General features: G+C 41.7%; 3 protein-coding genes across 5 annotated transcripts; all 3 read right to left on the bottom strand.

Moving 5' to 3' along the window:
- Positions 1 to 40,540: 40,540 nt before the first annotated feature.
- Positions 40,541 to 91,615, bottom strand: rab28 (RAB28, member RAS oncogene family). Of its 2 annotated transcripts, XM_029725350.1 has the most exons (8): positions 91,349 to 91,615; positions 77,766 to 77,862; positions 74,302 to 74,390; positions 72,449 to 72,578; positions 52,846 to 52,949; positions 52,614 to 52,691; positions 43,476 to 43,574; positions 41,144 to 41,230 (listed from the first exon to the last, which is right to left on the bottom strand). In XM_029725350.1, exons 1-7 carry the CDS (start codon positions 91,421 to 91,423, stop codon positions 43,482 to 43,484), a joined length of 666 nt encoding a protein of 221 aa, XP_029581210.1. In that variant the 5' UTR covers positions 91,424 to 91,615; the 3' UTR covers positions 41,144 to 41,230; positions 43,476 to 43,481. The 2 variants fall into 2 exon arrangements, with proteins under 2 accessions (XP_029581203.1, XP_029581210.1); XM_029725343.1 differs by lacking the exon at positions 43,476 to 43,574 and having other exon boundaries at positions 40,541 to 41,230; positions 91,349 to 91,612.
- A 9,799-nt stretch (positions 91,616 to 101,414) lies between these two features.
- nkx3-2 (NK3 homeobox 2) lies at positions 101,415 to 112,176 on the bottom strand. 2 transcript variants are annotated; one of them, XM_029725328.1, is made up of 3 exons: positions 112,078 to 112,176; positions 102,864 to 103,555; positions 101,415 to 102,432 (listed from the first exon to the last, which is right to left on the bottom strand). In XM_029725328.1, exons 2-3 carry the CDS (start codon positions 103,255 to 103,257, stop codon positions 101,996 to 101,998), a joined length of 831 nt encoding a protein of 276 aa, XP_029581188.1. In that variant the 5' UTR covers positions 103,258 to 103,555; positions 112,078 to 112,176; the 3' UTR covers positions 101,415 to 101,995. The 2 variants fall into 2 exon arrangements, with proteins under 2 accessions (XP_029581188.1, XP_029581180.1); XM_029725320.1 differs by lacking the exon at positions 112,078 to 112,176 and having other exon boundaries at positions 102,864 to 103,674.
- Positions 112,177 to 112,750: 574 nt separating this feature from the next.
- On the bottom strand, positions 112,751 to 134,180 carry bod1l1 (biorientation of chromosomes in cell division 1-like 1). Its single transcript, XM_029716337.1, has 31 exons — positions 133,932 to 134,180; positions 133,508 to 133,632; positions 132,478 to 132,668; positions 131,771 to 132,274; positions 131,468 to 131,617; positions 131,139 to 131,302; positions 129,464 to 129,560; positions 129,182 to 129,308; positions 129,029 to 129,092; positions 127,064 to 128,867; positions 126,874 to 126,959; positions 126,671 to 126,767; positions 126,387 to 126,464; positions 124,785 to 124,831; positions 124,580 to 124,652; positions 124,385 to 124,443; positions 124,195 to 124,270; positions 123,974 to 124,038; positions 121,080 to 121,169; positions 120,898 to 120,970; positions 120,594 to 120,664; positions 119,850 to 120,000; positions 119,575 to 119,624; positions 119,090 to 119,267; positions 118,601 to 118,990; positions 118,420 to 118,484; positions 118,182 to 118,269; positions 117,796 to 117,928; positions 114,061 to 114,123; positions 113,654 to 113,810; positions 112,751 to 113,549 (listed from the first exon to the last, which is right to left on the bottom strand). Exons 1-30 carry the CDS (start codon positions 134,046 to 134,048, stop codon positions 113,681 to 113,683), a joined length of 5,406 nt encoding a protein of 1,801 aa, XP_029572197.1. The 5' UTR covers positions 134,049 to 134,180; the 3' UTR covers positions 112,751 to 113,549; positions 113,654 to 113,680.
- Between the last annotated feature and the right edge of the window lie 9,999 nt (positions 134,181 to 144,179).

The following is a 144,179-nucleotide window of genomic DNA, read 5'->3' as shown; positions in this document are numbered from 1 at the left end:
AGGTAAAGCCCCGCCTTATCTCAGCTCACTGGTCACCATAGCAACACCCACCCATGGTAGCACGCGCTCCAGCAGGAATATTTCACTGGTCATCCCCAAAGCCAACACCACCTTTGGCCGCTTTTCCTTCCAGTTCTCTGCTGCCAGTGACTGGAACGAACTGCAAAAATCACTGAAGCTGGAGACTAACTTCAAGCATCGGCTGTCAGAGCAGCTTACCGATTGCTGCAGCTGTACACAGCCCATCTATAAATAGCTACCAACTACCTACCTCATCCCCATATTTTGTTTTCTGCTCTTTTGCACACCAGTATTTCTACTTGCACATCCTCATCTGCACACCTATCACTCCAGTGTTAATTGATAAATTAATTGATAAATAAATTACTTCGCCACTATGGCCTATTGCCTTACCTCCTTACTTCATTTGCACACACTGTATCCAGATTTTCTATTGTGTTATTGACTGTACGTTTGTTTATCCCATGTGTAACTCTGTGTTACGGTTTTTGTCGCACTGCTTTGCTTTACCTTGGTCAGGTCGCAGTTGTAAATGAGAACTTGTTTTTAACTGGCCTACCTGGTTAAATAAAGGTGAAATATATATATTTTTTTTTAACCCCAACAATCACTAACCCTAATTCTAACCCTAATTCTACCCATAACCCTAAACCTAACCCCTAAGACTGTGTTTACAGTAGGGCAGCAGCAGAGGGAGTATGGCCACTGTGTGTGTGGCTCATAGGGATGTCAGCCTCCAGTCCCTGGAATAACCTCACTGTGTGTCAATAACCTCACATGTTGTCTATCTTAGCCACACCAACAACCTTTACCCACTCTCACAGTCCTTCCCTCATTCACCTCTGTATGTTCCTGTACACTTTTCTTCTACTTACAATATTCTGCTTTTTACTTCAGCTCTGTAAGGTTCAGTGTATTAAATAACCAGACAACTTAAGTCTCAAGGTGTAAGTTAAATTCAATCCAAAAGGAGTCCCATTTGTCAGCATGATGAAGGCATTGGCGGGAGGAGGGGGAGAGGCATATTGAGCATTGAAAGAAAAGCTGGGATTGAGCTTGTCTAATGTTTCCAAAATGGCTAACTGCGAACGGTTCTATAATTGATACGTGGACCCCAGAGGGCATGACTCCTGTCAGATCAACCACAGAGACGGACTGCCAGGACCGCACACTGCAGGGAATACTGCTGGGTAATTAGCCCTGTTTAACCATTTCCTGATTTGAAGAACTTAAAGAGCAGGGCCACAATCACATGAACAATAGACGCTCACTTAGCCCAAACCCTCAAAGTAAGTATTCAACCGTTGTTAACATTTAAGTGAAAATGCCCAATATCAAAACTGAACCATATGACTTGTGCCTCACCTGCAGTCCAGTGCAAGTAACAGTGTTCTGTTCAGCTAGTGTCAACAGGTTAACAGTGTTCTGTTCAGCTAGTTTCAACAGGTTAACAGTGTTCTGTTCAGCTAGTTTCAACAGGTTAACAGTGTTCTGTTCAGTTAGTGTCAACAGGTTAACAGTGTTCTGTTCAGTTAGTTTCAACAGGTTAACAGTGTTCTGTTCAGCTAGTTTCAACAGGTTAACAGTGTTCTGTTCAGCTAGTTTCAACAGGTTAACAGTGTTCTGTTCAGTTAGTTTCAACAGGTTAACAGTGTTCTGTTCAGTTAGTTTCAACAGGTTAACAGTGTTCTGTTCAGCTAGTTTCAACAGGTTAACAGTGTTCTGTTCAGTTAGTTTCAACAGGTTTACAGTGTTCTGTTCAGTTAGTTTCAACAGGTTAACAGTGTTCTGTTCAGCTAATTTCAACAGGTTAACAGTGTTCTGTTCAGTTAGTTTCAGCAGGTTAACAGTGTTCTGTTCAGTTAGTTTCAACAGGTTTACAGTGTTCTGTTCAGTTAGTTTCAACAGGTTAACAGTGTTCTGTTCAGTTGTTTCAACAGGTTTACAGTGTTCTGTTCAGTTAGTTTCAACAGGTTTACAGTGTTCTGTTCAGTTAGTTTCAACAGGTTAACCGTGTTCTGTTCAGCTAGTTTCAACAGGTTAACAGTGTTCTGTTCAGTTAGTTTCAACAGGTTAACAGTGTTCTGTTCAGTTAGTTTCAACAGGTTAACAGTGTTCTGTTCAGCTAGTTTCAACAGGTTAACAGTGTTCTGTTCAGTTAGTTTCAACAGGTTTACAGTGTTCTGTTCAGTTAGTTTCAACAGGTTAACAGTGTTCTGTTCAGCTAGTTTCAACAGGTTAACAGTGTTCTGTTCAGTTAGTTTCAGCAGGTTAACAGTGTTCTGTTCAGTTAGTTTCAACAGGTTTACAGTGTTCTGTTCAGTTAGTTTCAACAGGTTAACAGTGTTCTGTTCAGTTAGTTTCAACAGGTTTACAGTGTTCTGTTCAGTTAGTTTCAACAGGTTAACAGTGTTCTGTTCAGCTAGTTTCAACAGGTTCACAGTGTTCTGTTCAGTTAGTTTCAACAGGTTTACAGTGTTCTGTTCAGTTAGTTTCAACAGGTTAACAGTGTTCTGTTCAGCTAGTTTCAACAGGTTTACAGTGTTCTGTTCAGTTAGTTTCAACAGGTTTACAGTGTTCTGTTCAGTTAGTTTCAACAGGTTAACAGTGTTCTGTTCAGTTAGTTTCAGCAGGTTAACAGTGTTCTGTTCAGTTAGTTTCAACAGGTTTACAGTGTTCTGTTCAGTTAGTTTCAACAGGTTAACAGTGTTCTGTTCAGTTAGTTTCAACAGGTTAACAGTGTTCTGTTCAGTTAGTTTCAGCAGGTTTACAGTGTTCTGTTCAGTTAGTTTCAACAGGTTTACAGTGTTCTGTTCAGCTAGTTTCAACAGGTTAACAGTGTTCTGTTCAGTTAGTTTCAACAGGTTAACAGTGTTCTGTTCAGTTAGTTTCAACAGGTTAACAGTGTTCTGTTCAGTTAGTTTCAACAGGTTTACAGTGTTCTGTTCAGTTAGTTTCAACAAGTTAACAGTGTTCTGTTCAGCTAATTTCAACAGGTTAACAGTGTTCTGTTCAGTTAGTTTCAGCAGGTTAACAGTGTTCTGTTCAGTTAGTTTCAACAGGTTTACAGTGTTCTGTTCAGTTAGTTTCAACAGGTTAACAGTGTTCTGTTCAGTTGTTTCAACAGGTTTACAGTGTTCTGTTCAGTTAGTTTCAACAGGTTTACAGTGTTCTGTTCAGTTAGTTTCAACAGGTTAACCGTGTTCTGTTCAGCTAGTTTCAACAGGTTAACAGTGTTCTGTTCAGTTAGTTTCAACAGGTTAACAGTGTTCTGTTCAGTTAGTTTCAACAGGTTAACAGTGTTCTGTTCAGCTAGTTTCAACAGGTTAACAGTGTTCTGTTCAGTTAGTTTCAACAGGTTTACAGTGTTCTGTTCAGTTAGTTTCAACAGGTTAACAGTGTTCTGTTCAGCTAGTTTCAACAGGTTAACAGTGTTCTGTTCAGTTAGTTTCAGCAGGTTAACAGTGTTCTGTTCAGTTAGTTTCAACAGGTTTACAGTGTTCTGTTCAGTTAGTTTCAACAGGTTAACAGTGTTCTGTTCAGTTAGTTTCAACAGGTTTACAGTGTTCTGTTCAGTTAGTTTCAACAGGTTAACAGTGTTCTGTTCAGTTAGTTTCAACAGGTTTACAGTGTTCTGTTCAGTTAGTTTCAGCAGGTTAACAGTGTTCTGTTCAGTTAGTTTCAACAGGTTTACAGTGTTCTGTTCAGTTAGTTTCAACAGGTTAACAGTGTTCTGTTCAGCTAGTTTCAACAGGTTAACAGTGTTCTGTTCAGTTAGTTTCAACAGGTTTACAGTGTTCTGTTCAGCTAGTTTCAACAGGTTTACAGTGTTCTGTTCAGTTAGTTTCAACAGGTTAACAGTGTTCTGTTCAGCTAGTTTCAACAGGTTAACAGTGTTCTGTTCAGTTAGTTTTTAACAGGTTAACAGTGTTCTGTTCAGTTAGTTTCAGCAGGTTAACAGTGTTTTGTTCAGCTAGTTTCAGCAGGTTAACAGTGTTCTGTTCAGTTAGTTTCAGCAGGTTAACAGTGTTCTGTTCAGTTAGTTTCAACAGGTTTACAGTGTTCTGTTCAGTTAGTTTCAACAGGTTAACAGTTCTGTTCAGTTAGTTTCAGCAGGTTAACAGTGTTCTGTTCAGTTAGTTTCAACAGGTTTACAGTGTTCTGTTCAGTTAGTTTCAACAGGTTAACAGTGTTCTGTTCAGTTAGTTTCAGCAGGTTAACAGTGTTCTGTTCAGTTAGTTTCAACAGGTTTACAGTGTTCTGTTCAGTTAGTTTCAACAGGTTAACAGTGTTCTGTTCAGTTAGTTTCAGCAGGTTAACAGTGTTCTGTTCAGTTAGTTTCAACAGGTTTACAGTGTTCTGTTCAGTTAGTTTCAACAGGTTAACAGTGTTCTGTTCAGTTAGTTTCAACAGGTTAACAGTGTTCTGTTCAGTTAGTTTCAGCAGGTTTACAGTGTTCTGTTCAGTTAGTTTCAACAGGTTTACAGTGTTCTGTTCAGCTAGTTTCAACAGGTTAACAGTGTTCTGTTCAGTTAGTTTCAACAGGTTAACAGTGTTCTGTTCAGTTAGTTTCAACAGGTTAACAGTGTTCTGTTCAGTTAGTTTCAACAGGTTTACAGTGTTCTGTTCAGTTAGTTTCAACAGGTTAACAGTGTTCTGTTCAGTTAGTTTCAACAGGTTTACAGTGTTCTGTTCAGTTAGTTTCAACAGGTTTACAGTGTTCTGTTCAGTTAGTTTCAACAGGTTTACAGTGTTCTGTTCAGTTAGTTTCAACAGGTTTACAGTGTTCTGTTCAGTTAGTTTCAGCAGGTTAACAGTGTTCTGTTCTGCTAGTTTCAGCAGGTTGCACAAGAAGCAACAGCTCAATACGGATATTTATCTATCTACACAGTGTTTAACTTGTTATTCTTCTGGTAACATTATATAAAATCAAATCAAATCAAATTGTTTTAGTCACATGCACCGAAGGGACAGGAATAGGAATGGTGGGGGTGTAGCACTGTACATTCAGAATCAAAATTAAATCAAATGTTATTAGTCACATGCATAGACCTTACAGTGAAATGCTTACTTACAAGCCTCTAACCAACAACGCAGTTCAAAAAATAAGAATAAGAATAATAAATAAAAGGAAAAAGTAATTAAAGAACAGCAGTAAAATAACAATAGCGAGACTATGTACAGGGGTACAATACAGAGTTAGTCGAGGTAATTGAGGTAACATGTACATATAGGTAGAGTTATTAAAGTGACCATGCATAGATGATAACAACAGAGAGTTGCAGCGGTGTAAAAGAGGGGCTTGGGGGAGGGGGGGCAATGCAAATAATCTGGGTAGCCATTTGGTCCAGGAGTCTTATGGCTTGGGGGTAGAAGCTGTTTAGAAGCCTCTTGGACCGACACTTGGCGCTCCGGTACCGCTTGCCATACGGTAACAAAGAGAACAGTCTATGACTAGGGTGGCTGGAGTCTTTGACAATTTTTAGGGCCTTCCTCTGACGCCGCCTGTTATAGAGGTCCTGGATGGCAGGAAGCTTAGCCACAGTGATGTATTGGGCCGTACGCACTACCCTCAAATATATTAATGTGCTTAAAATGCTTCACAATAAACCATAACATTTCAAGGTGTATTATATCTGCGCATGTGCATGGTTTCTTTTCGTGCTGTGTGCAGCGTAGTAGCCAGGGCACCGAAACAGCCTGAGAAGTTGAGACTGGTGCTTCAACACTCTTAGTTGTTGCAGAAGTTGACCCATTATGCTATTTACTTTCTGCCTCTACATCATATCGCTGAGTCTACCTTTAAGTGCCAACACATTTTGTGACATGGTCAGAACCAAGACATTTTGTGGCATGGTCAGAACCAAGACATGTCATGACATGATCAGAACCAAGACATTTTGCGAAATGGTCAGGATCAAGACATTTTGTGAAATGGTCAGAACCAAGACATTTTGTGAAATGGTCAGAAACAGTGGTCATACTGTGATGTGTTCAGGTCACTGTGTTGAAGTGTGCTCGAAGGTAAGTCAGACAGCCACATGACTACTCACTTGGAGTGAAGTGCTACCTTCTCACTTCAACAGTGTCCATTTCCATACTGTGTCCCCAACAAAACAAAAAGACATTGTGACGAGTCATCAATAATTAATGGAAGGCTGGACAAGGAGCTCAATGCCACCTTGACACAATGGCCATTACAGGATGAAGAGGATCCCCCCCACCAGCCTCGGCCTGCCGCCACAGATCATCATTAGCATTGCTTAGACTTGCTTCTGACTTAGAGAAACACACAGCGATAATTAAATACGCCATTTATTTTCTACTGCAGTTTTACGAGGACTCAGGGCTCCTATTTGGTCCAAAACAACCATTAGCATCCCTAAATAAATGGTATAGCCAAATTGGGACTGCAATGAACACTAATTAAATGAAAGCAGATTGTTGACCCAGACGATCATATGTCAGTGACGCTGCAGATTAGTGCAGTGATGTCATGTTTGACCTTTAAATGTAAACCCTTTGTGTATGCCGCGTAAAGCTAGTTTAAAACACAAAGGGTTTACATTTAAAGGTTAAACATGGCATCACTATTTTGGTTCTGACCATTTAGCCTTGTTTCTGGCTTAGAGAAACAAACAGTGACGCTGCAGATTAGTTCAGTGATGCCACTTTTAACGTTTAAATGTAAACCCTTTGTGTTTGCTGTGTAAAGCTAGTTGCGACCAAATAGAAGCCCTAAATCCTCGTAAAACTGTAGTAGAAAATAAATTGCGTATTTCGTTAGTGCTGTTTGTTTCTCTAAGCCAGAAACAAGGCCTAAATGATCAGAGCCAAGACAGTGATGCCACGTTTAACGTTTAAAGGTCAAACCTTTGTGTTAAACTAGTTTTAAGCACCATGCACAAAGGGTTTACATTTAAAAGGTAAACGTAGCATCACTGCACTAATCTGCAGCGTCCCTGTTTGTCTCTCTAAGCCAGCAACAAGTACGAGAGAAAATGCTTTGTGATTGTCCAGAGTTAGCTCAGCATTTCCTTTTGTTTAACAGTATGTGTAATAATTGATCAGATGGGACTGACTTTGGACTTGAATCCAGACCACATATTGCTGTAGTCTGACTCCGGCCACTATAGTCCTCTACAAATTATATTTAGTTTTTTCCTTTAATAGAGAGTCATTAGTCTTTTATGTTGATTTGCTATACTATCTGACCGGTAAAAGCAGAGGCAGAGATCAATTATTTTATAAATTGCGGTACTCCTCTCTTCTTCTACATTTTGTTTTGTTGATTATTTGCTCCCTCTTTCATTGTTATTTCTTCACCTTTGTCTCCCTCTCACTTATTCTCTCTTTCAAAAACAAAAAGTCATGTTGGCTGTAATAGAACAAAAACAGTCATATAGAAATAACAACATGAATGGGTGGGTAAACCCTGGGTGCTTTGTGCTCCCACCTGGCTGCAGGTAAGCAGGTTGCCAGGTAGGCGTTTAACAAGCCCTCCACAGGGCTGTCTGCCCCACTTAACACCTGACATACGCCCTCCATGCCGACCTCTGACCCCTGACCCCTGAGTGACAGCCAAGGAGACGTCTCTTAGATACTTTCCTTTCTCCACACCCTCTTCTTTTCTTCTCGTCCGCTCGGTGAGTGCTGCAGAGTGAGACAGGGTGAAAGGTATCCCACCGGTTTCAAGAGGGGGGCCGCACAGGTGTTCATGCCTCCACACCTCTCAAGTTCAAAAGACTCCTTAGCAACCAGGGTAACAGTCAAACAATGTCCCTCCCCCACCTCTCTCTAACTCCCTAAGGGGACAGTGTCCTCTGTTTTACTGTCAGCCTAGGGAGGAAGACAGTATAGAGTAGTGTGCTTTAAAATGAATGATTTATGTGTACAATGTTGTATACCCTTATCCTCGATCTATGCTCTATCTCAGTCACTGACAATGGAAATACATACAGCAAATACCTGCACATACAGTACATTACAATAATACCTTACACACAGATCTCACAGACAGGGTCATGCTTATCCCCCTATATCACATTGGTCCCTCACCTAAGATCTTGATTTTTTTCTTGGACCGTCCACATTTCCCGGCTCCTGCAGGTTTATGGGTTCCACCAAAATGGGAGCCGGTCCAAGCATTACTAGTAACATTAGTGTCAGTAATTTAATGCTCAGGTGTGAATGGATTCTCAAACAAGCCAGGGAGGCCCCCGGCGAGGCCTGCGTCGGACCTCCAGGGCCAGCGGCAGGTTTAAATAAATACGCCGCTGAGCAGACATGTCGGCAGCTGGGGCACGATATGGCCGCCGCTGTTTGTGTTGTGGCTTTGCTGGGGCGCTGAGGAGAGAGAGCTGAGGAGAGCCCAGCAGCCTGCTCCTACCATGTTCCCTGGGAGAAATGAGTAAAAAAACCTGAGGAGAGAAATAAGTGGAACCTGAAAACTAGACTGTGTGCTATGTGCAGTTGCATGTGTGTGGGCAGCTTATGAGATCTAATGGTTTCTGTGTCAATGTTATCATTTAGTGCAGCTCTCGTGAATTCGCTTCCTCAAGCCAACCCCTGATATTTGCTGTGATTTTTTATGCAGTTGTACAACCCTCTTCCCTTGATCAGTCACTGACCGTATGTGTATATGACATGTAATTAGGGCTGGACGATATATCAAATTCATTTGATTAATTATAATGTATGTTTTGGCGCTATATTCCAAATTCCTGCCTGTATAGCAAGAATCAAGTTAATTTTAATTTTCCATTTTTTCCTGTCGAAAGTGGACAGGCTAGCATGCTGTTCAAATAGTTGGAGATGGACAGAAGGGTGTTTTTCATAACAAATAAACTGTTCTAATTTGTTAGCTAGAAAAGACTGTAGATCCATGTTAGCTAAACTTGAAATATAAATATTAGCTGGCTACTTGGGCTCCTGAGTGGCACAGCGGTCTAAGTCTCAGTGCTAGAGGCATCAGCACAGACACCCTGGTTTGAATCCAGGTTGTATCACAACTGGCGGTGATTGGGAGTCCCATAGGGCGGCACTCAATTGGCCCAGCGTCGTCTGGGTTAAGGTTTGGCCAGTGTAGGCCGTCATTGTAAATAAGATTTTGTTCTTATCTGACTTGCCCAGTTAAATAAATGTAAAATAAAAAAAATACTCACTAGCTTGTGCTTGAGAGATTGTTTATGAGACCTGTGTTCATTTTCTATAATGCCTGCTGCAAGAAGTTAGTCATTATTAGTGAATGTGCATTATGCATGGTTCTGATTAAATTTGTAACAAAAAAGGCATTTTCATAAACAGACTTGAAAGCCAGATCAGTGATTATTGCAAAAAAAAGCAGGTTAAACTATTTAGATAAAATAATTAAATTATTAGTGGGTCTTATGGTTGTGGAAGGCTTATATTTAGCCTAGGTATAATTTCACAAGCCCTGAATAATTAGATTATTGCTGACTGTTTGAAATGCTGTGTATTTTACCTTTAATTTAAAAAAATCAAGATATACAGTACTAGTCAAAAATTCAGACACACCTACTCATTCAAGGGTTTTTCTTTATTTTTACTATTTTCTACATTGTAGAATAACAGTGAAGACATCAAAACAATGAAATAACACATTTGGAATCATGTAGTAATCAAAAAAGTGTTAAACAAATTGAGATTCTTCAAAGAAGCCACCCTTTGCCTTGATGACAGCTTTGCACACTCTTGGCATTCTCTCAACCAGCTTCATGAGGTAGTCACCTGGAATGCATTTCAATTAACAGGTGTGCCTTGTTAAATGTTAATTTGTTGAATTTCTTTCCTTCTTAATGCGTTTCAGCTAATCAGTTGTGCTGCGACAAGGTAGGGTTGGTATACAGAAGATAGCCCTATTTAGTAAAATATCAAGTCCATATTATGGCAAGAACAGCTCACATAAGCAACGAGAAACGACAGTACATCATTACTTTAAGACATGAAGGTCAGTCAAGGCGGCACATTTTAAGAACTTTGAAAGTTTCCACAAGTGCAGTTTCAAAAACCATCAAGCGCCATAATGAAACTGGCTCTCATGAGGACCGCCACAGGAAAGGAAGACCCAGAGTTACCTCTGTTGCAGAGGATAAGTTTATTAAAGTTAACTGCACCTCAGAAATTGCAGAGAGTTCAATTAACAGACACATCTCAACATCAACTGTTCAACATCAACATCAACTGTTCAACTGTTCAGAGGAGACAGGCCATCATGGTCAAATTGCTGCAAAGAAACCACTACTAAAGGACACCAATAAGAAGAAGAGACTTGTTTGGGCCAAGAAACACGAGCAACGGACATTAGACCGGTGGAAATCTGTCCTTTGGTCTGATGAGTACAAATTTGAGATTTTAAGTTCCAACCGCCATGTGTTTGTGATACGAGTAGGTGAATGGATGATCTCTGCACGTGTGGTTCCTACCATGAAGCATGGAGGAGGAGGTGTGTTTGTGGCGGGATGCTTTGCTGGTGACACTGTCAGTGTTTTATTTAGAATTCAAGGCACACTTAACCAGCATGGCTACCACAGCATTCTGCAGTGATACGCCCCCCTATCTGGTTTGCGCTTAGTGGGACTATTATTTGTTTTCCTTCAAGACTGTTGGAAAAGTATTCCCCATGAAGCTGGTTGAGAGAATGCCTAGAGTGTGCAAAGCTGTCATCAAGGCAAAGGGTGGCTACTTTGAAGAATATAAAATCTCAAATATATTTTGATTTGTTTAACACTTTCTTGGTTACTACATGACTCCATATGTGTTATTTCATAGTTTTGATGTCTTCACTATTATTCTACATTGTAAAATTTTTTAAAAATAAAGGAAAACCCTTTGAATGAGTAGATGTGTCCAAACGTTTGACTGGTACTGTATACATATTGTGAATCACCCATAAGTTTGAAAAAAATTTAGATATGATTTTTAGGCCATATCGACCAGCCCTACATGTCATATTTAGCAGGATATCCTAAACTAGTTGTAAAGGACGGGGCTTGCTTATCTTCTGGTAATTCACCAAACACAGGTTAATGATGTATAAAGTTGCCTCTATGGCATATGATATTATAGGTACAAGACCATCTGTATGGATTGCAAAAGTATTAACAGTGATGGGATGAAAACATTAGATAAGACATTTAATGCAACAGGCGTATATATTAGTTTGATGTTATCAGGGAATTTAAGCTTGCAAGTTTCTACGCATGTTTGAAACATATGGCATAGTCGGTAAGGGAGAGAAAGAGATGGACAGAGAGAAAGAGAGAGATCATGGGGAGGAGGAGGAGGAGGAGGAGACCAGATGGGGCTGGGAGGGATGGTTTACGGATTAAGAGCTCAAAGAAAAGCAAAAGAGAAGGATCAGTTTCAAATATTTCTTTCCAGCCTGCCAGAAATCCTTACTTGATGGTCGGACTGTCATTAAAAGACTAGAGCTGTTGATTCCTTCAGGCTCTCGGCCAAAGATGGTATAAAGAAAGTGCACTTCTAAGTCCTGGGCTAAATCCACTGAATCCACAGAGAGCCCAGAAAGACACCTGCAGGATATATGATACTGTATATTTTATTCAATTTGTAAGGGTCAAGTGAATTACAATCATTATGCATTTGCTCAGCACTGTAGACACCCTTATTGAGCCATCTGTTTTCCTTACAACACTACTGTTGCTTTTCCATGGATACATTTATAGAGATATAGGGGAATAGAGATATAGAGGTATAGAGATACAGAGGTACAGAGATATAGAGGTATAGAGGTATAGAGATATAGAGGTATAGAGGTATAGAGGTATAGACATGTAGGTATAGACATGTAGGTATAGACATGTACAGATGAGGTATAGCGATATAGAGGTATAGAGGTATAGAGGAATAGAGATATAGAGGTATAGAGATATAGAGGTATAGAGATATAGAAGTATAGCGATATAGAGGTATAGAGGTACAGAGGTATAGAGGTATAAAGATATAGAGGTATAGAGGTATAGAGATTCAGATTCAGAGATTCAGAGTGTTTAATAGTCACATGTACAGGGTTGCAGGTGTGATTGCAGGGTACAGTGAAAATCTTACGCGCCGAGTGAAATAAAATAATGAAAATGGTAATAAAAAATATATGGAAATAGAAATAGCACAATATACAACATAACAACTGTGGTAGTGATTAATAACTAAATGTCCATTGGGGTGGAGGCAGAGTAAAGACTGTTGAGGGGGTGGGGGGGTGGGGGGGGGGGGGGGGGTGACCATAGGGGGGCAGCATGATCCTTGAAGGGGTGTGGGGACCAAGTGAAATAAAAACAATAAAAATGTGAATAAAAAAATCATTAATATACGTATTAACAACTGCAACAGTAATGCATGTTGTTGGGGTGGGGGCAGAGTAAAAGTCTGTTGGGGTTAAAATGTCCATGGGGGAGCCGCATGTAAGGTAAGTGACCTTTGAGAGGGTGTGGGGGGGAAATGTCCATAGGGGGAATAGCAGGGGGGGGCGGCAGATAGCTGACTAGTGGTGGCTATTCAGCAGCCTGATGATCTGGGATTAGAAACTATTGGCCAGTCTTCCAGTTTTTTCCATGATACTCCTGTACTACTCGCGTTCAGCTGCACGTATCACCCTCTGTAGCGCCTTGCAGTCCACAGTGGTGGAGTTGCCATACCAGGCTGTGATGCAGCCCGACAGTATGCTCTCGATGGTGCTCCTCTAGAACACTGTGAGGGCCCTCGTGGACAGGCCAAATTTTTTCAGCCTCCTGAGGTTGAAGAGTCGCTGTCCTGCCTTCTTCACTACAGTGTCTGTGTGGTTAGAAAATGTCAGCTTCTCTGAGATGTGTAAGCCAAGGAATTTGAATTGTTGACCATCTCCACGGTGGCCCCGTTGATGAGGATGGGGCGTGTCCAGCCTGGTTCCTCCTGAATTCCACAATCAGCTCCTTTGTTTTGCTAACGTTGAGGGAGAGGTTGTTTACCTGGCACCACTCAGTCAGAGTGCCTACCTCCTCCCTGTAGGCTGTCTCGTCGTTGTGTAGAGGTATACAAGTATGGATACAGGTATAGATGTGTTGACAGTAAGCATATTGTTTTAAGCAAGTCCCAGCACCAACTGCATAGGCCTACAGGAAATATGTTGAATGGATCCCTGTCTGTCTCAACATTTTACTTTTGTAAATCCTACTAATAAGACTAATTACATCAATAGTTTGTTAATTCCTTTTAACATGTATGTATAATCTGGAGGCGAAAGAAACGCACACCTGTTTAGGCGAGGTGCTGGCTAGCGGAGTAGAACACTTGAAAAAGAAAAGGAGAGCTGCACACTCTAGGAGCTCAGATACAATAATGTAATAACCTAATCATTTAATTTGGTTATTAAATTATTGCATCTGAACTCCTAGACTGTGCGGCTCTCCTTTTCTTTAACACGTAGGTATAACATCCAGCTTTTCTACTTTTCCTCGTTTCATGAAAGAAGGGCAGAGACTGGGCTTTGTCAGCTAAGTACATGCCATGCATTCTACTACAACACACCTGAAAACATTACATCCTGGTACAAAAGGAGCTAATGTTGTTGTCATAGCTTGGCCCACTGAGCTGAAACCTGTTAGACCCATGTTTTTATTGCTGCTTTGCTCAGATTGAAGTGGGGGAGAGGTGGGGGTGGTCGGCTCTGCTGTTGTGGAACTTCAGCTCATTCTCGTCTACATCAACTTGACTAGATGGACATGGTAACATCAAGACCACCATAATTACTCCAAAATCCTGTGAGTTACCAGTTACCTCTCTGCAGTTGTCTGAGATAAACACCTGGATTAGTCAATGATGATAAAAATGCCGTACGTTGGTTAAACATGTAGATAAGAAGTAATTCGTAATCTTCTCCCATAACCGTATGATACTGTTTCTCCCATAACCGTATGATACTGGGTTTCTCCCATAACCGTATGATACTGGGTTTCTCCCATAACCGTATGATACTGGGATTCTTCCATAATCGTATGATACTGTTTCTCCCATAACCGTATGATACTGGGTTTCTCCCATAACCGTATGATACTGGGTTTCTTCCATAACCGTATGATACTGTGTTTCTCCCATAACCGTATGATACTGTGTTTCTCCCATAACCGTATGATACTGTGTTTCTCCCATAACCGTATGATACTGGGTTTCTTCCATAACCGTATGATACTGGGTTTCTCCCATAACCGTATGATACTGTGTTTCTCCCATAACCCTATGATACTGTGTTTCTCCCATAACCGTATGATACTGGGTTTCTCCCATAACCGTATGATACTGGGTTTCTTCCATAACCGTATGATACTGTGTTTCTCCCATAACCGTATGATACTGGGTTTCTCCCATAACCGTATGATACTGGGTTTCTCCCATAACCGTATGATACTGAGTTTCTCCCATAACCATATGCCACTGTTTCTCCCATAACCGTATGATACTGGGTTTCTCCCATAACCGTATGACACTGTTTCTCCCATAACCGTATGATACTGGGTTTCTCCCATAACCGTATGATACTGTTTCTCCCATAACCGTATGATACTGGGTTTCTCCCATAACCGTATGATACTGTTTCTCCCATAACCGTATGATACTGGGTTTCTCCCATAACCGTATGATACTGTTTCTCCCATAACCGTATGATACTGGGTTTCTCCCATAACTGTATGATACTGGGTTTCTCCCATAACCGTATGATACTGGGTTTCTCCCATAACCGTATGATACTGGGTTTCTCCCATAACCGTATGATACTGGGTTTCTCCCATAACCGTATGATACTGGGTTTCTCCCATAACTATATGATACTGTTTCTCCCATAACCGTATGATACTGGGTTTCTCCCATAACCATATGATACTGTTTCTCCCATAACCGTATGATACTGGGTTTCTCCCATAACCGTATGATACTGGGTTTCTCCCATAATCGTATGATACTGTTTCTCCCATAACCATATGACACTGTTTCTCCCATAACCGTATGATACTGGGATTCTCCCATAACTGTATGACACTGTTTCTCCCATAACCGTATGACACTGTGTTTCTCCCACAATCGTATGATACTGGGTTTCTCCCATAACCGTATGATACTGAGTTTCTCCCATAACCGTATGATACTGGGTTTCTCCCATAACCGTATGACACTGTTTCTCCCATAACCGTATGATACTGGGTTTCTCCCATAACCGTATGATACTGTGTTTCTACCATAACCGTATGATACTTGGTTTCTCCCATAACCGTATGATACTGTTTCTCCCATAACCGTATGATACTGAGTTTCTCCCATAATCGTATGATACTGGGTTTCTCCCATAACTGTATGATACTGGGTTTCTCCCATAACCGTATGATACTGAGTTTCTCCCATAACCATATGCCACTATTTCTCCCATAACCGTATGATACTGGGTTTCTCCCATAACCGTATGATACTGTTTCTCCCATAACCGTATGATACTGGGTTTCTCCCATAACCGTATGATACTGTTTCTCCCATAACCGTATGATACTGTTTCTCCCATAACCGTATGATACTGGGTTTCTCCCATAACCGTATGATACTGTTTCTCCCATAACCGTATGATACTGGGTTTCTCCCATAACTGTATGATACTGGGTTTCTCCCATAACCGTATGATACTGGGTTTCTCCCATAACCGTATGATACTGGGTTTCTCCCATAACCGTATGATACTGGGTTTCTCCCATAACCGTATGATACTGTTTCTCCCATAACCGTATGATACTGGGTTTCTCCCATAACCGTATGATACTGTTTCTCCCATAACCGTGTGATACTGGGTTTCTCCCATAACCGTATGATACTGGGTTTCTCCCATAATCGTATGATACTGTTTCTCCCATAACCATATGACACTGTTTCTCCCATAACCGTATGATACTGGGATTCTCCCATAACCGTATGACACTGTTTCTCCCATAACCGTATGACACTGTGTTTCTCCCATAACCGTATGATACTGGGTTTCTCCCATAACCGTATGATACTGAGTTTCTCTCATAACCGTATGATACTGGGTTTCTCCCATAACCGTATGACACTGTTTCTCCCATAACCGTATGATACTGGGTTTCTCCCATAACCGTATGATACTGTTTCTCCCATAACCGTATGATACTGGGTTTCTCCCATAACCGTATGATATTGTTTCTCCCATAACCGTATGATACTGGGTTTCTCCCATAGCCGTATGATACTGGGTTTCTCCCATAACCGTATGATACTGTTTCTCCCATAATCGTATTATACTGGGTTTCTCCCATAACCGTATGATACTGGGTTTCTCCCATAACCTTATGATACTGGGTTTCTCCCATAACCATATGACACTGTTTCTCCCATAACCGTATGATACTGGGTTTCTCCCATAACCGTATGATACTGGGTTTCTCCCATAACCGTATGACACTGGGTTTCTCCTATAACCGTATGATACTGGGTTTCTCCCATAACCGTATGATACTGGGTTTATCCCATAACTGTATGACACTGTTTCTCCCATAACCGTTTGATACTGAGTTTCTCCCGTAACCATATGACACTGTTTCTCCCATAACCGTATGATACTGTTTCTGCCATAACCGTATGATACTGGGTTTCTCCCATAACCGTATGATACTGGGTTTCTCCCATAACCGTATGATACTGTTTCTCCCATAACCGTATGATACTGGGTTTCTTCCATAACTGTATGATACTGGGTTTCTCCCATAACCGTATGATACTGTTTCTCCCATAACCATATGACACTGTTTCCCCCATAACCGTATGATACTGGGTTTCTCCCATAACCGTATGATACTGGGTTTCTCCCATAACCGTATGATACTGGGTTTCTCCCATAACCGTATGATACTGTTTCTCCCATAACCGTATGATACTGGGTTTCTCCCATAACCGTATGATACTGGGTTTCTCCCACAACCGTATGATACTGTTTCTCCCATAACCGTATGATTCCCGGGTTTCTCCCATAACCATATGACACTGTTTCTCCCATAACCGTATGATACTGGGTTTCTCCCATAACCGTATGATACTGGGTTTCTCCCATAACCGTATGATACTGGGTTTCTCCCATAACCGTATGATACTGTTTCTCCCATAACCATATGATACTGGGTTTCTCCCATAACTCTATGATACTGGGTTTCTCCCATAACCGTATGATACTGGGTTTCTCCAATAACCGTATGATACTGGGTTTCTCCCATAACCGTATGATACTGGGTTTCTCCCATAACCGTATGATACTGGGTTTCTCCCATAACCGTATGATACTGAGTTTCTCCCATAACCGTATGATACTGGGTTTCTCCCATAACCGTATGATACTGGGTTTCTCCCATAACCGTATGATACTGGGTTTCTCCCATAGCCGTATTATACTGGGTTTCTCCCATAACCGTATGACACTGTTTCTCCCATAACCATATGATACTGGGTTTCTCCCATAATCGTATTATACTGGGTTTCTCCCATAACCGTATGATACTGTTTCTCCCATAATCGTATGATACTGGGTTTCTCCCATAACCGTATGATACTGTTTCTCCCATAACCGTATGATACTGGGTTTCTCCCATAACCGTATGATACTGGGTTTCTCCCATAACCATATGATACTGGGTTTCTCCCATAACCGTATGATACTGTTTCTCCCATAACCGTATGATACTGTTTCTCCCATAATCGTATGATACTGGGTTTCTCCCATAACCGTATGATACTGTTTCTCCCATAACCGTATGATGCTGGGTTTCTCCCATAACCGTATGATACTGGGTTTCTCCCATAGCCGTATTATACTGGGTTTCTCCCATAAACATATGACACTCTTTCTCCCATAACCATATGATACTGTTTCTCCCATAATCGTATGATACTGTTTTTCCCATAACCGTATGATACTGGGTTTCTCCCATAACCATATGACACTGTTTCTCCCATAACCGTATGATACTGGGTTTCTCCCATAACCGTATGATACTGGGTTTCTCCCATAACCGTATGATACTGGGTTTCTCCCATAACCGTATGATACTGGGTTTCTCCCATAACCGTATGATACTGTTTCTCCCATAACCGTATGATACTGGGTTTCTCCCATAACCGTATGATACTGGGTTTCTCCCATAACCGTATGATACTGTTTCTCCCATAACCGTATGATACTCGGTTTCTCCAATAACCGTATGATACTGGGTTTCTGCCATAACCGTATGATACTGGGTTTCTCCCATAACCGTATGATACTGGGTTTCTCCCATAACCGTATGACACTGTTTCTCCCATAACCGTATGATACTGGGTTTCTCCCATAACCGTATGATACTGGGTTTCTCCCATAACCGTATGATACTGGGTTTCTCCCATAACCGTATGATACTGTTTCTCCCATAACCGTATGATACTGTTTCTCCCATAACCATATGACACTGTTTCTCCCATAACCGTATGATACTGGGTTTCTCCCATAACCGTATGACACTGTTTCTCCCATAACCGTATGATACTGGGTTTCTCCCATAGTCGTATTATACTGGGTATCTCCCATAACCGCATGATACTGTTTCTCCCATAATCGTATGATACTGGGTTTCTCCCATAACCGTATGATACTGTTTCTCCCATAACCGTATGATACTGGGTTTCTCCCATAACCGTATGATACTGGGTTTCTCCCATAACCGTATGATACTGGGTTTCTCCCATAACCGTATGATACTGGGTTTCTCCCATAACCGTATGATACTGGGTTTCTCCCATAACCGTATGATACTGGGTTTCTCCCATAGCCGTATGATACTGGGTTTCTCCCATAACCGTATGATACTGTTTCTCCCATAATCGTATTATACTGGGTTTCTCCCATAACCGTATGATACTGGGTTTCTCCCATAACCTTATGATACTGGGTTTCTCCCATAACCATATGACACTGTTTCTCCCATAACCGTATGATACTGTGTTTCTCCCATAACCGTATGATACTGGGTTTCTCCCATAACCGTATGACACTGGGTTTCTCCTATAACCGTATGATACTGGGTTTCTCCCATAACCGTATGATACTGGGTTTCTCCCATAACCGTATGACACTGGGTTTCTCCCATAACCGTATGATACTGGGTTTCTCCCATAACTGTATGACACTGTTTCTCCCATAACCGTTTGATACTGAGTTTCTCCCATAACCATATGACGCTGTTTCTCCCATAACCGTATGATACTGGGTTTCTCCCATAACCGCATGATACTGTTTCTCCCATAATCGTATGATACTGTTTCTCCCATAATCGTATGATACTGGGTTTCTCCCATAACCGTATGATACTGTTTCTCCCATAACCGTATGATACTGGGTTTCTCCCATAACCGTATGACACTGGGTTTCTCCTATAACCGTATGATACTGGGTTTCTCCAATAACCGTATGATACTGGGTTTCTCCCATAACCGTATGACACTGGGTTTCTCCCATAACCGTATGATACTGGGTTTCTCCCATAACTGTATGACACTGTTTCTCCCATAACCGCTTGATACTGAGTTTCTCACATAACCATATGACACTGTTTCTCCCATAACCGTATGATACTGTTTCTGCCATAACCGTATGATACTGGGTTTCTCCCATAACCGTATGATACTGGGTTTCTCCCATAACCGTATGATACTGTTTCTCCCATAACCGTATGATACTGGGTTTCTTCCATAACCGTATGATACTGGGTTTCTCCCATAACCGTATGATACTGTTTCTCCCATAACCATATGACACTGTTTCCCCCATAACCGTATGATACTGGGTTTCTCCCATAACCGTATGATACTGGGTTTCTCCCATAACCGTATGATACTGTTTCTCCCATAACCGTATGATACTGGGTTTCTCCCATAACCGTATGATACTGGGTTTCTCCCATAACCGTATGATACTGTTTCTCCCATAACCGTATGATACTGGGTTTCTCCCATAACCATATGACACTGTTTCTCCCATAACCGTATGATACTGGGTTTCTCCCATAACCGTATGATACTGGGTTTCTCCCATAACCGTATGATACTGGGTTTCTCCCATAACCGTATGATACTGTTTCTCCCATAACCATATGATACTGGGTTTCTCCCATAACTCTATGATACTGGGTTTCTCCCATAACCGTATGATATTGGGTTTCTCCCATAACCGTATGATACTGGGTTTCTCCCATAACCGTATGATACTGGGTTTCTCCCATAACCGTATGATACTGGGTTTCTCCCATAACCGTATGATACTGAGTTTCTCCCATAACCGTATGATACTGGGTTTCTCCCATAACCGTATGATACTGGGTTTCTCCCATAACCGTATGATACTGGGTTTCTCCCATAGCCGTATTATACTGGGTTTCTCCCATAACCGTATGACACTGTTTCTCCCATAACCATATGATACTGGGTTTCTCCCCTAATCGTATTATACTGGGTTTCTCCCATAACCGTATGATTCTGTTTCTCCCATAATCGTATGATACTGGGTTTCTCCCATAACCGTATGATACTGTTTCTCCCATAACCGTATGATACTGGGTTTCTCCCATAACCGTATGATACTGGGTTTCTCCCATAACCGTATGATACTGGGTTTCTCCCATAACCGTATGATACTGTTTCTCCCATAACCGTATGATACTGTTTCTCCCATAACCGTATGATACTGGGTTTCTCCCATAACCGTATGATACTGGGTTTCTCCCATAACCGTATGATACTGGGTTTCTCCCATAGCCGTATTATACTCGGTTTCTCCCATAACCATATGACACTGTTTCTCCCATAACCATATGATACTGTTTCTCCCATAATCGTATGATACTGGGTTTCTCCCATAATCGTATGATACTGTTTCTCCCATAATCGTATGATACTGGGTTTCTCCCATAACGTATGATACTGGGTTTCTCCCATAACCGTATGATACTGGGTTTCTCCCCATAACCGTATGACACTGTTTCTCCCATAACCGTATGATACTGGGTTTCTCCCATAACCGTATGATACTGGGTTTCTCCCATAACCGTATGATACTGGGTTTCTCCCATAACCGTATGATACTGTTTCTCCCATAACCGTATGATACTGTTTCTCCCATAACCATATGACACTGTTTCACCCTAACCGTATGATACTGGGTTTCTCCCATAACCGTATGATACTGGGTTTCTCCCATAACCGTGTGATAGGTCAACGTATGACTGGGTTTCTCCCATAACCGTATGATACTGGGTTTCTCCCATAACCGTATGATACTGGGTTTCTCCCATAACCGTATGATACTGGGTTTCTCCCATAACCGTATGATACTGGGTTTCTCCCATAACCGTATGATACTGGTTTCTCCCATAACCGTTTCTCCCATAACCGTATGATACTGTTTCTCCCATAACCGTATGATACTGGGTTTCTCCCATAACCGTATGATACTGGGTTTCTCCCATAACCGTATGATACTGTTTCTCCCATAACCGTATGATACTGGGTTTCTCCCATAACCGTATGATACTGGGTTTCTCCCATAACCGTATGATACTGTTTCTCCCATAACCGTATGATACTGGGTTTCTCCCATAACCATATGACACTGTTTCTCCCATAACCGTATGATACTGGGTTTCTCCCATAACCGTATGATACTGGGTTTCTCCCATAACCGTATGATACTGGGTTTCTCCCATAACCGTATGATACTGTTTCTCCCATAACCATATGATACTGGGTTTGTCCCATAACTCTATGATACTGGGTTTCTCCCATAACCGTATGATATTGGGTTTCTCCCATAACCGTATGATACTGGGTTTCTCCCATAACCGTATGATACTGGGTTTCTCCCATAACCGTATGATACTGGGTTTCTCCCATAACCGTATGATACTGAGTTTCTCCCATAACCGTATGATACTGGGTTTCTCCCATAACCGTATGATACTGGGTTTCTCCCATAACCGTATGATACTGGGTTTCTCCCATAGCCGTATTATACTGGGTTTCTCCCATAACCGTATGACACTGTTTCTCCCATAACCATATGATACTGGGTTTCTCCCCTAATCGTATTATACTGGGTTTCTCCCATAACCGTATGATTCTGTTTCTCCCATAATCGTATGATACTGGGTTTCTCCCATAACCGTATGATACTGTTTCTCCCATAACCGTATGATACTGGGTTTCTCCCATAACCGTATGATACTGGGTTTCTCCCATAACCGTATGATACTGGGTTTCTCCCATAACCGTATGATACTGTTTCTCCCATAACCGTATGATACTGTTTCTCCCATAACCGTATGATACTGGGTTTCTCCCATAACCGTATGATACTGGGTTTCTCCCATAACCGTATGATACTGGGTTTCTCCCATAGCCGCATTATACTCGGTTTCTCCCATAACCATATGACACTGTTTCTCCCATAACCATATGATACTGTTTCTCCCATAATCGTATGATACTGGGTTTCTCCCATAATCGTATGATACTGTTTCTCCCATAATCGTATGATACTGGGTTTCTCCCATAACCGTATGATACTGGGTTTCTCCCATAACCGTATGATACTGGGTTTCTCCCATAACCGTATGACACTGTTTCTCCCATAACCGTATGATACTGGGTTTCTCCCATAACCGTATGATACTGGGTTTCTCCCATAACCGTATGATACTGGGTTTCTCCCATAACCGTATGATACTGTTTCTCCCATAACCGTATGATACTGTTTCTCCCATAACCATATGACACTGTTTCACCCTTAACCGTATGATACTGGGTTTCTCCCATAACCGTATGATACTGGGTTTCTCCCATAACCGTGTGATAATGGGTTTCTCCCATAACCGTATGATACTGGGTTTCTCCCATAACCGTATGATACTGGGTTTCTCCCATAACCGTATGATACTGGGTTTCTCCCATAACCGTATGATACTGGGTTTCTCCCATAACCGTATGATACTGGGTTTCTCCCATAACCGTATGATACTGAGTTTCTCCCATAACCGTATGATACTGGGTTTCTCCCATAACCGTATGATACTGGGTTTCTCCCATAACCGTATGATACTGGGTTTCTCCCATAGCCGTATTATACTGGGTTTCTCCCATAACCGTATGACACTGTTTCTCCCATAACCGTATGATACTGGGTTTCTCCCATAGTCGTTTTATACTGGGTTTCTCCCATAACCGCATGATACTGTTTCTCCCATAATCGTATGATACTGGGTTTCTCCCATAACCGTATGATACTGTTTCTCCCATAACCGTATGATACTGGGTTTCTCCCATAACCGTATGATACTGGGTTTCTCCCATAACCATATGATACTGGGTTTCTCCCATAACCGTATGATACTGTTTCTCCCATAACCGTATGATACTGGGTTTCTCCCATAACCGTATGATACTGGGTTTCTCCCATAGCCGTATTATACTCGGTTTCTCCCATAACCATATGACACTGTTTCTCCCATAACCATATGATACTGTTTCTCCCATAATCGTATGATACTGGGTTTCTCCCATAATCGTATGATACTGTTTCTCCCATAATCGTATGATACTGGGTTTCTCCCATAACCGTATGATACTGGGTTTCTCCCATAACCGTATGATACTGGGTTTCTCCCATAATCGTATTATACTGGGTTTCTCCCATAACCGTATGATACTGTTTCTCCCATAATCGTATGATACTGTTTCTCCCATAATCGTATGATACTGGGTTTCTCCCATAACCGTATGATACTGTTTCTCCCATAACCGTATGATACTGGGTTTCTCCCATAACCGTATGATACTGTCACGACTTCCGCCGAAGTCGGCTCCTCTCCTTGTTCGGGCGACGTTCGGCGATCGACGTCACCGGCTTTCTAGCCATCGCCGCTCTATTTTTCATATGTCCATTTGTTTTGTCTTGTTCCATTCACACCTGGTTTTCATTCCCCAATCAATCTATATGTATTTAGTCCTCTGCTCCCCATCATGTTTTTGTGTGTAATTGTTCATTGTTAATGGTGTATGTTCACGCGCGATACTTCTATAGTTTATGTTCCGTGGTTTTGGGAACTTATGTCATTTTTTGTGCCTATTGTTGAACGGAATAAAAGTGCACCCGTTTACTCTACTCTGCTCTCCTGCACCTGACTTCGCCTCCCTTACATAGCCTTAACAGAATTACACACCAACAATGGAGTCAGCAGGAGCAGGTACCCCGGTTAGAGGAGTCGAGGGGCGCGTCCAGGAACATTCACCTATGTTAAATCATCTTGGTGCCATGATGGATCGCGTTGTCCAGACTATGGACCGCTGGGAGAGACAGGAGGTCTCCCCAGTGCCTCGACCAGCGCAACCGGGGTTCCCTTTACCCGTCCCGTCCGGAACCAGTCCCAGTGGGATATGCCTCTCCCTTCCCAGGGAGTATGATGGGATGGCAGCACAGTACCAGGGATTCCTATTACAACTGGACCTCTACCTGGCCACTGTGCACCCAGCTCCCTCGGGAAGGGAGAGAGTTTCTGCCCTCGTCTCATGCCTCTCAGGAAGAGCTCTGGAGTGGGCAAACGCTGTGTGGGGAGAAGGAGACGCGGCGTTGGACCACTTCGAGGAGTTCACCCGTCGCTTCCGGGCCATCTTCGACCATCCGCCCGAGGGTAGAGCGGCGGGGGAACAGCTCTTCCATTTAAGGCAGGGGACGAGGAGCGCCCAGAATTTTTCCCTGGAATTCCGGACCTTGGCTGCTGGAGCAGGCTGGAACGACAGGGCCCTCATCGACCACTATCAGTGCAGCCTGCGTGAGGACGTCCAAAGTGAGCTGGCCTGCAAGGACGCCACCATCTCCTTTGACCAACTGGTGGATTTGTCCATCCGGTTGGATAACCTGCTGGTCACCCGCGGACGTCCAGAGGGGCTCTGTCGGTGCCAACTTCCAGCATCCCCGCTCTGGTGCCCATGGAGTTGGGAGGGGCTGCGTGTAGGGAGACTGGAGGAGGAACCATCACGTGCACCATCTGTGGCCGCAGAGGGCACACTACCGGTCGGTGCCGTGTTGGTTCCTCTGGGAGTCGAGGCAACAGGCAGGGCACTCTGGCGTCACACCAGGTGAGTTCGAACCACCTCATCCAGAGTCCTCTGTTGATCACCTGTTTATATCTGTTTGTTTCACTGATTTTGCCCCGCATTCCCAGCATAAGGCACTATTCGATTCAGGCGCAGCTGGGAATTTTATTGACAGAGCGTTAGCCCTTAGCTTAGGGTTCCCCATTATTCCTGTAGTTAGACCTTTCCCAGTTCACGCTCTGGATAGTCGACCATTAGGGTCCGGGTTAATCAGGGAAGCCACCATCTCCCTGACCATGGAGACGCAAGGGGGTCACGAGGAGAAAATCACTCTTTCTCATTGACTGTCCTGCGTTTCTCGTGGTACTAGGCCTTCCCTGGTTAGCTCTTCATAATCCCACTATTTCCTGGCAACAGAGGGCTCTCACGGGGTGGTCGCGAGAGTGCTCGGGGAGGTGTTTAGGGGTTTCCGTTGGTGCTACCACGGTGCGCATCCCCCCAGAATATGACAATTTGGCTCTCGCCTTCTGTAAAAAAAAGGCGACTCAATTACCATCTCTGGCCCGGAGGAGAGGTGCTGGGTTCCGGTTGCGGATGTTTTGGATCCCGAACTGCTGCGGGAGTTTCACCGTCGTCGGCCGGATCGCCCTGCGCCTCGCCCTCCGGGTTGTCCCCAAGGCCGGTGTCGGTGCGCCGCTGGAGCCGCATGTCAAGGCGGGGGTACTTTCACGACTTCCGCCGAAGTCGGCTCCTCTCCTTGTTCGGGCGGCGTTCGGTGATCGACGTCACCGGCTTTCTAGCCATCGCTGCGCTATTTTTCATATGTCCATTTGTTTTGTCTTATTTCATACACACCTGGTTTTCATTCCCCAATCAATCTACATGTATTTAGTCCTCTGTTCCCCATCATGTCTTTGTGTGTAATTGTTCATTGTTAATGGTGTATGTTCACGCACGATACTTCTATAGTTTATGTTCCGTGGTTTTGGGAACTTATGTCATTTTTTGTGCCTATTGTTGAACGGAATAAAAGTGCGCCAGTTTACTCTACTCTGCTCTCCTGCACCTGACTTCGCCTCCGTTACACAGCCTTAACAGATACTGGGTTTTTCCCATAACCGTATGATACCGGGTTTCTCCCATAACCGTATGATACTGTGTTTTGGTATCTACACCTATCATCTGAATCTGGCATTGAGCCAGTGGTGTGTAGCACATGTAGATTATTATTCAATAACTGTCTGTATCCAATAGAATGTTCCCCTAGGGGACAATACAGTTGAGCCTATTCTGTCCTGAGATAAACAGATAGACTTTTCCAACTTGGACAACCCAGGGTCATTCTAAACAGCTTTCTGCAAAACACACACACACACATTGCACTAGCCATCACATTATGGGGGGCTCAGATCAGATGATGGTGGTGAGAAGGCCAAGGCCACCTTTGTTAGTCTGACCATTGTGTTTCATTCTTGGGCAACACTCTGGGAGTGGGAGAGCAGAACCCAATCCTTCAGTCTATGGATAGCAGGGCCAGAGAGGAGCAGAAGAATGGCAGAGGGTTAGGGTGTTCCCTGTATCAGACACTCTGAGAGGCCAACCTTTGGATCATCCCAAGTCATTCATCAAATATTTAGCTCCTCTGTCGCTCGTCAACACCCAGGCAGGCCAGACCTGGATGAGACAGTCCCTTTTCACAGTTGCTGAGTAGATGCCATTGGATAGGCTAATTGAGGAAGCTTACCAGACGTATTGCATCAGAGTAACTGTTCCCTCTGCGATGCTCTTGCTGAAGATAATATGTAGAAGATTAGCCTGGTCCCAGATCTGTTTATGTTGTCTTGCCAACTGCTACGGTCATTGTCATGCCAACCAACCATAAGAGTTGGCAATACAGCAGATCTGGGACCAGGCTAGGATAAGATTTGTTGCTGGAATTATCTGGCTCTCACTGGTAGCTTGACATCCTACAAAGTTTCTGGTTTCCACCAGGGTAAACAAACACTAAAAAACATTGTCACTCTTTTGGAACCCAAATTCCTTTCATCCCTTCGATAAAAGATTTCCTGACCATTGTCAACTTGTTATAACCTCATTGCATTGACTAAGGGTTCATATTCCTCCCAATGGGGATTGATACCTCAAGTTCTTTTGTGAATGTGTTTTGGAGAGTGGAGAAATACAAATATGTGGAGATACAGAGAGGAGCCCCGCCAGGCAGTACCCACCCCTTCACCACTTCTTTATTGTGCCAGTTTAGGGATTAGTTACCAGATACGACAGATTTCAATGACCATGAATTTCCAAACATCAGAACATCAGAACATAATGGAGGGACCTTTAAGTGGTAGTAAGTCCTGTCAGCCGAACAAAAGGCGCAGAAAATATTTTTGTGTCGACTATAACAACTATAATGTTTCAGGTGACATTCTCCCGCGATACACCTGAGACAGGTGACTTTTGCGTTGGGAGGATTATCTGTTATGCAGTATGGAGAAGTCCCCATTGTGACAGGCCAAGGATATGAATAACGAAAGAGTTGGCTGCGAATAGGGGGAAGACGCTGACACTGAACATCCCGAAAGATAACAATGTATGCCAATCAAAACTATAAGCATGAATTAATAAACAAGTAAAAAAATACTTTAGGGGTACCTCTAAGTACTCCCCAAACGCCTCCTGACAATGAAACACTAGCACCAGTAGCTTCTGCATAAATCATTGGGTATCCAAATTTGACTCAATTATTCAGAAGATAATTGGCCCAGCTTAATTGGTTGTGGAGCATAAAAGATTCACCTCACCTCTTAAGGCACATCAGACCCCACTTATAATGAGGACAGATGGCTGTTTGTTGGGTAGGGTGTCAGGTGGGAAGGCTTTGTCATATTTACACTTCCCCTTGTTAGGGGGCGGATTAGATTATTCCTCCCAGCGCGCAACACAGTTTCTCTTTTTTAGGGTCCAACTGCTGACGCTGTTGAATTATTGACACACTGTTCACTGATGAAGTGACAAATGTTTTGTTTGTTTTTATTTTGGCTTAGTAAAGTGCTCTGTAAGGAAGGTTATGCAGTTTATTGGTCAAAAAGGTGTCATGTAAGGAAAGGTATTCATGGCACAATTCGGATTTCAAAAAGATTAATGTGTATCATGTTGTATTCTTGTTGTATTGTTTTGTATAAAATGGGCTTGCTTACTATGACACATTTCCAACAGCAACAAAAAATGTGTTTAGCCCATAAACAGTTAACAATTGTGACTGAATAGGGCTGTGCTCTTTCTCTCTCCCCACTTCCCTGCAGGTTGTCATACTATATACTTTCACATCAAACAGTCCTCACAACACTTCCATGCTTAATGGACCTCCCATTATAGGGATAAAGTCAGTTGTTCATGCTTGTGACACACAAGTAGTCCCTGTTAAACATGGTCCCAACTCCTGTAACATGAATATTCTGCAGCACTGACCTACTTGAATAAAAGAAGTATTTCATCCAAGGACAAACATACAATTAAGTTGACCACAAATGTATTTATTTTCCCCCAACTATTGCTCTCAAAATTACCAAAACTCTCACGAGGAACATCCATCAGCCTATTTTTATTCATTAACACTACATTAATACAAGGGTTAATTGCCTCAATATGGCCTGGCGTATTTAAGCAGAAAAAACATCATTATTTTCCACTTTGTCGTTTCTCAAAAGTGTTTAATCACTAATGATATAATTAGTGTTAAAAAACACACACAAAGTTAAGAACTAGCTTGCTGATTTTTTAAGAGAAGCCTGAGAAAACTCAGCATTGTACAAGCGAGCTGTGCACGATATACACACTTCATTTCTTTGTGTGTTCAACGTTTTGTACATTTCCCGTCCCTAATGGTCTAATAATTTGAACACACTTAAGTCAGCTCATTAGCTGTATATAGACTTAAGGGGAGGAAACACCTGTTCATTTAGTTAACGAACTCCGAAAAGACCTCACTAAATTCAGAGGTATAATAATAAACGGAGACATGGCCATGACAACATCGTGGTCTCAAGACACACAAACTTTTAATGGCACGCTGATACTGAGGTAAATATCAGGGTGGTTTGGGGAAAATGGCAGACCTCAGGTTATAGCCTAAAAGGGGATTGTAAATCAACTCTCCCTGTCGTTTTCTAAACGAAAAATTCAAATCTCCCTTTGCACTGTTGAACTACTGAGTTAGAAATAATGTAAATATCCTAGAGGAACACTACAATGTTTGTGCATGTGTTCTCAAATGTGTGTGTGTGCGTGCCCGCGCGTGCATTAATTAATGAATGTGTATATACATTTACGCATGTGTCAACATTTACATGTGTGTGTGTGTGTGTGTCTCACCTGGGACCAGCAGCGGCTCAGCCATGTCACCCATGATGGATGAGGTGACCTTGGGATGGACTTGGCCCATCCAGCCTAAACCTTTGGCATCGTCACTGCTACCCATAGCTCACACCTGGAAATCTAAGAGCGCAGGCCACAAAGGACTGTGTTAGCCATCTCACCTCCTCTCTCAGTACAGTAATTAACCTGCCTCTCACCTTCCTGTCCAGCAGCACCCACAAAACACCCAGATAATCACCAGACACTTCACACAACAGCCGTCGCACGGGAACTTGACCATTGGGCCTCTTTTGTTCTGTTGTGCTCTTTTCTCCACACTACTTCTCTTTCCAAATTAGGACGGACTGCCAGTAGCTGCCTCAAAGACACGCAAAGTTAGCACCTTGTGTAGTTTGTTTAAAGGCTCTGTGTCTGGTTAGAAATGCTTTTTTTATAACACTGAATTGATATTATTTGATATTTCAGAATGTGGAGAGAGAGAAATGCTCTGTAAGTAAAATTCCAAGTGTTCAAGCTACATAAATGATGGACTGTACTTTCACTCCAGACACAGAGTACTTTAAAAGTAAGAAAACATTAAAGAGTTATTAACTTTTAGTGACCTACACTTTCAATTTAGGTAAAGAAATATGACTATGCTAAACATCCAATACAAATCATGAGTCCTTCGCTGGCTCGTGTCACTACAAAAGCAGGTCCTAAATCAAATAGGAACAAGTTTGTGTTGTTCTAAGCACGGTCAAGCTCTCCAGAAACTCTCCAAATCGACCAAACAAGTCCCAGCGAGAACATTCAGAGCCAGCATTATTTCCACCAATGATTTCCTTCACTCCCCCTGATGACCTCAGAGAATGCTGGTTTTGATTAACAGTGCTTGGTACCAAAAGTTAGACCTGGAAGGTCTATGAATTTTGCAGGTGCAGACCGGGAGCAAAAATCGTCCTGGGCATTTCTTACACAATGGCCTACCAGTGGCAAATGGGCTGGTCCACTATTTAGCCAAAATGTTATGATGATTATTCTCTCATGAAAACATTAATTAACATTTTAACATTATTTTTTTTTTAAGTCAATGTCCAAATCACAGTGGAGTGGAAGAACATTTCCTATTAACCAACCAACCATTTCCTATTAACCAACCAAGCAATGTTACAGGCACCTTATGAGCTGTCTTCAATGTCTTGAAGATATTATTTACATCCATATCCATGACATAATATGACACATGATGATATTTTCATTCAGTAGTTTCAAAACATTTTTGTGAATAAGTATTGTATTTGTCATGCTGACACTAGCTTTTGTTCATTGATACAACATTTTTTTTTTTAAAGTTAAATATCTGTGTTGCCATCCCATGGCATAAAATACTGCCCGAGTATACCATTGTAACAGCATAAATCCTCTGTGTACCCTAATTAACTAAAGCATTCCCAGAAATCACCTGAATGCAAACTCATACCCTATTTGTTTCATTATAGGGAGTGGGATGGTACAGACAGACCACACATTTTAGTGGTTTAAGAGCTTGTCCCATGAGGGAAACGGACACCCACTCCCCGTCACTCATTGATGTCAACGCTGGAGACTTGGCTTTGACATGATGTCTTCTTAATGTTCTATTCTCTCTCCTCCTTTGAGGAGGCCACAGATGGGAATAGCCAGACTCTGCAGTGGATGTGTCCCAAATGCCTGGCTCTGGTCAAAAGTAGTGCACTATATAGGGAATAGGGTGCCATTTGGGATGCATCCACTGCATAGGAGACTATACCACGCCAAATGACTTTTCCAGTAAGTGAGTTATAATGTGGAGCGAATGTTCCACCCTGTCACAAGTGAAATGGGACGTATTTGAGGTGCCAGCGAACATGGAATTAGCATACTTGTGCGAATCCGTAAAAGGTTATGCCCTCAGTAATAAGTAGTATTATTCAATTCCGTTTGGTCAGGACAATTTTTTCCCCATGAAACCATAAGGTTATCTTACTGAAGTGTTTTATTCCCAGAACAAAATGTGAGGGAACACCACAGCATGCAATTCTCAGATTTTTCTCTGCGAAGAAAACACTTCAACATCTCCTAAGTACGCTTTTGAAGAACTACAAAGCTCCTTCTACAGATAAATACTATTTTCAGTCGTGTAATGAATAGCACTTAAACGCACTGAATGGCTCATGTATCATGTTTGGGATCCGCAGTATTTGGGGGAACAATACAAAACTAATGACAAAGCAAAAGAGCCTTGAAATCTGCCTCACTCTTGACACTCACTTTTTTGTGTGTTTTTGTGAGGACGGGACATCCAAGAAGTGACATCCAACTCGGGTGCCACCCACCAACTGTTCAGACACACCAGCTTGGATTCAGGTGCCGAAGAAACACTCATAAAAAAAAATATCATTGTGATTCTGTCGAAAGGAGGAGATATTTATCAAACACAGTATTTCCACAGGCCTCTTATCTCTAAAGGTCTCTTATCACCATAGGCCTCTTATCACCACAGAAAGGGATATGTTCATTAATCACTGACTGCTAGTGGGCAGTTTCAGCGGTGTCTTTGTGTTGAGTCTCTTTCTCTTTAACACACACGTGAGCACGCGAACACACACACACACACACACACACACACACACACACACACACACAGTATCAATCAAAAGTTTGGACACACCTACTCATTCAAGGGTTTTTCTTTATTTTTACTATTTTCTACACTGTAGAATAAAAGTGAAGACACCAAAACTATGAAATAACACATATGGAATCATGAAGTAACCAAAAAAGTGTTAAACAAATCAAAATAGATGTTATATTTGAGATTCTTCAAAGTAGCCACCCTTTGCCTTGATGACAGCTTTGCACACTCTTGGCATTCTCTCAACCAGCTTCATGAGGTAGTCACCTGGAATGCATTTCAATTAACAGGTGTGCCTTTTCAAAAGTTAATTTGTGGAATTTCTTTCCTTCTTAATGCGTTTGAACCAATCAGTTGTGTTGTGACAAGGTAGGGGTGGTATACAGAAGATAGCCTATTTGGAAAAAGACCATGTCCATCATTACTTTAAGAATTCTTCAAGTGCAGTCACAAAAACCATCAAGCCCTATGATGAAACTGGCTCTTATGAGAACCGCCACAGGAAAGGAAGACCCAGAGTTACCTCTGCTGCAGAGGATACATTCATTAGTTACCAGCCTCAGAAATTGCAGCCCAAATAAATGCTTCACAGAGTTCAAGTAACAGACACATCTCAACACCCACTGTTCAGAGGAGACTGCGTGAATCAGGCCTTCATGGTCAAATTGATGCAAAGAAACCACTACTAAAGGACACCAATAACAAGACGAGACTTGCTTGGGTCAAGAAACACGAGCAATGGACATTAGACCGGTGGAAATCTGTCCTGGTCTGATGAGTCCAAATTTGAGATTTTTGGTTCCAACTGCCGTGTCTTTGTGAGACACAGAGTAGGTGAACGGATTGTCTCTGCATGTGTGGTTCCCACAGTGCATCATGGAGGAGGAGGTGTGATGGTGTGGGGGTGCTTTTCTGGTGACACTGTCTGTGATTTATTTAGAATTCAAGACACACTTTACCAGCATGCCTACCACAGCATTCTGCAGCGATACTTCATCCCATATGATTTGCGCTTAGTGGGACTATCATTTGTTTTTCAACAGAACAATGACCAAAAACACAGCTCCAGTCTGTGTAAGTGCTATTTGACCAAGGAGAGTGATGAGTGCTGCATCAGATGACCTGGTCTCCACAATCACCCGACCTCAACCCAATTGAGATGGTTTGGGATGAGTTGGACCACAGAGTGAAGGAAAAGCAGCCAACAAGTGCTCAGTATATGTGGGAACTCCTTCAACCATGAAGCTGGTTGAGCGAATGCCAAGAGTGTGCAAAGCTGTCATCAAGGCAAAGGGTGGCTACTTTGAAGAATCTAAAATATGAAATATATATTCTTATATTGTTTACACTTTTTTGGTTACTACATGATTCCATATGTGTTATTTCATAGTGTTGATGTCTTTACTATTATTCTACAACGTAAACATTTGTCAAAATAAAGAAAAACCCTTGAATGAGTAGGTGTGTCCAAACTTTTGACTGGTACTGTACATACTATCAGAAACAAATATTTATGTACATTAAGTGATCTCAAAATCAGAAAATAGGTTGTTGACTTTATTGTGAAGTATGGTAAGGGGGTGAGTGAGTACTATAGAAAGGGAGACTTTCAGTCGTCTGTCCCTGTATGTGCTTTTCCTGTCTGGTCCTTTCACCAGACCACCTGACTATAAATAAGACCGTTAAGATTTCCCACATCCTTGCCCCTAAAATAAATCCTCCACTATATGGCCAGAGCAGAAACCCGGCACCTATGAGGGACCATGCAGTCTGACAGAGCGAGCCAAATAAGAGGAGCATTATCCACAGCATAGTTCCTCTGTACACACACACACCACACACACACACAGCATTGCAGGAGGGGCCATCCCCTACTTGCATGGGAACTTAGTTCTGGCTCACCTCAAGGCGCTGGTTGTGGGTGCCAGTAATGTCCTCTCTGGGCCCTGACCTGCCTTGCCTGTCACACTCCCCTTCCTGCTGGCCCAGTGTACTGTAACAGAGTACCACAGAATGGGAGCCAGTGTGGGGATCTGGGGACTGCATCCAAAATGTTACCCTTTTTCCTATATAGTGCACTACTTTTGACCAGGACCCATAGCGTTCTGGCGGGCCCTGGTCAAAAGTAGTGCACTATGTAGGGATTAGGGGCCATTTGGGATATAGCCCTAGAACTCATCAGAGGGGTTGACTCAGTCCTCCTTGCTCCCTCAACGCTGTGGGTCTGGCACACTGCACAGGTGGAAAACGGAAGACAGTGAGTGGCTAGTCATTAGGGTGTTGGCCCCTCTCTGCCCACTAACTTTATCCACAACCATAGCCTCTTACTTACTTGTCATGTGCGGTTTAAAAACTGTCATCGCGGAGTCTTACCAACAAGAAACAGTAAGTGAAAGAGCAAGGGGGTGAAAGGGGGGGACTAGAGATATTAAAAACAGTAACGCTGCCTTGATGATGCCTACTGACTTTGAGATAACACAGGTCTGTACACTGAGAACTGAGCTTCTAGCAGGCCTACATAATTATATGTGGAAAAAAAGATTCTCAGCATTGTAGAACAACTTGCCATTTAACTTGTTGTAGTTTAAAGGCCCAGTGCAGTCAAAAATAGGATTTTCCTGTGTTTTATATATATACTTCCACACTATGAGGTTGGAATAATACTGTGAAATGTGCAAATTATGATAATGCCCTTTTAGGTTAAGAGCTGTTTGAAAAGACTGCCTGAAATTTCAGCCTGTTTTGGTGGGATGGAGTTTTGGCCTGCCTGGTGACATCACCAGCCAGTCAATAAGTTAACAGACCAATAAGAGAGTTCCAAACCATTCTGCCAATAACCACTAGTTTTCAGTTTTCCACTCAGACCACTCCCAGACAGTCCTTGCAAGATTCTTGCTTTAGAAATTGCTATTTGTTAAAAAGTTATTGTTTCTTTCTGACCATTTTCATTGAAAACAATCACAGTAAGGTACTTAAATATTACCCAGAAAGGATTTGATATTGAGATAAAAACAGATGCATTGGACCTTTAAACAACGCACAAGTCAATATGAACAGCATCCCATATTTATTTTTACAAATGTCCATTCACTCTCTTAAATTCACGCAATAGGCTACTTTCCTTTTGTAGCAAACTTTCCATTTGAAAAGAACATTCCCCATTTTAAGCATACAATCATTCATAATGAACAAACTCTCAGCTGAGAAACAGGAAGGCAAAATACTCAAACCCGCTTGCCAATCAATCTGTCAAAACCTTGCCCTTTTCCTCGCATTATTGTCCACGGTATTATTATTTTTTCCCGTCTTTTTTGTGGAACTTCACTGTTGTTGAGTATTTCAACTGGAAACTGTCTGCAGTTGTTTTCTTTACTAAAACACCTGTCTAAACAGTAGAAAAGCCAAGGGTGAGTCTCGCCTGTCAGTGTTGGTGACAGCTCTTGACAAAAATTCAGTAGAGACGATCCTAAAGACGCCCACTCAAGCGAAACAATGCACGTGTGCTGGAATGACTCCAGCTGTGTCTGTGTTGCAATGGCTCACGTTTCTTCATGAGGTAAATGTTTTGTTTAGCAACACAAAAAATGCAACAGGTAAACTAAAAAAGGCAGTTTCCTCCTTTATATTTGTTCATTAAAGGACACCTATCTTAGTTTTGTTCTTCTCTATGGTTTCCATCACCTATAAACCATTGTCTAAATAGGCCTACAGAAAGGTTTTCATGACCTTGACTCAGCAAAACAGTTACACCTGAAACCAAACACCTCTTACAATTTTGTGAAGAGGACAAAAGGCCCAACTATTTAAGTGATTAATTAATACAACGGCTGGCATTTGGAACATCTGTAGGACCCGTTTCAGTGCAGATTTAAGGAACAAAAGCCAGGTGCCTCATTAGCTTTTGGAGTCTTAACTCGGTCTGTATGGGGGGGGGAGGGGGGGGGTGTTACCTCCTATGCTTAAATTTCTCATGGATCCTTAATCTGCTATAGCTAGGCTACCTGACCTTCCATCTCGCCAAGCTCCTCAGGTCCCATGGGGCCCCATTCTATTGGTTTGCATTGTCCCACCTGGGGAGAAAAATGGCACTGTGGCCTTGGGCCTCTACACATCATTATACTGTGCATATCCATAGATGACAGTCCCTTTATTTCATGCTGAGGGGTATTACTCTGTTACTTCACTTTATCTCTGTATCAGTTGCTCATTGTACACCTTTGGAATGGGAACAGCCAATGTTCCCTCTCCTCTTACTTTAAATTGGGATTTATTAAGAACATCAGGTTCAGCACAACAGAATAGAGTCCATTAATTAATTAAGCAATAAGGCCTGAGGGAGTGTGGTATATGGCCAATATACCACAGCTAAGAGCTGTGCTTATGCAACACAGAGTGCCTGGATACATCCCTTAGTCGTGGTATATTGGCCATATACCACACTCCCTCAGGCCTTATTGCTTAATTAATTCATGGACTCTATTCTGTAGTGCTGAACCTGATGTTCTTAATAAATCCCAATTTATAATTAGAAGAGTAGAAATAATAATTAGAAGAGTAAAATACCAGGGCTTTCAGTCAATCAGCATTCAGGGCTTGAACCACCCAATTTAAAATCAGTTTTAGATAATGGTGTTTAACATACAGGATAAATATGCACAAATGACCCACATTGTGTGTCCAGACCAACGTACAGCAATATGTTGGAAAATCACATGGTGATCAGTCATCATCAGTCATGTCAATCAATTACAAGTGTGTGTGCCTGCATGACAGCGCACGTGCACACACACGCACACGCTCACACGCGCACACACACAAGGGTTAATGAAGCATACACTCACATTAACCTCACAAACTAACATAACAATAATTACTTCCTGAAATCCACCTAGGAAACTATATGCATCAGTAATAATATATAAACTATTGCACTTTATAGCAGTTTTATTGTTCATATACAAACACAATGTCTGTACCACTTTTGAATGTTCATTAAAACAACAATTTTCTAAGTGTACAGAGGATATACCATTATTTTTCATACTTAACTTTTAGATTTTGTGTTTATGACAGAGGCAATTACATCCAATGAGAGGAGTTCTTGACATCTCACTGAAATGTGAGCAGCATTTTATAAATAAGATCTTCCACAAAACAATGCAGATAATTTACAAATATATAATTTACACAAGGCGAACACCATGGTTTACAGAGTAAAATCCAACCATGTCACCATGTCCTGTCATGTATTTTCTGTTGTACTACAAATACAATGTTGACATCCTCTGTGTGCAAGTACAACATATCGGTCAAAGAAAACATTTTGACAAATACAAACTACAAGACAAAGCAGGGACGAGTACAAAACAACACATGCCTATAATTTATGTATGTATACACTCTTAGAAAAAAGGGTTCCAAAAAATGGTTTGGCTGTCCCCATGGGGGAACCGTGGAAAGGGTTCTACATGGAACCCAACATATTTATTGAAAGGGTTCTCCCATGGGAACAGACAAAGAAACCTTTTAGCTTATAGATATAACCTTTTTATATAAGAGTGTAAGTTGGCTATTATTCAACTTGTTTGGACAAGATGAAGATCCTATGAAGACATTTCATGTGTCTAAGCAGTTCTTCATTGCAGTCTTTTCTGTTCTACAACAGACAGTTGAATAAGGCTATAAACATACAGCTAAGATGAATTGTCATACCTTTAAGCTGCTCCAGTTCATATTTAAATTTTATATTTTTATCCATTGTCAAGGTTAGAAATAGCAACAGAATTGTTCTATGCCAAATATATTTCAACTAGGACTACATAGGTTTTCCCCCAAAATATGGTCTTGATATGCATCACATGAAACTGAATGATGCTTCAATTAAAGATGTAATCAACACAAAAATAGAAATCAGGAAAATAGAAAAACTGAAATTCCTTATTGATCAGGTTAAAACAAAGTTTCTTTTTTCTAACTAACATCTGTTATTAATGTTATTATTAAGTCTTGAAAGTAATGGGAAATCACAGTTGTTCAAGCAAGCTGCTAATTGGCAAGTGAAATAAAACTAGATCCCATTGACTACAGTGCCTAAATATCTAAACCTTTCCTTTTAGAAGGGCACTGTGTAGAGCACTCAGAATGCAGAAGCTATATTTTATAGTGACATATTCCTTAAGCACACTCTAAATGAAGCCAGCGGTTCATTTTAAATTCAGCACATCGTTTTTACAGGTATTGGATCTTACTTTGAACAGTATTGTCGTAGCAAAATAATCCTGCAGCAACAGGATTTAGTCCATAATGTTGCTTGATCGGTGGTTGGGCAAAATTAGGCTACATGAAAAATGCAACACTGCTAATATAACTGTGTGTTGGTGCGGGTTTTCAGTGAATTTATGTAAATCACAAATCTCATCTGCATTTCCTGCGGCGCAGAAAAATTCTCATCAACAAAACAGTGATCAAATTAAGATTATAAACCGGGTAGTTCGGCTCCTGGATGCTGATTGGCTGAAAGCCGTGGTATATTTAAGTGATGATGCCCGATATATATCCTCCAAACACCGGCTTTGAGGGCATTATCGCGTCTATACAACGGGTTACCAACATGTTCAAATAACGATTTACATATTTTAATTAAAAATGTTATTTTCATAAATTTATTCATACTATTTCATTCTTCCACAAGATACAGTCCCGACACAAATCCAGGGTTGCTACCCAAGCCGGCTGGTTGTTCGTTCTATTGGTTCAGTTGCCAGAGACGCGACCCATTCGTTCAGTGTTTTTGTTCTGTATCTATTGGCGCGACCCAGTCATTAGTTTCTAAATGTTCCATTGCCAAACTGCCTGGCAACGTTCTTATCCCTTGCTTGCTAGCTAGCCAACTATGGCTAACTTACAGTCAGAATAACAGTAAAGTAGCTGCAATTGCACAAGCAGTTTTCTAGTGACATTTATTTGGATACATCAATAACAATGAGCTAATGAGGCGCAATTTCGCCTGGCATAGAAAATGTGCTCACTCGTCAGGATACTGTGGTTCAGAGGAGCTAATTAACAACACAGCTAACACAATCACTTCGAACTGAAGCTGGAAAGACTGCAAACTAGCTGCACTTTGTTTCGTTTGAACTTTTTTAAATTTACATTTATTTGTACATATCCATAAAAAGGATGCCAGCTGATTCATGACTTTGACTGGCTAAGAAACGCTGCCTGCCTGTCTCATGTCTCACTATTATGGGACAGCTGGAGATTGAATGTGATATTAAAACAATGTTGCAAATGTCAGAGAGACAGATAGCAAGGTTTACAGTATACAAATCTCTGCTGTTGAAAATTAAATGTTAGTCTAAAAGAAATTAGATGATGTCTAGATGCTTTTTATAGTGGAGATCAAGTTTATAAATTGCTTGGCTAGGCTGATGAGAAAGTGGATTGCGCATTCAGATGGAACAGAGTATATAGGCATGTTAATGTCATAGATTTAGCCGGTGGTAACTTGTGGAATAGAAACCGGCTGGAATGCGGTTTTAACCAATCAGCATTCAGGATTAGACTCACCTGTTGTATAACAGACAATATAAACCGGGTGGTTTGAGCTCTGAAAGCTGATTGGCTGAAAGATGTGGTGTATCAGACTATATACCACAGGTATGACAAAACATTTGTTTTTACTGTTCTAATTACGTTGGTAACCAGTTTATAAAAGCAATAAGGCACCTCTGGGTTTGAGGTATATGGCCAAGATAAGGGCTGTAGCCAGGCACTCCGAGTTGCATTGTGCATAAGAACAGACCTTAGCCGTGGTATATTGGCCATATACCACACCCCCTATGGCCTGATTGCTTAATCGTACATCTGTATACCAATGAAGCAGCCCCTTCTTTCTTCACCACTCTCTGCTCCCAAATAGCTCCTTGCCCCACCGACCTACCCAAGCTCATCCCAAAACTCCTGTTTCAGCACTGGGAGCTGTGGGAGAGGGGGTAGTGGGAGGTGTGGACAGTACCACTTAGAGCGATAAAACAAATCCTGATATCTAAGCATACAGATATCGGATCTTAATTTGAGGCAGTTTCACACAGCAGGAAAATAATCCTGCAGCAACAGGAATTGTAAATTGTTATGCGATTATAATTAATGGATATTTTCAGTTATGGCAAATTAAGTCTGAAAGTGGAAAATACTAGCTTTAGAAGCCTTTTTAAATGTTGAATACACTACAAGTTTGCAGGAAAGTTCCTGCAACAACAGGATGATCAAATTAAGATATGGCATCTGTATACACAACAGCAAAGGGAAAACACATTCTATCATTAAAAATACATTTTGGAAAACAGTGGTTTATGTATATTTTTCATATCTATATACAATCAAATGGTCCTTTAAAGAATAATTGACAATGAAGATAGTAGAAAAAAGATGTCAAAATAGTAACAGTTTCTCAAAAATAAAAGAAATATTGACAAATGTGTTTAAACTGCTAAAAAAGTGGAGGTCCCATTTCCTTTCAGCATAACTTTCAACAGGTGTCTGCTGTAGCCAAAGCTGGTTACCACTCAAAAAATAATTCATGAAAATATATTAAATACTGAAACCAGGAATATACTGTGGGGTCGCTGTAAATATACATACTGTACATACAGAGAGATTCTCATATATAAATCTTAAAATATGCAGTACTTGGTCCGATGACCCTGAAAACCTTAAAAAAAGGAAATACTGATATACAGACTTTCTGAAGACTTGTGCGTTGAGAGAGAGAAGGGTGTGTGTGTGTGTACAGCAGAAAGAACCAGGCCAGCTCAATTCTCCTGCTCTGGCTATGGGCCAGTGTGTTGGGGCAGCCTGCTGGTCAGAGGCCCTCACTGCTGTATTCAGTTTGTGGAGGGGCACGAGGGAAGGTGGGGGGAGAGGGGGTCACTGCACCACACAAATCGAGCTGCGCGGGGGGTTGACTGTCCTCGCCACAGGCTCTTGACTGTAGTTCACGATATCTGCCTTCACCACACGCTATGGAAACACACAGACATAAAGACAGAGACATAAACAGAGGCAAAATATGAGAAAGGTGCCACTAGAAAATCCATCTGATTTATTCACAAATTACACATTTTAAGATTAAATTACCCAACTGATACTACTAAATATTTGTAATTTGTTCTGGGATAGTCCAGATATCTATATGGACCACTTAAAGCAGACCCCAGGTCTTCCTTCTCAGGCCCCAAAGCCTACTTGTATAATTCAAATGCATTACATTTGTCAGATTCAGAAAAACATGTAAACTCAAGTATACAAGCTAATGGATGAATGTTGTGGTAAAAATAAAGATGAAAAATCTACAGATCTGATCTACAGTAAATACAATACAATGAAGTCGGAAGTTTACATACACTTAGGTTGGAGTCATTAAAACTCATTTTTCAACCACCACAAATTTCTTGGTAACAAACTATAGTTTTGGCAAATTGGTTAGGACATCTGCTTTGTGTATGACACAAGTGATTTTTCTAACAATTGTTTACAGATAGATTATTTCACTTACAATTCAAAGTATCCCAATTCTAGTGGGTTACATACACTAAGTTGACTGTGCCTTTAAACAGCTTGGAAAATTCCAGATAATTATGCTAATCGTCGGAAGTTTACATACACCTTACCCAAATAAATTCCTGACATTTAATCCCAGTAAAAAATCCCTGTCTTAGTTCAGTTAAGATCACCACTTTATTTTAAGAATGTGAAATGTCAGAATAATAGGAGAGAGAATGATTTATTTCAGCTTTTATTTCTTTCATCACAGTCCCAGTGGGTCAGAAGTTTACATACATTCAATTTGTATTTGGTAGCATTGCCTTTAAATTATTTAACTTGGGTCAAACATTTCAGGTAGCCTTCCACAAGTTTCCCAGATTAAGTTGGATGAATTGTGGCCCATTCCTCCTGACAGAGCTGGTACAACTGAGTCAGGTTTGTAGGCCTCCTTGCTCGCACACACTTTTTCAGTTCTGCCCACACATTTTCTATAGGATTGAGGTCAGGGCTTTGTGATGGCCACTCCAATACCTTGACTTTGTTGTCCTTAAGCCATTTTACCATAACTTTGGAAGTATGCTTGGGGTCATTGTCCATTTGGAAGACCCATTTGCGACCAAGCTTTAACTTCCTGACTGATGTCTTGAGATGTTGCTTCAATATATCCACACAATTTTCCATCCTCATGATGCCATCTATTTTGTGAAGTGCACCAGACCCTCCTGCAGCAAAGCACCCCCAAAACATGATGCTGCCACCCCCGCGCTTCAAGGTAGGGATGGTGTTCTTCGGCTTGCAAGCCTCCCCCTTTTTCCTCCAAACATAACGATGGTCATTATGGCCAAACAGTTCTATTTTTGTTTCATCAGACCAGAGGACATTTCTCCAAAAAGTATGATCTTTGTCCCCATGTGCAGTTGCAAACCATAGTCTGGCTTTTTTATGGCGGTTTTGGAGCAGTGGCTTCTTCCTTGCTGAGGGGCCTTTCATGTTATGTCGATATAGGACTCGTTTTACTGTGGATATAGATGCTTTTGTACCTGTTTCCTCCAGCATCTTCACAAGGTCCTTTGCTGTTGTTCTGGGATTGATTTGCACTTTTCGCACCAAAGTACATTAATGTCTAGGAGACAGAATGTCTCCTGAGGTCTTGGCTGATTTCTTTTGATTTTCCCATGATGTCAAGCAAAGAGGCACTGAGTTTGAAGGTTGACCTTGAAATACATCCACAGGTACACCTCCAATTGACTCAAATGCGGTCAATTAGCCTATCAGAAGCTTCTAAAGCCATGACATAATTTTCTGGAATTTTCCAAGCTGTTTAAAGGCACAGTCAACTTAGTGTATGTAAACTTCTGACTCACTGGAATTGCGATACAGTGAATTATAAGTGAAATAATCTGTCTGTAAACAATTGTTGGAAAAATGACTTGTGTGTCATACACAAAGTTGATGCCCTAACCGACTTGCCAAAACTTTAGTTTGTTAACAAGAAATTTGTGGAGTGGTTGAAAAACAAGTTTTAATGACTCCAACTTAAGTGTATGCAAACTTCCGACTTCAACTGTAACTCAATTCCCACAATTAAAATACAATGAAAACAGCTACCATTACCACCACAACCACTTTATAAGATGCTTTAATTGTGTTTTTACACCAGGCACTAATAGATATATTTCAGGAGATAAATACATCTATGTGTGACTGTGTGTAAACATACTTCCAACTACTGAACAGAACAGATTTTGCTCTGATTGGTCTCTTGTCTAATGGGGGCTTCGTCCTGAGGGTAGTCCACCAGCTCAGCTTTCACGATCCTCTGAGCAGCATAACACACCACCACACCAGCAGAGAGATGGAAGGAGACAAAACCAGGCAGGAGAGAGGGATAGAAAAGGAGGTCCGTGGGTAGAGGAGATGAGGTGTGGAAGGAAAAGAGAGAGAAGACAGGAATGAAAACAAAGATGCAGACGGGAGGTACAGTTGGTTGGAATGGAGGATGGGGAGAGGTGAAGACAGGGTCGTGGAGGTGACGGAGAGAAATGAGAAAGACAAATGGATTTAACAGAAGAACATACTAATGACATGTTCCCGGGTTTACACAGCCAAATGTCCATGAACAAGATACATTTATGAAACATTTCTCCATGTACAAATGAAGAACACTCATGTATTATAATACTCCCAGCATGATATGAATGGTGTGCCAAATGTTGGTATATCCATAAAGATCTGGGAGTGAGACTTTACATTTGTTTAAGTTTAAGCCACTAGTCTGCACTTCATTAACTGTTTTTGGGTGTGCGTTCTCAGCTCCTCATCTACAAACATGTTACCATGCCAAGTTTTAAATCAACCATTACATCTTCATTGAGGAGAGGTATTAGAGGTCTCCTCCCATGTCCATGTAATCTTATTAATTATGATCTAAAAGGCTAAACTGATTCTAGATCAGCACTTCTTCTCTGAGAAGCTTTATGAATACGGGCCCTGCATATTGAGTAGCAGTAATTGGACGGACGGTTTCTGAACTTACAGTTAGACCTCACACCTGGATTGGGGAGTGAGAAAAGAGCAGAGATCGTGGTTGTAACCCAGGCACTGGTTGGCTATTCTGATTAATGAGCTGCCGATGCCTGGTGTCGGACCCTGTGAGTGATCAGCGGCCCCAGTATCTGATCTTCCAGACAGGGGACCATGATGGAGTGGGCTCCCAGGCCGATAAGATCTTGTCAGGGTCCCTGACCCCCATGTACAGCTCTCTAAACCTGACAGCTGATAATCAGGCTGTTCTGCCTCCCAACAATAACATGGAGCTGCCCTTGACCTCCTTCCCCAAATCCATTTGGCTACAAATCAGAACATCACTCCTCCCATTGATAACACTGCACAGCAACAAGATATTTTTGGCAGACAATCGCCCCCCCCCCATTTATTTTTCAACTTTTTTTCTTCTTTGTCGATCTCCAGTGAATGTTGAGGCCTTCAACTACTGTAGCCTAGAAACCTGACCCATTCTCTATCCAAGATGAAGATACACCATTGAAGTGGGATAGTCTTCACTCCACTAACATATTACTTATTTTATGTATAAACATTTATTGGGTTAACTTGCATCCCTGAAGTGACCCATGAACATCATAGATTACATCTCTGTGACAGGCAGATCAGATCAGACTAGGGCGGTCATGAAATTGTGTCAGACGGTTATTGTCATGCAAAAGACTGCCGTCTCATGGTAACTGACCATTAATAAACAAACTAATTGAGCATTTCCAGGTCTCCACGCTTACAAGCCACATACAAGCCACTCATGCGCGCCTTTGGAACATCTACATTTTAAAAAGTTGAATAAATCAATTTATTATACACCATCACAATAAATCAATTTATTTTAGGCAGGTCTAAAGAAATCTTATGATAGGAAATGTATTTCAGAAGAACAGAATATGAGTTGGCCTACTGTATGTTACATTCCCCGGCTATGCTCCATGCCATAGGCTGTAGGCTTATTCATTTAGCTGACAAGATATGCTTATAAGTCCCAGGCTATTATTTTATATATGTTTTTATAGTAGAAATAATATAATTGAACTTAGCTGAATAAAATAGAAAGGATATTTGTCCCATTCCGGGGCAAGTGTGCATATGAAGTAGCTATGTTGAGCGTAAAAGTAATCATTTGAAACAGGTCCTATATGCTAGATTTAGAGTTATTTGTTATTTGTGAATGATACAAACCTTAGAATGTCAAACATATATGGGCTACATAATGCGACTATAGGCTATTGATGATTTGAGAAAGTCTTCATTTTTCAATCATGCCGGGTAGGCTACTCTGGTTTTATAGCAAAGCATGTGCTTAATATGAGCAACCATCAAAACCCTGCTTTCACACGGGATTACATAAAGAAATGTCTGGGCTTATAAGAACACCTATTTCACTCCACATATCAACCACTGTTTGAGGAGCACACTGTGCGACAGAACACTTGAGAAAGGAATGAAGGAGAGAGAGGAAGAGATGGAAACGCACGATGGTGAGATATCCTGTAGCTAAACTTAATGTGTCAGCCTATTCATTATCAAAATATAAAAAAATGCCCCATTACTAGGCTATTCAAAATCAAATACAAATTCACTATAAGTGTAGGCTAACTCCGTAAGCCACCCTGCACAATTAACGAACCAACAGCATCGCCTAGGCCTATAAGTTCTCTCCCAGACTCATGGATAGACAGTTTGTAGCGTAGCATAAGATAACCAATCCATCCAGTATGCATAATAATACAGTCCAAACTCAGAATTTACTAGAATTTGTTTAATTTTGGAGTATAGTCTAGACCAATTATGTACCAAAGACATCTTAAAATCAGTAAAAAAAAAAATGTTTTTCTGCTGTGCGTAACACACAATAGGCTATGTATTGTATTACGGCACAATCATTCACAATCACAGGTTTTTTTCAGGCTCATAAGCCTATGCGTATGTATAAACTCTAATACAGTATGTGTATGGGTGTTTTGAATTAATCATCACATTAGAAAGCGCTGTCCATTTCATTGTTTGGCTTTGAAACAACATCCACAATGACCATGTTTTCCACTCAGTTTCAACCTGTTGTTAAACTTCCTTCTTCAAATTGATTGATCACAGTGAGGCGAGTTTTAAAAGCACGATACTGTTTTGATGATAAGTGTTTGATGTGATTTTCCATTGCATTTGTATTGATGTCAGAATGTCCAGAGTGCATAAAAGGAGATTACCGTGACTCTATGGTCACGTCGAATTTTACTACGGTCATGACTCATGACTGCTGGTGTGGCGGTAATACAGTCACCTCAAAAGCCCTAGATCAGACCACTCATCCAGCTTGTTTAGCTTGGATTAAAGCACTTGGGTTTATTGAGGTAGCTATCATGGGAGGTGACGGAGGGGAGCGGAGATGGACACCTTCATTAGCCTGCCTGTTGACAGCAAAAGAGGCAGGGTGGGGGTGGAAGTGTGTTTGAGAGTCGTCTCCTAGCCTACACTCCCTTGGTTCTCTCCCTTCTCTTGGGGTCCTGACCTCCCCATAGCCCCAGCCTCATCAGCCACTCTCTAGCCAGCGTGGCACCGACCAGTCATATCACAAGCAGGATGAATGCCTCTGGGGGAGGTGCCCTGAGTAATCCCACCTCTGTCACCAGTGACGGGGCCACCTGGTCTGGCTGGTTCGCAGAGGCCGAGCTCGGAGAGAGATAAACTCAATAAATCAGAGGACGCATCCTAACCTTCCCACCCTACACTGCCAACCTCTTCACCTCTCACCTCATGCACGATTGGGCTCTAACGTCGTCAATGTGGCTGTATTTACAGATGGACAGTCGCAGGTACAGCATAACTTGAGTAACAAGGGTCCTGTGACCTGGCACACTGTTTGACCTTGTGTACATGCGTGTGGTTACAAGAAACCATCCAAACAATGGCAACATGACTTGCTACATAATTTACCCTTCGCTTAGCCCCGCCCCAGAATTTTGGGCAACCAATAGCAGCGCTCCAATGGATAGGAAAGGTCATCGAGTCCGACACCTTGGACAAGCTCACGTTTGAAACACATGAAAACCACTGAGAGCATTACAAAAACTGGAGTTTTCATCCAAAAACAAATATTTTAAAATGGCTAAATAATTTAACAATGCACTGGGGTACTGGTACTGTGATCTGAAATGCAGAGCCTGTTGGGTTATTTTCTAATCTGAAATTATACTTTAGTTACATTGTTTGCTAGCTCAGCTGGTTAGCTAGCCCTCAGTCTCATTGACCAGCCAATGTTAACCCTAGCTAGTCATTGAATAGCTGCCAGCCAGCCAGTTAATAACTTATTTTTTCAAAATGAATACTACCTTGCTACAGTGAGCTCCAAAAGTATTGGAACTTTGACATTTTGGGGGCTTTGCAATCCAGAACTTTGGATTTGAAGTGATACAATGACTATGAGGTTAAAAAGCTTTAATTTAGAGGGTATTTTCAATAATATCGGGTGAACTGTTTAGAAATTACAGCACTTTTTATACTTAGTCCCCCCATTTTAGGGGACCAAAAGTATTGGTACAAATTCACTTATGTGTATTAAAGTAGTTAATAGTTTAGTATTTTGGACCATATTCCTAAAACGCAATGATTAGATCAAGTTTGTGACTCTACAAACTTGTTGGACGCATTTGCTGTTTGTTTTGGTTTTGTTTCAGATTATTTTGTGCCCAATAGAAATGAATGTTAAATAATGAATTGTGTCATTTTGGAGTCACTTGTATTATAAAAAAGAATAGTCTAAACACTTGTACATTAACGTGGATGCTACCATGGTTACCAATAGTCCTGAATGAATCATGAATAATGATGAGTGAGGAAGTTCGATGCACAAATATCATACCCTCCCCCAAAAATGCTAACCTCCCCTGTTATTGTAAATGATGAGAGGACATCAAATCAAATGTTATTGGTCACATACACATGGTTAGCAGATGTTATTGCGAGTGTAGCGAAATGCTTGTGCTTTAAGTTCCGACAGTGCAGTAATATCTAACAGTAATCTAACAATTCCACAACAACTACCTGATACACACACATCTACACTACCGTTCAAACGTTTGGGGTCACTTAGAAACGTCCTTGTTTTTGAAAGAAAATGGACACATTTTAATGGACACATTTTTTTGTCCATTAAAATAACATCAAATTGATCTCAACGTTAACAGTGAATAGGCGACTCAGGGATGCTGGCCTTCTAGGCAGAGTTGCAAAGAAAAAGCCATATCTTAGACTGGCCAGTAAAAAGAAAAGATTACGATAGGCAAAAGAACAAAGACACTGGACAGAGGAACTCTGCCTAGAAGGCCAGCATCCCGGAGTCGCTTCTTCACTGTTGACGTTGAGACCGGTGTTTTGCGGGTACTATTTAATGAAACTGCCAGTTGAGGACTTGTGAGGCATCTGTTTCTCAAACTAGACACTCTAATGTACTTGTCCTCTTTCTCAGTTGTGCACCGGGGCCTCCCACTCCTCTTTCTATTCTGGTTAGAGCCAGTTTGCGCTGTTCTTTGAAGGGAGTAGTACACAGCGTTGTATGAGATCTTCCGTTTCTTGACAATTTCTCACATAGAATAGCTTTCATTTCTCAGAACAAGAACATACTGACGAGTTTCATAAGAAAGTTTTTTGTTTCTGGCCATTTTGAGCCTGTAATCGGACCCACAAATGCCGATGCTCCACATACTCAACTAGTCTAAAGAAGGCCAGTTTTATTGCTTCTTTAAATCAGCACAACAGTTTTCAGCTGTGCTAACATAATTGCAAAAGGGTTTTCTAATGATCAATTAGCCGTTTAAAATGATAAAGTTGGATTAGCTAACAACATGCCATTGGAACACAGGAGTGATGGCTGCTGATAATGGACCTCTGTATGCCTACGTAGATATTCCATTAAAAAAAAAGATCTGCCGTTTCCAGTGTTGATCAATTTGATGTTATTTTAAATGGACCAAAAAAATGGCTTTTCTTTCAAAAACAAGGACATTTCTAAGTGACCCCAAACATTTGAATGGTAGTGTAAGTAAAGGGATGGAATAAGAATATATACATATAAATATATGGATGAGCGATGACCGAGCGGCATAGGCAAAATGCAATAGATTATATAAAATACAGTATATACATATGAGATGAGTAACACAAGATATTTAAACATGATTAAAGTGGCATTATTAAAATGACTAATGATCCATTTAGTAAAGTGGCCAATGATTTGTCTGTATGTAGGCAGCAGCCTCTCCGTGTTAGTGATGGCTGTTTAACAGTCTGATGGCCTTGAGATAGAAGCTGTTTTTCAGCCTCTCGGTCTCAGCTTCTGGATGGTAGCAGGGTGAACAGGCAGTGGCTCGGGTGGTTGTTGTCCTTGATGATCTTTTTGGCCTTCCTGTGACATCGGGTGTTGTAGGTGTCCTGGAGGGCAGGTAGTTTGCCCCCGGTGATGCGCTGTGCAGACCGCACCACCCTCTGGAGAGCCTTGCGGTTGAGGGAGGTGCAGTTGCCGTACCAGGCGGCGATATAGCCCGACAGGAGGCTCTCAAGTGTGTGAGGGTTTTAGGTGACGAGACACATTTTTTCAGCCTCCTGAGGTTGAAGAGGCGCTGTTGCACCTTCTTCACCACACTGTCTGTGTGGGTGGACCATTTCAGTTTGTCCATGATGTGTTCGCCAAGGAACTAAAACTTTCCACCTTCTCCAAGGTGTGGATAAGGGGGTGCTCCCTCTGCTGTTTCCTGAAGTCCACGATCATCTCCTTTGTTTTCTTGACGTTGAGTGAGAGGTTGTTTTCCTGACACCACACTCCGAGTGCCCTCACTTAGCATGTCTTGGGGACATGATATTTGTGCGTCTGTAACTTTTTCACCCATCATTATTAAAACCTGTTAGGGCTAGGGGGTAGTATTTACACGGCCGGATAAAAAATGTACCCGATTTAATCTGGTTACTACTCCTGCCCAGTAACTAGAATATGCCTAGCATTATTGGCTTTGGATAGAAAACACCCTAAAGTTTCTAAAACTGTTTGAATGGTGTCTGTGAGTATAACAGAACTCATATGGCAGGCAAAAACCTGAGAAGATTTCATGCAGGAAGTGGCCTGTCTGACAAGGTGTTGTTCTTCTTGACTCTGTTTATTGAAGACTGAGGATCTTAGCTGTAACGTGACACTTCCTACGGCTCCCATAGGCTCTCAGAGCCCGGGAAAAAGCTGAACGATATCGAGGCAGCCTCTGGCTGAAACACATTATCGCCTTTGACAAGTGGCCGATCAGAGGACAAAGGGCTTAGGTGCGTGCCCGAGTCGACCCCATGCTTTATTTTCTTTCGTCTGTTTACCTAATTGCAGATTCCCGGTCGGAATATTATCGCTTTTTTATGAGAAAAATTGCATAAAAATTGATTTTAAACAGCGGTTGACATGCTTCGAAGTACGGTAATGAAATATTTAGAAATCTTTTGTCACGAAATGCGCCGTGCGCGTGACCCTTATTTACCATTCGGATAGTGTCTTGAACGCACAAACAAAACGCCGCTGTTGGAACATAACTATGGATTATTTTGGACCAAACCAACATTTGTTATTGAAGTAGAAGTCCTGGAAGTGCATTCTGACGAAGAACACCAAAGGTAATCAAACTTTTCTAATAGTAAATCGGAGTTTGGTGAAGGCTAAACTTGCTGGGTGTCTAAATAGCTAGCCCTGTGATGCCGGGCTATCTACTTAGAATATTGCAAAATGTGCTTTCACCGAAAAGCTATTTTAAAATCGGACATATCGAGTGCATAGAGGAGTTCTGTATCTATAATTCTTAAAATAATTGTTATGCTTTTTGTGAACGTTTATCGTGAGTAATTTAGTAAATTGTTAGTAAATTCGCCGGAAGTTTGCGGGGGGTATGCTAGTTCTGAACGTCACATGCTAATGTAAAAAGCTGGTTTTTGATATAAATATGAACTTGATTGAACAAAACATGCATGTATTGTTTAACATAATGTCCTAGGTGTGTCATCTGATGAAGATCATCAAAGGTTAGTGCTGCATTTAGCTGTCTTCTGGGTTTTTGTGACATTATATGCTAGCTTGAAAAATGGGTGTCTGATTATTTCTGGCTGGGTACTCTGCTGACATAATCTAATGTTTTGCTTTCGTTGTAAAGCCTTTTTGAAATCGGACAGTGTGGTTAGATTAACGAGAGTCTTGTCTTTAAACTGCTGTAAAATAGTCATATGTTTGAGAAATTGAAGTAATAGCATTTCTAAGGTATTTGAATAACGCGCCACAGGATTCCACTGGCTGTTACGTAGGTGGGACGATTTTGTGCCACCTACCCTAGAGAGGTTAACAATTAATTCAGGATTATCTGGAATCATGGTAGCATCCACATTAATCCACAGTAGAAGTCTTTAGAAACATATTATATTCTTATTTACAATAAAAAGTTAATCCAAATGTAAAATGACACAATACATTATTTACCATTAATTTCTATTGGGCACAAAATAATCTGAAACACAAAAGAAACAACAAACGACTCCAACAAATGTGTATAGTCGCAAGCCTGATGTAGTCATTGTGTACTATGAATATGGGACCAAATACTTAACTTTTAACTACTTTAATACACATAACTGAATTTGTCCCAATACTTTTGGTCTCCTAAAATGAAGGGAGTATGTACAAAAAGTTCTGTAATTTCTAAACGGTTCACCCGGTATGGATGAGAAATACCCTAAAATTAAAGCTGACAATCTGCACATTAACCTCACAGTCATCGTATCATTTCAAATCCAAAGTGCTGGAGTACAGGGCCAAAACAAACAAAACAAAAAACACTGTTCCAATACTTTTGGAGCTCACTGTAAGTTAGCCATGTTATGAATACAACTTTCATCTGCTGTCGACATCAGGATACGATTTGAGAGCACTAGTTAACTCCAAACGTGGTTAGTAACTTTGGCTGCATGCTGACAGTACATTCAGAGCCATCAAGTGGCTAGCCACACTACAACCTTTATTTTACCAGGTTCCTGTGATTGAAATGATCGTAATGAAAGTCCACCACAACATACCAGAGGGTTTCCTGATTACCAAGGGGTAGTCTGTGTTTAATTTCATTGTGTATTAAAAACACAGTTTGAGATCATTGTGAGGGGATTTTGCCAGTGGTTAGAAGGGGGAATGTTGTCTGAGGTTGCAACTGTAACCAAGGCGGGCAGGGCTTAGCGAAGGGTCAATTCTCCCTGGGAAATGTGAGATAAAAGGCCTAATGAAGGCGAGGCTCACCTGGGACTGCTCCATCTCCGCTTTATTGAGCTTCACCCCCAGAATCTCTGCAGCCACTCTCTGAAATGCCAGGAACACCTGAAGGGAAGGCAGGACAAGAAAGAAGGAGAGATGAGCAAGAATATAGAATACATCTTCTTCTTGGCAAAACATCAGTATTTCAGTAGCCATTATTTGTTATATATGGCGCGTGTGCCACTTTTGATGTGATTTACTAGGTAAACCGACTCACCGAGTCTCCAGACTTGGCAGATACGAACTGACTGATGAGGCTGTTCTCTTGGCAGAAGCGCTGGTGTTTGTCAGCCTTCACTGTCCTCATATGCTCAAGGTCGACTGTGGACAAAATGTCAGCAAATTGCACAGATAGCAAGATTGACTTGACACAAGGTTATACTGTACAGAGATAGGGCAAACCTCATATCTGGACTTGCACAGAAAAGTTAAGGTTTACACCAGCTCAAGATAGACTCAGGATTTGCCTGCTATAGATAACTGGCAACATACTTGAATTATTGTGTGTCACATTCAGTTTTTCAGAAATATATTTTGAGAAGGTCCTTTCAGAGGAGGAAGTGATGAATTCAGAGACCCCTGGCCTCCATTTCCAGGTGTGATTAGCCTAAAGCTCAGTGTCACACATTCCATAACTCAGTCCTGGTACAGTTACACCCTGAAGCCATGCACCTTTATATCTACCTCCACATGACCCAAGTCAAAAGAGCCCGGCTGTGGCTCTTCAAACACAATACATGGATGACCAAAGACTTCAGGCTACCCCGAAGTATGGCTGTCTGCTGAGAGAAAGCCATGACATATCACGTAATGACATATTGAATTAAATCAGGCCTTTAAGGTGCACACATGGGCCTAAAACCTAGCTGTGGCTGATGACGGCATGCGCACAATGACAAAGACTATCTTTCTAGCCACTGTGCCTGCGTCTCTGTGCATTTAACTCTGGTGCAGTGATACCAGGCGTTTCACTTCTCCCCTTCCTCAATACGGGGTCACACCAAGGTCACAAGGGAAGGTCACCTGGGGGTCTCGCTGCTGAAAGCAATAGCTTCCCTCTTTATTTCTGGCTTTGTCTGACAAGGCGGCCACGCCCGGTATCTGGTGCATACGTGTCTATGGGAGCTGGAGGAGGTAGTAGGCTACTGTATGGTGTTGCATTTCTCTCGCCCCCCCAAGTTTAGCTCTTTGTGTGAAGCTTCATTCAAGCTGTCAATGTTTTCTGCCATTCTCATGCCCCTTGGGTTAGGTGTGTGTGTGCGCGCAGGGTCGTAATCTGATTACAAAAAAACAAACTGTAATCAGTTATGTTACCAGCTAAATTATTTTAATCAGATTACAGACACTTTTGAAAAACGCGAAAATTACTTCTACGATTACTTTTAAATTCAGAACCGATGTTGGCAAAAAAAAATACAGTACATTAACACCTTTGTATTTTCTCAATGACATTCAATTCAGCATTGAAAAAAGTCGCAAGTTTAAGTTTGTTCCACCTGAGGGTCTGACTACAAGTCAGAGACCACTATGATACTTTTGATGGATCCTTCTTGTCTTCTCCTAATGCCTCTTAAAGAGAAAGTAATCCAAAAGTAACAAAAAGTTTATCAGATTACGTTACTGAGTTTGGGTAATCCAAAAGTTATGTTACAATTTTGTACAGGTAACTAGTTGGTAACTTACACATATTACATTTAGAATGTAACCTACCCAACCCTTTGTGTGTGTGTGTGTTCTAAAGAGCAATATAAAGTGTCCTCCAGTATCATTAATAACATAGTAGGTCATAGTGACCCAAATATAAAAGGCCAGTCACCATCCATAGCAACACACAGCCATCCATAGCTATTTCCGAGAGAAAGGCACATTTTTTACAGTGTTTTGTCATTTTTATGTCATGTGAATCCTTCTAAGAATGTTGACACCACATAACTTGGAAAAGGTAATTGTATATGTCATGACATATGAGTCCAGAACTTAGACAAACCTTTCTAGTCCCCCTGGACACACACATACAGACACCAATTATGCTACAGACCAAAACAGGTTGTCTCGTCTCTCCGCATGCATAAACATGGCTATCTTGGAGAGGTCAGCACGTTATTAATTCCCGTCACTAAGAGCGGAGGTACCCTGCATGCTACCAGAAGTAAACGATGCTAATCCTTTGGATCCTGAACACTTGGGAGGGGTTATCAATCATCTGTCAGAGTCAGATTAGCCAACATTAACAGACTGAGGCCGGGGAGTGGCAGGACACTAAGTAAACCGGACCATGGGGAGAAGTGAAGATGAAGTAATTAAACCCAGTGACTAAGGTTTCTCTGTGCTGTCATGACTGACAGGGAATACAAGGAAAAACAATCCTTGTCTTCTATTGTTGTATAGTCATACATGTGACAGCTAACACTCTTCGACCTGTCATGGATGAAAATAAAAAGATGTGTTCAAATAATTAACATACAGTATATCCTTAGAAATACTAGAACATATGATTTGATGATTTGCAGAAACAATAAAAAAGGCTGGCTAGGCTAACCAGTGATGCTTTTGGTAAGCCATTGTGTATGTAAGGACAACAGTGTTTCCCCTATATTCATTTGGCAGCGGTGGCCCACTGTTGCTAAATTGTGGCCACAGATGCATTTTTATATACACTACCGTTCAAAAGTTTGGGGTCCTTGTTTTTGAAAGAAAAGCACATCTTTTGTCCAAAATTGAATATCTACATAGGCGTAAAGAGGCCCATTATCAGCAACCATCACTCCTGCATTCCTATGGCACGTTGTGTTAGCTAATCCAAGTTTATCATTTTAAAAGGCTAATTGATCATTAGAAATCCATTTTGAAGTTATGTTAGCACAGCTGAAAACGGTTGTTCTGATTAAAGAAGCAATAAAACTGGCCTTCTTTAGACTAGTTGAGTATCGGGAGAATCAGCATTTGTGGGTTCGATCACAAGCTCAAAATGGCCAGAAACAAAGAACTTTCTTCTGAACCTCAGTCTATTCTTGTTCTGAGAAATGAAGGCTATTCCATGTGATAACTTGCCAAGAAACTGAAGATCTCATACAACGCTGTGTACTACTCCCTTAACAGAACAGCGCAAACTGGCTCTAACCAGAATAGAAAGAGGAGTGGGAATCCCCGGTGCACAGCTGGGCAAGAGGACAAGTACAATAGAGTGTCTAGTTTGAGAAACAGACACCTCACAAGTCCTCAAATGGCAGCTTCATTAAATAGTACCCGCAAAACGCCAGGCTCAACGTCAACAGTGAAGAGGAGACTCCGGGATGCTGGCCTTCTAGGCAGAGTTGCAAAGAAAAAGCCATATCTCAGACTGGCCAATAAAAATAAAAGATTAAGATGGGCAAAAGAATACAGACACTGGACAGAGAAACTCTGCCTAGAAGGCCAGCATCCCGGAGTCGCCTCTTCACTGTTGACGTTGAGACTGGTGTTTTGCGGGTACTATTTAATGAAGCTGCCAGTTGAGGACTTGTGAGGCATCTGTTTCTCAAACTAGACACTCTAATGTACTTGTCCTCTTTCTCAGTTGTGCACCGGGGCCTCCCACTCCTCTTTCTTTTCTGGTTAGAGCCAGTTTGCGCTGTTCTGTTACGGGAGTAGTACACAGCGTTTTACAAGATTTTCAGTTTCTTGACAGTTTTTCGCATGGAATAGCTTTCATTTCTCAGAACAAGAATAGACTGACGAATTTCAGAAGAAAGTTCTTTGTTTCTGGCCATTTTGAGCCTGTAATCGAACCCACAAATGCTGATGCTCCACATACTCAACTAGTCTAAAGGCCAGTTTTATTGCTTCTTTAAATCAGCACAAGTTTTCAGCTGTGCTAACATAATTGCAAAATGGTCTTCTAATGATCAATTAGCCTTTTAAAATAATAAACTTGGATTAGCTAACGCAACGTGCCACTGGAACACAGGAGTGATGGTTGCTGATAATGGGCCTCTGTACGCCTATGTAGATATTCCATACCTAATCAGCCGTTTCCAGCTACAATAGTAATTTACAACATTAACAGTGTCTACACTGTATTTCTGATCAATTTAATGTTATTTTAAAAATGGACCAAAAAAATGAGCTTTTCTTTCAAAAACAAGGACATTTCTAAGTGACCCCAAACTTTTGAACGGTAGTGTATATATATATATATATATATATATATATATATATATATATTTGCAGACACGATTTTAAACGGATAGTCGTTGGCTCAATGACTGGAAGTTTATGGAAACAGCTAGCATGTTCCATAGACTTGTTCACCCCCCCACCCCGCTAGTAGCAATGAACCTTCCCCCCTTACACTTGCCCCCACTGCAAAAAAATACAAAATCCTTTGGGAGACACTGGATCAGGCCCAATTCTGCCAGCCAGAATGGCCTAACAAAATGTCACTTATTTCACAAAAGACAAAATGTTTATTTAAAAAAACCTGCTCCATAGTTACTAAAGACTAACGTATAGAATTTGTGACCCAATCCTAAGACATGGGAGAGTAGGCATGTGTTATTTTGCTCTGGCAGTCGCAGGGAGAGTTAGGTTATCACGTTCCCTCACAGGAATACCAGAGAACAATCCTGACCCAGAGACTCAAAGTGCCTCCCTAATGAAAATATAACATGGGCTATGTATACATTTGGATTAACAAATTGGACAATTCATTATATTTTCATGGATGCCAAGAAAATACTTAATAAAGTGCAGTAAATGACTACACATAAAGTATAAAACAATACTGTATTTAATAATATAGGAATGCAATGATTGATATGTTAAGGCATAAATTCATGTATTTTTTGTTAGAATTCAAATTGCCAGAAATAAGAAATGTTTTCAATCTTGCGAGGAGGACTGCCAATGACAACAAGTAAAAATGTAGAACAGCAAATACTGTTTAAAATTGCCAAAAACCACAGTTTCTCTCCCAAACAGATTCTAGCTTCATGTGTCGTCGGTCTGTGGACACTGAGCTCACGAAAAGCCTACAGTTATGGAGTTTCTTTTTATAACCCGTGTTAATGTAGCCATTTCCACTTATCAGGTTGAAACGATCTTCCTCCGCTGATCTGGTTTCTCTCCTTTCCTGACAAACTGTACGTCACGTTAACTACCTCCAGGAAGTGACTGCAAACACGAAATCAACTGTTTAGGCCTCCTAGCACATAGAGATAGCAGAATGGATCATCACTCGTCAAGACCGATGACTCCATCACACCCCAGTCACCATGAGTGTTTACTTTAAAAGCCAGTCATCATTGTGGTGAATCTCAGAACATTTAGAGAGACAAATACATTGGAAGAAATCATTTGTTAGGTCAGAGCCAAAGGGAGAAATATAAATGATAAGGATATATTCCCGGACTGGTTTTAACCTCTGACACAGTCAGCTGTGTCAAAGTAATACAATGAAGGGACTTAGTTAAGTTAGTTAGCAGCCTAAAGGCTAAAGATTAGAGAAATGTAAACTGCCTTCCTCATTAGTAGATTTGGGGAAACACAATGAGTGTCCATGCTAATTACACTGTTTTCTTCTGATAAACAATACAATTTGGTCAGTCAAGAAATTAAGACAGTATTCAGATTTGTAATAGGCCAATACATTTCACACATTCCCACTAACAAAGGTGTATCACTTCACAGGAGACAGTGAGTATAGTGCTGTGTGGTCCCCGGCGTCATGGCTTTTTAAAAACACAGTGATAGCACAGGGACTTGTTGCACTGTTCCACTGCGTCGACTGCTGGGGACCAAGTGGAACATTTAATCGAGCGAGTAACTGCCAGCGAATAAACTTGACATAACACAGTTAATCGCCGCCAACCTCATTTAAAACAAACAACTGTTGGAGCATTGGGGAGAGTTGGGAAAATTACTTGAGGGGGGTCCGGGGGTCATACCCCCCTAGTGAAAGTTGCAGGGTTTAATAAAACCAGAGGGAATACCTCTCACTTCCAACATTACCTCACTGTGCCTTGCAGACCCATCAGTAGGGGGTTCCTTTCCATCCAATATCATCCATAAATTGACATTGAGCTACTACCCTTGCTGCTGGATTTTGACAGTTGTCTCTACTCCGAGAGTGTATCGAACTGAACCGTAGCCACACCCAGACCACAATCTCTCACAGTACTTGGTGGTCTCAGCCAAACTTTCCTCTTCAGGCCTACTCTGTATCCACTGGAAGAAGACAAGAACAGGATGAATCTTCAATCTATCTTCTCCCAAATCTATACTGTCCTCCCCTCACACCTGTACTATTATAATGACTTATGCTCTATTATGGTGTCTAAGGTGCCATTACTATGATGGGTGACAAAGGACTGATATCAAAGCACTAGGCAGCTTTATTCGTCCTCCCTTTTGTTGGCATAGGGAATGAAGGAGGTATCCTGGAATACGGACCACCGGCACACCCATTATGGCAGATGTGCAGCTCAATAAAACAGCTCAACAGTCCACAGCATGGCCAAGTGCTGAGTTTTGACCTCTTGGGTCATGTTCAGTAGGGCACACCATAGCATTTTTTTTGTCACGGTTCGTATTGGACAAGTTCAAATGCCTTCCTGTTTCAAAACATTTCCTTCCTACTGAACACAATCAATGGATTATGGATGTGTACTGGACTGATGCCAAAATAAGAGTCAGAGGTGTTCAGCTGAGTAGACACCAATACCATCCTCTAATAGTGTGTCTGAGACAGGCTCATGACATCGTGAAAGGATTCTACTGCAGCTGCACTTTTTGTGGGATTTATTTTCTCTCCAAATGTGAGAACCCAGGTTAATAGCAAGTGACATTTTATTTACTGTTAAACTTACTGTTACTAGACGTGGAAAACTTCTACAATCTCACAAACGTATTACAGAAAGCCTTCTCAGTGTAATGTTTAATGGCTTTCGGCATTGATTGTGCTTTTTGTGCATGAAGTGGCCAGTAAAATTAAACTGTAACACGAATTCATGCAGCACAGTTAACCGATTAATACCCTACTGGTTTACGTGACATGAGCACAGCTCATAAAAAGTGCAGAGTTGGGAAACGCAAAGAGCTTTGGTGCTTTGAAATTTGCACGAAGAACAACATGAACATACCATAAATGTCATGCCATAATTCACCAATCAAAACAGGATAACACGGCCACTGTTTGGCTCCACCAACAAACAGCTATGCTTTATCCATCATCAGCAAACTCCTGCTAATCATTCTACGATTTTCATCTTTTGAGCAGAGTGAACTGTTAAGGCCCGTTTAAGCATTTGCTTTAAGTCAGTCTTGCCTCTGGAACACCATGCATTCATTCAGAAGCCATGCAGTAACCAGAGCTTGGGAGTCCAAAATGCTACTCTAGTGCATTTTTATTGGGCCTAAACAGTCTGGGTATTGTTTAAAGCAAGAACTGTTTATTTCTGGAGGAATGGGGAAAAAATACTAGATTGATGTTACAAAACATTAGTATGTCAATGAAATACTGTTTATGGAAAAGTATGATTTTTTTTTGCTAAGGAAGTACATCTAAGGTAATTCCGACAGGCCTACACGTTTTAGTGCACTATATTGCCATTTTGTGAAGCCACGTGTTTGATTAGCTTGCTCATCAAAAGCGAGAACAAAATCTCAGATATTCAGCATTACCTCCATTTATAATGTCTCATTTTCAATGGTGATTTCATAGTTATCAAAATCTTACATACATTGAGGGGCCAAAGGACTGAATCTGAGTCAAGTAAAATAAGTGTTTCATATCAAAAGTCAGTAAGCTCAAATGGCGAACAGTAATTTGTGTCAAAAGACTTGTGAGTGACTCAGCACTATTATTATTATTATGATGATGGAGGTATCAAGAGAGAGTGCAGCCCAATGAGGCGTTGCAGCCCGATGTCGTCAGGGTGAGCGTCATGGTGAGTGTCAGGGGGAGTGGGGCATTGGTGGAACCCTTGGGAAGGGAGGAGGGGTCCTGACAGAGACAGAGCACTCTTTGTGCTCCGGCGCCCCTGCCCCGGTGGCCTGAAACGGTCCAGGACCGTCAGGGGACCAGCTTTCCTCCGGGTCCGAAGTGTTCTGTCGACAGCTCATTGATCACAGCTCATCTTGTCACCCGACCATTCCTCCCAAAACACATGTGCGGACACACACGCACACGTCCCGCTTGTACACACCCGTCTCACACTTTCAAACATAATCAGTTTCTCTACAGTGACCCGTAAAACAACATTGAGCGTGGTCTTCCTCCCCTGTGAGTGGGTGTAAAAACAGTAAAGTGGCCAGCAGTAGCCAGGACAGTGGAGGTGGGGGCGGACTGGGGAGTGTGAGGTTGTCACTGCCACAGTAAAACACGGGGGCGGTGGGCCTCGCCGGCTGGGTTACCGGGCTCTGAGGACTCGTGAAAGTGAACAAAAGGCCCAGTTCTGAGCCAACCGCACAAGACGCTGCCCAGGGTTTCACTGGCCAGGTCCTCGGAGCTCTCCTGTCGCAGTTAAACTAAGTGTGCTTTTATGGGCGAGCTGTAATACTCTGCACTATGAGCCATAATAATCATACAGGCCACTAGGAGCCTTCATAATAACACACAACCCATTCCCATAAGCCAGTGTTTCCCAGTACACCCAACAGCAGACATTTTTGTTGTAGCTCCGGACAAAAAAACCCTGATTCAACTTGCCATAAGCCAAGTCATAATCATAGTTTAACCCATGAGGCATCATTCATTATAGCTGTCATAAACTCCAAGTTAAGCCAGAGCAGGTGTATTTTGTGGCTTTTGGCGAATGCTTTCTAATGATCTGAAGTCGCTCTGTTGCTACTGCCTGTAAACACAGTCTAGTTCAAAAAGTGAATGATGGCAGGCCGCCTGTGACAAATGGATTATTTGCATAATAGCCTACTAGAGCTCTGATTGGCTATGGAGCACCGGTTTGTGTAGAGTCCGGTCCTGGACAAGACAGATGTTTTTATTAGGTTTTATTTACTGCAGTCTATTAATTGTCCAAATGCACGGCCCGCTTTCCACTCTATATTGCTATAGAATTTTCACTACTGCCTTAGTATAACATGCTGACCACAGCAATCGCATCAAGTGCGCGAGTTGCAAAATAAAATGTACCCATACATGTTATTCAATCATTGCACCCACACTGCTCGCGAGCGTCTGCGTGGCCAGGCGCTAAAACAGAAATTGGTTATATTTCTGACGCTCAACGCGCTGCAAGTCCAGGCTCTCCCATCTCCTCATAGTTTTTTTAGGAGCATATACCCACGTGCCATCACCTCAATGGTTTTTAGGAGCATATACCCACGTGGGTGATTGAAAGACTAACTGAGGTCCGCACTCCAGTCGGTTGTAGTGATGCACCGTAAAGTTGGTTGCCAACCGCCATATAAAGTCCAAAGAAGAAAAAGAAGTGTGAAGGGAGAAGGAGAGATGATGAGAAATGAATTCGGTTTACCGTTTTATCTGTAGATTAATTGTCAGAGTAGTGGACCTTCTGCATTTCAGGCAAAATAACAACCCCATATTTATATACCAGGACAAATTAGCTAACAATAGCAAGCTAGCTAGCTTAATTGCCATAAATGTTTAATGCTTTTTGACCTGTCCCCAAATTATTATAATTGGTTCACAGTTTGTTTTGATATTTCAACCTGCGTGTCCTGATCGCTTCTGGTGTGGGTGAACAAAATCAACGCGCACGTCCGGTTTGGACAGCATGTTAGTCATTCCCAAACAGTCTATGAAACATGAAAGTATGAACACGTGAAAATGACAATGTCTACTCAGTGCTCATGTATAAAAAGGCATCATATTCTTCCTGGGGGTGTATATGAACAGATTTTAATAAGATTCATGTTGCTAAGGTGCTCAGTTCCACTTTAAAGATTGAAATGCAACACTGCAAAATAAGAACAAAGGAGGTACTTCCCATCCCACTCTCAAATAACAGTCAAAAGCATAATATTAAGCTAAGGGCTTTATTAAAGTGATGCTAGCGAATCCAAAGCAGCATCGGCAAGTATCCTATGCTGTGTAAGCTTAGTCGAGGCATTCCTCCATATCAATGTTGTGGAGAAACCAAAGAAATAAAGCGCAGTTTGACCGTGATGATGGTTCCAGGCTGCCGTCGGGTCAGGTGGCTAAGCTGTGCTGCGTTGTGCAACTTAAATGGCCCGTGACTTACCACACAAGAAGGCATCCGAAGACTGATCATCTACTGCACGTGCAACAATATTTGCTTTATGGATGGCTAAAATGAATGAGGACTTTTCATTTTACTTCAGGCTCGGGACGGAGTAGGAGAGATGCGTGTACAGGTATGTTTTCAAATGGCCGCCATATTTCCATTGGGTGCCTGGCTGGCTTATCTGCAACAAAGTGCTAAACCTTCCCATTCATCCTCAGCCTCCCACTGCGTCATAGTAACCTGAATCTCTAATTATCACAGAGAATTATTTTGAGCAAAGAGGGCCTGCTGCTTTAGCTAATGCGGTCGTACTTCGGATTCGATACAATAAACATCCAATCCGGCCAGTGTTTCCCTTTAATAAAATGAAAAAAAAAAAAAAAAAAAACAGGAAACGCTGGACTTGGTGTATACTGTAAACATTCCTAATCTTTACCCAAGCATGCACCATCCCTTACTGGGATCTATAGACTGTATATATAATGTTTTACAGTGTCGAACCTGCGGTCACCCTCCCTGCAGCGCTACACAGACACTGCTGACGTGTACATCTCCTATATCTGGGAGGGGGGGGGACTGGGCTTTTGTCCCACCACATGTCTATTGTGGCTAAACCGTCCCCTCGGGGGCAATTAGGGCCTTTTAGTTTGTTGTAAGAGGACCTAAGTACGAGCGGGCCAAGCCAGGAAAAACATTTCTGAGCTAAACCAAAAACAGAAGCGCATTGAGCTCCTCCGGGCTCCTGGACTTCTGAGCATCTCTATTAAGAAATGTGCAGGCCTACACAGAACAGACAGGAACTGTGGCAGCTTTACTGGGGCAGGGGGTTGAGGGGAGTGGAGAGGAGGCCTCCACCCTGGGCCTTGCCAAGAGGGCAAACAACTCCGTCCGGACAATGTTGGTGGAGGAGAAACATTTTATACCGACAACCGAGTTTAGAGATGTTATACAGATGTAGGATCTTAATTTGAGCCAGTTTGCTACAGCAGGAAAATAATCCTGCAGCAATAGGAAATGTGAATTATTATGTGGATTTATTTTTTTGTAGGGTTTTGTAAATTTTTCGCAAGGGAATATAACTAAAATCTCAAAGTGGAAATTACAAAGTTATCCTGCAACAGGGTGATCAAATGAAGATCCTACATCTGTACGAGAACCGAGTTTTGAGAAAAAGGCATTTGAGTTTTCACATGGCCGAATAGGCGGCAGTGAAGAAGAGTGGGATGGGTAACGGTATGTGGAAAGGTTTGCCGTACCATGTAGAAGGTAAACACGCATATTGTTTGACACACAGAGCCAATGAAGACATTACTGTAAAAGGCAGGGAAAGAGAACATGTTAGTTCAAACTTCCGAAAGATAGTGTCTAAGTACAGGGCTGAGCGTGTGACTGAAAGAAAGATAGTGCAACATGTGTGAGAGCGAGAGAGAGAGAGGAAAAAAAGAGAGGAACAGTCTCTCGGTGCAGGAGTCTTATCGCCCAGCCAGAGGAGGGATCATGTCCCATGGAGAGCCAGCGTGGATCTGGAACATTTCCCATGGCGAGCCAGCGTGGATGAGGCAAAAAAAAACATCAGAACCTCCGTGCTAAAAGGCATGAGTGATGAGGAGGGGTTAAGAGAACTGAACCCATTTAAGTCACCCAAATAAGGGCTGTGGGAGCCCATGATGGATGCCCCCAGAGCTCCTAAGGGATAGTGATATCGAAAGGGAAGGGGAATGGGTGGGGAGGGGCAGGGGTCCAGTGGTCCCCTCTTAATAAAAACAAATTGGCTTGATAAACTGCAGAATGAAAAGAGGGTGCACAGTTCCAATGTCAGCATAAACATGCCACTTGTTAAATACATTCGATAAATTATTCAGGTAATGACCAAAACACAGTATTTCAAGGTTTTAAAAGGGAAAGTTCCGTGATTTAGCATTTTAAAATAATTTGTTTCCTTACCTTGAAAGCAGTCTTTGGAAAAGGAGTGACTGCAATCCACACTTGGTTTTGTTCAACTGGCCAATGCAAACAATTAGCAACAATAGCATTTCGGGATCAATTCCTCATGTAAATCAATCTGCCACGTTTAGCATGTATCAAATGTCATACCATAATCACCTCTTAAATGGATTGGGTTACTCAATTAATTGGTTTCAATTATTTGTAGATTATTTATTGTGGACATTACATTTAAAACATGCTAAACAGGGACATGGATTTTGATCCAAAAATGCTAATGATGCAAATTGTTTGCAGTAGCTAGTTTAATTAACGAAATCAATGAGTGTACTGTAGTCACTCGTTGTTCATAGACTGCATTCAACGTAAAGAAATAAATATATAAAATCATGGAACTATCCCTTTAAGATGATCATGAGACATCACATAAAATATCAAATGAAAACAAAGTTGTACTTGATCGACAATTTACGATACATTGACTTAGCACATCATTCATTGCATAGATAAACTATAGAGTAGGGTATGACATGACACAATGGCTGTGTAAAATAAATACAAATACTGAGCGATATTGTATGCTAAAAAAAAAAGGGAAAATATTTTATACTAATACAATTGCTCAGAGAAAAATATTTTGTTTAGCAAGTAATACAACAAAAATTATCCAGAAGTTATGGGTCAAAATGATTGACGTCCCAAGATTCTTATAACTAAAATAGTCTACAGTTTAGTATTTGGTCCCATATTCCAAAGCACGCAATGACTACATCAAACTTGTTGGATGCATTTGCTGTTTGTTTTGGTTGCGTTTCAGATTATGGTGTGACCAAAATAAATTAAATGGTAAATGACGTATTCTGTCATTTTGGAGTCACTTTTATTATAAATAAGAATATAATATGATTCTGAACAGTCCTACATTAATGTGGATGCTACCATGATTACAGATAATCCTGAATGAAATCGGGAATAATAACGAGTGAGAAAGTTACAGGGTCAAAGTTCATACCCCCAAGACACACTAACCTCTCACCATTACCAATAACAGGGGAGGTTAGCATGTCTGGGGGGGGGGTGTCTTTGACGCTCTGTAACTTTCTCACTCATTATTCACAATTCATTCAGGATTATCCGTGACATTAATGTAGAAGTGCATATAAACATATTCTATTCTTATTTACAATAAAGGTGACTCCAAAATGACACAATACATTAATGGTAAACAATTTCTATTGGGCACCAAATAATCTGAAACACAACCAAAACAAACAGCAAATGCATCCAACATGTTTGTAAAATCACAAGCTTGATGTAATCATTACATGCTAGGAATGTGGGACCAAATACGAAACTTTTGACTACTTTATTTATAATAATCTTTAGGGGTGTCAACTTGGATCTACCTTTGAGAAGAAAAAAAAGTATTAGTTGTGAAACAAAATCTTTCCCTAAGCAAATGTATTATTATAAAATTATATAATTTTCAAATTTTTGGGAGAATACAATATAGCTCAGTATTTGTATTTATTTTATACAGTCATTATTGCACATTTTTACTCAAGGGGGTCTATAATTTCAGACCCCACATAACATCCTTATTCACTATATCCAACATAATAACAGATGATTAAATCTGCAAGTTCAAAGCCCTTTAGGAAGCTGCAGCTACAATAGAAAGACCAATTCTTCTAACAATTAATGGTGCCATCGTTCACCTATAAGTGAAGACATCATACATCATGAATTCACACAGCGTGCAGTACGACACCTTTACCTACACGAACCACAGGTCTCAAACTAGCCCAAGTATCACCTTCAAGACTATTAATCACTAATTCAGAAGTTGTATGACAGTAAAACAAAAAATATAAATATTTTGAAACATACATTGAATAATAAAGGAAAACAATATCTGAATAAGTGAGGGAGACTGCATGCATATGAAGTCTACATTTTCCTGAGAGGATACTGTGTACCATACGGTGTTACACTGGGCTGTGCTGTAATAAACAGTTATAGTATGTTTAGACAGACCAAGAGCTGAGCATTCTTCCATTACCCATGTGTTCCTAGAAAAACCCACCCTCTGCAAGTGTTTGAGTGTCTCTATGTTTCTCTGTGTGTGTGTGTGTGTGTCCGTCCATGTGTGCATAGTTTTTGTGTTTCTGTGTGCGCAGTGTGTGCGTAAGTTTCTGTGTGCGTGCGTGCGTTTCTGTGTACGTGCGTGCGTTTCTGTGTGCGTGCGTTTCTGTGTGCGTGCGTTTGTATACACGTGTGTCCTCAATAAAACATTTAATTGGCTTCCTCCCTGAATTGTTACAAGTGGTGCCATTATTTAACACAAGGGTCTGGACAGCATGTGGAGGGCAAGGAGGTGCACAACGCTGGCTTAACACGGCACCTTAACCCTACACGGCCGTGTTAAACAGAGAATGGGGAGGCTGTTCCCCACCAGCCAAATGGCAGTGGAGGGCGGTCAGGCAGGCCAGGGTAAGGAGAGGAGGGAACAACAGCATCCCAAATAAGATATCCATTTAAGCCCGATTACGCTAAGTATACTGAGGTTTGGCAAAGATAAAGGGGGGGGGTTGTTATTTGTGTCTGTCTCAAAAGCATTGCACAGGTACGAATAAATGGTGGGGGTCAGACTGTCCTCTTTGAAGCCTTACCCTCTGACTGTTTGTACACGATACTGTAGACATCCAAAAGCAAGTCGATAACACACTAGTACTGTATATATGATAAGTGAGAGTGAATGAAGGGAAACAACAGTAAAACATGTCAGTGGTTAAGAGAGAGAAAGCATCTCCCAGAGGACATGCCCTCTCATAAATCTGTATAGTGCAAATCATGCTCTTATAAGCTCCTGGTTAGGTCCTTCTATTTCAGTTGACATGGTCTGGGGGCTGGTGGCTACTTCACTCATTTGGATTTCATGGGAACCTACAAAACAAAATCTCAACATTCCCCCCAAGAATGCTGTATATTTTTTGTTCTATTCATTATAACTGGGTGACGGCCGGGCACTTGGTAAGAATAAAAATAAAAAGAGCTATGATACATAAAAGTGTTAGAGGGGCTCCTCAGCAAAAGAGCGAAAGACGACGGAGCAGGGGAGGGGGAAAAAAGAAAGCAAAACAGAAATGTCTGTGTGGGCAATTCCCACAAGATAGCTAGACTAACTCTCTCTTCATGCCCTCTGAAGAAACGGAGTCCGTGAGAGGGTTCAGGGATTCATAAAGTCTCGCTAGGTAATTGATTGCTCCGGGTAGGGCAATCTGTGTGGGATTTTGTTTTTCTTCTTTGCGGACTGTAGGAGCCAAAAAAACACACATGGGCGATTCTTAGCAATATGGCCATTAAGAGCAGACTGACTGAGCGGGCGAAGGGGGGACCCTGACAGAGGGCTATACACTTCTTAAATACATATTACAGTATACACACTGACACACACTATAACAAACGCACTTACACACACGTATACACAGACACACTCACCGACAGTATACAAAATGTAGCCTAAATACGGAGGCGCCTGCCGTTAGGCCCGGGCATTAAGAGATGCGCCCTAATGCGAAGACAAGAGAATCCCTGCGCTAGACAGGCGTATTAAGCCCTGACCTAAAGGCCCCGTTGAGTAACATTAGAGAGGCTTCCTGTGTAGATACCACTCTGTGGGCCATTCATCACTGGAGCAGAGGAGGAGTGGGGTGGAGGGGTTCGAGGCTGGACAGTCGACAGCCATCATTACACACGGGGCTGTGACTGGGTGCTTTACAATAACACGGCGGCAGCAATGTCTCCCCATCTGTCAGAGGGGATGTTTAAAAAAACACAGTCATCATTATTAGTCTTTATTTTGGAGAGATGCGGGTGGGGAGAGGGGGGTTCGGAAAAGGTTGTCTGGTTATCATCTAAGATCCTCTCCTCATCCAAAGTGGTGTCCAGGCGGGAGTTAGAGTAGAGGGAGGGCGCCCTGTAGCCACCACATTAGGGTCTTAAATCACTGAGGGTCACTCCCCAGAGCACGCAAACATCACCGTTCCCATCGCCCCAGGAGACCCTGCTCCTCACTATCAATTAGCTAATCGAAACACATCAATTAGCTTGAGCCGTTACACACAAAGGCCTATCTGGTATTATCGACTGCAACACACTCCTACACACATGCACACACAAACAGGATCAGAGGAGTGGAGACAGAAGGGGAAGCGAACAATCAACAACCCCAATAGAAAAATCAAATCTCCAGTTTCTAGCTAAATAGAGCAGGATACAGTAATACGTTCGCCGCCGTACCGCTAAATAGAGCCGAATACAGTAATATGGTCGCAGCCGTACTGCAAAATAGAGCTGGGAACAGGAATATGGTCACTGCAGTACCGCAAAATAAATCAAAATCAAATGTTATTAATCACATGCGCCGAATACAACAGGTGTAGACCTTACAGTGAAAGACTTACTTACGAGCTCCTAACTAACAATGCAGCTTAAAAAAAATATGGATAAGAATAAGAAATAAAAGTAACAAGTAACTAAAGGCCAGCAGTAAAATAACAATAGCGAGACTATATCCAGGGGGTACTGGTACAGAGTCAACATGCGGGGGCACCGGTTAGTCGAGGTAATATGTACATGTAGGTAGAGTTATTAAAGTGACTATGCATAGATAATAACAACAGAGAGCAGCAGCGGTGTAAGGGGGGGGGCAATGCAAATAGTCTGGGAAGCCATTTGATTAGGTGTTCAGGAGTCTTATGGCTTGGGGGTAGAAGCTGTTTAGAAGCCTCTTGGGCCTAGACTTTGCGCTCCGGTACCGCTTGCTGTGCGGTAGCAGGGAACAGTATATGACTAGGGTGGAGTCATGAGTGAACAGGGAGTACAGGAGGGGACTGAGCACGCATCCCTGAGGTGCCCCTGTGTTGAGGATCAGTGTTGCGGATGGATGTGTTGTTACCTACCCTTACCACCTGGGGGCGGCCCGTCAGCAAGTCCAGGATCCAGTTGCAGAGGGAGGTGTTTAGTCCCAGGGTCCTTAGCTTATTGATGAGCTTTCAGGGCACTATGGTGTTGAACGCTGAGCTGTAGTCAATGAATAGCATTCTCACATAGGTGTTCCTTCTGTCCAGGTGGGAAAGGGCAGTGTGGAGTACAATAGAGATTGGATCATCTGTGGATCTGTTGGGGCGGTATGTAAAACTGGAGTGGGTCTAGGGTTTCTGAGATAATGGTGTTGATGTGAGCCATGACCAGCCTTTCAAAGCACTTCATGGCTACAGACGTGAGTGCTACGGGTCAGTAGTCATTTAGGCAGGTTACCTTGGTGTTCTTGGGTACAGGGACTATGGTAGTCTGCTTAAAACATGTTGGTATTACAGACTCGGACAGGGAGAGGTTGAACATTTCAGTGAAGATACTTGCCAGTTGGTCAGCGCATGCTCACAGTACAAGTCCTGGTAATCCATCTGGCCCTGCGGCCTTGTGAATGTTGACCTGTTTAAAAGGTCTTACTCACATCGGCTGCGGAGTGTGAGATCACACAGTCTTCCGGAACAGCAGGTGCTCTCATGCATGTTTCAGCGTTATTGGCCTCGAAGCGAGCATAGAAGTAGTTTAGCTCGTCTGGCCGGCTCGTGTGACTGGGCAGCTCTTGGCCGTGCTTCCCTTTGTAGTCTGTAATGGTTTGCAAGCCCTGCCACATCCGACGAGCATCAGATCCGGTGTCGTACGATTCGATCTTAGTCCTGTATTGATGCTTTGCCTGTTTGATGGTTCGTCGGAGGGAATAGCGGGATTTCTTATAAGCTTCCGGGTTAGAGTCCCGCTCCTTGAAAGCGGCAGCTCTAGCCTTTAGCTCAGTTTGGATGTTGCCTGTAATCCATGGCTTCTGGTTGGGGTATGTACGTACGTTCACTGTGGGGATGACGTCATCAATGCACTTATTGATGAAGCCAGTGACTGATGTGGTGTACTCCTCAATGCCATCGTAGGAATCCCAAAACATATTCCAGTCTGTGCTAGCAAAACAGTCCTGTGGCTTAGCATGTGCTTCATCTGACCACTTTTTTATTGATCTAGTCACTGGTGCTTCCTGCTTTAATTTTTGCTTGTAAGCAGGAATCAAGAGGATAGAATTATGGTCAGACTTGCCAAATGGAAGGCGAGGGAGAGCTTTGTATGCGTCTCCTTGTGTGGAGTAAAGGTGGTCCAGAGTTTTTTCCACCTCTGGTTGCACATTTAACATGCTGACAGAAATTTGGTAAAATTTATTTAAGTTTCCCTGCATTGAAGTCCCCGGCTACTAGGAGCGCCGCATCTGGGTGACCGTTTTCTTGTTTGCTTATGGCGGAATACAGCTCATTCAATGCGGTCTACGAAAAATACAGATGAAAACTCTCTTGGTAGATCGAGTATCTCATGATAAGCTGTAGACCACACTACCTCAGGAGAGCAATAGCTCAAGACCTCCTTAGATATCGTGCACCAGCTGTTATTTACAAAAATACATAGTCTGCCGCCCCTTGTCTTACCAGACGCCGCTGTTTTATCCTGCCGGTGCAGCGTATAACCAGCCAGCTGTATGCTGATAGTGTCATCATTCAGCCACGACTCCGTGAAGCATAAGATATTACAGTTTTGAATATCCCGTTGGTAGCTTAATTTTCCGCGACTGTTATCTATTTTATTGTCCAAAGATTGTACATTTGCTAGAAGAATGGAAGGAAGTGGGTGTTCTTACGATCACCTACGAATTCTCAGAAGGCAGCCCGCCGTCCGGCCCCTTTTTCTCCGCCTCCTCTTCACGCAAATCACGGGGATCTGGGCCTGTTCCCGAGAAAGCAGTATATCGTACTGGGTACAGTAATATGGTCGCTGCTGTACTGCAAAATAGAGCTGGGTACAGTAATATGGTCGCTGCTGTACTGCAAAATAGAGCTGGGTACAGTAATATGGTCGCTGCTGTACTGCAGAATAGAGCTGGGTACAGTAATATGGTCGCTGCTGTACCGCAAAATAGAGCTGGGTACAGTAATATGGTCGCAGCTGTACCGCAAAATAGAGCTGGGTACAGTAATATGGTCGCTGCTGTACTGCAGAATAGAGCTGGGTACAGTAATATGGTCGCTGCTGTACTGCAAAATAAAGCTGGGTACAGTAATATGGTTGCTGCTGTACTGCTAAATTATGCAGTGTAAAGAAAAGTGAAAAAAATATTTTAAAAATGATCCGGCAGTGAAAATAGTGATTTTTCTTTACTGCACTGAAAATGACATTGTCTTCACAGCTCTCTGTGTTCATACATTATGGTTGACTCATCTGCTTAGCCTTCAGTCCCTTTTATGATGTGTAAGAGCGTGGCCTATGAGCAGAAGAAAAGAAAGGGGGAAAGTGGATACCTAGTCAGTTGCACAACTGAATGCATTCAACCGAAACGTGTCTTCCGCATTAAACCCAACCCCTCTGAATCAGATCGGTGCAGGGAGCTGCCTTAATCAAAGTCCACGTCATCACCCGGGGAGCAGTTGTTGTTGGGGGTTAACTGATTTTTCCACCTTGCCGGTTCGGGGATTCGAACCAGCGACCTTCAGTTACTGGTCCAACGCTCATAACCACCAGGCTACCTGCGCGTGCATGTGTGCTTGCATGTGCATGTGCGCCAGCGATACTCACTTTTGTTTCCCACCAGGGAGACCACAGGCTGGACGTCAGACTCTTCATTGGCCTTCTTGACCATGCCGTACCAGTCCTCCAGATTCTTAAAGCTCTGGTAGTTTGTAATGTCGTACACTAGAAGAACACCCTGAAAAACAATACCATTGAAAATCTAAAATGATGTAATCACAACATTCCAAAACAAATTCAATTTAACATCAGATGAGAACAAACATGACAGAGGTTGAGTGTGAACAGCAGGTGGCACTAGTGTCTGAGAAAAGACAGTCCTCTTCTTACCCCCATCCATCTCAAAACACACACTCCCCAAGGAGTTCGCACCTCCTCGGCTCTCTCTAAGTTAGTCATGGCATTAAAGATCTAGATCGCTGTTACAGATGCAGAGAGACATGCTAAGAACATACAGCCGAACCACTACGCCTACGCTCTAATTTGTCTGTTTGTGGACATCGGGGCGAGGGGAACCGCAGAGTTTTGTCCACCCAGTCAAACAAGCATAGGAAGGTAAGATGGGGGTTAGGTTAGGTTCTCTGGCCACAAAATTGGCTCTGTTGTCTGTGCTTACAAATAAAAGAGGGTAATATACGTGTGGTTATGAAGGAGGTCTCATCCCCCTCTCTTCGTCAAAATACTTTGTAAGTATTGTCAGCGTAGGTACAAAAACGGAAGTAGTCCTATAGCAAAGCACAAAAGATGCCCATCGGAGTAACCAGACCGTTAAAGCTGGCATCTTTACTCGTTGATATGTAAACAAAGATGAAACACTTCAGTGTACATGTTAAAAACAAAAGCCTCAAGTGCCAGCATTGTGTCAGTTTCTCTCTTTACCATTCCAAAAGACTATAGAATATGAGAAGGAGCCAAAATAAATAGACTACCTCGCCTTTGATTGCATCATCATGAAACAGAATTGCAGCTCCTTTTTCTTCAGGAAGCGTCTGGTCCGGGACACGCAATGTCACAACACAAGGCCGGTGACGACAGTTTGTGTCAGTTACAATTACTGCGCGTCGCTACCAATGACTATGATTGATTGTCGCCCGTGGCGCGTCGAACAATGGTCGTGAAAGCCCCATAAAGCTCTGGTGAGAAACCCGCAGAGCAAAGTATTCCAATGTGGCATTGATGTACGACACGTTGTTGTTGTGTGTGAGTGAGCGGGCGGGGCGGCTGAGGAGGTATTACAGTACAGACATGACCGGCCTACACACACACACACACACACACACACACACACACACACACACACACACACAAACAGCCTCAAGTGTTGTCTTGGTCTCTACATCCCATACAGGCCCCACGCTCTTCAGATAAACCAGATCTATAGCTATATCTATACCTCTTCAAACAAGTGCAGCTTTGAGAGCATAGACTGTGGCTTTGGGTGACAGATAATGGTAGCCTATATAGCAACAACCACTTAGGGATGTTGCTTAGCGGAATGAGGCAAACGCACAAACATAACACTCCCAGCCACGTGTTATTGCAGTGTCAACACAAACCACGCTCTATTCACAATAATTTGTAAATATGCTTATTTTGTTAATAAATAATGAAGTTAGAGCGGGGGAAGGGAGAAAGAGAGAAAGGTGTTTCTTACTCCCCCTCATACTGTACATAGTCTAGTCCATATGACCAGCTAAGTAGTAAAACTTGGCTGCAGTCTGTGCAGGGTCCTGTTGCACTAATATTATCATAAAGGCTTATTAACTACCCAAGCCTAATAGGGAAACACTACTACATTGTACATTTGTTAAATACAGTTAAAAAGTTCAGAGCTCTAACGTGAACAACGACAGACCACCTCAGCGTTTATTGTGTGTGTGTGTGTGTGTGTGTTACAGTACCTGAGCACCATAGACATATTTATCCAGCATTTTCCCTCCAATCGTTTGACCTCCAATATCCCAAACTTGCAGGGTAACATTCAAGTTGCCTGAGGGAAGAGGAAATGGAGAAACTTAAAATCATTAGAAACCATTAAATGACTTCAATGTTTCAAACAAAAGCTGCTGCAATGCAGCCCACATATTACAAAACTATCAACGTTTAGCTTGACGCGTTAGCTTCTTTTTCATACCATCAACTTCTGACTAAAAAGTGAACGTAAGTCGATCAACTGGAAAAGAACGTGACAAGAGAAGACAAATTCAATTGTACTGTAATTTGTGAGCTTTCCATCTCGGTTGTTTTGGTTCCCTTTATATAGGCGTTTGTTTTAACAAAGCTCATAATCTTTGGGAAATCACGAGTCAGTCGTAACCGGAGCCTATATTTTGGGAAAGGGATTTCTATAATAAAACGTTGACTTTGTTCATGTACATATTGGAAACAATAAATCATAGATTAATCTTTAATTTTTAACCGCTCGCCTCTGGCAGGTCACACACGCTCCACATCCAAGAATATCCAGAGGAGAGATTCAGGGGGATGGATAGGTATGCTTACCCTGTAATTTAAACATTCTCAATACCCCTGGCCGGGGAAAAAACGAGCACTTATTAGCCTGGGAATAGCTGTTTGCATTGTGTCGTTCTCTGCCAAGTCGAGGAGAGTAAGGAGAAATATGTGGTGTTAAGAAAAATACAGATAATTAAACACAAAATAAGAAGCAAAAGAAGACTACTGTCCCAATTTATATAGGAGGGAGGTGGAGAGAGGGAGAGAGAGGGACGGGGTACCAAACCAAATCTAAATAAATATTTTCCTCCTCTGGAAAATGAAAGAGGTGGTTGAGAAAAGAAAAGAAGACCAGACAGTGAGGAGTTTGTCGGTGTGATGAGGGCCTTTCATTGGCCTAGAGCGCTTATGGCGAGCCGAGCGTACAGTGTGGACACGGCTGGACGAGCTGACCCCCACCACACAAGTCCCTGTTTCTCCGAGGAAGGAAGCGCGAGTGTTCACAGTGACTACATCTAGACTATACAGTGTCAATGTAAAGCTGCATTGAAGAGTGCAATGAATAATTGCCCTTGGTGTTACAGCATGCGAGCTATCCCCACCCATCCCCTGCAGTCGGACACAAACTTTATTTCTGTTTAAAAGACTCAACAGACCCAAAGTTTCCCTGCTTACGTGGTGAGTTAGTGGCTGTTTTTGTGTTTTTAGTAGTCTTCATTAGCTATTAGCACTGTTCAGTGGAACCCAATAAAAACACTATCAAAACATTACCATTTTGATAAGTATTAATTCACAGACCAAACATGAGACATCTGGAAGAGGTATTGTTAAAAGCACACAAAGAGAAGTTTGTGTGCCAATCGGCCTCACCTCACCTCTCTACGCGTTGGAAAATGTACATTAAGTTTGACAAGCTGGGCCTTCACGGTGAGAGGGGCCAGCGCCGACTATACTCCCCCCCCCCCCATCTTGGAGATCCCCATAGAGCCCCAGAGAGCCACACAACACATCCAGTCGAAGGCGGGCGTAGGTCCTAACGAAGCTCAGGACCACCCAAATGGCAAACACAGCCATCCTCTTCATCAGGTCAAGAGAACCCAATCCCCCAGAAAATGTGCCATTTTACAACTCGTGTTGAACCAACGTCTACTATTATATATATATATATATATATATATATATATATATATATATATATATATATATATATATATATATATATATATATATATATATATACATACACATACATACATACATACATACATACATACACACACACACGTCTTGCCGTGCTGCAGATAAGTAATGGTTCTCAACTATTTTTAACAGAATCACAACAACTAAGAGTGGTAAGAGTGGAATTATTTGTGCGATGTCTCATTGAAGCCTTGCCTTTCCCTACTTCACTAAGGTCTGCCTAATTATCTCTACTAAAACGTTCATGTTTTCTTTCTCCTACTATTACCAACTGAAACTGAATATAGGAATAAATGTAATAGTTTCAAGTTATTATATATTTATTTTAGTACTTAATCCACCCTTGCTTAAATGTTATTTTATTAGTCATAAAAGAATGGAGCTACTTTGCAGACTTTTGCAGCTTTATGCCTTGGCACCATTTTAAATATGCAATTTAAAATGCTGAAAATCCCCATGCCATATGGAAGGAAGTGAAAATGGGGGGCTTTAGTCTAAATATAACATTAGTCAATAAACATTTATTTTACACATCTAAGAGGATACAGAGCGAGGCTTTATTTCCGTGGGTTTGAAAATAAACAAATAAGAACATGAATGTTTTATGTGGTTCAGAACAAAGATCAGTTGAACCCCGGGATATGAATATAAAATGCTAAATGTATTTACTCTGTACTGTGCCCACAGAATTATGTGTAAGGCTCGCCTCTCTGGACATAAGCTGTCCATTGGCTTCATGGAGGGAAAAAAATCCTGGTGTTTGCCCTAGAGAGAACAGCTTTCAGAATGAATAAGGATGAGAAGTGGCAGACTCTCCACAATGTGGTGCTACCAAGAAAGACACATTGAAAGTCCTGAGATAACCTGAGGAACAAAATTGTTCGGTTTTACCATGAAACACTGGGGAAGGAAAATACAAAATGCAACACATTTTGTATCAATTTGAAAATAAATTCAGAAATTCTAATGCTTTGTGTAAAAAAATAAAAAGTTAAATTGTGCACAAACTCAAATTCACATACAGCTTTTGTAAAAAGAAATGTAATAAATTCCAAGTAGGCTACTTTAATGATGTCGGAATACTTTTAGATATGCACGTTTCATAAGCAGCATTCAAGAGATTTAAAGTCAGACACTGCAGCATCTTACATCAATGTGCCTCTAACGCAGGGTATCCCAAACTCCGTCCTCAGGACCCCAAGGGGCGCACGTTTGGGTTTTTGCCCTAGCACTAAACAGCTGATACAAATAATCAACTAATCATCAAGCTTTGATCATTTTAATCCACTGTGTAGTGCTAAGGCAAAAAACAAAACAATCACCTGGGGGGGCATGTGAGTGCGTGTGCCTGCGTGAGTGTGTGTCTATCTGTGGTGTGGTACAGAGCAGGCCGGCACACCCAAAGGAGGAAGGTGTTTTACCTGGTAGAGTTATTCTCTTCAGAAAAAAACAAAGGATGAAGGTGTCTTACCTGGCAGTTATTCTCTTCAGAAAAAAACAAAGGATGAAGGTGTCTTACCTGGCAGTTATTCTCTACAGAAAAAAAAAAAGGATGAAGGTGTCTTACCTGGCAGTTATTCTCTTCAGAAAAAAACAAAGGATGAAGGTGTCTTACCTGGCAGTTATTCTCTTCAGAAAAAAACAAAGGATGAAGGTGTCTTACCTGGCAGTTATTCTCTTCAGAAAGAACCAAAGAATGAAGGTGTCTTACCTGGTAGAGTTATTCTCTTCAGAAAGAAATCCAGGCCAATGGTCTGTTTGTACTGTTTCCCAAAGGCCTCTTGCGCAAACCTGGTGGCGAGTGACGTCTGAAACAGAGAGAGATCATGCTAAGACCCTTTTCCTGCCATTAAAACGACTAAATAAGTTGAATTCAAGCCTTATGAACAAGTCCTGAGTGTTGGAGTTGGAGTGGTGTTCTGTATAACAACTAGGCCTATTCATAACTCCAAATGAACTGGGCCCATGACTTTTGTTTAAAAAAAAAAATATATATATATATATATAAATAAATATATAAAATATAAATAAATATATAAAATATAAATAAACATAATTTTTTTAAAGAGTACACTGCTTGGGAAGACGTTTACCCTAGCAATTGTAATTAATGTGAGGTAAGCTAAAGCAATTACCTCTGCTGTCTCGCAAAGCTATCAAGGCCTGCCTGACTGTAAAAATCCTAGTGAATTAAGAAAACAGGTGTCTGGGTAGACGAGTCATACATCCTAACTACAGCTTCTAATTGCCACTGCACAAAATTAGAAAACTCCATCTCTCCATGTCACTAGGCTAGTCTTAAAACCATGGGAATTCACAGCACAGACTTGACATGCCAAGTTTAATTCATTTTGATGGATGAGGACAAGAAAAAAAGCGCTAGATGTCTATTAGCTATCTTTAGAGCAGTGTGCTTACATAAACATGGAGGGATAATGGAACAGTGGGGCTTCCTAAGTCTTCCTGTGGTGAATTCATTTTATGTAGTACTTGACTATCACTGAAAGTTATAGAATTTGAAATAAATTGTTTCTTTACGTCCAGAGAGCATTCATATAATCTACTGCCATTTATTTTCTGATATAGTTCAAGTTGCCAACAATACGTCAAAAATAAAGGACAGAAAAGTCATATGGAACTGACGCCAAAAGGGAACACACAGGGGACTACAGTTAAACCTGTTATCTACATTAGTCAAAACATTCAAGCATAGGCTATTTCAACTTTTTGCGCCATCAAAATATGCCCAATTTCAGTCAATCATTATGTTGCAACTCCACTGTTGAGTATTGTAAGGTCTATCCCAAATCCAATCGCTGAAGAGGAGTCATCTTGGCAGCGGTTTCTCATGTGGCTGAATAGGACAGATCTTCATTATATTGAAGTGGAGTCATCTTGGCAGCTGTTTCTCATGTGGCTGAATAGGACAGATCTTCATTATATTGAAGAGTCATCATCTAGGCAGCTGTTTCTCAAGTGGCTGAATAGGACAGATCATCAAATGAAATTGTATTGGTCACATATACACATGGTTAGCAGATGTTAATGCAAGTACGGCGAAATGCGTGTGCTTCTAGTTCCGACAGTGCAGTAATATCTAACAAGTAATCTAACAATTCCACAACAACTACCCAGTCCACACAAATCTAAGTAAAGGGATGGAATAAGAATATGTACATATAAATATAGATGAGCGATGACTGAGCGGCATAGGCAAAATGCAATAGATGGTATAGAATACAGTATATACATATGAGATAAGTAGCGCAAGATATGTAAACATTATTAAAGTGGAATTATTAAAGTGACTAGGGATCCATTTATTAAAGTGGCCAATGATTTTGAGTCTATATGTAGGCAGCAGCGAGGAGTCATCTTGGCAGCTGTTTCTCAAGTGGCTGAATAGGACAGATCTTCATTAGACTGAAATACCCCAAATACCTTGGAGGCCAACAACGCTTTCTACATAGGTTGCAGTGTCCTTATACTTTCATTAAACTTAAGCCTTCGACTCTGAAATCGTGCGTTGACCAAAAGGTCTGAAAAAGTCGACTTGTTGAGCATTTCACAAGCTCAATGCTGAGTGACAACTTACTGGAGGTGACTGACACAACAAGGAGAAAATTGGCCATTTAAGTAGCCCACACAATCACTGACAACACAGGAATAACTATCCCGGACAGCAACAATCTATTCCACATGCTGGCGTTGGCTTAGGGAGCCATTGGTCTTGGCATTCCAGTAGCTTGGCTCTACTCCCTCTTCATAGGACCCTTTTTTCCACCATACAATTGGAACTAACCAGGGCATGTAAAAGCTGGCGTAATCCAGACTTCTCTTCAATAAGGAGACGGCACAGGGTCACCAATGATACCACTGCCGGGAAATGAGGGAAGTTCCATTGAGAGAGAGAGAGAGAGAGAGCGAGAGGTAGGAGAGAGAGAGGTAGGAGAGAGAGAGGTAGGAGAGAGAGAGAGGGAAAGAGGTAGGAGAGAGAGAGAGGGAAAGAGGTAGGAGAGAGAGAGAGAAAGAGGTAGGAGAGAGAGAGAGAAAGAGGTAGGAGAGAGAGAGAGAGAGGTAGGAGAGAGAGAGAGAGGGAAAGAGGTAGGAGAGAGAGAGAGGGAAAGAGGTAGGAGAGAGAGACGGAAAGAGGTAGGAGAGAGAGAGGGAAAGAGGTAGGAGAGAGAGAGAGAAAGAGGTAGGAGAGAGAGAGAGAAAGAGGTAGGAGAGAGAGAGAGGGAAAGAGGTAGGAGAGAGAGAGAGAGGGAAAGAGGTAGGAGAGAGAGAGAGAGGGAAAGAGGTAGGAGAGAGAGAGAGAGGGAAAGAGGTAGGAGAGAGAGAGAGAGGGAAAGAGGTAGGAGAGAGAGAGAGAGGGAAAGAGGTAGGAGCGAGAGAGAGAGAGAAAGAGGTAGGAGAGAGAGAGGGAAAGAGGTAGGAGAGAGAGAGGGAAAGAGGTAGGAGAGAGAGGGAAAGAGGTAGGAGAGAGAGAGATAGCAAATCACAGTATGTCCATGATGTGACATCACTACTATTTAATGTGAGCTTAGTTAGGGTGCTTTCCTGTCGACAAAGGATCCTTCCATTTCTACCATATGCTGACAAGTAGCAATACATATCTTAGATTTAGGATAGTTTATTAATTCCTACTCTGCATGTATGCTATTTCAACAACACAAATATGTCGAGTTAAAAGTCCTTTAGCTTCTGTAATGTCACGTGACGCCTGATGAAACTGTGAGTATCCATATTTTTGACAGCTCCTACCTCAGGTGGTGGACAAGCCTTCACACATCTCCCCTACATTTTTCTGAATGGACAACCGCATGTGAAAATACCCCGCAAGATGCCGTCCAAGAAAAACTGATCCGATTGCAATTTGCTGAGCAAATTGACATTAATAAGGGGGGAAACAGCATTCAAGATGTCAGTCACTGGTGCCTATTCAAAATAGGGGTATGGGTCCTGTTTTCTGCCCAAAACAGACAAGCAGGTAAGTCATGGAGACAGTGATGAACTGACACCTGGCAGCAGTGTGAGGGGGGGTTATTAATGTAGCGTTTCTACTGAAAACTAAGCTGTGTGTGTTCTCTGTCCGCCTGAAGAACTTCTCAGACTGGGAACATTCATTTTTCTCGTTGAGCCTACATAGGGTAACTGCTCCATTTGTTTTCTTTCTCTCAGAGGGGGAAAAATGACTTTCAAGAGACTAGTGAAGCCGAAAAACCCTTCAAATCACTGCAACACATTCACACAATAATTTGAGGATTCAGAGATGCACTGAAGAAGAAAAATTGCAGCATTGTCATGACAACCTCTTTGCCTTGCTGCCACCTGTCTGTGCTGTAGAAAATATATTTTTGGGGGGTGGCAGGTAGCCAAGTGGTTAGAGCGTTGGACTTGTAACTGAAAGGTTGCAAGATCGAATCCCTGAGCTGACAAGGTACAAATATATGTCATTCTGCCCCTGAACAAGGCAGTTAACCCACTGTTCCTAGGCCGTCATCAAAAATAAGAATTTGTTCTTAACTGACTTGCCTGGTTAAATAAAGGTAAAAAAAACAAAACATTTTATTGGTACATTTACCTGCATTATGATCATGCAGGCAAAGCAGTCTCATACAAAACACTTGTCCATAATAAACCTGAACATTTGCATGTAGGCTTTTCTGCAAAGTAGGCTATAGCGCCTAGGTCTGGAAAATATTGGCCTAGCCTATATCTACCAGGAAGAGAATGAACGAAAGACTGAAATAGTTTTAGGTTAGGTTAATACAAGTTTCTATTTTTTTGTGTGTCCAGAATGGTGACTGGTTTTATTACTGGCCTCAGTGCTGACAGAAAGCAAGTAACCTAACAATGATCCAGACACCGTGTGAACATTTAATCACTGCAGAACTCTCCAGCCTCTTCCCACTAAACTTCTACCACAGTTGGTTATACTCTAAACGTAATAGAAGAGCATAGGCGTGAACTGAAAGCTTCTCATTAAGAAAACAATAAACGCATGTAGAGGGTTTTTAACAAGAATAACAGCATATGAGTCTTAAAGATGTGTGCAATCTGGAGCGAGGTCAATACTATTTCTGAGGATTGAGACTTGTCCCCTGCTGGTTCATATGAATGAATCGGTCATGACTGCAAAGCAACAACGGTCATGTTAATGCGCTGCTTCTGCAGCAGGGAGTCAACTGAGAAAACAACTTTAACTCCTGAATATAGCATATGGCAAGGAGAGGGTTCACTTAAAAAAATGTAGGCTACACTTTTTCCCCTACTCAACCACAAGCTGATTTTGAGATTCCAGATCCTATTTGATCTACATTGAATAGTATACCTGAGTGAGCCAATAGACCTAGGACTATATAATTGCCCTGTAACCTAGACCTACAATATGAATTATGTGAGAACAGGTTTAAAAATGTAGACAGGTGTGTGCCTTTCCAAATCATGTCCAATCAAATGAATTTACCACAGATGGACTCCAAGTTGTTGAAACATCAAGGATGATCAATGGAAACAGGATGCACCTGAGCTCAATTTCGAGTCCCATAGCAAAGGGTCTGAATAATTATGTAAATAAGGCATCTTTTTATATATCTCTCACATACATTTGCAAAAATTTCTAAAAACCTGTTTTCCCTTTGTCATTATGGGGTATTGTGTGTAGATTTAATCGATTTTAGAACAAGGCTGTAACGTAACAAAATGTGGAAAAAGTGAAGAGGTCTGAATACTTTCCGAATGCACTGTATCTAGGCTGCTAGGCTACCATGTACTAGGCAATACAGCAACTACATTTATTGTGTAGTCCACACACACCTGTTGACAAGTTGACAAAAAATCCCTCCAACAACACATGCAACCTGGATTAAGGGTCAGGAACGATTAATAGGTTTACAAGACTGGATTCATGCCAGATATAAATCCACTATGCCATCTTTGAAACAACTTATAAATCTGTTACACAGTAACAGTACTTTGATCATCTTGGCAATCTCCCTCTGAACAAATGAAGACCGGAGCATATAGTGTACAAACCATTACGAACGACACCGAGTTTTTTTCATAGCTTTTTTCATTATTGGACATAAGACTAAAAGTCACCAGGAAATCAGCTCAGTGATTATACATTTAGGAAATCAGTTCCCACGTATTCCCACACTTAAATAGAGAGACATACAGTGCATTCGGGAAAGCATTAAAGACCCCTTCGCTAATTCCACATTTTGCTATGCTATTCTAAAAAAATATACATATATTTTTTTAATTCCTCAATCTACACACAATACCCCATACTGACAAAGCGAAAACAGGTTTTTAGAAATTGTGGAAAAATTCATGAAAAATAACAGAAATACCTTATTTAACTATTCAGACCCTTTGCAAAGAGACTCGTAATTGATTGGAGTCCACCTGTGGTAAATTCAATTGATTGGACATGATTTGGAAAGGAACACACCTGTCTATACAAAGGTCCCACAGTTGACAGTGCATGGCAGAGCAAAAACCAAGCCATAAGGTCGAAGGAATTGTCCGTAGAGCTCCCAGACAGGATCGTGTCGAGGTACAGATCTGGGGAAGGGTACCAAAACATTTATGCAGCATTGAAGGTCCCCAAGAACACAGTGGCCTCCATCAATCTTAAATGGAAGAAGTTTGGAACCACCAAGACTCTTCCTAGAGCTGGCCGCACAGCCAAACTGAGCAATCAGGGGAGAAGGGTCTTGGTCAGGGAGGTGACCAAGAACCTGATGGTCAATCTGACATAGTTCTTCTGTGAAGATGGGTCAAGCATCTCTACAGCACTCCACCAATCTGGCCTTTATGGTAGAGTGGCCAGACGGAAGCCACTCCTCAGTAAAAGGCACATGACAGCCCGCTTGGAGTTTGCCAAAAGGCACCCGAAGACACTCAGACCATGAGAAACAAGACTCTCTGGTCTGATGAAACCAAGATTGAAACCTTTGGCCTGAATGCTAAGTGTCACGTCAGGAGGAAATCTGGGATCATCACTACGGTAAAGCATGGTGATGGCAGCATCATGCTGTGGGGATTATTTTCAGCGGCAGGGACTGGGAGACTAGTCAGGAACGAGGGAAAGATAAAACGGAGCAAAGTACAGAGAGATCCTTGATGACAACCTGCTCCAGAGTGGTCAGGACCTCAGACTGGGGCAACGGTTCACCTTCCAACAGGACAACGACCCTAAGTACACAGCCAGGACAATGCAGGTGTGGCTTCGGGAAAAGTCTCTGAATGTCCTTGAATGGCCCCGCCAGAGCCCAGACTCGAACCCGATCAAACATCTCTGGAGAGACTTGAAAATAGCTGTGCAGCAACATTCCCCATCCAACTTGACAGATCTTGAGAGGATCTGCAGAGAAGAATGGGAGAAACTCCCAAAATACAGGTGTGCCAAGGTTGTAGCGTTATACCAAAGAAGACTCGAGGCTGTAATCACTGCAAAAGGTGCTTCAACAAAGTACTGAGTAAAGAGTCAAAATACTTACGTACAGTTGAAGTCGGAAGTTTACATGCACCTTAGTTTTTCACAATTCCTGACATTTAATCCAAGTAAAAATTCCCTGTTTTAGGTCAGTTAGGATCCCCACTTTATTTTAAGAATGTGAAATGTCAGAATAATAGTAGAGAGAATGATTGATTTTGCTTTTATTTCTTTCATCACATTCCCAGTGGGTCAGAAGTTTACATACACTCAATTAGTATTTGGTAGCATTGCCTTTAAATTGTTTAACTTGGGTCAAACGTTTCAGGTCGCCTTCCACAAGCTTCCCACAATAAGTTGGGTGAATTTTGGCCCATTACTCCTAACAGAGCTGGTGTAACTGAGTCAGGTTTGTAGGCCTCCTTGCTTGCACACACTTTTTCAGTTCTGCCCACACATTTTCTATAGGATTGAGGTCAGGGCGTTGTGATGGCCACTCCAATACCTTGACTTTGTTGTCCTTGAGCCATTTTGCCACAACTTTGGAAGTATGCTTGGGGTCATTGTCCATTTGGAAGACCCATTTGCGACCAAGCTTTAACATCCTGACTGATGTCTTGAGATATTGCATCAATATATCCACATAATTTTCCTTCCTCAGTATGCCATCTATTTTGTGAAGTGCACCAGTCCCTCCTGCAGCAAAGCAGCCGCGCAACATGATACTGCCACCCCTGTGCTTCACGGTTGGGATGTTGTTCTTCGGCTTGCAAGCCTCCCCCTTTTTCCTCCAAACATAACGATGGTCACTATGGCCAAACAGTTCTATTTTTGTTTCATCAGACCATCAGGACATTTCTCCAAAAAGTGCGATCTTTGTCCCCATGTGCGGTTGCAAACCGTAGTCTGGCTTTTTTATGGCGGTTTTGGAGCAGTAGCTTCTTCCTTGCCGAGTGGCCTTTCAGGTTATGTCGATATAGGACTCATTTTACTGTGGATATAGATACTTTTGTACCCGTTACCTCCAGTATCTTCACAAGGTCCTTTGCTGTTGTTCTGGGATTGATTTGCACTTTTCGCAACAAAGTACGTTAATCTCTAGGAGACAGAATGCGTCTCCTTCCTGAGCGGTATGACGGCTGCGTGGTGTTTATACTTGCGTACTATTGTTTGTACAGATGAAAGTGGTACCTTCAGGCGTTTGGAAATTGCTCCCAAGGATGAACCAGACTTGTGGAGGTCTACATTTTTTTTTCCTGAGGTCTTTCTTTAGATTTTCCTATGTCAAGCAAAGAGGCACTGAGTTTGAAGGTAGGCCTTGAAATATATCTACAGGTACACCTCAAATTGACTCAAATTATGGAAATTAGCCTATCAGAAGCTTCTAAAGCCATGACATCATTTTCTGGAATTTTCCAAGCTGTTTAAAGGCACAGTCAACTTAGTGTATGTAAACTTCTGACCCACTGGAATTGTGATACAGTGAATTATAAGTGAAATAATCTGTCAGTAAACAATTGTTGGAAAAATTACATGTGTCATGCACAAAGTAGATGTCCTAACCGACTTGCCAAAACTTTAGTTTGTTAACAAGAAATTTGTGGAGTGGTAGAAAAACGAGTTTTAGTTACTCCTACCTAAGTGTATGCAAACTTCCGACTTCAACTGTAAATGTGATATTTCCGTTTTTTGTATTTGTAATAAATTTGCTCAAATTTAAAAAACTGTTTTTGCTTTGTCATTATGGGGTATTGTGTGTTGATTGATGAGGAGAAGAAAAAAAACAATTTAACCCATTTTAGAATAATGCTCTAATGCAACAAAAATGTTGAAAAAGTCAAGGGGTCTGAATACTTTACGAATGCACTGTATGTTACCGTATCCCAATGTAATCAAGGTTTGAAATGATCCTGTTTTTGCCAAATACTATATCTGTTTGGGATTCTTGCAGTGAATTTGCAGTGAACAAATTATTTATGACAGTAGCTAGGTTTCCATCAAAATGACAACAGCTTTTCTAAAATCTGCATAATAACAATGTATCATGTGATGTGCTAATATGTTGGATAGATGTCAAAAAGCTTAGAGAAGACAAATGCAAAAAGTGTCCCACTTTACAGTACCAGTCAAAAGTTTGGACACACCTACTCATTCAAGGGTTTTTCTTTATTTTTACTATTTTCTGCATTGTAGAATAATAGTGAAGATATCAAAACTATGAAATAACACCAAAAAAAGTGTTAAACAAATCAAAACATATTTAGATTCTTCAAAGTAGCCACCCTTTGCCTTGATGACTCAACATTCCATGACATACACTAAGGCATTGTTGGCAGAATAGATGGATGCGGTTCACAACATGATTAATATAATTCACCAATACATTTCTTGGTAGTCCAAAAACTATTGCTATCAGTTTGTAAATCACAGCTGGACTGGTACATTGTTTGCTGCCTGCATTTGGGATGCACTATTTCAATTCCAATGACTCAATATTTTGGACAAAAACGGACGAATGTAACTACGGCTGGGAATGTCAATACAATCCAACTAGTAAGGGCAATGATCACGTCAGTTACAACGTGGCAAATATGCTAGCCTATCTATTTATATAGTAAGCTAAAAACACGGAGCCTAATGTTAGCTACTTAGCGAGCTAAGAGGATGTCATGTAATGTTATTGGAGGAGTGGGTGACTGACTTTTCCCCCTCATATCGTTTTTCGGTGGCTATACACAGCTAAAGTCGCAGGTATTATTTAATTAGCTTGCAAGAACTTGAACTACTGTTATCCAGTTAGCATATCAACAGGTCTGTAAAGTTCCAAAATGTAAGAGAACTCCCGTGGTATTTACATATTTGCAGAAATCCATTCAGGTGTATTTTGTGGCTTTTGGCGAATGCGTTCTAATGATCTAAAGTCGCGCTGTTGCAACTGCCTGTAAACACACAGTCCTGTTCAAAGTGAATGATGGCAGGCCTGTGTGACAAATGGCTTCTTTGCATAAAAACCTACTGTAGCTCTGATTGGCTATGGCACAACGGTCTGTGTGGACTCCGGTCAACTGTGGCTCAGTTGGTAGAGCATGGTGTTTGCAACGCCAGGGTCGTGGGTTCGATTCCCACGGGGGACCAGTACGGAAAAAAATGTATGAAATGTATGCATTCACTACTGTAAGTCGCTCTGGATAAGAGCGTCTACTAAATGACTACAATGTAAAATAGCAATATTTGCACATAATGGGGTTTCCACCACCATTTCTCGCATAATTAAATTGACCGACAATAAAAGATCCCAACCTGGCTAGCGTATTTTGTTTTGTCAACAATTGGAAAGTCTACCAACCAATGTGGTACCTTACAGATAATTGTATGTGTGGGGTACAGAGAAGAGGTAGTCATTCAAAATTTATGTTAAAAACTATTGCAAACAGTGTGAGTCCATGCAACTTATTGTGTGACTTGTTAAGTACATTTTTACTCCTGAATTTATTTAGGCTTATTGACTTAAAACATTTCAGCATTTCATTTTGTATAAATCTGTTGGGTTTTTTTAATTGAAAAACATCATTCCACAATGACATTATGGGGTATTGCGTGTAGTCCAGTGATGCAAAATCTAAATTTAATCAATTTTAAATTCAGGCTGTAACACAACAAAATGTGGAACAAGTCAAGGGGTGTGAATAATTTCTGAAGGCACTATAATTGGGGAACTCTGGCCTATAGTTTCTATCAGAGCAAAATAATATCCTGAACTCATCAGCCCTAAATGTGACTGATTAGGGTTCTACTTCTGTCTCCTTCCTGATGTTCTTCAACCATGGACCTAATCACTGTGGCCCGACCTGGTCTCAGAGCATTTCGGATTAGTAAATATGAGACACTCCATTGAGTATGATATGTTAAGTTTCGCATGGTATTTTTAAACTGTGGATGCCCATCATCCATTTCATATACACTGCTCAAAAAAATAAAGGGAACACTTAAACAACACAATGTAACTCCAAGTCAATCACACTTCTGTGAAATCAAACTGTCCACTTAGGAAGCAACACTGATTGACAATAAATTTCACATGCTGTTGTGCAAATGGAATAGACAACAGGTGGAAATTATAGGCAATTAGCAAGACACCCCCAATAAAGGAGTGGTTCTGCAGGTGGAGACCACAGACCACTTCTCAGTTCCTATGCTTCCTGGCTGATGTTTTGGTCACTTTTGAATGCTGGCGGTGCTTTCACTCTAGTGGTAGCATGAGACGGAGTCTACAACCCACACAAGTGGCTCAGGTAGTGCAGCTCATCCAAGATGGCACATCAATGCGAGCTGTGGCAAGGTTTGCTGTGTCTGTCAGCGTAGTGTCCAGAGCATGGAGGCGCTACCAGGAGACAGGCCAGTACATCAGTAGACTTGGAGGAGGCCGTAGGAGGGCAACAACCCAGCAGCAGGACCGCTACCTCCGCCTTTGTGCAAGGAGGAGCAGGAGAAGCACTGCCAGAGCCCTGCAAAATGACCTCCAGCAGGCCACAAATGTGCATGTGTCTGCTCAAACGGTCAGAAACAGACTCCATGCGGGTGGTATGAGGGCCCGACGTCCACAGGTGGGGGTTGTGCTTACAGCCCAACACCGTGCAGGACGTTTGGCATTTGCCAGAGAACACCAAGATTTGGCAAATTCGCCACTGGCGCCCTGTGCTCTTCACAGATGAAAGCAAGTTCACACTGAGCACGTGACAGACGTGACAGAGTCTGGAGACGCCGTGGAGAAATTTCTGCTGCCTGCAACATCCTCCAGCATGACCGGTTTGGCGGTGGGTCAGTCATGGTGTGGGGTGGCATTTCTTTGGGGGGCCGCACAGCCCTCCATGTGCTCGCCAGAGGTAGCCTGACTGCCATTAGGTACCGAGATGAGATCCTCAGACCCCTTGTGAGACCATATGCTGGTGCGGTTGGCCCTGGGTTCCTCCTAATGCAAGACAATGCTAGACCTCATGTGGCTGGAGTGTGTCAGCAGTTCCTGCAAGAGGAAGGCATTGATGCTATGGACTGGCCCGCCCGTTCCCCAGACCTGAATCCAATTGAGCACATCTGGGACATCATGTCTCGCTCCATCCACCAACGCCACGTTGCACCACAGACTGTCCAGGAGTTGGCGGATGCTTTAGTCCAGGTCTGGGAGGAGATCCCTCAGGAGACCATCCGCCACCTCATCAGGAGCATGCCCAGGCATTGTAGGGAGGTCATACAGGCACGTGGAGGCCACACACACAACTGAGCCTCATTTTGACTTGTTTTAAGGACATTACATCAAAGTTGGATCAGCCTGTAGTGTGGTTTTCCACTTTAATTTTGAGTGTGACTCCAAATCCAGACCTCCATGGGCTGATAAATTGGATTTCCATTGATTATTTTTGTGTGATTTTGTTGTCAGCACATTCAACTATGTAAAGAAAAAAGTATTTAATAAGATTATTTCTTTCATTCAGATCTAGGATGTGTTGTTTAAGTGTTCCCTTTATTTTTTTGAGCAGTATATTATGTTATGAGTTACAATTCGTACAATATGTTACAAATTTGCTAAATGTATATGTTATGAACTCAAAATTGTTGTGGCTAACATTAGCTAGATGGCTAACGTTAGATAGGCTAGGGGTTAAGGTTAGGAGTTAAGGTTAATGTTAATGTTAGGGGGATGGTTAGGGGGGTAACGGTTAAGGTTGGCTAACATGCTAAGTAGTTGCAAAGTAGCTCAAAGGTAGTAGGTAGTTGAAAAGTTGCTAATTAGCTAAAATTGTCCGTGATGAGATTTGAACAGGCAACGTTTGGGTTACTAGCCGTTCTCATTATACACCTACGCCCACCCAACACGTTTAGCCTTAAGTAACCTTCTGTCTTATTAGGCTGGACAACAGAACGAGTCAAAATTCACACAAGGCTGAAAAATGGCAACAGAATGTTGGCTAAGCTAGAACACTAGCGCGAGCCCATAGCAAATGAATAGAAACAAACATTTGGAGTAACACTTAGAATTCCATTTCGCCTAAATGGCACAAAAAATAATAATTTTATTTTACCACTACACTCTGTTCTTAGGATGAAACTGAAAAATAACTTGTGTAGATAGTAAACATCCAACATCTATTTCTGGTCTAGCGATCGATGACAGCAGAGTAAGCTGCCCAACCTTATGTAATTAGAAAGAGGAGAATATGCTGATTCGCAATCCAAATATACGCATTGCGAGATATTTGGCAAAATATACCCGCATGCCTCTCCATTTACATGTACTATGTTGCGTCTGGTCTATGAGACCAGGTTGTGTGGCCGGGAAACATGTTATGCACCACAGGCGTAATTGTCCTTTCTGTTGACACTGACTGTTGGGAAGATAATTCAGAGGACAGTAGCTAGCTCTCATCATAGACAATGACTAGACTTTGTTCCATGTCGTTAGTTAGCGCCACAGGAAAGCAAACTAATGCTATTAAAAATTAAGACGGTAACTAACCAACTAAATTAGCAGCATTGGCTATAGTTAGCTATGCTAAAACAAAAACACTGCCTGTTTGACAAACCTCGTTGGTTTGGTTCACGGTTCTACCTGTCTGAAGAGCTAACGTTAACTAGCAGCTAACAAGCATAGGTAAAACGTTGGTCTAGCACACGCAGCTACGCAGGACAATTCTGTAAGATACTTCTGAGCTAAAGTTATCCACTGCACAGTAATTTACCCAATTGCCCCCGTGACATAGCTATGTTGCTAGCTATTCAGCTAACGTAACTCAAAATAATAAGTCTAGCTGCTAGCTACCGTTAGCTAGCTAACTAATCTAAAAATCCCTCACCTTCCCCGATGCGCCGTCTCCGATGACTACAATTTTAAGTTGCTTATCTTGACTGTCCTCTTCTGAGTCCGACATATTGAAATATATTGCAATGAAGATATTATTGTACTGAAAATGTAGCTACTGCTATTCACAGTAATATAGTCAAAGCCTTTGAATATAGCTAGCTTGCTAATCAGTTAGCTAAAATAGACCCAGCACCAGGCAACCAGACGCCATTTTTCACCAGCCACTGATACCAGGCTGTTCCATTTATGTTTTGTAAGCCTGTTATTTACAAACCCTTTATCGGCCAACTGAAATACTTGTACATTAACGACACATTTGATGTTACAACTTTTATGTAAAAAAATATCATCCAAGAGTAGCAAATAAAGAAGGTTAAAATGTTCATTGAATAAAACTGCTTTACAATGGACCAGTCCAAGGACCTGAACACTCAACAGTGACCATAGACTAAGCGTCCTTGTTTCTATGGTAATCAAGGTCAAAGACTGAGAGGCATTCTTCCCAGATAAATAAATGTAGAATTTAAAAGTATTGACCATTCCATAAATAATACTTTAATCCCCCCACATGATGTAGCATAAATTGCATAAAATAACTGCATGAACTAAAGTATGTAGCTATACACCTTCAAAAACGTTCCACATCTAGACTAGCCTAGCCTAGCCTATTCATCATGATGGTCCATAAAAAAATATTCAAATTCCCAGGTAGCCCGAGGCCCTAATGGATTTTAGGTTCAGTAGACCTGAATTGTGTTCATATGGGATTGCTGCTACTCAATCATAGTGATCCATTCGGACGTGGTTTAAATGATAATTTTACTAATCCCATGTGGCTCCGTTGCTGGAGCATGGTGCTTGCAACGCCAGGGTTGTGGGTTCGATTCCCACAGGCGACCAATAAGAAACAAGTATAGACGTACTAGGCTACTGTAAATCACTCTTTATGAGCATCTACTAAATGACTAAAATGTTACACCAATTAATGCTGTCACTGTCTCCATGTCGGGAGCACATTCATCATTGTCGTTTGCAGAGGAGTATGAAATTTAATATATGGAAAACCCACAGGTCATTTTCATTTTAGTTTAGGAATGAACGTGAGAAAATGCATGTAGCTGTTACTTTGCAAAAGCATATTGTATTCGGCCTAGATAGCCTATATCTTCAAATGAATATGTTGCTTTTCACTGATGTTAAATGTAGGTTAATGGTTCATTAAAAATAGTTATAAATGTATTCATTTCAAATTTCACCGTTTTCAAGATGGCGTCAGTTTAATTTAGTCTGTTATAGGGGATGTTATGTGGTCACCGGGGCCGACCAGCAGGTAACCCAGAGGAATTTGCACCTGGAGCGGTTTGAGCCCGGTGGCAGTGACTGCCAGGCCCATCAATGTGGTAAGTGAGGGTGCCATAAGAGTATTGTGAAGGTATATGCGTGAAAGACCCTAAACTGGACATAGAAAGGCACATGCACGCACACACAAAGCATGCACTGTATAGGTTATTGAACATAATTATGTGTTATGCGAAAATTACTTTGATATTGTTGTTACTGTATAGTGAAACAAAATAGACTCCAGTACAGATGCTACCTCAATTGGTTGATTGATTTCAAAGGAAATTGTTGCCAATATCTTGCACATGTTCTTCAATTATGGGTACCATCAGAACCCTCATAAATATCTGTAAGAATGGAAAATTAATTTTCATAATACAAAAAGTACTATTTTTCAGCAACATAAAGGTATTCTGAACCAGCAGCATGCCAGGTGATGCCTTAAATATGAATCTTCAGTGAAAATCCAAGGCAGTGGTTTAATGGCACGGAAAAGGGCACATATTCAGTCGAGAGGACACCGATTCACTAAACAGGTATGGCTCAGATTCATCCAAAAACAACAATAACACGTTTTCATTTTCTCCCGTCTCACGTTGGTTGTTTGGAAATGCAGAGGAAAAGTAGAGATTCATTTGAGGACACATGGGCAAATAGATATGGTCATGTGGTATAGTAATGACATTTGTTACAATATTAATGTTTATATAGAATAGCTACATCTGCTTGTTGGAAGGACTAGTCACTAGAGGTCATCCCTAATCATTATTATATATCCCTAATAACATAATAATGCATAATACAGCATGAGTATGGGTTATGATTAGGTTTTCCTTCTCTTAGGTGAGTACGTATATTAATCAATAAAGCAATAACTTTTTTTAATATGTATGAACAAAACCAAATGTGAGAATCAATCTTCAGGCTACGCATAATGTTAGACTACATAGGTCCTATTTAATGCATTATTTGTTAATACGTGTGAATATATTTTCGCATTGTGTGGTACAACCTACAGTCTTCACTAGTAAATGTTTAGGTAGGTTGGTAAAGTTTATTTTGAGACATTTGTAACATAAAAATGTCAAACACCTTATAATGATATTCATTTGGTTGCCTAAATCTTTAATTTGAATCAGCATAATAGCCTCTGTCGCGAATTGCAGCATGGGTCAGGCTAGTGGGAAAATATTTGATGTGCTATTTTACAATAGCCAACTATCAAATACCTATTTCCTTTGTTTTATGTAGGCTATAGGCCAGCTCAGTACTATAAAATAGTATACATTTCCAAATTATGCTGCTTCAGTATTTGCCAAATACAAATGTACAATATTTAGCTTGTTTATGCAGTAGGCTAAACAATAACATACATGTTATAGGCTAGGCTATAACTTTTGATATTTTAAAATTATATCTTTCTTGAACGTTACATTTGTATCCATTCGGAATCGAATCTCTGAAAATATATAGACAGACATCGAACGCTATAGGTTTTAGACCGTTCAAAGACCGTTCTATTCCAATACCCAAGAGTAGTCAGACTAGACTATGCTTAGTGCCTTTTTACTTATTATTAGAATTTTTGATGCACAAGACCAATCCACGTATAGATTCAGTTTAGTCTCGCAACTAATATTGCAACATCATTTTTCAACCGCCATGTCCACGAGCCCTAATCTATACATCCCCAAGTCGATATGGACGCGTGACATTCTGTCGTCTACCCTCTCCAGCCCTTGTTGTGCCCCTCAGGTCATCGTTTATAACCTACAGTCTCTTTCGAGACTGGGAGGGACACATTGGATCAGTAGCTTAAAGCTGATGTAGGGCCATTGTATAGGTTCACTAGCGGTTTTGGGGGGGGGGGGCAGTGCCCCTGTGACAACAATTTTGGACCCCCTTGTTGCCCCCCCCCCCCCCCTAAATGTGGAGTATGAAATAATTTTTACATAACACATTTTTGCTATCTTTCTTTTTTTACATCCATTATTAGACAGAAAATGCAAATAAATTGTTGAATGATTATAAACATGGTCTTTTGCCTGATAATGCCTGCAATGCAGTGAAGAAAACTATATGACAACAATAACGTCTAATGTAACTGACCCCTCTAACAGTACAACTGGCCCCAGCTTGGCCCCCCCAGTTGAAATGGTCTAGAACCGCCACTGTATAGGTTATCACAGTTCAGAAGTTGTGTGAAATTCTTTATCGTGCAGTTTACCTGCGCTCTATCGAATTTGTCAAACCTAGTTGCTTCTGTTTTTTGTCATTTCATTTTTCAGATTATCACTAGCAATATAAAATGTATCTTTCATTTTCTCGATCGGTATGGTTTAATGTTACTTAACCATTATTGAAATAGACTAGAATGTAAGCGCTTGCTTGGCCTTCAACACTAGTCAAGCCGTTTGGAAATAGGCCTACTCGTTTGATATTAGGCTACATTTGACAAACGAAATATTTAAACTACTGTATAGGCTGGACAGTCACTTTTATAATTATAAATGTTCTTAAATGATATATTAGTATACTATTTACTTTGATGCGATACATGCCTCCTTCTCCATGATTTACTTATTTATTTATCGTAGGACCTTTGTTTGGGTTTAATGTATGCAAGTATTACCCGAGATAGCCTACTCCACGAGATCTGAAAATCGATCAAAATGTAATTAACATTTTATGATATATATATATAGGCTACCTACCATGTGTGGCAGTTTATATACATCACCGCGATGACCTTGATGGTTTAAATGGTGGAGGTCAAAATGTACCATTTAGTATGAAATGGAGCAAGGACACCTGCTGGGTATTTTACATTTTCGTTACATATTTTCTTTAGGGCTGTTATTATTTCGATTGAACTTTTTGTCATTTTTTTGCATTCTATTTTTTTCGTGATTAATTGCATTGTCTGAAAGCGTTCAAAATATACCGAAAGCATCCAAAATACACAATGTATACAGCTAAAAACAACAAATCCATGTCAAAACAAGTTGATGTTGAGGTTACAGAAAGTGTGCTTTATCAATTTACTTGATTTTGCTAACCGTTATCTTGGACAAAATCAAAACGTCAAAATTCTTGTAATGCTTTTTGTATATATCAAATCTTAAATCTCAATTTGAGCAAATTCTGAATTTGAGATTAATCGTGTAATCACAGTAAATTCTAAAATGAACTCGATATTCGTTTTTTTATCGTTTGACAGCCCACGTTCTCTTATTTGAAATGTATGCAGTTTTGTCCTTGAGCTGTTCTTGTCTGTCAATGTTCTGTATGTCATGTTTTATGTTTTGTGTGGACCCCAGGAAGAGAGCTGCTGAATGAGCAACAGCTATTGTGGATGCTAATAAATAAATAAATCATCATAGCTGTACTTTTCTCTCGGTGTTTGAAGCAGAGAAATAATTCTGCATATTATCAAAATCCATAATTGCACCGTGTCTACGTGTTCATTTTTGCCTTTCTCCACAAATTCATCCAAATGCAGTCTCCGGATGTGACTACTCAATAAATGATTTTATTTTGAAATGTGTGGTTTTACAAGGTCAGTCATAGTAGTACGGTGCCCATGGAGGAAATTAGGGTTGAGTGCCATGTTCAAGGGCACATCGACAGATGTTTCACCTTGTCAGCTCGGGTATTCGAACCAGCGACCTTTCGGCTACTGGCCGCTATGCTACCTGCCGCCCTAATAATGATGTCTCGTCGGTTATTTTCCTTTTGACAAGGTAGACACAAATAGGCTGCGGATGGTATATACACTTCGTGTGAACGCATTATGAAAAAATGAAGAAGAAAAAATGTATCCCACCCGCAGCGCAATAGCCTCTTTACATGACTAAATATCGAGGTTCTGTAACTGTGCTATTGTAACCTGACATGTCCACATATCATTTAATTAAGTCTATAGCCTATATGCACCGATAGATTTTGCCATGCATATGGGAACATATGGCATACGGATTTAAGTCTCAAAGAACGTCATATTAAATACCAATTTTCTATCATTAGATCTGCAACTTGATCTAGAACAACAACTGGAACATGTCTCTGCGAGAGAAAATAATTTCACTGATTAAGTCTCATTATACGTGTCAAGCGAACATGTATGGAATTGTCCTTGACATCATGCAAGATCTCATAATATATATATACAGGCATTCAGATGATAGTAAGAAAAAGGAAAAAGTACTAATAAACTGGTAAATTACTATACCATGTTGAGTAAATCATGTATGATATTTCTTGTACTGGCAAACAAAGGAGCAGTGACTGTGTGTGTGTGCGTGTATGTGCGTGTGTGTGTGTGTGTGTGTGTGTGTGTGTGTGTGTGTGTGTGTGTGTGTGTGTGTGTGTGTGTGTGTGTGTCAACAGAGAGAGAGGGAGAGACCACAAGGGGGAGGGAGAGGGGGAGAGACAGAGAGAGTTTGAAGGTGTTTGTGTGCGAGTCGAGAAACGTATCTCTATGGTAAATATACATTATTTATTCATCTATGTCTACCAGCCTCAAACATTGTGCTCTTGCTCTGATTTAGGCCCACACAACAACACTCACGAGTCACATTCCGAAAAAGTGCACCAATGTATGGCAATAGATATTAGCGTTCCATGCACATGAATTGAGGAGTTCGTTCGGTGGAGACAAATTTGAGCATATTGAGCAATATGGACACGCATATGATCATAATGTTTTGTTTGCTGTTGCAAATAACCATCCTGTGATCTACTCTATATTTTGATGCAACCAACTATTGACCTATATTAACATTATAATTAAGGGCTGAGCCCGCTTGAATAGATAAGGTGACATATTTCGGATTAAACAAAAAATCGTTTTGGAAGAACCTTCATTAATTGGCCTAGGTCTGTATCATTCAAAGTGATAAATATGATGTCTAAATAAAATAGGAAGAAATATACCTAACAATTTGTCAAAATGAGTAGGCCTTGATTGGAATGCGGAGCCGTTTGTTGGATGACATACTTTTTTGTAGTTGTTTTGGAACCAAGGGCCTCTACTGTTGGTTGATCAGATCATTTTCAATTATAGTAATTATTTTGAGATTTATTAGATTGGCATGTATTAGTGTCTTATTAAAGACACAATTCCACATGGGCCTATTGCGATCTTGCGATTTCAAAAGTGACAAACGATAACACGAAGTGATGCACTCCACATAGCTAGCCCTATAGCCTAGCCCCTGAAACCAGTTCACTTTCATTTCTTTGTTATTTGAAAATAAGCGAAGAATATTTAATTTGTCTGTCTGATTCGTGAGCAAGCCATGGTTCATTCGCGCAATCCATTTGCTGAGATGTATGCGTAACAAAACAATTATGCACGAATTACACATGTCCTAAAAATGTATTGTCTCTTCCATGTAAATCATTAATTTCACCCTTTCCTTTGCTGTGTGTTGCATCTCGGCCCTGCTGGGCTCACCTCAGCCAGCGCCGCCCAAGCCAGCTTGGCACAGATGGGCATACAGCCTTGGTTAAGGAGATATGTTTCGCATAAAGTAACGGGAAACGATTCCACTCACAAAATATGTAAAATCACGACGCAGACTACGTTTTCAATTATTTCAATCTAGCTGTTCTGTAAGAGGTTAAAAATAATTTGTGCTGTAGGAGATATGTTGTACGATTATTTTCATAAAACAAACTGCATGCGTTGCCATGGACCTATATCAACAGTATAGGCCTACCGATGTGGCCCACCAACGTGCTACATGGCATGTGTTCTACATTTGACCTACCATGGTAGAGGCTTAGCACATGACAAAAAATCGGAACTCAATTTCAAAACATACTTTTAACCATCTTCATGCTTTGCGCATAGGCCTACACGCATTCCCTCCAAATGTCATGCAAACGCTCTCATGTATAAAAACAAATCTAATGTGTAGACAATGAAATGGGGTTAATGCATACCTATGTGGGTGTTTGCATTTCATCAATCAAAAGTAGAAAAGAAGAACTTCAACTGCCAGAATATTTCACTCTTAATGAGATGTCTTCGTATGCAGGCATGAGACAGAATGCCATGTCAATGGGATTTGGGATAGGTCATGTAGAATAACAGCCCTTTCTATAACGCCGATTTGTATTTCATTTTAGCAATTCTCTTTTTAAGACAAACTGTGTTTGTAGAGAAACAAGCAATTAACAGAATCATTGGAGATGTCCTTTGGGCTGTACGATTGTGTTGGTTTTATAGCCGGGCGTGGTATCAGATATAGGCTATAGCCGCGCAAAGTACTCGATAAGAGTTTGTGCAAGAATTATCCAGAATACAAAGATTGAAATGCCCTTTGTGCTTGGAACCAGGGTGTCGGGTGGCCTAGCGGTTAAGAGCGTCGGCCTAGTAACTGAAAGGTCTCTAGTTTGAATCCCTGAGCTGACTAGATTAAAAAAAAATCTGTCGATATGCTCTTGCGCAAGGCACTTAACCCTAATTTGCACCAGGGGCCGGGTCCTACAATGGGTGACCCTGTAAAACAACACGTTTCACTGCACCGATACGATGTATCCCTTACAAATAAAGATAGCACTTTTTAAACTGCAGTCGACTGTGGAATTTTGGACACAGTAATTGCAGAATAATTGCGGCATACTGTAGTTGAACTGCAGTTATACTGCACTGTAACTGCAGTCACAATGCAAAATTACTGCAGTAAAAAAACTGTGTTATTTTGGACGCAGTATTTGCAGCATACTTCAGTTATACTACAGTATGCTACAGTTATACAGCAATATTTTTTCGTAAGGGATGTGACAATAAAATATGTATTTATTTTTACCCTAATTGCTCTTGTAAGTCGCTCTGTATAAGAACGTCTGCTAAATGACTAAAATGGAAAATGGGACCATTTCTGTTGGTTTGGTCAGAGAGATGATATGTTGAAAAATACTATAAAAGTTTCTCTGATTTATTCAAAATTTATCGTTTGCCGCACGGAAAAAGTAGCCTATCTACCCGAAATAGTATCGAGTTTGAAATTAGTTGTGGTTATAAAAGTCAGTCCATAGGCTTACGTTTTTCTCTCCCTTTACCTCCTTAACACCCAAACACTCATGGGTATAGATATCTTCATGTTGACACACCTCGAAGGTTCCTGTCAGTTTACATAGTTCAGGAATCGGGGACCCATAAATCATTGTCTGGCAGGTGTATTAGTGGGGAGGCAAATGAGGATTAGTGTATGGCCAACCTGTCAGGAAGTTGTGCAGTAAGGGTGGTAGCACTGAGGGGTGTGTGGTTTAAACAGGGCCGCTAGGATAGGCTATAAGATTTATAGGCTATGATTATGAGGAAGTCATCACATATCAGAATTGAACCGACTATAGGCTACCTTTACTTTTAATAATAATACAAAATAAGTATAAGAATAATCATCTACTTGTTAGTTTTATGGTTCTTTATTTGTGTCTATTAACTTTGTTCAGCCAAATAAAATTATATGAATCAGCACAATTCAACTTTCTGTCATTGAATTAACAAGTTCATTCAATCAATTATTCCGTTTCTCAGGAATAAGATGAAATGAACGTATGAAACCCTACCTCTTCAAAGAGTATCTTCAATAATTGCATGTGTCTTTTCCTACTAGCACTGACTTTGCTGATAGCTTTTTTATTAAGGAAAAACGTACTTACTACGACTTTGATGTGGTTATCTCACCTATAGCCATATTAAGATGAATGCACTACTGTAAGTCGCTTTGGATAAGAGCTTCAGATCAATTACAAAAATGTGAAATGTAATTATCTAAATAAAAATAGTGTGGGATTAAAACCGTCACATGCTCTTGAACCCTGCAGTTTTGGTGTGCAGAATATTTCTCTCCCATTCTAATTAGACCTTCGTGAGACATGTTAGTTTAAACCTACTGATAAAGAGTACAGTAATTAATGATGAGCAACTGGAATAAAAAAAGGACAATGCTTAATTCATGATTTAAAAAAAAGTATTTTGAAATACATTGGTAGGCTAAATAAATAATCCCCAAACAGTTATTATATAACTGGTTTGAGGGGAATTCCTCAACTGTAGGCTTATATGGTATATACTGTAGCTGCAGAATAAGGTGGGCCTGCCTGGAGCTATGAGGATGATGAAAGGAAACTGACCAAAACCATGTTAGAAAGTAGTTACTACTTAAATTAGGCTACACAAACAAAGAAAATGTATGCTACAGGATACAGGTACTACATGGTATCTGTGCACATAAACGTTGTATATGTTGTAATATATGACTACCAATTTAGTAATTTAGGTCAAGAAAATAAAACCCTACATTTGTTGTTGTGATGCAATTTCGTTCATCAATGCATCATGGGTATTTCATTGCTTATTATTATTATTAAGTTAATTAAGTTATTATTAAAATGTTGTTATCATTATGACAACAAGAATGGTTAATGACACAATTACAATTCATTTAGGCCCACTGATCATGGTCAACAAAACCACTGTCATATTAACTGAAATTCAGCCCTTACAAAAAGATTGCTGTTTTGAAATTGCAGTAAAAGTGCAATAACTGCAGTCAGCAGCTGACTGTGGTTTTTTGGATGCAGTAGTTGCAGCATGCAGTAATACTGCACTCCAACTGCAATCTTTTTTCGTAAGGGAAAGTCTAAAAAGGGAAAAAGGACATACATATTAAGGCACTAATCAAACACGACTAGCTTCAAAATATAATATGCCTGATATGTTTTTAATGTTTGATTTCTCTCTTAATAAACAATCAGATTTAGAACAATTAGAAAATAAGTACATTTTTAACAAGAGTTCAATTGTTACTGTCTCTGCCACAGTTCACGTTAAGGTCATAAGTACAAGAAACCTTCAAATCGATATTTCAGTCAGATATATGTCCACACTCTATCTCTATGTTTCGAAAAGTGCTGAAAATCTTACCGTTACCCTACAACCGCAGCAAGAAAAGAAAAGCAGTAAGGGAGATATTCGAAATGTCGCTTGGGGGTCTGATATCTCCAATGCTCGTAGTATACATAGGAACACAGATGTTGTAGGCCCCCTCTGGAAGGTTTACAACTCCATACAATCTGAAACAATGGCCTAGTGTCATCACTATACCAAGAAAAGTGACATGTTCAGTCTAGACACCATGAGGCAGTTCAAATGATTGACATAACTCACATAAGTAGTTCTGAGTTCATTTAATCTCTCCTGATTTCTTCATAAAAAGTCAATAAAGCAAATGCCTCGATTTCCTGATGGAGGAAAATAAATACAAAGTAGGCTATTCAATTCTCATTGATTCCCAGCACAAGTAGAGAGTGTCCATGCCGGGAGGCAATAGGCGTAGGGGTAGTAATACGACGGCTGGAGAGCGAGGAGCGGAGGCCGCAGTAGTTCTCCGGGGTTGTACTGTCTCTGGTCGTCCCGAACTAACACTTTCACAGCCACTTTCTTTGCTGCAGGGGCCGATGCCATCAAGTCGGCAGCCATTTGACGACGTTTTGTTTTATATCTGCGGTTCTGGAACCATATTTTGACCTGCGTCTCTGTCAGCTTCAGGGAGGCCGCCAGGTCTGCTCTCTCTGGTCCGGATAGGTATCTTTGGTGATTGAACCTACGCTCGAGCTCGAACACTTGCGCGTGGGAGAACGCAGCCCTTGAACGTTTTTTCCTCTGTTTGGGCTGATCCGAACTTTTATCACAACTGGCCTCGTCTAGGTTGTTGGAATCTGAAAGAAAAAATTGTGCATTTTATGAACTATGAAAAATACAAATCATCGCTTTTCTTAGACCACACAAGATGGAATAGTCAAATAGGCCCTAGCTCTTAAAATGCATCCAAGGCTGTCTGAAAACTAACCTCACACTTTCATAAATCATCATGGCCATATACACACGTTAATGGAATATATAGATTGAAATTAGGCCTAAAAATGTGTGTATGCCATGACATAACATCCCGCTGACTCATGCGTAAAGGCGGTGCCTCCTGCGAGTAAAATAGCCAAATGTTTACACCACATTGGGGAAATGATTTGAAGGGATTAGACTAGGATGTTCCCCATAAAATATGTTTAGAATATTACTTTAAATTATGGTTTCAATTGATGTGTTTACAGACTTTTACCCGATATGTCCCAATAAAAAAATTGTAACTTACCCGAAACATTAGGTTCACAGTCACTAAGACCTTTTGCGTTATCGACAGCAGTGGATTCATGGTCCGTTTCGTCCTGCAAACTTTCTTCCAGGACATCTGAAGCAGGATCCCTGTTTTTCTCGGACTTGCAAACCGCCAGCCTCTTGCTGTCATTGTCATCACTGAGACCTGAATCCGAGTCGTAACTTTTCTGGTCGCTGGCCATGCAAGCTCCCTCGTCACTTCTACACGCCGCGGGAAAGTCCTCCGAACCAGTATCCATTTCTCCAAATATTTTCCAACACGCAGTCTTCGAGAAGCAGATGTCCAAATCTGGCAAGTGTCGACTGTCCTCTTTTTTGTTCAAAATGGCTTGGATAGAGAAAGGCATTAAGGAGTTGCTGCGAACGGCCATTTCAAAGAGCAAAGTTTCTGTCTTGTAGAAATCGTAGATATGGACCAACGTCAAATCATCCGCATTGTATTCCCCTTGAAGCGCTATTACTGCTTTTTTGTACCTCCCAGATTTGGTATCTCATTGCATTCCCACTGAAAAAGCGATGGAAATACTGCGTTCAGCCTATATCCCGAGGCAAGATGCTTCTCCTCCGTCAGCTCTCGCATTAGCCTAAGCTTTCTCTCTTTTCCTGCCTTTTTCACACAGATCCACTATCCAACCTCACCTGTGACAGACAGCGACCCCTCTCCATTTCCTATTGGACGAGAGGAGAGAAAAATCGAGTGATGATTGGCCACTGTAAATTACGACACACTCACGTCCTGTCTGGCAATAAATATGTTTTTAAAAGGTTAACCCCTCACCAGCCAAAAGGGCTGTTGTATATCAAACCATGAAAATAAAATGACCCATTGGAATGAGAGTAGCCTAGCTAGCATATGTTTGTCTTTAGCCAACAGACACCAATAGATACGCATCCACAACTGTAGCTCAGAATAAGGAGAACTTCGAGGTTGATAGTAATACAGCTGTCAGTCTACCTGGGTGGCTGTTGTTGTGCGCCTTCTCCCTATCCACACATAGGCCTACCGTTTGCTCAATAGATGATGTTATTGACGACGACCTTGGCCTTGAATCTATACTGTAAATACCAACCACCTGAACCACAGGTAAGCTTCACTCGGTGTCAAATGTATTCAATTAAGGTTGGTAACTCATAAATGTAAAACAAAGAAGAGTTATATGGTAGGGATTATTTGCGTTATGTCTGGAGTTCTTTCTGAGGAGCATCTTCCCGTGAAATAATGATGTAGGCTTTATGCTTCTCCTGCTGTATGTTATAAAGCACAGGCCTAAACCCCATTTAATTTCAATGCATGCACATTATGTTTTTCATGGTTTGCCACATGTAGGCCTATAAATTACCACAGACCTCTGGTGTCGGTGACATGATCTGTGGGCCCACAGGCAGCACATTTCAGCACATTGAGGTAGGAGGAATAATTATTTTGTCATTGGCAATTGATCGAATTGAGGTCTTAATAAATTCGTCCAAGATTTATCATTGATCTTGTTTATTTGAGCTATAGGTAACCTAGCGGTTAAGAGCGTTGGGCCAGTAAATGAAAGATCGCTGGTTCGAATCCTCGAGTCAACTAGGTGAAAAATCTTTCCATGTGCTCTTGAGCAAGGCACTTAACCCTAAATGCTCCTGTAGGTCATTATGGATAAGAGCGTCTGCTAAATGACTAAAATGTAAATGTAATTCAGGAGCCGTGCTTGTGTGTTTCCTCTTGCAATGATACCACAACAGTAGGCTACATATAGGCTAATCTTTAGCCTATTATTTCAGATGTTATATTATCACCATGGTATAGTGCATTTGGTTTAGGATAGAAATAAATACTAAATTAAGTCGAGCAATATGTGTTTGTCTTGTAGCGTTAGCCTCTTTACGATTAACAAGAACCATCATAATGCATAGTGTAGGTTTTGTAGGATCATAGTGTAGGCATATCATTCATGCAATAGCCTGCGTCCCAATTGGTCAGATTATTGTTGTGCTATCTGATAATACCAGATGTAGCCTCCTTTATAGTCTACGCCAAGGGCTACCTCTAATAATAATAATACATGTCATAGTATTATTTTTATTTGTATAGTTGTTGTTGTTATACATAATATAATTTTTTATCGTGATGTTAGTAAGACATGAATAAACATCAACAACATTCATTCAGCGCACAATGCACGAGTTAACCAATATTTATGAGCAGACCAGACCGCAAGCGTAAATATTCGAATGCTTCAGCAGTTCCCATAATATAGGCCTACGACTTCTAACCATGTCACTGAAGCGTTTATCCACTATCTTCTTTTACATTGACTTATATTTGTGTTGATTGAAAGTTGGTGATATCATCTGATCTTTTGTATATATAAAAAAAAAAACAAGTAAATCAATACAATATGCTACCAATTAAAACACATAAAAGGCGTAACTGGTATTTGTGAATGTCTTCTTGGGCAAAAAAGCAATCGAGTTATGCGCGGTATACGCGTAGGCCTATGTCATTTATTATATAGGTAGGCCTTGATTAATAATATATTTTATGGGCACAATGTAGAGCATAATGTTGAATAAGCAGGGATTTTTAGATTTCTTTTGAATATCAACCGTTTAACAGAATCATAATAGGGTCATTGGCATTGAATCTGATGCTATCATTTCAGATATTTGCAGTTGTATTATTTCCATTCTAAATAGCTTCCTCATCTTGATAACAGTTTGATGATTGCAACAGTTTGCAGTGATATAAATATCAGCACGAACCCACTGAATATGACGTGAGGTCATATGCCTAGAAAATGTATAGGACAATTGATGACAAACATGTTATGAGTGTGTAATCCTATCATACCTAGGCTCATTTTAAAATATTAACGGTTTCTCAATTGTCAAGTGGATCAATGATGTCATTGGCAGACCTTTTGCATGTATATGTCCTACCACCTAGTGGTCACTGAGTATACTACTTTGTAATTTGCATATGTGGCATCATTAGTGAAAACACAACCAGCCTGAAGTACATATAGGACCTTTCCCTGCTGTGCAACCGCATGGACCCTGCACCTGGATTAGAAGGGGGCCTCATTTTTATTTTTCACATAATTTAAAAAGACTGCCTTTGTGTACAGACAATTGATTGTTCTTTGTGCTACTTTTGCATTTTTATGACGATATCATGACATATGATCCTTGCAAAAAATTGACTGCTGATCTCACAACAACTCCTTCCTTACGGGAATAACCCCAGCTGACTTAAGACTTAAAGTTTGACTTAGTCTTGAAGAGAGTATTAAAAGCTTTTGTAATGAGTCTTCCCTGCTTTAGCCACAGAAGGAGGGTAAAGAGAAGGTAAGAGAGAATAAGATGGAAAATGGGTCAAATTGAGAGTTTGTACATGTACCAGAGGTCCACAAAAGAGGAACTCACCCTGGCTATCAATACAACGTCAACCAGGCTCCCTGGGCTCCAGCGTGTTTAGATAACCAAACTGGGATGAATAATAGAAAGTAAGTAGCTATAAGTGGCAAGAAAACTAAACAGCGGAACAGCAGTTTGCTGTACAGCAAGACAATAAGTGATGCATAGTAAGTGATATGCAATAAAAGCTTCAGCGTGGGTATGCATAGAGTGAAGCAAGATTGATGTCACAGATGTATAAAAAGCATTTCTTTGCAAAGGAAAGTCTTTCATGGCACTCAAGGGGAAAATCTACCTCTAATGAATTCATCCCAAATCGGCGTACCAACTTGTGGTTACATTTTTTACAGTGTTTTAAGAATTGGCAGAAGTGGTCAAAGAACTAATTGGAAATAAATCCAATGTCCCCATCAATTTCACATATTCTTCCAGACCATCAACAAAAGCATACTTTTGTCCCTTTTCAGAATTTAGCTTCTCCTCTGCCATTTCATTTGTGGGTGTGGGACTTATGTGCAATTAGGTATAAATATAAATGTGAAGAGAGAATCAAAACTGCCCAGACACATAGGCTCTCTAGGACCGGGTTTGGAAAACTATATAGAAACCCCATAGTGTTTGTGTCTGTTTGTAAGGTCCACATCATGCTCTTCAGCCTATATATAGAGGGATACTCAGGGACAGCCGAGGTAGATTAGATAAGATGGGTCCCTCTGCTGGCTGGGAAAGACACTGACATGGAGGTGGTGTCTGGGACCCACAGGTAAATTTGGGCTTTGTGACATTCAGATGTAGGATCTTAATTTGAGCATCCTGATGCAGGAGAACGTTCCTGCAATGTAGGACATTTAAAACTTGTAGTGTATTTGATGTTAAAGAAGGCTTCTGAGTCGAGTCTTACAAAATGGAATATAATGATGCGGATAATGTTCGGAATGACAAAATGTAATGTGTACATCTAAAGACCTGCATCACTATAAAGAAAGCATTTAATTATTTTTTATTTTTTTGCTTTTGTTAATGTTCTAAGCTCTTCAGAACGAGCATAAGGAAGTGTATCGCTGGTTGGGGTAAGTTTCTCAAAACCAATTGAAATCTCCAAAGAAAAGAGTCTGGACTATTCTATAACATGCAATTTTCATCCAAAATACAGATTTAGTTCAAATAAAGTGAACATCTCTTTTAAATATTGCAGATTGCACCTTTAATGGTGATTATATGTAATCATCATTTTAATTATCATCGTTATATTCAATTACAATGATGGCAGATCATTCTGTATGTTGGTGTTATGGAGAGTTGACATAATGATGTATTCATTTGTCCACAAATTTCATTTTCACTCCCTGAACACCTCCTTTGTGTGATGTAAGGGAGAAAACTACCACACTCCCTGAATACTTCCTCAGTGTGATGTAAGGGAGAAAACTACCACACTCCCTGAATACCTCCTCAGTGTGATGTAAGGGAGAAAACTACCACACTCCCTGAATACCTCCTCAGTGTGATGTAAGGGAGAAAACTACCACACTCCCTGAATACCTCCTCCGTGTGATGTGAGGGAGAAAACTACCACTCCCTGAATACCTCCTCAGTGTGATGTGAGGGAGAAAACTACCACACTCCCTGAATACCTCCTCCGTGTGATGTGAGGGAGAAAACTACAACAAAACCATTACACAAGACATGCATGTATACTGGGTTAACCTGGCGTGAGAGTGGTTGTGTCTCCTTATTTCTACACAGCATATAACTTTAACCTTATGTTTTTAACAGAAATCCTGGTTAATCGAGCCGCATGACAGAACCATGGTAACATCTCTGTTTCCCATCCTCTCCAGGGTGTGTTTATGACAGGTCCTGAACCTTTGCGTGAGGAAGGAGGCTTGCAGCACGCCATTCTCCCCCTCTCTTACGAGAACCGCTGCCAAATTGCGTTCAGATGGAGCAATACATGAGAGGGCACTGCCAAGAGTCATTTGCAATACATGCTCCCAAAAGGTCCTCTGCATTTCTCACCAAATATCAGATCCACCATGATACCCACCCTTAATCAACTTCGAAATTGAGAAGTGGAGGATGAGCACCACCGACAATAAGTATGCGTTTAGTCACCTAAGTAATGATTCAAATGCCCCTAATCTTTTTTTTCTCAAGAAACATTATCCTTGCATGCGATGAACCACTAAATAGAAGAACCCTTTGGACGGCACACACCTTATACTGTAAATGTTACCAAGAGACAAGGGAAGAGCAGGCCTAGCTGTGCCCTCCTCCTCTTGGAAGTTATTCAAAACAACTCAGCATTGGCTACATTACTGGGCTCACACTCAAAGCACAGGAGCACTTTTTAGTGGGGGGATAGCCCACTGTTACAGTCCAATTCATTTGTGTAGATAGCGCAGACATGATTTATAGTGGATTTTCAGGTGTGTTCTACTGACAAACAAGCTCCCATGTGCCTTCGGCACGCAATAGACAATACATGCAACTCAAGCACATTCATGCGAGGCTTCTCTTTAGTCAAGGGCCTCGTTGCCTAAATGCCTCTGCGACTATTCTCCTTCTCCTGCGCTCACACTTCAATAAAAATGTCCTAGTCCTTCATAGAAAACAAGCCTTTCATGAATGTTATGTCAGATGTACTTCTTTTGAATATACACAGGGGTTTATCAGGTTATCAAGGCTTCAAGGATCATTTAGATGTTCTAGAACTAACTGAGGATAGTTGGACTGAGGTGTCTTTGACTGTATATTACCACTTTGAGCTCAATACTGCTCATATGGAGGACTTATTATATACACAGTGTATTCGGAAAGTATTCAGACCCCTTGACTTTTTCCACATTTTGTTACGTTACAGCCGTATTCTAAAATGTATAAAAAAAATTTTTTTGCTCAATCTACACACAATACCCCATAATGACAAAGTGAAAACAGATTTTTAGAAATGTTTGCACATTTATTAAAAATAAAAAGCAGAAATACCTTCTTTACATAAGTATTCAGACCCTTTGCTATTAGACTGGAAGTTGAGCTCAGGTGCATCCTGTTTCCATTGATCATCCTTGAGATGTTTCTACATCTTGATTGGAGTCCACCTGTGGTAAATTCTATTGATTGGACATGATTTGGAAAGGCACACACCTGTCTATATAAGGTCCCACAGTTGACAGTGCATGGCAGAGCAAAAACCAAGCCAGGAGGTCGAAGGAATTGTCCGTAGAGCTCCGAGACAGGCTTGTGTCGAGGCACAGATCTGGGGAAGGGTACCAAAACATTTCTGCAGCATTGAAGGTCCCCAAGAACACAGTGGCCTCCATCATTCTTAAATGGAAGAAGTTTGGAACCACCAAGACTCTTCCTAGAGCTGTCCGCCTGGCCAAACTAAGCAAATCAGGGGAGAACAATCAGGCCATTATAGTAGAGTGGCCAGACGGTAGTCATTCCTCAGTAAAAGGCACGACAGCCCGCTAGGAGTTTTCCAAAAGGCACCCAAAGACTCTCAGACCATGAGAAACACAATTCTCTGGTTTGATGATACCAAGATTGAACTCTTCGACCTGAATGCCAAGCGTCACGTCTGGAGAAAGCCTTGCACCATCCCTACGGTGAAGCATGGTGGTGGCAGCATCATGCTGTGGGGATGTTTTTCAGCAGCATGGACTGGGAGACTAGTCAGAATCGAGAGAAAGATGAACGGAGCAAAGTACAGAGAGATCCATCATGAAAACCGGCTTCAAAGTGCTCATGAACCCCAGACTGGGGCGAAGGTTCACCTTCCAACAGGACAACGTCCCTAAGCACACAGACAACACAGGAGTGGCTTCGGGATGTCCTTGAGTGGCCCAGCCAGAGCCCGGACTTGAACCCGATCGAACATCTCTGGAGAGACCGAAAAATAGCTGACAGAGCTTGAGAGGATCTGCAGAAAAGAATGGGAGAAACTCCCCAAATACAGGAGTGCCAAGGTTTTAGCGTCATTACATTTACATTTTAGTCATTTAGCAGACACTCTTATCCAGAGCGACTTACAGTAGTGAATGCATACATTTCATGCATTTAATAAAAAAATAAAAAGAATTAAAAAAAAAAATTGTACTGGCCCCCGTGGGAATCGAACCCACAACCCTGGCGTTGCACACACCATGCTGGCATTGCAAACACCAGGCTCTACCAACTGAGCCACAGGGAAGACTACAAGAAGACTCCAAGCTGTAATCGCTGCCAAAGGTGCTTCAACAAAGTACTGAGTAAAGGGTCTGAATACTTATGTAAATGTAATATTCCAGATTTATTATTATAATTTTTTTTAAATAACTTTTCTAAAAACCTGTTTGTGGTTTGTCATGATGGGGTATTGTGTGTAGATTGATGAGGATTTTTTTTTTTTACATCCATTTTAGAAAAGGCTGTAACTCATCAAAATGTGGAAAAAGTAAAGTGGTCTGAATACGTTGCCGAATGCACTGTAAATTATTTTATGGTTTTCTAGTCTTTGGAAGCTTCTAGAGGTCCCAGATTGTCCATGCCCCTATGCCACCATGTCTTTGCAGCTCCTATGTTGGTCAGTGGAGAAAGTTCTTATGACTTTTTTTAAATGATTGAATCTAGTATCCTCCCTGGGTTTGGTCAGTAGTGGCCAGCAGCATATTATTATGGTTACAACAAACCTAATCTTTGATCTGTTTCTTCTGTGTTGTGTTTCCTATGACATTTTATTTAGCCATTGTCTCTCTAAAAAGCTGCCAGCGATGGAGTGCTGTGGTGACATGGTTCAAAAACCCAGTAAAGTTAGAGTCTGGGGCTTAACCTCCATCTCTGCCTTAACTATGGTATTTTTTTTTAATAATGCGTATAGAGATTTTTTTTTTAAGCCTCTACCCTTCTTGGCTGCCTGTCTCTATTTCTGTGACTCTCATATGAAACACTTCTGACATTAAACACCTGTTAACTTTTATGTCTTGTGAGCAGAGAGGCTGAATGGGAGGCCATTATATTCAGTGCCAGTTGCCTTGGCAAAATCCCAGTAGAGGAAAGACCACTCCCAATATTGAGGGGCTATGAGAGTGAGCCCCCTTATCCCAAACAGCCAAGCTTGGCAGTCTGGGAGGATCTCTCCTCTGTTCAAATCTAATATGCCTTCTATTTCACTTGACAGCTAAGATGAAACCACATGCTTTCCATAGTGCTCACCAGGATAAACCACATGGCTAACGAAGAGACTAGCCTAACCTTGCTGACACTCATATCAAGTCGCAACAGGAGCAGCAAAGCTCTCCCATCTGGAGGATGCGATAAGGATGAGTGATATGGAGTGCGTGGACACATCCCTTAGTCGTGGTATATTGACCATATACCAACAAAGTGCCTTATTGCTATTATAAACTGGTTACCAACGTAATTAGAACAGTAAAAAAGTCATTTTTGGTAATTTCCTATGTATACGGTCTGATATACCAGAGCTTCCAACCAATCAGCATTCAGGGCTCAAACCACCCGATTTATAATGTCTGTTAGATCATGACTGTACTGTACCAACCTAGCCGTTTATCCACAATTAGGTACAATAGTACCTAACACATAGAATTACATATAGAACATCAATTAATATAATACATTATAGTCCCCATTGTCAGTCCTTTCAGACAGCCAGTCATTAGAAAACAAAAAGGTACCTGGTTACTCCAATGGTATCAATCATTGCCAGGACCAGTGACTAAATGAAAATAGATCCAAAACGTTAAAAAGAGGTGTTAAGATAATATTTAGGGACTGGATTCCTGTACCAGGAAATACCTGAGCAGAACTCCTTAAAGAATTGGATTAAGCATTCCGCAGGAACGGTCGGAAAACTCCATCCAGCGTCTTAAAAAACCGCAAGCATTTCATGGCCCTTTTCGATGCCTTTGGATTTCATGGGCTCAGGTGTAGTCATTATTTAAACCCTTGTAATTTGTTAACGATTGTGGCACAGCGTGTTAGTTTATTCCCCATTTGTAACCAGGAATGTCCTCTCCCCTCAGCTGATTGGTTGACTTCAGCTATGTACACGTTACAGATAGCACATCCATTCACACAACGCCTCCACTGAAAAATAACAGTTGAGACTTAACTGCACAGCAGTTAAAACATCGGTGATACACACAGTAGCACTACCTCACCTTAAAGGGGCAATCCGCAGTTGAAACAATAACAAAGCTTAACTTAGTTGTTCAACATGCAAAATGGATTAGACGGCACTTCATGAGTGTTACCAGATGTGGAAAATTTAGAATGGAGTTTAAATGTGTGAAACTATGATGAGTACTATAATTATGCATACGCAAAGTGTGAAGTGTAACACGCGTCATGTGTTTTGAATTAATTTCACATGTAATAATGTCCTGAAACATACCTTCCAGTATAATCAAAAACAAAATGTTCAGTCAATAAGTGAGGAAAGAGTCCCACACACGCCAATTGTTCACCATTTGAAAGGAATTTAATCTCTTCCAATACTGACAACAGGGCATAAGCTCTGTGAGCACACGTTACAAAAATAACCAAAAATAGAAATCACTTAATGGAGAAAGTAGTTAGGAGCACAGACAAATCTGTGTAGTAAAAAACAAAATAACATAGAAGAAGAAAAAAAACACAGGGAGAAGACAAACACCTCCTTTACATTCATAGAATGGATACTTCCATGTTCAAGTCCAGTAACAGGAAGAGGCTTCTGGGTACGGAAACAATGAGCAAAAACATAACACAAATTGTAAAAGTACTTGTGAGACTATACCCAGGTTAATAGCTTCTATACAACTCTATATGAATGATATCTAAATGGATCTATAGGTCAAAGAAATTTAAAACCCTTGAACGTGATGCAGGAACCAAAGGACATATGCCTGCCCGACGGCAAATCCTTGGAGTGACCAACACAGACAGAAGTCGATTTGTCAGAGACAAAGAATTTCCAGTCTTTTTTCCTAGGATTAAAGTTAATGAGGCTCTTCACATAAGACCTTTGATTGGTCTCTAATGCTCCGTTTCATGAGATATTATTAGCTAACATCTTTAAATGACCAGTGCAATCTAAAACATATGAGCCTATGGTGAAGGGTCTATAATACTGTATAGAACTGGAAAGCACCATGAGCTAAATCCAGGTCAGGTGACTGTTTGGAGAACCACCACTGCTAGACCATACTGTCATGCCATCCCCAAATGTTCCTATCCAACACATCCACAGGCTTGAAGAGAGGGGAGGGGTTCAGATCTGTTAAAATGAATACCGTTATGTATTATGTGAAGTGTAGCTAAAAACAAAGAAGCATTTAAAACTCAAAAAATATGTCAACAGCGCTGTGAATATTCTAATACCTGGGCTTGGGGAAAGCAGGTATTTGTTCATCGCTTGGTCCTTTTGGAAGGGGGCTCCTCAGATTTTTGTCCACCTCTGGTGCGCACTGCTGGGGGGCTGGCTTCACGTTTACGCCCCCCTGCCTTAGCTGACGCCGATGCCTGTCCTCTCGTCCCACTGAAGGGTAATAACAGGTAAGCAAGAGTATGCAGTAACACATATATAACGCCATATTGACAGTATATTAGAGGGTCATGTCAAGACAATTGTAAATAGGTCCCTTATAAAACTAGTTTGCTAGATACTATATAGCATTTCAGCAAATAATCATAACGTTTATACAAATTAACAAGGATACACACAGAACCAAGAGATGAGCACATCCTGTCACACACACGGACGCAAGCATACACACACATAAACCTACCGTGTGTTTGCTGTGTTCTCCTCTTCACCTCGAGCTCGGGTGGAAGGTTTCCTTGGTTTGTTCCTGGAGAAAATACAAATGGAAAGCAACTTGAGAGAACTGCCTTCTTGCAACCTCAGTGCAAGACACCCCAACAAGATATTGTTGGACAGACTTTGATCCCTCCTCCCTTATATTTAATTATGAATGTTTCAGAATTATCTGAAGATGGTTAAGGGCAATGTTACACTAGTTGCCTTTTTCTGTGTGGTGGTTAGATGAAAATGATACACTCCCACTGTTGTCAATACTGTTTGCAACATATAATGTATGAAAGGCATTATGTACAGTTGAAGTCGGAAGTTCACATACACTTAGGTTGGAGTCATTAAAACTAGTTTTTCAACCACTCCACAAATTTATTGTTAACAAACTATAGTTTAGGCAAGTCGGTTAGGACATCTGCTTGGTGCATGACACAAGGAACTTGTCCAACAATTGTTTACAGACAGATTATTTCACTTATAATTCACAGTATCACAATTCCAGTGGGTCAGAAGTTTACATACACTAAGTTGACTGTGCCTTTAAAAACAGCTTGTAAAAATCCAGAAAATTATGTCATGGCTTTAGAGGCTTCTGATAGGCTAATTTACATAATTTGAGTCAATTGGAGGTGTACCTGTGGATGTATTTCAAGGCCTACCTTCAAACTCAGTGCCTCTTTGCTTGACATCATGGGAAAATCAAAAGAAATCAGCCCCAAAAAATTTTGGGACCTCCACAAGTCTGGTTCATCCTTGGGAGCAAATTCCAAATGCCTGAAGGTACCACGTTCATCTGTACAAACAATAGTACGCAAGTATAAACACCATGGGACCACGCAGCCGGCATACCGGTCAGGAAGGAGACGCGCTCTGTCTCCTACATATGAACGTACTTTGGTGCGAAAAGTGCAAATCAATCCCAGAACAACAGCAAAGGACCTTGTGAAGATGCTGGAGGAAACAGGTACAAAAGTATCTATATCCACAGTAAAACGAGTCCTATATCTACATCATCTGAAAAGTCGCTCAGCAAGGAAGAAGCCACTGCTCCAAAAATCGCCATAAAAAAGACAGACTAAGGTTTGCAACTGCACATGGGGACAAATATCATACATTTTGGAGAAATGTCCTCTGGTCTGATGAAACAAAAATATAACTGTTTGGCCATAATGACCATCGTTATGTTTGGAGGAAAAAGGGGGAGGCTTGCAAGCTGAAGAACACCATCCCAACCGTACTTCACGGGGGTGGCAGCATCATGTTGTGGGGGTGCTTTGCTGCAGGAGAAACTGGTGCACTTCACAAAATAGATGGCTTCATGAGGAAAGAAAATTATGTGGCTATATTGAAGCAACATCTCAAGACATCAGTCAGGAAGTTAAAGCTTGGTCACAAATGGGTCTTCCAAATGGACAATGAGCCCAAGCATACTTCCAAAGTTGTGGCAAAATGGCTTAAGGACAACAAAGTCAAGGTATTGGAGTGGCCATCACAAAGCCCTGACCACAATCATATATAAAATTTGTGGGCAGAACTGAAAAACGTGTGCGAGCAAGGAGCCCTACAAACCTGACTCAGTTACACTAGCTCTGTCAGGAGGAATGGGCCAAAATTCACCCAACTTATTATGGGAAGCTTGCGGGAGGCTACCCGAAAGGTTTCACCCAAGTTAAACAATTTAAAGGCAATGCTACCAAATACTAATTGAGTGTATGTAAACTTCTGACCCACTGGGAATGTGATGAAATAAATAAAAGCTGAAATAAAATCACTCTCTCTACCATTATTCTGACATTTCACATTCTTAAAATAAAAGTGGTGATCCTAACTGACCTAAGAGAGGGATTTTTTACTAGGATTAAACGTCAGGAATTGTGAAAAACTGAGTTTAAATGTATTTGGCTAAGGTGTATGCAAACTTCCGACTTCAACTGTAGCTCAATGACTATTTACTTTGAAATGATTAAAAAAATCTGGAAAAAAAGCAGTGCTTCTACACCTGCATTGCTTGCTGTTTGAGGTTTTAGGCTGGGTTTCTGTATCGCATCGGCTGTGACATCGGCTGATGTAAAAAGGGCTTTATAAATAAATGTGATTGAAATTTGATCGATTTAGACATGACATTTAAAACATGCTAACTGGAGGATATTGATTTCCTTGTTGTGGAAAAATACTAAAAGACACTAATATGAGTGGTTGGTGGCAGTATTTAGTTTAACAAAACCCAAGTGTGGATTGCAGTCTCTCCTTGTCCGTAGACCCGCTTTCAAGGTAAGGAAATATATACATTTGTAATTTTTCTGAACAATCCCTTTAAGCACTAAGTCAGCCATGTTCTAGAATCTACACAACATGGGCAAAACTGCTTGTCAATCATCTAATTCTAAAATCATGGGCTTTAATATGGAATTGCCCCCCCCCCCCCCCCCCCCGTTAGCTGTTATGCTATATCAGCCTCCCTACTAGATGTTGGAACATTGCTGCAGGGACTTGCTTCCATTCAGCCACAAGAGCATTAATGAGGTCGGGCACTGATGTTGAGCGATTAGGTCTGGCTCCCGGTCGACATTCCAATTCATCCCAAAGGTGTTCGATGGGGTTGAGGTCAGGGCTCTGTTTAGGCTAGTCAAGTTCTTCTACACTGATCGACAAACAATTTCTGTATGGACCTCACTTTGTGCACAGGGGCATTGTCATGCTGAAACAGGAAAGGGCCTTCCCCAAACTGTTGCCACAAAGTTGGAAGCACAGAATCATCTAGAATGTCATTGTGTGCTGTAGCGTTTAGATATCCCTTCACTGGAATTAAGTGGCCTAGCCCAAACCATGAAAACCAGCCCCAGACCATTATTCCTCCTCCTCTGCCAAACCCAGATTTGTCCGTAGGACTGCCAGATGGTGAAGTGTAGTTCATCACTCCAGAGAACGTGTTTCCACTGCTCCAGAATCCAATGGCGGCGAGCTTTACACCACTCCAGCCGACGCTTGGCATTGCGCACGGTGATCTTAGGCTTGTGTGCAGCTGCTCGGCCATGGAAACCCATTTTATGAATCTCCAGACGGACAATTCTTGTGCTGACATTGCTTCCAGAGGCAGTTTGGAACTCGGTAGTGAGTGTTGCAACCGAGGACAAACTATTTTAACGAGCTTCAGCACTCAGTGGTCCCGTTCTGTGAGCTTGTGTGGCCTACCACTTTGTGGCTGAGCCATTGTTGCCCCTAGAAGTTTCCATTTCACAATGAATCTCTTGACTGGGGCAGCTCTAGCAGGGCAGAAATTTGACGAACTGACTTGTAGGAAAGGTGGCATCCTATGACGATGCCACGCTGAAAGTCACTGAGCTCTTCAGTAAGGCCATTCTACTGCCAATGGTTGTCTATGGAGATTTTTTTATTTTACCTTTATTTAACCAGGCAAGTCAGTTAAGAACAAATTCTTATTTTCAATGACGGCCTAGGAACAGTGGGTCTTGTTCAGGGGCAGACCGACAGATTTGTACCTTGTCAGCTCGGGGATTTTAACTTCCAACCTTTCGGTTACTAGCCAAACGCTCTAACCATTAGGCTACCCTGCCGCCCCGTGATTACATGGCTGTGTGCTCGATTTTATGCACTTGTCAGCAATGGGTGTGGCTGAAATAGCCAAATCCACTAATTTTGGCCATGTAGTGTATATCACGCACTGCATGTCATGTGACACATCGTTTACCTCTCAGCTTCAAGGCGAACAGCAGCTCGAGTCGCAGTTCTGGATTTGGGCGTCTCTTCCTCCTCTTCATCCTCTTTTTGTTCGCTCTCTTTCTTGTCTGGCTTTTTGTCGGTCTTCTCAGATACGGTCTTTTCTGTTTACAATGAAAAAGTGTGCATGGTCACACAGTAGTCAAAAGCATGGTGGTGTTAATAGATGCAACAAAGTTTCGACCCCTCTCATTTCTAACCCAGTTTAACCTGCTTCTATGAGAGTAAACTGTAATAAATACATACATGTATGTGATCAGAGTTCTCCAACAGCCATCGATAAATGTTTTGCCAAGTTACAAAATGAATTTCCATGGAAATCATATCCTCCTAACTACCTAGACCCCCGAGCCATACCCGGTTCCTCTGACGTCAATGTTGCTCCCTTCGAGGGCCTTCCCCTACGAGCAGGTTTCTTCTGAGGCATGTCTTTCTCCTCCTCACCCTGGTAGAGTCCCATGGGGGGGGGGGGGGGGGGGGGGGAATCCATTCAAACACCATTTTGGTTGGTTTGAGACTGATCAAAACCATTCAAAGATAATGTATACTATTATTCTATCTAAAATCAGTTTGACTGTGTACGTTCTCTACGTACCTCATCTGTTTTGTTATCACTGGAGCCCTCTTCTGTCCCCTTCTCAGGGTCGTCAGACTGGCTCACTGAAAAAGAAAGGGAGGGACAGAACAAGTTGAACAAAAAAATGACATGGCATGGGTTAATTGAGTGTCATTTGGACCACAGTATGCGGAAGTAAAACTATCGCATCTCTTCTCACTGCTATCCTCTCCATGTTGTTTCTCCTCTTGTTCCTTCAGGTCACTTTCCTGGGTCTCCTCCTCCCCAGGCTGGGTCTCCTCCTCCCCAGGCTGGGTCTCCTCCTCCCCAGGCTGGGTCTCCTCCTCCCCAGGCTGGGTCTCCTCCTCCCCAGGCTGGGTCTCCTCCTCCCCAGGCTGGGTCTCCTCCTCCCCAGGCTGGGTCTCCTCCTCCCCAGGCTGGGTCTCCTCCTCCCCAGGCTGGGTCTCCTCCTCCCCAGGCTGGGTCTCCTCCTCCCCAGGCTGGGTCTCCTCCTCCCCAGGCTGGGTCTCCTCCTCCCCAGGCTGGGTCTCCTCCTCCCCAGGCTGGGTCTCCTCCTCCCCAGGCTGGGTCTCCTCCTCCTCAGGCTGGGTCTCCTCCTCCTCAGGCTGGGTCTCCTCCTCCTCAGGCTGGGTCTCCTCCTCCTCAGGCTGGGTCTCCTCCTCCTCAGGCTGGGTCTCCTCCTCCTCAGGCTGGGTCTCCTCCTCCTCAGGCTGGGTCTCCTCCTCCTCAGGCTGGGTCTCCTCCTCCTCAGGCTGGGTCTCCCCCTCCCCAGGCTGGGTCTCCCCCTCCTCAGGCTGGGTCTCCCCCTCCTCAGGCTGGGTCTCCTCCTCCTCAGGCTGGGTCTCCTCCTCCCCAGGCTGGGTCCCCTTCAACATAATCAAAGCTCACTTTAAAACACACACACCTCTCTGTCAACGGAAGGACTAATTGCTACAGTTCCATTTTATCTCAGGGGCCTTCCTCTTACCAGCTCCTCGGGATTCATAGATCTAAAGGACTGGATAAGTGTAATAAATAAGGTGATGGCTGCACCTAGCCCTACAATTTCCCATATAACTCATGTATCCAGTCCTTTCAGATCTATGAGGTCTGCAGGGGTAGAGACTGGGGGTCAAAGAGGAACCAGGCCATGGCTCAGTAAACCTTGTGGTCAGAGAAGTGAAAAGGACACACCTCCCCAGATTCCTCAGACCTCTTCCTCTTCCTCTTCACTGCAGGTTTGCCTAAGAGAAAGAGACTGTTACTGTAACAAATGCCAGACCAAGCTTTCCTGAGTTATGTATTAACTCCCCTCCATGCACTTAGAAAGTGCATCGACAATGATAGTTTTTATAGTTGTTGACAATCACTTTTAACACCCAATCATGCATTATGAAAGTATTTGGATCTTGCAGTAAGATTATATTGTGGATTGAAATAAAGTTTTAAAAAAAGAGTTTGAAACTCACGAGTATCAATGGTCTCCTTGGAATGAGAGCTTTCTGCATCTTCATTTGTCTTTGGCTTGGAGATTGGAGGTTTAGCTGGTCTTCCCCGTCTACTGCCTCTCTTCTGCTCACTCTTCTCCTCCTCCTCATCTTTTTGAAGAGGGGGATGAATCTGATACAACAACAAAACAAACAGAGCCCTGATCTGAAATACTGAGTCAATCAGCTGTTAACAAGTGATCTGTGTGGCCATATAAATAGTTGATGTTGGCCTGCTCCCCTCATGTTTTATCACCGCCCCCGTGCTGAATGGGGGACCGCCGCCCCCGTGCTGAATGGGGGACCGCCGCCCCCGTGCTGAATGGGGGACCGCCGCCCCCGTGCTGAATGAGACCCCCCCGTGCTGAATGGGGGACCGCCGCCCCCGTGCTGAATGGGGGACCGCCGCCCCCGTGCTGAATGGGACCCCCCCGTGCTGAATGGGACCCCCCCGTCCCCCCCCGTGCTGAATGGGGGACCGCCGCCCCCCCCGTGCTGAATGGGGGACCGCCGCCCCCCCCGTGCTGAATGGGGGACCGCCGCCCCCCCCGTGCTGAATGGGGGACCGCCGCCCCCCCCGTGCTGAATGGGGGACCGCCGCCCCCCCGTGCTGAATGGGGGACCGCCGCCCCCCCGTGCTGAATAAGACCACCACACTGCTGAATGAGACCCCCCCGCTGAATGAATGAAGGTCTATGCCAAACTGATCATGTCTACTGAACTTACCTCCTGTTTCTCCTTTGGCTTTTCCGATGATGTCTCTCCTGTTTTCTCTTCCTCCTCTTTCTCCTGGTTTCCTGTGTAGGGAAGTAATACGTTTATTTGGTGTGAAATGTGTTGATAATGACTAAAAATGTAATAATTGAGGGGCACACAGGAAAAAGATGATGAACTTGGCATGCATCTTAGCTATCACCCATCTCAATATCAGAAACGAGAGATTGGAGGGACTAAATAGGCCTGGCACAGAGTAGAGCTATGGAAGCATATAGCTCTTAAATTTCCAAATGGCTGTGGTGGAACCTCTTACCTGTGGTGGATTCTTTGGCCTGGGCACCTGACCGTCTGCCTCTGCGAGGCGGGGTCTCCTCCACTTTCTCAGGCTGTATAGAGAACATCTAACATGGTTACCTCACAGACTCAACTCACATACCTCATCAACATACTACCCTTCTGCCTGTGTGGATTGTGAGCAGTGAAGGATGATATAACCTCTTTAAGTTCCTCCTCATCCGCCAAGGTTTTAGACGAGCGTCCTCTGCGTGGCGTTCTGGATTCTGTGACCTTTTCACCCGCATTGTCCTACAATAGCAAACCATGTGAGCAAGGGTATAAGGGCAATATAACATTACATAATGCATTGTATTTGTCACATGCGCCAAATACAACAGGTGTAGACCTTACAGTGAAATGCTTACTTACAAGCCCTTAACCAGCAATGCAGTTTTAAGAAAAATAAGTGTTAAGTATTAAATAGATCAGTAAAAAATATGCAAGGGCACAGGTTAGTCAAGGTAATATGTACATGTAGGTAGAGTTAAAGTGGCTATGCATAATAATAAACAGTAGCAGCAGCGTAAAAGGGTGGGGGGGGGCAATGCAAATAGTCTGGGTAGCCATTTGATTAGCTGTTCAGGAGTCTTATGGCTTGGGGGTATAAGCTGTCTAAAAGGCGTTTGGACCTAGACTTGCCATGTGGTAACAGAGAGAACAGTCTATGACTAGGGTGGCTGGAGTCTTCGACAATTTATAGGGCCTTCCTCTGACACAGCCTGGTATAGAGGTCCTGGATGGCAGGAAGCTTGGTCCCAGTGATGTACCCTCTGTAGTGCAGTCGGAGGCCGAGCAGTTGCCATACCAGGCAGTGATGCAACCAGTCAAGATGCTCTCGATTGTGCAGCTGTATACCTTTTTGAGGATCTGAGAGGACCCATGCCAAATCTTTTCAGTTTCCTGCAGGGGAGTAGGCTTTGTCGTGCCCTCTTCATGACTGTCTTGGTGTGTCTGGACCATGAAAGTTTGTTGTTGGTGATGTGGCTCTCAACCTGCTCCACTGCAGCCCTGTCGATAAGAATGGGGGCGTGCTCGGTCCTCGGTCCTCCTTTTCCTCAATGTAATCTCCTTTGTCTTGATTACATTGAGGAAGAGGTTTTTATCCTGGCACCACACGGCCACGTCTCTGACCTCCTCACTATAGGCTGTCTCGTCATTGTCGGTGATCAGGCCTACCACTGTTGTGTCGTCGGCAAACGTAATAATGGTGTTGAAGTTGTACCTGGCCATGCAGTCATGGGTAATACTGGAGGGGACTGAGCACGCACCCCTGAGGGGCCCCCGTGTTGAGGATGAGCGTGGCAGATGTGTTGTTACCTACCCTTACCACCTGGGGGGCGGCCCATCAGAAAGTCCAGGATCCAGTTGCAGAGGGTCCTTAGCTTAGTGATGAGCATTGAGGGCACTATGGTGTTAAACGCTGAGCTGTAGTCAGTGAATAGCATTCTCACGTAGATGTTCCTTCTGTCCAGGTGGGAAAGGGCAGTGTGGAGTGCAATAGAGACTGCATCATTTGTGGATCTGTTGGGGCGGGACGCAAATTGGAGTGGGTCTAGGGTTTCTGGGATAATGGTGTTGATGTGAGCCATGACCAGCCTTTCAAAGCACTTCGTGGCTACAGACATGAGTGCTACAGGTCAGAAGTCATTTAGGCAGGTTACCTTAGTGTTCTTGGGGACAGGAACTATGGTGGTCTGCTAAAAACATGTTGGTATTACAGGCTCAGTCAGGGACAGGTTGAAAACGTTAGTGAAGTCACTTGCCAGTTGGTCAACGCATGCCCGGAGTACACTTCCTGGTAATCCGTCTGGCCCTGTGGCCTTGTGAATGTTGACCTGTTTAAAAGGTCTTACTCACATCGGCTACGGAGAGCGTGATCACACAGTCTTCCGGAACAGCTGATGCTCTCATGCATGCTTCAGTGTTGCTTGCCTCGAAGCAAGTATAGAAGTAATTTGCTTGTCTGGTAGGCTTGTATCACTTGGCAGCTCGCGGCTGTTCATCCCTTTGTAGTCTAATAGTTTGCAAGCCCTGCCACATCCGACGAGCGTCGGAGCGGGTGTAGTACAATTCAATCTTAGTCCTGTATTGATGCTTTTCCTGTTTGATGGTTTGTCGGAGGGCATAGCAGGATTTTTTATTAGGGTCCGGGTTAGAGTCGCGCTCCTTGAAAGCGGCAGCTCTAGCCTTTAGCTCAGTGTGGATGTTACCTGTATTCCATGACTTCAGGTAGGGGTATATACATACGGTCACTGTGGGGACGACATCGCCGATGCACTTATTGATGAAGCCAGTGACCGATGTGGTGTACTCCTCAATGCCATCCGAAGAATCCCGGAACATATTCCAGTCTGTGCTAGCAAAACAGTCCTGTAGCTTAGCATCTGCATCATCTGACCACTTCTTTATTGACTGAGTCACTGGTGCTTCCTGCTTTAGTTTTAACTTGTAAGCAGGAATCAGGAGGATAGAATCATGGTCAGATTTTTTTCTCTGTTTGCACATTTAATATGCTGGTAGATATTAGGTCAAATGGATTCAAGTTTCCCTGCATTAAAGTCCCAGGCCACTAGGAGCGTTGCCTCTGGATGAGCATTTTCCTGTTTGCTTATGGTCTTAAAGAAATAAATCATTGTCCAGTACGAGGCGAGTAATCGTTGTCCTGATATCCAGCAGCTCTTTTCAGTCATAAGAGACGGTGGCAGAAACATTATGTACAAAAGAAGTTACAAATAACGCGAAAACAAACACACAATGGCACAATTGGTCATCAAACCACTCGTGCCCTGTGGATGGGGACATTGTCATCCTATGGTGGCATAGCCATGGTAGTCAAAATAATGGCCTGCCCAGCATTTTTATACATGACCCTAAGCATGATGCGGTGTTAATTGCTTAATTAACTCAGGAACCACACCTATGTGGAAGCACCTGCTTCAATACACTTTATATCCCTAATTTACTCAAGTGTTTCCATTGTTTTGGCAGTTACCCATAGGTAGTGACATTTTTACTACCTAATGCAAGTACTGATAGGTAGGGACTATACTTACTTTACTCACTTCCACAGACAGCTTGGACTGCTGCTCTCGACTGTCATTTTCATTTTTCTCCATACCTGATAAATTGCAGAAAGGGCACAAGATTTACAAACTCAGATGGTCTTCCCAATTTGAGATGTGAAGCTGGCCAAATGTCACGTGAACGACTAATAAAACAATACCAAAACATTCAGTTTTTACTCATTAACACCGATTTGTCTAAATGAATGTACCGGAGTCTTTGGCCGTGGTAGCTTTCTGACCGGATAGCCTTCCTTTGCGGGTTACTCTTCCCTCCATTTTGTCCTCCTGAACAAGGAACAAGGTTCCAAACAAATTCAGTGCATGTATTTTTCCGAAATAAAGATTACATGCTTCCATAAGATAAAATGTTACACTCAGTCATAGAGGGCAGATAACTACCATTTCAGACAGGTCGGATCCTTTCTCGTCCTCTTGTCCGTCTGACTTGGATGCATTGCCTGCAACAAAACAATCAAAATCAAAACCATTCCTCAGACACATAACAGAAAGAGAGACAACACAACAAGTAAAAATTAAAGAAGAACAGCGTGACACAAACACCTGTGGATTGTATAAAGCTCATCAGAGACTCACTGGCTTGTTTAACCAGCTTTGATGGCCGACCACGTCGAGTCTCCCTTGGCTTTTCAGGTGTGTCACACTTCCCCTGAAATACACATATAAAGGTTAACAGAGGAAAGCAGTAAAAGTCACTTTAGCCTTCACAAAAATGGAACCAGAAAAGACTGTGGTGCTCTTAAAAAACATGAGTGCTAAACTGCCAAGAGTGAGTACTTACAGACTCAGGGACTTCCTTTTCCTCTTGTGCTTCAGTCTGGTCTTTATCTGAGATGGTGGAAGGAGAGATCACCTTTTAAAACAGTCTTTTGAGGACTGGAGTTACACAAAAGTCAAAACTACATGCAACAAGGTTATGAAAGTGCATTGGCATTCAGGTCTAAAGTCTATACATAAGCTTGGATATCAACAGCATTTCAAAAACTTTTTTTTTTACGGTTGGTTTGGTTGTGGGGGTTGGAACTTTTAGCAAAATACAGTCAGTCCCCCTTCTATTCTTGGGGTGGCAGGTAGCCTAGCGGTTGGGCCAGTAACCAAAAGGTTGCTAGATCGAACCCCTGAGCTGACAAGGTTAAAAAAAAAAAACTAAAAAAAAAAAAACTGTCATTCTGCCCCTGAACAAGGCAGTTAACCCACTGTTCCCCGGTAGGCCGTCATTGTAAGTATGCATTTGTTCTTAATTGACTTGTCTGGTTAAATAAAAAATAAAAAATATATTTTAATATCAAACAGGGTTTAATATCAAATTACGTTAAACCCTGTATCCCTCCACTGGCTTGCTTCTGAAGCGAAGCAGGGTCAGTCCTGGTCGGTCCCTGGAAGGGACACCAGATGCTGCTGGAAGTAGTGTTGGGGGGCCAGTAGGGGGCACTCTTAGCTCTAGTCTGAGGATATCCCATAACCCAAAGGCACTGAATGGGACATTGCCCTGCGTAGGGGATGTTAAACAGGTGTCCTGACTCTCTGTGGTCATTTAAAATCTGATGGCACTTATTGTAAGACCCCAATGTCAAATTCCCAACCTGGTCCCATTCTATCAGCACCCTCACTGGCATATATCACTCTCCACCTGATAGCTGATGTATGGTGAGCGTTCTGGCACAAAAATGGTCACTGTGGGTGCTACACATTGGTGGTGGATGAGGTGAGTTTCCCCCTACTATGTAGGTAGAAAAGCGCCATATAAATCCAATCAGTTATTTTTATCGTATTTCTATCAGAAAAACACTGAGCATACAAAACATTATGAACACCTTCCTAATATTGAGTTGCACCCCCTTTTGCCCTCAGAACAGCCTCAATTCGTCAGGGCATGGACTCTACAAGGTGTTACAAGTGTTCCATCCTGGATGCTGGCCCATGTTGACTCCAATGCTTCCCACAGTTGTGTCAAGTTGACTGGATGTCCTTTGGGTGGTAGACCATTCTTGATATACACAGGAAACTGTTGAGCATGAAAAACCCAGCAGCGTTGCAGTTCTTGACACACTCAAACCTGTGCACCTACTACCATACCCTGTTCAAAGGCACTTAAATATTTTGTCTTGCCTATTCACCCTATGAATGGCACACATACACAATCCATGTCTCAATTGTCTCAAGGCTTAAAAATCCTTCTTTAACCGGTCTCCTCCGCTTCATCTACACTGATTAAAGTGGTTTTAACAAGTGACATCAATAAGGGATCATAGCTTTCACCTGGATTCACCTGGCCAGTCTGTCATGGAAAGCGCAGGTGTTCCTAATGTTTTGTACACTCAATGTATGTCAAAGAATATTAAGGATTGGTATTTGAATATTATTGCAGTTGTGTATGACTTACTAATGTTATCAATGTCCATCTTAACCTGACACTCATGTTCCATGGCCAGCAGTTTTGTCTTCTCAGTCTGAGTCTCATCTAAGCAAAAACAAAGATGAGCAAATTTACACAAAAAAAAAAAAAAACTAACAGAGAGCACACAAACTTTATTTGGGGGAAAACTGAAAAAAAAGCACAAAAGAACAGAGGAATGCAGAAAAATCTGGAAACTTGGGAGTTTGTGTAAAACCCATTGGTGAGGAGTGTGAATGTACAAGGTTAAGATAAAGGTATGAATGTTATACATTGTTTGTCGACTGATGGTCCCAATACGGGCTCTTGCTCAGGAACATCAGCATGGCCTGGTTTTTCCTCATCTCTGTCAACAGTAGCTTTACTTTCCTTTGAAAGAGTTGGAACAAAGATGCTCTCAAAGTCTGAGTAACATTTAACTGATATTTATATTAGAGAACTAGAATGAAATAGAAACACCATAAGCCATTCTCACCTGTGACATCCCTTCAACTAATGTCCATGTTGACACCACCGTATCTTTCACCCTTGTGTCGAGAACATCGGTGGCCAGAACATCGACTGTAATGTAACTAACAATAAGTCATCCAAATACTCTCCATTGCCTTGTGATACTTTAAGAAAAGAAGAACTGACCATATAACTGTTGTCACAAGACACATTACCTTGGCTCCTTGACTGTTCATCCATTTTCTCTGATGGGGCAGTAGCTGTTAGATCACTTTCGGCCATTTCCAGAACATGCTCAGAATCTTCCTGATCTTTTGCAACAGATTTAGTAGTTTCCTTCCGCTGCAGAGCAAGTATGGTTGCCTCTGTGACTTCCTGTGTAGCTGCAGTGACTAAGGTAGGAGATAGTATACTCTCAGGGTCCATGGAAAGCAGGGTCAGAGCTGCCTCTTTCATCTTTATGTCTGCTTCTTGGAAGGAGAGCTCTGGGCAGGCCTCTCGCTGCATTACCCCAGTGATGTCACTTCCTTGGCCTAGTCTTGCATCTGCTGAGGTACAGATGTCCATCAAAGTCAGAAGAGCATCTGCCCCAGTTGTCAAAGGACGTGGTTCCACCTCACCGAGTGGCATTTCACCGTCATCATCCTCCAGTTCAGGGGTGACGTCACTCAAAGCATCATAGGTAACAGAGGCAGAGGTGGTAATGGTGGCATCGGTGGGATCCCAGTCTGTGCTTGCGTCTTTGGATTGAGGGTCTTTCTTCAGAGGAGGTTCCGTAACATCTGGAGCAGGTGAGGAGATTGAGGATTTATCCGACTTTTCATCTGCTTTACGTCCTTTTCTCTCATCCTGGGTCTCTTTCTTCTCTGGGTTTTGGGCCTTTTTATCAACCATTTTCTTCCCACTCCTGCCTTCCATTTTCTCTGATGGGTTTTCCTGAGTGTCCTTCCTTTGCTCTTTCATGCTTCCCTCTCTTTTTCTTTCCTTCGATGCATCAGGTCTACTGCCTGAGGTGCTACCTTTGTTTTTGACCTCCAAACCTTGAGCTTTCTTATCCTCCCTTGACTTGGATCTGGACTTTTCCATGACCTTTACCTTCATTCCAGGCTCTGCCTCCCTGGACTTTCTGGAGTCTTTGTCAGTTTCAGAGCTGGACTTACTTGGTTTCTGGTTTTCCTGAGTAACATGTTCTGTTCTGGGTTTCTCCTTCTCAATGTCTGGCTTAGACTTGGGTTTTTCTACATGTTTGTCCTCTGTGTGGCTCTTTGACCTCTTGAGGACTTCTTTGGGGTGTTTATCCTTTTTCTTGATGCTTTCTGATCCAGGCTCCATATCTGACCTTTCCTCAGAAGAGCCGGTGGAATCCGGACGGAGTAACTGCCTAGGGTCAGTTTTTAATGGAATCTTCTCTGCTTTGGTTTTCTCCCTTTCCTTCTCATTTTCCCTGTTCTTTTCCTTCTCAACTTTGGCAGCTTCAACTGATGGAACCTTCCCCTTCTTGGTTGTGGCTTCCTTGCTAGACCCCTCGTCAGAGACACCTCCTTCTGACACAGATGCCCTACCTTCCCTGGCATTCACTGACACTTTCCTGTCACCTTTCACTTTGGACTTTCTCTCCCCTTTGTCATCAGAGGATACTTCAATGTGGGCCCCTTCATTCTGCTCAGGTTCATCTGTGTGGGATTCACCTACTACTCTCTTCTCCAACTTTTGCTTAAGCTTGGTGCGCTCGTCCGACAGGCTACACTCTTTCTCTTTGCGCTCTTTAGGGTTTAACTCTTTGCGGGAAAGCCGGTCAAACTTTCCAGCAGGTCGCTGTTTGAGTGGTGACTCAGATCCCTGCTCTAAGTCCAGGATAAAGGAATGTGTCCGGATTTTGTCTGTCAGCTTTCTAGGTTCTCCAGATTCCTCAGAAGTGCTGACACTCTTCCTCCTGTGCCTCTCTTCTGATGCTGCAGACTCAGAGACTTTTCTGATTGACTTGTGCTGAAAGCTCTTTGAGGAAATACCCTTTGCTTCCTGTTTGTGAGGTAGCAGAGAAATACATCAGCACACAATTCTAAAATAAGTTCTTTCACCATAATTAACATATTTATTTAATTCAATAAACATTTAATTCATTAAACCAATGGCCAAGTTGAGCATACAGTCACAAGTTAGGATATTCATTCAACACTTACTTCCTTTTTGTTGAACTCTCCTGCTGCATCTCCCTTTCTCTTGCCTGTAACATCTCCCTCTTTCCTGAAAAATGTAAATGACTTTAGTGACATGGCTATGTATCCAGTAACTCAAACATCCACAGGTCCACACAATTACTAACATACACACACCGTGAGTCCCATTTCCTCTTCCTACTGAGGGCCATCTTCTTCTCAAGAACCTTCTTTTCCTTGAGAGCCTCTTTGGCCCTGGGATCCTGAGCTTCCAGGCTGGGGGAAGAGGTCTGCTGCCTGCTCTCTGTACAGGGAGTTAACATCACAGTGAATGGACAATTTACCACACCCTCAGCTTTTACAAGAACAAAAGTCAAATGACTCAGGTATAAAAGGTTGACACACTAATTAGTCTGCCAGGGAAAAGCACATTGTGGAATATATTGATGTTACAAGTACCCTGGTCTTCTAGTTGAGCTGACTTCTGTCTACGCTTCTCCTCCATGCGTTCCCTGTTCTGCTGTCTCTTGAAAAGCCTCTCTTCCTTGTCCTTGGCCTGAGAGAATAGAGGTAAGGAGATAGATAGAACAAGTTTGATTAACCTCTTATGGCTAGGGGGCAGTATTTTCACGGCTGGATTAAAAACGTACCAGATTTAATCTGATTATTAGTCCTGCCCAGAAACTAGAATATGCATATAATTATTAGCTTTGGATAGAAAACACTCCAAAGTTTCTAAAACTGTTTGAATGGTGTCTGTGAGTATAACAGAACTCATTTGGCAGGCCAAAACGTGAGAAGATTCTGTACAGGAAGTACCCTGTCTGACCATTTCTTGCCCTTCTTTGTCATCTCTATTCATTACAAAGGATCTCTGCTGTTACGTGACACTTCCTACGGCTCCAATGGGCTCTCAGAGCCCGGGGAAAACCTGAATGACGTAATTCAAAGCCCTGGCTGAAACACACGAGCGCTTTTGCTAAGTGGTCTATCAGCAGACAAAAGGCTTAGGCGCGTGCACTGGCCGCCCCCGCCTTTCTGTTTTTCCCTCTTTTTACCGAAACGGAGATTCCCGGTCGGAATATTATCGCTTTGTTACGAGATAAATTGCATAAAAATTGATTTTAAACAGCGGTTGACATGCTTCGAAGTACGGTAATGGAATATTTAGAATTTTTTTGTCACGAAATGCGACATGAACGCGACCCTTCATTACCATACGGATAGTGTCTAGAACGCACGAACAAAACGCCGCTGTTTGGATATAACGATGGATTATTTGGGACCAAACCAACATTTGTTATTGAAGTAGAAGTCCTGGGAGTGCATTCTGACGAAAAACAGGAAAAGTAAGACCATTTTTCTTATAGTAAATCTGATTTTGGTGAAGGCTAAACTTGCCAGGTGTCTAAATAGCTAGCCCGTGATGGCTGGGCTATGTACTTAGAATATTGCAAAATGTGCTTCATCCGAAAAGCTATTTTAAAAATCGGACATATCGAGTGCATAGAGGAGTTCTGTATCTATAATTCTTAAAATAATTGTTATGCTTTTTGTGAACGTTTATCGTGAGTAATTTAGTAAATTGTTAGTAAATTCCCCGGAAGTTGGCGGGGGTATGCTAGTTCTGAACGTCACATGCTAATGTAAAAAGCTGTTTTTTGATATAAATATGAACTTGATTGAACAAAACATGCATGTATTGTATAACATAATGTCCTAGGTGTGTCATCTGATGAAGATCATCAAAGGTTAGTGCTGCATTTAGCTGTCTTCTGGGTTTTTGTGACATTATATGCTAGCTTGAAAAATGGGTGTCTGATTATTTCTGGCTGGGTACTCTGCTGACATAATCTAATGTTTTGCTTTCGTTGTAAAGCCTTTTTGAAATCGGACAGTGTAGTTAGATTAACGAGAGTCTTGTCTTTAAATAGCTGTAAAATAATCATATGTTTGAAAAATGGAAGTTTTCGGATTTTAGAGGAATTTGTATTTCGCGCCACGCCCATCATTGGATATTGGAGCAGATGTAAGAGTTTAAACCCAGCCGCTAAAACACTATGCCCACAACTTTTGTATTTTCAGTTTGCAGGCATGTCTTTACCATAAATATCAGCCTGAGCCTGTCACTTACCGCTGACCGCCGACGCTGCTCCACAGTGACCTCATCATCAGAGTCGCTATAGTAACGGGAGTAGAGGAAGGGCTTGTGGACGTAGGCCTGTCGACGAGGCTTGCGCTCTGGGCTCTCCTCATTGTCTTCCTCTCTATTGGTCTTCTTTTTCTCAGACTTTTCATCTTGAGATCACACAGGATAAAAACCAATTACTTACAAGGAAATATTGGCTTCAATATTGCCCTGTAATAGCTTCTGTTTTCACTTGATATCTGAAACTGTTTCAGTTATTCGTATCTCTAAATAAATGCTTCTTACTGAGACATAATACATGGACACAAACAGACCTTCAGATGAGACCTCGCCATCCTCTGTAGAATCTGACGGTGGCTGCTCATCATCGCTGTCCTCCTCAAAGGATGACAGGTCGCTGGTGTGGACAGAGCTCACAGTAATGTCACTGAGGCCATCAAGGTCAGAGTCTTCCAGAGAATATTCTGATGAAGAATTCCACACGAAACAAATGGTTAATGGTACCTGAAACCCTGAGGCTTTCAATTCCTACTTAGTGATTCGACAATGTCATAGTGTAGTGATAATTGTCATCAAATTCATAAACCTAAACATTAAAGACAAGCCTTAGATCTCACCTTCTTTTAACCTCTCTCTGGCCTTCTGATTGATATGGTGTTTCTCATTGGGGAACTGAAGTGGATCATCATCCTTGTTCAATACCTCATCTTTGAGCTTTCCTATGGTCTTCCCCTCCTTTCTCTCTTCTGCCTCCTCTTGAGTCCCAACCTCTTCCCCCTCACCCTTCATCCCCTCTCTCTCAGAGTCCATCTGCTCCTGTACGTCCTCTGTTTTGACCTCCATAGCCTGGGCCTCTGACACAAGCTTTGCTTCCTCTTCTTTCTCCGGCGTCTTCCTGTCCTGGTCCTCTTCTCCCTCCTCCACCAGACTCATGTCCTGCTCTCCTCCTTCAGACTCCTGCATCAACTCCTCTGGGTTTTGGTCCCTCTCAGAGCCCCCCTTTAGGCCCTTCTCTCCACTGGAGCTGGCCCGGGAGCTGGCCTCCTGGTTCAGGGTGGTGATGGTATCCAGGATGGACATGGCATCTCTGGCCATTGAAGTAGCAGGGGCAGATGAAGGAGCTGGGAACCCAACATTATCATTGAGTCATACAGACGCATGTTAAGTCAGACAATAATCCAAAAGCACACCATTTTCAGTCACAATCACATTTACGAACAAAACTTGTGGTGCTCTGCAAATATGAAAGATATTCTTCCTGGAATTGAACAAGACAATAATAGACTGATTAAAGACCTGCTAGAAGTATTCAACTGTATTTCACCTTGCACTGGTAGGTCAAAGTCTTGTTTCTCCTCTACAGGAGCAGGCGGGACTGGGGGTTCATCCACATAGCTGCCGGGGGACATGAATTCACGGACCACCCTCTCCACCTGGGGCCTGAAGGTGTGATGGATTTTGGGATCCACCACCTGAGCAACTATCCTGTCAACTCCCTGCTCCAGCATCCCAGACCTGCCACGAGATCAGAAGAGGATTCAGTTCATATACACAAAAGCGGACATCTCTTGATGTTCTAACATGACATATGATTTTAAAAGTTATAGTAAGTGACTGAAGAGAGAGAGATACAGGGTTGCAAATTCACAGCCCCTGTGGAAATAAGCAACCTGGTCTAAGACCGTTTCGTACTATTCTGTATGTAAATCTGAGATACTACATTTAGTATCGTATGTATTAATTTGTGGATGTCCATCGCCCATTTCGTATGAAATGTTACAAATTACAATTAGGATTATAGGTTAAAAAAAAAATTGCTGCAAAAACGTACACTGTTTGTTACGTATTTGCAAAACATGCAATATGTTACGAATTTTCTAAAGGTATGATATGTTACGAATTCTAACTAGATGCCTAACGTTAGCTAGCTCGCTAACGGTAGTTGGGTTAAGGTTAGAGTTAAGTTTAGGAGTTAGCTAAAAGGGATGTTCTGGTATATTATTCTGGTAAGGGTTAGGTGAAGGGTTCAGGTTTAGGGAAGTGTTAGTGAACATGCTCAGTAGTTTTAAAGTTTCTAATTAGCTAAAATTCTAAAGTTCGAACTTGCAATCTTTGGGTTGCTAGATGTTATAAGCTCACCAATCCACCCTACTTTCGTTTTTGCCTTAAGTCTTATGTAACCATACCAAAAGTAACATATCATACTAAATTGGATTTCGTTCAGAATAATACGAAATGCTCTGAGACCAAATTGAAATAAGATGAAAATGTACATTTTTGCTAAGATCCATATGCATAACCAAAACGTGTGCTTTCTGTATAGGGCCATATGTGAACTCTCACGAATTACTTACTGAAGCACCAACTGTCGGATGTTGTTTCTCAACTGATTCTTGTTCAAGTGAGGACTCCATGTGTGGTTAGAGAGGTGATTGGACACAAAGTTGTCCACACGTTGTCTTAAATTCAGGTATGCAGGCTAAAAAAATAGTGAATAACGTTAGCTAGTTAACAACATTTTTATCACAGCCATGTTTGAAATGTATTGGTTATGCGTGCACTAAATCCTGTCTGGAAATACAAAATGTGGTAGGTCTGATCCAGGGCAGCGTCTTGCGACCTGGAACATAGGTACTATTGTAGCAACTCGCGAAGGCAACCGCTTTTGGACAAGAGTATTAATGCTTAGACTAATGCTTAGCTACTGTATAATGGCACATTTTAGTTTACTTGCTGGCTAGCTACTTGTTACTATTCACCATTCATAACGGTCGTTACCTTTGTATCCACGTCTGCCAAGCAGTCCCTTCGAAACTGATCGAAAAGACCTTGCGTTTTCAAATGATTTACGATCATAGAGACCAACTGCGGGTCTCCGGGGGGTAAACCTGCCATCTGTTACTATACGCTTCTGGTTTTAAAATCCAAAATAATAAATTTCATTAAAACACCACAAAGTCGCTTGCTAACTCTCCGTATTTTTGATTTAGAACTAACGCATTTGACTCGGAAGTTGAACGATATGCAACCGGAAGAAAAATAACTAAATTACTGTTGCCACTTATAATTGGCGCCCTCTGTCGGTTGCGGCTAGATATTGGATGCCAACCGCCCATAAACCTCATCGAAGAAGAAGTTTGCGGCGGCTAGATGTAATACTAGAGGAAGAGGCGAAGCGAGATTTAACTCTGCCCAAAATCTGTTCACGAAAATAAAGCACGAAGTGAGGAATTTTTGTATGGAAGTCAACAAAAATGTAATTGCTAATTTGCAACGTGATTCTTATTTGATCAAATGGTTAGGTTTTTGTCGACGCACGTGGGATTTAGGCAACTTTGAAAAAAAAAATACTTTATATCGGAGTTGTGCCTGTTTCTCACCTTATCTGCCCTCTCATTGGCTAGAATCAAATATATTTTTTATAACTAACCCAAGATAGACCACAGCCTGTCGTTTCCAATGGGAGCTAATTAATCATAGTGGGCAGAACAAGCAAGGAGGTGGGCAGAGCCAAGCACGAGCTCGTGGGATCCTATTGGCCCCATCTAGCATGTATTTGCGTTAGGTGAACGCAGACACCATGAAGTGCACCTGTGTAATAACTAAATTCATCCCTGCAATCATAAACAATGCAATTTTTTAAAACTTTGGCAAAGGGTAAAGTCTACAAAACCTAGTCCACTCTGTTCGTAACAGGTTCTAGTTTTGGGAACAGAAAACTATTGAGATCAAATGTTTTTAATCTATGAGAAAACGAGCAGAATGTTCATTATTCACTGTGCTAGAATGGTCCCATCTCACCTGATCTCATCTCCTCCCGCCTGCCTTCCATCTTTGAGGACATGTATTTCCATCATTAGAATGATCACTCGACTGTCTTGGCAATATAATAAAAAAATATTTGGTTAAACAGCAAAGCTGTTTGTTCAAGTCTAGTCGGGGAGAATTTCAGCATTTTAGCAAAAAGTTTTCCTAACCTTAACTGAATTCTCCTAACCTGCTATGTTAATTATTCTCACCTCCCAATCACGGCCGGTTGTGATACAGCCTAGAGTCGAACCAGGTTGTCTGTAGTGATGCCTCAAGCACTTAAGATGCAGTGCCTTAGACCGCTGTGCCACTCGGGAGCCCTTAGAAACACCAATAAGCATTGCTTGCAATATGGCTTTCGAAACATGTGGCCCTTATCTTTCACCAGTGAGAAAGAATCCTTCAAATAAAAAATATATATTTACTGTAGCAGTTTTGTTCAGATCCACAAGCTATGTGTGCCTCCATCAGACGAAACTACACTTCTTCCCCAGTTATGCTTACACACAGGTGTTCGGGGCACGCTAGATAGCTAATTAGCACAGGTGGCCGCCTATGTCTTCCATAAACAAGCGATGTAACATGGAGATATGGCCGTGTGGGAACACTAACCCTAACCCTATAAAGGTGTGTTGTCATTTTTTAAACTTTATGTTTGTATTATTTTTTCTCGCTGATATGAAAGATGTCTTCCTTATGTTTCCTAAACCGTACTGCAAGGGTAGCGTTTTAACAAAACTCCCCCGACCAGAAGATACTATCGTCAATAGGCGCTAAAGGTAGTTAGCATCTATGAATGGGTTAGTCCAAACCCCCACTGTGCCCAGAAACTCATTACAGCTGTCTGGAATTTAGTCTGTCTTGATAACAGTGGTGTGTATTCATGGATGCCAATAGAAGCCAGGCTTCCCAAAATATTTGACCAATAAATAAAATACAAATTCTTAAATAATTCCTCTTTTGTCTCTCTGGGTTTTCATAATTTTCCGTAAATTGGCAAGTGGCTGAATCTCACCAGAGAAATCATCAGAGCGAGGGAAACAGCGCCGCTCTGTCTCAGTATGTGTAGCCCGTGTATCTGATGCTGTCTGGACAAAAATAGTGTGATATGTTGCGGCCGTAGCATTTGATTGAGTGATGCCAGCAAGCATTTGTTGATACAACAAGTATAAAATAATTAGCCAGTCAGAGTTGAGCTGACCTCAACTGTGGGTTATCCTGGTTCAGAAAAACGCCCTCCAAGGGGGGCCAGTTTGGATTTGGCTTCTCACCAATCAAATCACATCCTAAGCTAAATGTTATTTTAGTTTCTGGTCTGCTTATGTCCTGCAGTAGCGAGCTTGCTAAAGCTTGCCTTTTCCTAAGCCATGGATGGAGATGGGATTTGGTATTGTGGTTAAGACTTAATTCTCTGTACAGGCCAATGATTATGACAGCGATTCTGATCTAACCATCAATTAATATGTTGTGCCACAGGCCTGAGACGACTGAAGTTCAATATGTTGCCTAGATGTAGCCTATCCCTTTTAGGCTCACATTAACTAGCTTGCTAACTTAGCTGGTTCATTGTTGCCCATGCAAGGAAGTTAGGCTACCTAGCTAAAATGCTTGCTAGCCTATAACAACAAAAACTACAAGCGTACTGTATGACAGAGCTATAGAGCATTTTGCCAACATGGAAGAAAGGAGGATGGCATTGGTGTTCAACTAGTCTACATCCAGTGTGAATCCAATTTGGTTTTTTTAACTTGCAGGCACACGCACCCACACACAGACAGACAGAAATCAGTACCATGGACAGCCACATAATATTTAGCAACATTGATTGGACAGTTGTTTTTGTTATCTGTAAGTTTGTTTTCAGTGTAATACACTAAGGATATATAGCCTTGTTGATTTGATGATGTTGAAATGTTTATGTTGAAATGGTGCTGAAATAGGGGAGGCAGTGCTCCTGTTGTCTTTGTGCTGACTTGCGGTAACTCCGTAGTTGTAAATCAGTAGTTGTTTAGTAAACTGTCAAAAACATGAACTTGCTTGACCATGCTGCACCACATATAGCATGCAATATTTGCTTTGTGGACATCACCAGACAGATGTTGCTCTCCGGTTTTGTGACATATGTGTAGTTGAATTTATTCTGCCACTGTGTGACTTGTCTTTTTGTTGTCACTGCCTGCCTTATTGTATATCACGCTGGCATATGAACAAATGGGTAATAGAACAAACAATCCAATTATTACAACATAGGTTGTAATATGGATTTTCTACTGGCTTGACTTGGCTTCCTCAGTGGTTTTACCCACTCACCGCTACTGCTTGATGATGCTGAAATCGAAAATAATGTAGGAGTTCCTATTCCATAAATAAGTATGATAATTGTATATTTGACGAGTTGTCCTTGGCTAAGTATTTCCATTCCATCTCATATGAATGTAAGTTTATGAAACAGTGATAAAGACTGTCATTGAATCCTTTGAGACATGACTGACTCACGGTATTGAAGTGTTGTTACATCATACTGACAAATGTCAGTGTAGTAATACATAGTAAAGTTGTTACCTAAATAATTGCAACATTAGAGTGGGCTACCAGTGTGTGCTGCTGCTGCTGCCCCAATTATATATACAGAATTGTATAAGCACTGGCATAAAGTACTTTGCCTGGCTGCCCACATTCCTTGCTCTGGCCAAAAGCTACGCAACGGATCGTTTGGTTCTTCTCCGCAACGAGTATGGTTCGGAGTACCTTCCCGACCCTTTACCAAATGCAAACCATAGTCATTAAAACCAGATTTAAACACATTCGGGGCTGTCTGATTGGTCCAGAAACCGATAGGTTGAGTCAGAGCTAGAACACACGTGGGTAAAGCGGCGGTTGGAAAATTCACTGACTTTGATACTCTTAATAGTTAGAAGATCCAATCGCTGGCAATTTAGTTTTTTGCAACACTCCTCATGCCCTTCGTCACCACAAACAAACGACGGCAGTCTCAGACTAAAGTATGCAGTGAAAGACAGAGCAGCGGAAGAATTTAGTTTGAGTCGTCAGGTTATAAAGTAGCCTGTATGTTATTGACCTAAAAGTGTGTATTCTGTGTCCTTCATGAACTATTGTTTGTTGTGTAAGATAAGTGTACAGCGCATGCTTTCCCCTATTTTTCAAACAACTATTGGATACCTACAAATACCAACCCTGTTCTCTATTCCATTTCTTCTATTTCACTAGACTAGGATGACGGGATAAAAAAACAGCGAGACAGCATAAAGAGGTAAAAGGCAAACAATTTATTTATTTAAATAATTTATATACAGGCAGGCCGCAGAAAGATAAAAGTAGCTGAAATAACCCCATCCCCTTCTAATAAGTTAAAACAAGCATTCCAGACTGCTCCTTAGCAGTATTTTGGTTCTTTCAGTTTGCCACTGAGTGAGATTATTAGTCATGAACGAGGACTCTCCGGGTATCTAAAAGTTTCAGCATTTAAAATCTTAAGTGTTTGTCAAAACATTGAAAATGCAGACAAGAGACAAACTGTGCAGTAGTATCTCCGTGGGTAAAGGTGGCCTTCAAGTCATGCCTGAAATTTGCTGAAATGCTGGCAGTGTAAATCCCAAGGCAGTGCAGTCCCTCCCAATCAATCAGCAGGTGAGTATCCTGCACTCTAGGAGATGGCAGGCTGGAACAACAGACTGTGTAGTTTTAGGGTTTCTTGGCAGCATAGACAGGAGGTCATACACGGCTAGAGTTATTGTGGAGCCAAGGGTGGTCGATGACGCCCTGTAGTGGGAGATGCATGGAGGGGCTATGGCGGGGAAACTTAGAGATTAGGTCCTTTGCCCAGTCAGACACCACTTTGGGGAACTGCAAGTCCACCTTAGATGGGTAGGGAGGAGAGGTCATTAACCAACATTAAGAGATATGCCTTGGTTAAATATTTACATGCATGTCTATTCTAATTTAACCATAATGTCACTCACAATGCAACTATTTAAGTCGCAGGTGTCAAACTCATTCTACGGAGGGCCGAGTGTTTTCTGGTTTTCACTCCTCGCTTGTCACGGCTTTCTTCGTCGGAGGACGATATAGCGAAATCGTCGCCTGAAAAGGTGGACCAATATGCAGCAGAGTTGGTGTTCATTTTCTTAATTTATTAAAGAACGTTGAACACGAAAAACAAGAAAACAATAAGCACGACCAATGACAGTTTTGCAGGCTCACAAACACACGCAATGCAAAAACAATCTCCCACAAATACAAGACAAACACACCCAACTAATATAGGACTTCCAATCAAAGGCAACACCAAACAGCTGCCTTCAATTGGAAGTCCACCCCAATTAACTCAACATAGAAACACACCCACTAGACTACACATAGAAATACATAAACATAGACCATAACTCAAAACAAGGAAATAATAAATCAAACGCCCTCCTAACACACCACCCTGAACCACATAAAACAAATACCCTCTGCCACGTCCTGACCAAACTACAATAACAATTAACCCTTATACTGGCCAGGACGTGACATCGCTTGTACTTGATTGAGGAATTAAGGTCACTAATTAGTAAGGAACTCCCCACACCTGGTTGTCTAGGGCTTAATTGAAAGGAAAATCCAAAAACCTGCAGACACTGCATGGAATGAGTTTGACACCCCTGATTTAAGTGAGGATGCTGAATTATGGATGATAAATTACTACTATTTCCAATGTAGATTCTCCATTGAGCTGGCTTTTAAGTCCAGGACTAGGCTTAATCTGTGTCCAGGAAACCGCCCCTATGTCTCAGTGAGTTAGGCTAGTGTACGAGAATAAGCTCACGCTGACTTTGTAGTATTTATTTGTGAAGGAAGAGTATGAGGCTGGATAAGGTTCAGGATTCCCTCACCTCAAGGATGACGCATGGACAGACCAGCCAAAGTCAGCAATTTTCAGCTGCCCACAGAAGACCAGCAAGAGGTTCTCAGGCTTGAAAATCTCAGGCTTGGAAATCTGTCCTTTGGTCTGATGAGTACAATTTCGAGATTTTGAGTTCCAACCACCGTGTCTTTGTAAGACATAGAGTAGGTGAACGGATGATCTCCGCATGTGTGGTTCCCACGTGAAGCATGGAGGAGAAGATGTGATGGTGTGGGGGTGCTTTGCTGGTGATACTGTCAGTGATTTATTTAGAATTCAAGGCACACAACCAGTATGGCTACAACAGAATTCTGCAGCGATACGCCATCCCATCTGGTTTGCGCTTAGTGGGACTATAATTTGTTTTTCAACAGGACAAGGACCCAACACACCTCCAGGCTGTGTAAAGGCTATTTGACCAAGAAGGAGACTGCTGCATCAGATGACCTGGCCTACACAATCACGCAACCTCAACCCAATTGAGATAGTTTGGGATGAGTTGGAGCGCGGAGTGAATGAAAAGCAGCCAACAAGTGTTCAGCATATGTGGGAACTCCTTCAAGGCTGTTGGATTCCAGGTGAAGCTGGTTGAGAAAATACCAAGAGCGTGCAAAGCTGTCATCAAGGCAAAGGGTGGCTACTTTGAAGAATCTCAAATATAAAATATATACTTTTTTGGTTACTACATGATTCTATATGTGTTATTTCATAGTTTTGATGTCTTCACTATTATTCTACAATGTAGAAAATTGTACAAATAAAGAAAAACCCTTGAGTGAGTAGGTGTGTCCAAACTTTTGACTGGTACTGTATATGACAGCAAAAACAAAGAATGGTTAAAACTTTTCATTTGGAGTTACATGATGGGGTAAGACAGGACAGTCAACCAATAAATAAAATCATAAATAGGGGTAAAATCAGATTTGTCTCACATCAAGCTGATCCAAAACGTTTTTACGATATCCACTATTGTGTTACATACAGTTAATAACCAAATATTAAAAGGGGGAATATCCTAATCTCAGGGCAGACACTACTGCTTTTCCCCATCAAACAAGTTGTTTGAGGGCAGTCACTTAACAAAACTTTCTTAATGCATTCCGTGTTGTTTTTGTTTTAGAAGTCTCCCAAGTAACTACCCAGTAGTAGTTCCTTCATGTTGCCATGACTGTCCTGATCAGGTCAGGTTACAGGAGACCACAACCCTACAGATTATCTCTCACCCCAACAGAGGATGAGAGATCTAGGGGTAGGAAGATGTGGGGGTTTTATGACCCCTCACGCCCATTGTCAATATTAGGCAGCAGACAAAATTCCTTTGTCCTCTCACTATGGAGAACCGGCCTCAGAACATTAAACATGCAATAAATAGACTTTGGAACAATGGGTTCCGTCAGCCACAATGGTGGTAATGACGATAGATGGAATATGAAAATTAATGTCATTTTTGTTTTGTCATTAAAAATTAAAGGACGACGTTATAACGAAAACATTGTAAGTTTAAGAGTTTTCCTAGTATATGCTTGATGTTTATACATTGTACGTTGGGTGGAAAATGTCCAAATCAAAGAGAATGTTTTTGTAAAGATAAAATGTGAAGTTAGTTGTCTAAATTGGATCTGAGTAAAATCTAGACCTTGCCTCATAACTTGGTACGCCCAGAGAATTGCCCTAAAGGCGGGAACCGCCCACTGTAATGCTTTTCGTAGGAGAAGTATCGGAGTCAAGCGCAGGACACAGGGATGAGTGCAAACAAAATGTTTTACTCAAAAACAATAATCCAACTTCTCCCACAGTAATAAAACATGGCTGGGAGAAACACCTCCAACAATTACAAAACAGGAAACAATCACGGACAAGACAAACATGAAAGCCAGAGGGTTAAATAATGAACATAATCAGGGAATATGAAACAGGTGTGTAAAATTAAGACAAAACCAAACGAACAGGAAAACATAGATTGGTGGTAACTAGTAAGCCGGTGACGTCGATCGCCGAACGCCGCCCGAACAAGGAGAGGGGCCGACTTCGGCGGAAGTCGTGACACCCACATCCGAGCCAAGGGTATAAGACATGTGAGTTAAGAATTAACATATCAGACTAAGTGACCCGAGCTGCAGCCAAGGTCTGAGTAGTCAACGAACCCAAAACGCAACACGAGGTTGAAGACAAAGGAATCATTTTCTACCCATGCTACGGATGAATAGCTGCGTCTAAGAGGGTGATTTCAAGCAGGACTTTCCATTTCACCAATCTCCATCGAATCATATACCTACATTGCTTTCATTCCTACATTGTGAGCCCTGAGCTACAGGGCTGGCTGTCCTCAGAAGACCCCTTTCAGAACGAGGGCGAGGAATCAGATTACTAAGCCAAAAGGACACTGACATCGTGAGGACAACCAGAGAGTTACACCAGAGAAGTGCATCATTCGAGAAGCCTAAACGGTCCACGCGAAGACTCCCATCTGAGACCTTCAACACGTAATTACATTATTATATTCTGACCCATAAGAGTGGCAGTTCGGGGCAAGGTTAGGGTTAAAATAAGCATAGCTGACTAATGCACCCAAATGTATATTTCTCTCGTGTACTTTCTCTTTTTTTCTCTCTTTTAAATCCCCATTTTGGGTAACACGCGTCATAGTGTGTTGTTCTAACTTCTAATCAATAGCCTAGACTGTGTTTTTGTGTATGTGTATCTTTTATTATCATTTTAGCTTTCTAGTGAATAAATAATCAACAAAAATTGGTGTGGTACGAACTCATTGGTGGGACTCGGGTTTGTGCAGATTCACGGATTATGCGATGTTCAAAATGAGACTGTAGTTAATTTGGGAAATAGAAACTCAATAAAACAAATTTCCCCATGGTGCCCCAGGTTAATGAGTTAAAAATTGCCTGATTCATTTAATCACTGTAACGCCCTGGCCATAGAGAGGGTTTTTTGTTCTCTATTTTTGGTTAGGCCAGGGTGTGACATGGGTGGGCGTTCTAGGTTTCTTTTCTATGTTGGTGGTTTTCTTTGTTTCGGCCGTGTATGGCTCTCAATCAGGAACAGGTGTAGATCGTTGTTGCTGATTGGGAGTCATACATAGGCAGCCTGTTTTTCCTTTGGGGTTTGTGGGTGAATGTTTTCTGTTTAGAGTTTGTATCCTGACAGAACTGTTGCTGGTCATTCTTTTTGGTTTCTTTTTGTATAGTGTTCTTTCGGTCATTAAAAACCTTACAAGATGAACACATCCTCCGCTGCACCTTGGTCTCATTCTGACGGTGGCCGCTACAATCACGCAATTATAAACCGTTAATCATTCGATGAGCAGCAGTAGTCACATTAACTAATACAACGTCACGACAATGTTGTTATAGTTTTGATATCATAACAGTTACTCTACTCCAATACAAAATATTAAGATATAAGCCATAATCAAGGAGTATATAGCATTTGAAAATTCTGAAAATGTTGCGGACAGTGGCTTGAACTAGTTGAGTAATACACCATTTGGACTGGTGCCAAGATACTGTCACAACCTGATCTGTTTCACCTGTCTTTGTGCTTGTCTCCACCCCCCTCCAGATGTCGCCCATCTTCAACATTATCCCCAGTGTATTTATACCTGTGTTCTCTGTCTGTTGCCAATTTGTTTTGTTTGTCAAGCCTACCAGTGGTTTTCCCTTGCTCCTGTCTTTTTCTAGTTCCTGTTTTCTAGTTTTCCCGGTTTTGACCATTCTGCCTGCCCTGACCCTGAGCCTGCCTGCCATTCTTTACCTTGTCACACCAACCTGGATTACTGACCTCTGCCTGCCCTTGACCTGTTAATTTGCCTGCCCCCTGTTCTAGTAATAAACTTTTGTTACTTTGACACTGTCTGCATCTGGGTATTCTCCTGAAACGTGATAGATACTGATGCTACATGACCTGACAGCCAACAAGATCGCAATATCTGTGGTGCTGCTCGTTCAATGTCACTTCGCTGAGTATACATTTAAATAAAGGTTAAAATCTAGGTCATGTGACATGATAAATCAAAACACAAGGCCGATACATGAGTCACAGAGAGGGCAGGACAGACTTACTTTTGTAAGTATTAATTGAGGACCCAGGTGAGGATGGACACAATCTTGTTGGCCGTCAGGTCCTCTGCAGCTAGTTCCTGCACCCTCATGGATACCGTGTTGTGGTAGAGCTTGAAGAACCTGTCAAGGAGTTTTAATGTGTTGGGAAGCACTGCACCAGTGTCACTGCTCACTATGGCCTCCAACCTTGACCAGGGCATGATGCAGCACTATCCACAATTGCTTGGCCAGGTT

Source organism: Salmo trutta, chromosome 3 (assembly GCF_901001165.1).
Source record: "Salmo trutta chromosome 3, fSalTru1.1, whole genome shotgun sequence".
Lineage (NCBI taxonomy): Eukaryota > Metazoa > Chordata > Actinopteri > Salmoniformes > Salmonidae > Salmo > Salmo trutta.
Note: the sequence above shows the minus strand (reverse complement) of the source record. Positions and strands in the feature narration are given on the sequence as shown.

Bases quoted from the DNA above. Each gene is read 5' to 3' on its own strand.
- bod1l1 (XM_029716337.1), bottom strand. From the start codon at position 134,048: ATGGCAGGTTTACCCCCCGGAGACCCGCAGTTGGTCTCTATGATCGTA. The intron at 126,960-127,063 runs GTAATGTGTCTT...GTTACATTACAG, and splicing joins TGAACAGTCAAGGAGCCAAG to TCGATGTTCTGGCCACCGAT. The intron at 120,665-120,897 runs GTAAGAGGTTCC...TTCCCTACACAG, and splicing joins GGCCAAAGAATCCACCACAG to GAAACCAGGAGAAAGAGGAG.
- rab28 (XM_029725350.1), bottom strand. From the start codon at position 91,423: ATGTCGGACTCAGAAGAGGACAGTCAAGATAAGCAACTTAAAATTGTA. The intron at 52,692-52,845 runs GTGAGTCGGTTT...CCTTCCCTTCAG, and splicing joins CTGCCAAGTCTGGAGACTCG to GTGTTCCTGGCATTTCAGAG. The intron at 43,575-52,613 runs GTGAGCCTCGCC...TATGCTGCTCAG, and splicing joins CGGAGATGGAGCAGTCCCAG to AGGATCGTGAAAGCTGAGCT.
- nkx3-2 (XM_029725328.1), bottom strand. From the start codon at position 103,257: ATGGCCGTTCGCAGCAACTCCTTAATGCCTTTCTCTATCCAAGCCATT. The intron at 102,433-102,863 runs GTAAGTTACAAT...TTTTTCTTTCAG, and splicing joins CTGTGAACCTAATGTTTCGG to ATTCCAACAACCTAGACGAG.